Here is a 140,544-nt window from a genome sequence, read left to right on the forward strand (position 1 = left end):
AGTTCTGAAGTTTCGGATTCGGAAACTATGCGAACAGTTGCGATTCTCAGCAATAAAGGACCGCCTCAGCCTCAAAGCTGACGAGAAATATAGGGCTGCTGTCAGTCTTAAATGCTGGAGTGCCCCTGTTAGGAAAAGGGCGCTTTCCTGAGAGCAACACGGTGCTTGCCTTTCCTTGCATGAGGCATCCCAAAGGCGCCAATTCTAAAGGGAACACGACTGTGCCAGGCAGGCTCATCGTAAGGCCCATGTATTGCATGCACAAGATTAGGCGTGCAGCATTTCCCATGAAAACGTAGTCCACGCAGTGCCTTCACGCAAGTGAGCTTTTCAGATCTCCTAGGGCTCCTGCCTCCTAGGCACCTCCCGTGGAGGAACACTGCATCCCGCATGTCTCTTCCTGGGTGACTTCGCGACATCCAGGGACCTTGGGCCTCCGGATTATAGCTCTTAATGCGGAGAGAAAGGAGACACGCTGCTTTCCTCATTGGAGAGCTAGATGTCCGAGCTTTCTAAAGGCCGCCCGAACACCGGTCCAGCAGGTCTTTTAGGTGTACGGCCAGTGGTTGCCAACACTGAACCTGGGCGGCAATGAAGAAACCCTCTCCGTAGGGTTTAGACTGTGAACCCTTGCTTGCTGTCTCTCTATGCCAAGCAGACAGTTGACTTTCGAAGCAGCCTGGCCAAGGCACCCTTTTCCCCTGAAGCACCCACTAGCTTTGGATAAGGTGTACGGACGGCGAGGCCTAGCCCAAGGCAGTAAGTACATCACGCTAGGCTCCCCATCCCATGCAGGATTGCCTTGGTACGGCGTCTTAACAGGGAAAGGCAGGGTGCCGCTTGAGACTCTCTGCCTGTGTCAGAAACTACATGTAATATGCAGGGTGCCACTTTGATATTAGTGACCTAGTGAGAAAAGCACTGTTCTCCCCACTGGAGGGCAGGATACTTGCAGCGTCCAAGTCTCCTGCGGAAGAGTGTTGCTGCCTGTGTTGTCTTCACTTCTAGAAGGCCTCTGTGGCGACAAGAGAGAGCTCCTAGAGAAACGGAATGTGTCCTGTGGCCTGCAGGAGGCATCCCAGAGCCCTCATTGCCAAAGGGAAAGCTAGACCTCTCCACAGGGTTCCAAGTACCCTTCAGACAGTCCATCCACGCATTGAGGAGTGCAGAGATTTTCCGTTTACTCTTGGGCAGGTAGTGCAGGAACTCCAGTATGCTTTTCCTAGGGCCACGGCGTCCTCACCGTGTCCCATAGAAGAACACTGCGTACAGGATCAATATTCTGGGCGACTGCGCAGCATTCGGCTCTCGAATGCCTCCGGATCACCACTTTGAAAGCAGAGTGAAAGGTAACCTTCTCCCTTTTCTCCAGCTAGCTAGTTGGCCAAAGCATTCAAGAAACCTCCTGAACACAGCTCTCGCAGGTCTTCGGTGTCATGCCAGTGGCACTCAGTGCAGAGCGTGAGCGGCAATGGAAACACTCTTTACTTGGTGTCCGTTCTCGGTACACGTACTTACCTGTCCTTTCTCTAGGCCACGCAGACACTAGACATTAACATGCTGTCTTGAAAATGTATAGTTTCCCCTGAACTCTGCTACGCTTAGAGACGGTGCGAGGACACGTAACCTACCTAGAGTCCTAAGTCCCGTAGACTCTACACACACTGCACAACTCCCTGGTTGGAAATTAAACCGGGGAAGTGCCAGAGTGCTCCTTCGGTCTCTTTTCACACACCGGAAAATAAACGTGCTAGGGCAGTTCTGAAGTTTCGGATTCGGAAACTATGCGAACAGTTGCGATTCTCAGCAATAAAGGACCGCCTCAGCCTCAAAGCTGACGAGAAATATAGGGCTGCTGTCAGTCTTAAATGCTGGAGTGCCCCTGTTAGGAAAAGGGCGCTTTCCTGAGAGCAACACGGTGCTTGCCTTTCCTTGCATGAGGCATCCCAAAGGCGCCAATTCTAAAGGGAACACGACTGTGCCAGGCAGGCTCATCGTACGGCCCATGTATTGCATGCACAAGATTAGGCGTGCAGCATTTCCCATGAAAACGTAGTCCACGCAGTGCCTTCACGCAAGTGAGCTTTTCAGGTCTCCTAGGGCTCCTGCCTCCTAGGCACCTCCCGTGGAGGAACACTGCATCCCGCATGTCTCTTCCTGGGTGACTTCGCGACATCCAGGGACCTTGGGCCTCCGGATTATAGCTCTTAATGCGGAGAGAAAGGAGACACGCTGCTTTCCTCGTTGGAGAGCTAGATGTCCGAGCTTTCTAAAGGCCGCCCGAACACCGGTCCAGCAGGTCTTTTAGGTGTACGGCCAGTGGTTGCCAACACTGAACCTGGGCGGCAATGAAGAAACCCTCTCCGTAGGGTTTAGACTGTGAACCCTTGCTTGCTGTCTCTCTATGCCAAGCAGACAGTTGACTTTCGAAGCAGCCTGGCCAAGGCACACTTTTCCCCTGAAGCACCCACTAGCTTTGGATAAGGTGTACGGACGGCGAGGCCTAGCCCAAGGCAGTAAGTACATCACGCTAGGCTCCCCATCCCATGCAGGATTGCCTTGGTACGGCGTCTTAACAGGGAAAGGCAGGGTTCCGCTTGAGACTCTCTGCCTGTGTCAGAAACTACATGTAATATGCAGGGTGCCACTTTGATATTAGTGACCTAGTGAGAAAAGCACTGTTCTCCCCACTGGAGAGCAGGATACTTGCAGCGTCCAAGTCTCCTGCGGAAGAGTGTTGCTGCCTGTGTTGTCTTCACTTCTAGAAGGCCTCTGTGGCGACAAGAGAGAGCTCCTAGAGAAACGGAATGTGTCCTGTGGCCTGCAGGAGGCATCCCAGAGCCCTCATTGCCAAAGGGAAAGCTAGACCTCTCCACAGGGTTCCAAGTACCCTTCAGACAGTCCATCCACGCATTGAGGAGTGCAGAGATTTTCCGTTTACTCTTGCGCAGGTAGTGCAGGAACTCCAGTATGCTTTTCCTAGGGCCACGGCGTCCTCACCGTGTCCCATAGAAGAACACTGCGTACAGGATCAATATTCTGGGCGACTGCGCAGCATTCGGCTCTCGAATGCCTCCGGATCACCACTTTGAAAGCAGAGTGAAAGGTAACCTTCTCCCTTTTCTCCAGCTAGCTAGTTGGCCAAAGCATTCAAGAAACCTCCTGAACACAGCTCTCGCAGGTCTTCGGTGTCATGCCAGTGGCACTCAGTGCAGAGCGTGAGCGGCAATGGAAACACTCTTTACTTGGTGTCCGTTCTCGGTACACGTACTTACCTGTCCTTTCTCTAGGCCACGCAGACACTAGACATTAACATGCTGTCTTGAAAATGTATAGTTTCCCCTGAACTCTGCTACGCTTAGAGACGGTGCGAGGACACGTAACCTACCTAGAGTCCTAAGTCCCGTAGACTCTACACACACTGCACAACTCCCTGGTTGGAAATTAAACCGGGGAAGTGCCAGAGTGCTCCTTCGGTCTCTTTTCACACACCGGAAAATAAACGTGCTAGGGCAGTTCTGAAGTTTCGGATTCGGAAACTATGCGAACAGTTGCGATTCTCAGCAATAAAGGACCGCCTCAGCCTCAAAGCTGACGAGAAATATAGGGCTGCTGTCAGTCTTAAATGCTGGAGTGCCCCTGTTAGGAAAAGGGCGCTTTCCTGAGAGCAACACGGTGCTTGCCTTTCCTTGCATGAGGCATCCCAAAGGCGCCAATTCTAAAGGGAACACGACTGTGCCAGGCAGGCTCATCGTAAGGCCCATGTATTGCATGCACAAGATTAGGCGTGCAGCATTTCCCATGAAAACGTAGTCCACGCAGTGCCTTCACGCAAGTGAGCTTTTCAGATCTCCTAGGGCTCCTGCCTCCTAGGCACCTCCCGTGGAGGAACACTGCATCCCGCATGTCTCTTCCTGGGTGACTTCGCGACATCCAGGGACCTTGGGCCTCCGGATTATAGCTCTTAATGCGGAGAGAAAGGAGACACGCTGCTTTCCTCGTTGGAGAGCTAGATGTCCGAGCTTTCTAAAGGCCGCCCGAACACCGGTCCAGCAGGTCTTTTAGGTGTACGGCCAGTGGTTGCCAACACTGAACCTGGGCGGCAATGAAGAAACCCTCTCCGTAGGGTTTAGACTGTGAACCCTTGCTTGCTGTCTCTCTATGCCAAGCAGACAGTTGACTTTCGAAGCAGCCTGGCCAAGGCACACTTTTCCCCTGAAGCACCCACTAGCTTTGGATAAGGTGTACGGACGGCGAGGCCTAACCCAAGGCAGTAAGTACATCACGCTAGGCTCCCCATCCCATGCAGGATTGCCTTGGTACGGCGTCTTAACAGGGAAGGGCAGGGTGCCGCTTGAGACTCTCTGCCTGTGTCAGAAACTACATGTAATATGCAGGGTGCCACTTTGATATTAGTGACCTAGTGAGAAAAGCACTGTTTTCCCCACTGGAGGGCAGGATACTTGCAGCGTCCAAGTCTCCTGCGGAAGAGTGTTGCTGCCTGTGTTGTCTTCACTTCTAGAAGGCCTCTGTGGCGACAAGAGAGAGCTCCTAGAGAAACGGAATGTGTCCTGTGGCCTGCAGGAGGCATCCCAGAGCCCTCATTGCCAAAGGGAAAGCTAGACCTCTCCACAGGGTTCCAAGTACCCTTCAGACAGTCCATCCACGCATTGAGGAGTGCAGAGATTTTCCGTTTACTCTTGGGCAGGTAGTGCAGGAACTCCAGTATGCTTTTCCTAGGGCCACGGCGTCCTCACCGTGTCCCATAGAAGAACACTGCGTACAGGATCAATATTCTGGGCGACTGCGCAGCATTCGGCTCTCGAATGCCTCCGGATCACCACTTTGAAAGCAGAGTGAAAGGTAACCTTCTCCCTTTTCTCCAGCTAGCTAGTTGGCCAAAGCATTCAAGAAACCTCCTGAACACAGCTCTCGCAGGTCTTCGGTGTCATGCCAGTGGCACTCAGTGCAGAGCGTGAGCGGCAATGGAAACACTCTTTACTTGGTGTCCGTTCTCGGTACACGTACTTACCTGTCCTTTCTCTAGGCCACGCAGACACTAGACATTAACATGCTGTCTTGAAAATGTATAGTTTCCCCTGAACTCTGCTACGCTTAGAGACGGTGCGAGGACACGTAACCTACCTAGAGTCCTAAGTCCCGTAGACTCTTCACACACTGCACAACTCCCTGGTTGGAAATTAAACCGGGGAAGTGCCAGAGTGCTCCTTCGGTCTCTTTTCGCACACCGGAAAATAAACGTGCTAGGGCAGTTCTGAAGTTTCGGATTCGGAAACTATGCGAACAGTTGCGATTCTCAGCAATAAAGGACCGCCTCAGCCTCAAAGCTGACGAGAAATATAGGGCTGCTGTCAGTCTTAAATGCTGGAGTGCCCCTGTTAGGAAAAGGGCGCTTTCCTGAGAGCAACACGGTGCTTGCCTTTCCTTGCATGAGGCATCCCAAAGGCGCCAATTCTAAAGGGAACACGACTGTGCCAGGCAGGCTCATCGTACGGCCCATGTATTGCATGCACAAGATTAGGCGTGCAGCATTTCCCATGAAAACGTAGTCCACGCAGTGCCTTCACGCAAGTGAGCTTTTCAGGTCTCCTAGGGCTCCTGCCTCCTAGGCACCTCCCGTGGAGGAACACTGCATCCCGCATGTCTCTTCCTGGGTTACTTCGCGACATCCAGGGACCTTGGGCCTCCGGATTATAGCTCTTAATGCGGAGAGAAAGGAGACACACTGCTTTCCTCGTTGGAGAGCTAGATGTCCGAGCTTTCTAAACGCCGCCCGAACACCAGTCCAGCAGGTCTTTTAGGTGTACGGCCAGTGGTTGCCAACACTGAACCTGGGCGGCAATGAAGAAACCCTCTCCGTAGGGTTTAGACTGTGAACCCTTGCTTGTTGTCTCTCTATGCCAAGCAGACAGTTGACTTTCGAAGCAGCCTGGCCAAGGCACACTTTTCCCCTGAAGCACCCACTAGCTTTGGATAAGGTGTACGGACGGCGAGGCCTAGCCCAAGGCAGTAAGTACATCACGCTAGGCTCCCCATCCCATGCAGGATTGCCTTGGTACGGCGTCTTAACAGGGAAAGGCAGGGTGCCGCTTGAGACTCTCTGCCTGTGTCAGAAACTACATGTAATATGCAGGGTGCCACTTTGATATTAGTGACCTAGTGAGAAAAGCACTGTTCTCCCCACTGGAGGGCAGGATACTTGCAGCGTCCAAGTCTCCTGCGGAAGAGTGTTGCTGCCTGTGTTGTCTTCACTTCTAGAAGGCCTCTGTGGCGACAAGAGAGAGCTCCTAGAGAAACGGAATGTGTCCTGTGGCCTGCAGGAGGCATCCCAGAGCCCTCATTGCCAAAGGGAAAGCTAGACCTCTCCACAGGGTTCCAAGTACCCTTCAGACAGTCCATCCACGCATTGAGGAGTGCAGAGATTTTCCGTTTACTCTTGGGCAGGTAGTGCAGGAACTCCAGTATGCTTTTCCTAGGGCCACGGCGTCCTCACCGTGTCCCATAGAAGAACACTGCGTACAGGATCAATATTCTGGGCGACTGCGCAGCATTCGGCTCTCGAATGCCTCCGGATCACCACTTTGAAAGCAGAGTGAAAGGTAACCTTCTCCCTTTTCTCCAGCTAGCTAGTTGGCCAAAGCATTCAAGAAACCTCCTGAACACAGCTCTCGCAGGTCTTCGGTGTCATGCCAGTGGCACTCAGTGCAGAGCGTGAGCGGCAATGGAAACACTCTTTACTTGGTGTCCGTTCTCGGTACACGTACTTACCTGTCCTTTCTCTAGGCCACGCAGACACTAGACATTAACATGCTGTCTTGAAAATGTATAGTTTCCCCTGAACTCTGCTACGCTTAGAGACGGTGCGAGGACACGTAACCTACCTAGAGTCCTAAGTCCCGTAGACTCTTCACACACTGCACAACTCCCTGGTTGGAAATTAAACCGGGGAAGTGCCAGAGTGCTCCTTCGGTCTCTTTTCGCACACCGGAAAATAAACGTGCTAGGGCAGTTCTGAAGTTTCGGATTCGGAAACTATGCGAACAGTTGCGATTCTCAGCAATAAAGGACCGCCTCAGCCTCAAAGCTGACGAGAAATATAGGGCTGCTGTCAGTCTTAAATGCTGGAGTGCCCCTGTTAGGAAAAGGGCGCTTTCCTGAGAGCAACACGGTGCTTGCCTTTCCTTGCATGAGGCATCCCAAAGGCGCCAATTCTAAAGGGAACACGACTGTGCCAGGCAGGCTCATCGTACGGCCCATGTATTGCATGCACAAGATTAGGCGTGCAGCATTTCCCATGAAAACGTAGTCCACGCAGTGCCTTCACGCAAGTGAGCTTTTCAGACCTCCTAGGGCTCCTGCGTCCTAGGCACCTCCCGTGGAGGAACACTGCATCCCGCATGTCTCTTCCAAGGCGACTTCACGACATCCAGGGACCTTGGGCTTCCGGATTATAGCTCTTAATGCGGAGAGAAAGGCGACACACTGCTTTCCTCGTTGGAGAGCTAGATGTCCGAGCTTTCTAAAGGCCGCCCGAACACCGGTCCAGCAGGTCTTTTAGGTGTACGGCCAGTGGTTGCCAGCACTGAACCTGGGCGGCAATGAAGAAACCCTCTCCGTAGGGTTTAGACTGTGAACCCTTGCTTGCTGTCTCTCTATGCCAAGCAGACAGTTGACTTTCGAAGCAGCCTGGCCAAGGCACACTTTTCCCCTGAAGCACCCACTAGCTTTGGATAAGGTGTACGGACGGCGAGGCCTAACCCAAGGCAGTAAGTACATCACGCTAGGCTCCCCATCCCATGCAGGATTGCCTTGGTACGGCGTCTTAACAGGGAAGGGCAGGGTGCCGCTTGAGACTCTCTGCCTGTGTCAGAAACTACATGTAATATGCAGGGTGCCACTTTGATATTAGTGACCTAGTGAGAAAAGCACTGTTTTCCCCACTGGAGGGCAGGATACTTGCAGCGTCCAAGTCTCCTGCGGAAGAGTGTTGCTGCCTGTGTTGTCTTCACTTCTAGAAGGCCTCTGTGGCGACAAGAGAGAGCTCCTAGAGAAACGGAATGTGTCCTGTGCCCTGCAGGAGGCATCCCAGAGCCCTCATTGCCAAAGGGAAAGCTAGACCTCTCCACAGGGTTCCAAGTACCCTTCAGACAGTCCATCCACGCATTGAGGAGTGCAGAGATTTTCCGTTTACTCTTGGGCAGGTAGTGCAGGAACTCCAGTATGCTTTTCCTAGGGCCACGGCGTCCTCACCGTGTCCCATAGAAGAACACTGCGTACAGGATCAATATTCTGGGCGACTGCGCAGCATTCGGCTCTCGAATGCCTCCGGATCACCACTTTGAAAGCAGAGTGAAAGGTAACCTTCTCCCTTTTCTCCAGCTAGCTAGTTGGCCAAAGCATTCAAGAAACCTCCTGAACACAGCTCTCGCAGGTCTTCGGTGTCATGCCAGTGGCACTCAGTGCAGAGCGTGAGCGGCAATGGAAACACTCTTTACTTGGTGTCCGTTCTCGGTACACGTACTTACCTGTCCTTTCTCTAGGCCACGCAGACACTAGACATTAACATGCTGTCTTGAAAATGTATAGTTTCCCCTGAACTCTGCTACGCTTAGAGACGGTGCGAGGACACGTAACCTACCTAGAGTCCTAAGTCCCGTAGACTCTTCACACACTGCACAACTCCCTGGTTGGAAATTAAACCGGGGAAGTGCCAGAGTGCTCCTTCGGTCTCTTTTCGCACACCGGAAAATAAACGTGCTAGGGCAGTTCTGAAGTTTCGGATTCGGAAACTATGCGAACAGTTGCGATTCTCAGCAATAAAGGACCGCCTCAGCCTCAAAGCTGACGAGAAATATAGGGCTGCTGTCAGTCTTAAATGCTGGAGTGCCCCTGTTAGGAAAAGGGCGCTTTCCTGAGAGCAACACGGTGCTTGCCTTTCCTTGCATGAGGCATCCCAAAGGCGCCAATTCTAAAGGGAACACGACTGTGCCAGGCAGGCTCATCGTACGGCCCATGTATTGCATGCACAAGATTAGGCGTGCAGCATTTCCCATGAAAACGTAGTCCACGCAGTGCCTTCACGCAAGTGAGCTTTTCAGGTCTCCTAGGGCTCCTGCCTCCTAGGCACCTCCCGTGGAGGAACACTGCATCCCGCATGTCTCTTCCTGGGTGACTTCGCGACATCCAGGGACCTTGGGCCTCCGGATTATAGCTCTTAATGCGGAGAGAAAGGAGACACACTGCTTTCCTCGTTGGAGAGCTAGATGTCCGAGCTTTCTAAACGCCGCCCGAACACCAGTCCAGCAGGTCTTTTAGGTGTACGGCCAGTGGTTGCCAACACTGAACCTGGGCGGCAATGAAGAAACCCTCTCCGTAGGGTTTAGACTGTGAACCCTTGCTTGTTGTCTCTCTATGCCAAGCAGACAGTTGACTTTCGAAGCAGCCTGGCCAAGGCACACTTTTCCCCTGAAGCACCCACTAGCTTTGGATAAGGTGTACGGACGGCGAGGCCTAGCCCAAGGCAGTAAGTACATCACGCTAGGCTCCCCATCCAATGCAGGATTGCCTTGGTACGGCGTCTTAACAGGGAAGGGCAGGGTGCCGCTTGAGACTCTCTGCCTGTGTCAGAAACTACATGTAATATGCAGGGTGCCACTTTGATATTAGTGACCTAGTGAGAAAAGCACTGTTTTCCCCACTGGAGGGCAGGATACTTGCAGCGTCCAAGTCTCCTGCGGAAGAGTGTTGCTGCCTGTGTTGTCTTCACTTCTAGAAGGCCTCTGTGGCGACAAGAGAGAGCTCCTAGAGAAACGGAATGTGTCCTGTGGCCTGCAGGAGGCATCCCAGAGCCCTCATTGCCAAAGGGAAAGCTAGACCTCTCCACAGGGTTCCAAGTACCCTTCAGACAGTCCATCCACGCATTGAGGAGTGCAGAGATTTTCCGTTTACTCTTGGGCAGGTAGTCCAGGAACTCCAGTATGCTTTTCCTAGGGCCACGGCGTCCTCACCGTGTCCCATAGAAGAACACTGCGTACAGGATCAATATTCTGGGCGACTGCGCAGCATTCGGCTCTCGAATGCCTCCGGATCACCACTTTGAAAGCAGAGTGAAAGGTAACCTTCTCCCTTTTCTCCAGCTAGCTAGTTGGCCAAAGCATTCAAGAAACCTCCTGAACACAGCTCTCGCAGGTCTTCGGTGTCATGCCAGTGGCACTCAGTGCAGAGCGTGAGCGGCAATGGAAACACTCTTTACTTGGTGTCCGTTCTCGGTACACGTACTTACCTGTCCTTTCTCTAGGCCACGCAGACACTAGACATTAACATGCTGTCTTGAAAATGTATAGTTTCCCCTGAACTCTGCTACGCTTAGAGACGGTGCGAGGAAACATAACCTTCCTAGAGTCCTAAGTCCCGTAGAGTCTTCACACACTGCACAACTCCCTGGTTGGAAATTAAACCGGGGAAGTGCCAGAGTGCTCCTTCGGTCTCTTTTTGCACACCGGAAAATAAACGTGCTAGGGCAGTTCTGAAGTTTCGGATTCGGAAACTATGCGAACAGTTGCGATTCTCAGCAATAAAGGACCGCCTCAGCCTCAAAGCTGACGAGAAATATAGGGCTGCTGTCAGTCTTAAATGCTGGAGTGCCCCTGTTAGGAAAAGGGCGCTTTCCTGAGAGCAACACGGTGCTTGCCTTTCCTTGCATGAGGCATCCCAAAGGCGCCAATTCTAAAGGGAACACGACTGTGCCAGGCAGGCTCATCGTACGGCCCATGTATTGCATGCACAAGATTAGGCGTGCAGCATTTCCCATGAAAACGTAGTCCACGCAGTGCCTTCACGCAAGTGAGCTTTTCAGACCTCCTAGGGCTCCTGCGTCCTAGGCACCTCCCGTGGAGGAACACTGCATCCCGCATGTCTCTTCCAAGGCGACTTCACGACATCCAGGGACCTTGGGCTTCCGGATTATAGCTCTTAATGCGGAGAGAAAGGCGACACACTGCTTTCCTCGTTGGAGAGCTAGATGTCCGAGCTTTCTAAAGGCCGCCCGAACACCGGTCCAGCAGGTCTTTTAGGTGTACGGCCAGTGGTTGCCAGCACTGAACCTGGGCGGCAATGAAGAAACCCTCTCCGTAGGGTTTAGACTGTGAACCCTTGCTTGCTGTCTCTCTATGCCAAGCAGACAGTTGACTTTCGAAGCAGCCTGGCCAAGGCACACTTTTCCCCTGAAGCACCCACTAGCTTTGGATAAGGTGTACGGACGGCGAGGCCTAACCCAAGGCAGTAAGTACATCACGCTAGGCTCCCCATCCCATGCAGGATTGCCTTGGTACGGCGTCTTAACAGGGAAGGGCAGGGTGCCGCTTGAGACTCTCTGCCTGTGTCAGAAACTACATGTAATATGCAGGGTGCCACTTTGATATTAGTGACCTAGTGAGAAAAGCACTGTTTTCCCCACTGGAGGGCAGGATACTTGCAGCGTCCAAGTCTCCTGCGGAAGAGTGTTGCTGCCTGTGTTGTCTTCACTTCTAGAAGGCCTCTGTGGCGACAAGAGAGAGCTCCTAGAGAAACGGAATGTGTCCTGTGCCCTGCAGGAGGCATCCCAGAGCCCTCATTGCCAAAGGGAAAGCTAGACCTCTCCACAGGGTTCCAAGTACCCTTCAGACAGTCCATCCACGCATTGAGGAGTGCAGAGATTTTCCGTTTACTCTTGGGCAGGTAGTGCAGGAACTCCAGTATGCTTTTCCTAGGGCCACGGCGTCCTCACCGTGTCCCATAGAAGAACACTGCGTACAGGATCAATATTCTGGGCGACTGCGCAGCATTCGGCTCTCGAATGCCTCCGGATCACCACTTTGAAAGCAGAGTGAAAGGTAACCTTCTCCCTTTTCTCCAGCTAGCTAGTTGGCCAAAGCATTCAAGAAACCTCCTGAACACAGCTCTCGCAGGTCTTCGGTGTCATGCCAGTGGCACTCAGTGCAGAGCGTGAGCGGCAATGGAAACACTCTTTACTTGGTGTCCGTTCTCGGTACACGTACTTACCTGTCCTTTCTCTAGGCCACGCAGACACTAGACATTAACATGCTGTCTTGAAAATGTATAGTTTCCCCTGAACTCTGCTACGCTTAGAGACGGTGCGAGGAAACATAACCTTCGTAGAGTCCTAAGTCCCGTAGACTCTTCACACACTGCACAACTCCCTGGTTGGAAATTAAACCGGGGAAGTGCCAGAGTGCTCCTTCGGTCTCTTTTCGCACACCGGAAAATAAACGTGCTAGGGCAGTTCTGAAGTTTCGGATTCGGAAACTATGCGAACAGTTGCGATTCTCAGCAATAAAGGACCGCCTCAGCCTCAAAGCTGACGAGAAATATAGGGCTGCTGTCAGTCTTAAATGCTGGAGTGCCCCTGTTAGGAAAAGGGCGCTTTCCTGAGAGCAACACGGTGCTTGCCTTTCCTTGCATGAGGCATCCCAAAGGCGCCAATTCTAAAGGGAACACGACTGTGCCAGGCAGGCTCATCGTACGGCCCATGTATTGCATGCACAAGATTAGGCGTGCAGCATTTCCCATGAAAACGTAGTCCACGCAGTGCCTTCACGCAAGTGAGCTTTTCAGACCTCCTAGGGCTCCTGCCTCCTAGGCACCTCCCGTGGAGGAACACTGCATCCCGCATGTCTCTTCCAAGGCGACTTCACGACATCCAGGGACCTTGGGCTTCCGGATTATAGCTCTTAATGCGGAGAGAAAGGCGACACACTGCTTTCCTCGTTGGAGAGCTAGATGTCCGAGCTTTCTAAAGGCCGCCCGAACACCGGTCCAGCAGGTCTTTTAGGTGTACGGCCAGTGGTTGCCAGCACTGAACCTGGGCGGCAATGAAGAAACCCTCTCCGTAGGGTTTAGACTGTGAACCCTTGCTTGCTGTCTCTCTATGCCAAGCAGACAGTTGACTTTCGAAGCAGCCTGGCCAAGGCACACTTTTCCCCTGAAGCACCCACTAGCTTTGGATAAGGTGTACGGACGGCGAGGCCTAGCCCAAGGCAGTAAGTACATCACGCTAGGCTCCCCATCCCATGCAGGATTGCCTTGGTACGGCGTCTTAACAGGGAAGGGCAGGGTGCCGCTTGAGACTCTCTGCCTGTGTCAGAAACTACATGTAATATGCAGGGTGCCACTTTGATATTAGTGACCTAGTGAGAAAAGCACTGTTTTCCCCACTGGAGGGCAGGATACTTGCAGCGTCCAAGTCTCCTGCGGAAGAGTGTTGCTGCCTGTGTTGTCTTCACTTCTAGAAGGCCTCTGTGGCGACAAGAGAGAGCTCCTAGAGAAACGGAATGTGTCCTGTGGCCTGCAGGAGGCATCCCAGAGCCCTCATTGCCAAAGGGAAAGCTAGACCTCTCCACAGGGTTCCAAGTACCCTTCAGACAGTCCATCCACGCATTGAGGAGTGCAGAGATTTTCCGTTTACTCTTGGGCAGGTAGTGCAGGAACTCCAGTATGCTTTTCCTAGGGCCACGGCGTCCCTCACCGTGTCCCATAGAAGAACACTGCGTACAGGATCAATATTCTGGGCGACTGCGCAGCATTCGGCTCTCGAATGCCTCCGGATCACCACTTTGAAAGCAGAGTGAAAGGTAACCTTCTCCCTTTTCTCCAGCTAGCTAGTTGGCCAAAGCATTCAAGAAACCTCCTGAACACAGCTCTCGCAGGTCTTCGGTGTCATGCCAGTGGCACTCAGTGCAGAGCGTGAGCGGCAATGGAAACACTCTTTACTTGGTGTCCGTTCTCGGTACACGTACTTACCTGTCCTTTCTCTAGGCCACGCAGACACTAGACATTAACATGCTGTCTTGAAAATGTATAGTTTCCCCTGAACTCTGCTACGCTTAGAGACGGTGCGAGGACACGTAACCTACCTAGAGTCCTAAGTCCCGTAGACTCTTCACACACTGCACAACTCCCTGGTTGGAAATTAAACCGGGGAAGTGCCAGAGTGCTCCTTCGGTCTCTTTTCGCACACCGGAAAATAAACGTGCTAGGGCAGTTCTGAAGTTTCGGATTCGGAAACTATGCGAACAGTTGCGATTCTCAGCAATAAAGGACCGCCTCAGCCTCAAAGCTGACGAGAAATATAGGGCTGCTGTCAGTCTTAAATGCTGGAGTGCCCCTGTTAGGAAAAGGGCGCTTTCCTGAGAGCAACACGGTGCTTGCCTTTCCTTGCATGAGGCATCCCAAAGGCGCCAATTCTAAAGGGAACACGACTGTGCCAGGCAGGCTCATCGTACGGCCCATGTATTGCATGCACAAGATTAGGCGTGCAGCATTTCCCATGAAAACGTAGTCCACGCAGTGCCTTCACGCAAGTGAGCTTTTCAGGTCTCCTAGGGCTCCTGCCACCTAGGCACCTCCCGTGGAGGAACACTGCATCCCGCATGTCTCTTCCTGGGTGACTTCGCGACATCCAGGGACCTTGGGCCTCCGGATTATAGCTCTTAATGCGGAGAGAAAGGAGACACACTGCTTTCCTCGTTGGAGAGCTAGATGTCCGAGCTTTCTAAACGCCGCCCGAACACCGGTCCAGCAGGTCTTTTAGGTGTACGGCCAGTGGTTGCCAGCACTGAACCTGGGCGGCAATGAAGAAACCCTCTCCGTAGGGTTTAGACTGTGAACCCTTGCTTGTTGTCTCTCTATGCCAAGCAGACAGTTGACTTTCGAAGCAGCCTGGCCAAGGCACACTTTTCCCCTGAAGCACCCACTAGCTTTGGATAAGGTGTACGGACGGCGAGGCCTAGCCCAAGGCAGTAAGTACATCACGCTAGGCTCCCCATCCAATGCAGGATTGCCTTAGTACGGCGTCTTAACAGGGAAGGGCAGGGTGCCGCTTGAGACTCTCTGCCTGTGTCAGAAACTACATGTAATATGCAGGGTGCCACTTTGATATTAGTGACCTAGTGAGAAAAGCACTGTTTTCCCCACTGGAGGGCAGGATACTTGCAGCGTCCAAGTCTCCTGCGGAAGAGTGTTGCTGCCTGTGTTGTCTTCACTTCTAGAAGGCCTCTGTGGCGACAAGAGAGAGCTCCTAGAGAAACGGAATGTGTCCTGTGGCCTGCAGGAGGCATCCCAGAGCCCTCATTGCCAAAGGGAAAGCTAGACCTCTCCACAGGGTTCCAAGTACCCTTCAGACAGTCCATCCACGCATTGAGGAGTGCAGAGATTTTCCGTTTACTCTTGGGCAGGTAGTCCAGGAACTCCAGTATGCTTTTCCTAGGGCCACGGCGTCCTCACCGTGTCCCATAGAAGAACACTGCGTACAGGATCAATATTCTGGGCGACTGCGCAGCATTCGGCTCTCGAATGCCTCCGGATCACCACTTTGAAAGCAGAGTGAAAGGTAACCTTCTCCCTTTTCTCCAGCTAGCTAGTTGGCCAAAGCATTCAAGAAACCTCCTGAACACAGCTCTCGCAGGTCTTCGGTGTCATGCCAGTGGCACTCAGTGCAGAGCGTGAGCGGCAATGGAAACACTCTTTACTTGGTGTCCGTTCTCGGTACACGTACTTACCTGTCCTTTCTCTAGGCCATGCAGACACTAGACATTAACATGCTGTCTTGAAAATGTATAGTTTCCCCTGAACTCTGCTACGCTTAGAGACGGTGCGAGGACACGTAACCTACCTAGAGTCCTAAGTCCCGTAGACTCTTCACACACTGCACAACTCCCTGGTTGGAAATTAAACCGGGGAAGTGCCAGAGTGCTCCTTCGGTCTCTTTTCGCACACCGGAAAATAAACGTGCTAGGGCAGTTCTGAAGTTTCGGATTCGGAAACTATGCGAACAGTTGCGATTCTCAGCAATAAAGGACCGCCTCAGCCTCAAAGCTGACGAGAAATATAGGGCTGCTGTCAGTCTTAAATGCTGGAGTGCCCCTGTTAGGAAAAGGGCGCTTTCCTGAGAGCAACACGGTGCTTGCCTTTCCTTGCATGAGGCATCCCAAAGGCGCCAATTCTAAAGGGAACACGACTGTGCCAGGCAGGCTCATCGTACGGCCCATGTATTGCATGCACAAGATTAGGCGTGCAGCATTTCCCATGAAAACGTAGTCCACGCAGTGCCTTCACGCAAGTGAGCTTTTCAGATCTCCTAGGGATCCTGCCTCCTAGGCACCTCTCGTGGAGGAACACTGCATCCCGCATGTCTCTTCCTGGGTGACTTCACGACATCCAGGGACCTTGGGCCTCCGGATTATAGCTCTTAATGCGGAGAGAAAGGCGACACACTGCTTTCCTCGTTGGAGAGCTAGATGTCCGAGCTTTCTAAAGGCCGCCCGAACACCGGTCCAGCAGGTCTTTTAGGTGTACGGCCAGTGGTTGCCAGCACTGAACCTGGGCGGCAATGAAGAAACCCTCTCCGTAGGGTTTAGACTGTGAACCCTTGCTTGCTGTCTCTCTATGCCAAGCAGACAGTTGACTTTCGAAGCAGCCTGGCCAAGGCACACTTTTCCCCTGAAGCACCCACTAGCTTTGGATAAGGTGTACGGACGGCGAGGCCTAGCCCAAGGCAGTAACTACATCACGCTAGGCTCCCCATCCCATGCAGGATTGCGTTGGTACGGCATCTTAACAGGGAAGGGCAGGGTGCCGCTTGAGACTCTCTGCCTGTGTCAGAAACTACATGTAATATGCAGGGTGCCACTTTGATATTAGTGACCTAGTGAGAAAAGCACTGTTTTCCCCACTGGAGGGCAGGATACTTGCAGCGTCCAAGTCTCCTGCGGAAGAGTGTTGCTGCCTGTGTTGTCTTCACTTCTAGAAGGCCTCTGTGGCGACAAGAGAGAGCTCCTAGAGAAACGGAATGTGTCCTGTGGCCTGCAGGAGGCATCCCAGAGCCCTCATTGCCAAAGGGAAAGCTAGACCTCTCCACAGGGTTCCAAGTACCCTTCAGACAGTCCATCCACGCATTGAGGAGTGCAGAGATTTTCCGTTTACTCTTGGGCAGGTAGTGCAGGAACTCCAGTATGCTTTTCCTAGGGCCACGGCGTCCTCACCGTGTCCCATAGAAGAACACTGCGTACAGGATCAATATTCTGGGCGACTGCGCAGCATTCGGCTCTCGAATGCCTCCGGATCACCACTTTGAAAGCAGAGTGAAAGGTAACCTTCTCCCTTTTCTCCAGCTAGCTAGTTGGCCAAAGCATTCAAGAAACCTCCTGAACACAGCTCTCGCAGGTCTTCGGTGTCATGCCAGTGGCACTCAGTGCAGAGCGTGAGCGGCAATGGAAACACTCTTTACTTGGTGTCCATTCTCGGTACACGTACTTACCTGTCCTTTCTCTAGGCCACGCAGACACTAGACATTAACATGCTGTCTTGAAAATGTATAGTTTCCCCTGAACTCTGCTACGCTTAGAGACGGTGCGAGGACACGTAACCTACCTAGAGTCCTAAGTCCCGTAGACTCTTCACACACTGCACAACTCCCTGGTTGGAAATTAAACCGGGGAAGTGCCAGAGTGCTCCTTCGGTCTCTTTTCGCACACCGGAAAATAAACGTGCTAGGGCAGTTCTGAAGTTTCGGATTCGGAAACTATGCGAACAGTTGCGATTCTCAGCAATAAAGGACCGCCTCAGCCTCAAAGCTGACGAGAAATATAGGGCTGCTGTCAGTCTTAAATGCTGGAGTGCCCCTGTTAGGAAAAGGGCGCTTTCCTGAGAGCAACACGGTGCTTGCCTTTCCTTGCATGAGGCATCCCAAAGGCGCCAATTCTAAAGGGAACACGACTGTGCCAGGCAGGCTCATCGTACGGCCCATGTATTGCATGCACAAGATTAGGCGTGCAGCATTTCCCATGAAAACGTAGTCCACGCAGAGCCTTCACGCAAGTGAGCTTTTCAGACCTCCTAGGGCTCCTGCCTCCTAGGCACCTCCCGTGGAGGAACACTGCATCCCGCATGTCTCTTCCAAGGCGACTTCACGACATCCAGGGACCTTGGGCTTCCGGATTATAGCTCTTAATGCGGAGAGAAAGGCGACACACTGCTTTCCTCGTTGGAGAGCTAGATGTCCGAGCTTTCTAAAGGCCGCCCGAACACCGGTCCAGCAGGTCTTTTAGGTGTACGGCCAGTGGTTGCCAGCACTGAACCTGGGCGGCAATGAAGAAACCCTCTCCGTAGGGTTTAGACTGTGAACCCTTGCTTGCTGTCTCTCTATGCCAAGCAGACAGTTGACTTTCGAAGCAGCCTGGCCAAGGCACACTTTTCCCCTGAAGCACCCACTAGCTTTGGATAAGGTGTACGGACGGCGAGGCCTAACCCAAGGCAGTAAGTACATCACGCTAGGCTCCCCATCCCATGCAGGATTGCCTTGGTACGGCGTCTTAACAGGGAAGGGCAGGGTGCCGCTTGAGACTCTCTGCCTGTGTCAGAAACTACATGTAATATGCAGGGTGCCACTTTGATATTAGTGACCTAGTGAGAAAAGCACTGTTTTCCCCACTGGAGGGCAGGATACTTGCAGCGTCCAAGTCTCCTGCGGAAGAGTGTTGCTGCCTGTGTTGTCTTCACTTCTAGAAGGCCTCTGTGGCGACAAGAGAGAGCTCCTAGAGAAACGGAATGTGTCCTGTGGCCTGCAGGAGGCATCCCAGAGCCCTCATTGCCAAAGGGAAAGCTAGACCTCTCCACAGGGTTCCAAGTACCCTTCAGACAGTCCATCCACGCATTGAGGAGTGCAGAGATTTTCCGTTTACTCTTGGGCAGGTAGTGCAGGAACTCCAGTATGCTTTTCCTAGGGCCACGGCGTCCTCACCGTGTCCCATAGAAGAACACTGCGTACAGGATCAATATTCTGGGCGACTGCGCAGCATTCGGCTCTCGAATGCCTCCGGATCACCACTTTGAAAGCAGAGTGAAAGGTAACCTTCTCCCTTTTCTCCAGCTAGCTAGTTGGCCAAAGCATTCAAGAAACCTCCTGAACACAGCTCTCGCAGGTCTTCGGTGTCATGCCAGTGGCACTCAGTGCAGAGCGTGAGCGGCAATGGAAACACTCTTTACTTGGTGTCCGTTCTCGGTACACGTACTTACCTGTCCTTTCTCTAGGCCACGCAGACACTAGACATTAACATGCTGTCTTGAAAATGTATAGTTTCCCCTGAACTCTGCTACGCTTAGAGACGGTGCGAGGACACGTAACCTACCTAGAGTCCTAAGTCCCGTAGACTCTTCACACACTGCACAACTCCCTGGTTGGAAATTAAACCGGGGAAGTGCCAGAGTGCTCCTTCGGTCTCTTTTCGCACACCGGAAAATAAACGTGCTAGGGCAGTTCTGAAGTTTCGGATTCGGAAACTATGCGAACAGTTGCGATTCTCAGCAATAAAGGACCGCCTCAGCCTCAAAGCTGACGAGAAATATAGGGCTGCTGTCAGTCTTAAATGCTGGAGTGCCCCTGTTAGGAAAAGGGCGCTTTCCTGAGAGCAACACGGTGCTTGCCTTTCCTTGCATGAGGCATCCCAAAGGCGCCAATTCTAAAGGGAACACGACTGTGCCAGGCAGGCTCATCGTACGGCCCATGTATTGCATGCACAAGATTAGGCGTGCAGCATTTCCCATGAAAACGTAGTCCACGCAGTGCCTTCACGCAAGTGAGCTTTTCAGGTCTCCTAGGGCTCCTGCCTCCTAGGCACCTCCCGTGGAGGAACACTGCATCCCGCATGTCTCTTCCTGGGTGACTTCGCGACATCCAGGGACCTTGGGCCTCCGGATTATAGCTCTTAATGCGGAGAGAAAGGAGACACACTGCTTTCCTCGTTGGAGAGCTAGATGTCCGAGCTTTCTAAACGCCGCCCGAACACCAGTCCAGCAGGTCTTTTAGGTGTACGGCCAGTGGTTGCCAGCACTGAACCTGGGCGGCAATGAAGAAACCCTCTCCGTAGGGTTTAGACTGTGAACCCTTGCTTGTTGTCTCTCTATGCCAAGCAGACAGTTGACTTTCGAAGCAGCCTGGCCAAGGCACACTTTTCCCCTGAAGCACCCACTAGCTTTGGATAAGGTGTACGGACGGCGAGGCCTAGCCCAAGGCAGTAAGTACATCACGCTAGGCTCCCCATCCCATGCAGGATTGCCTTGGTACGGCGTCTTAACAGGGAAGGGCAGGGTGCCGCTTGAGACTCTCTGCCTGTGTCAGAAACTACATGTAATATGCAGGGTGCCACTTTGATATTAGTGACCTAGTGAGAAAAGCACTGTTTTCCCCACTGGAGGGCAGGATACTTGCAGCGTCCAAGTCTCCTGCGGAAGAGTGTTGCTGCCTGTGTTGTCTTCACTTCTAGAAGGCCTCTGTGGCGACAAGAGAGAGCTCCTAGAGAAACGGAATGTGTCCTGTGGCCTGCAGGAGGCATCCCAGAGCCCTCATTGCCAAAGGGAAAGCTAGACCTCTCCACAGGGTTCCAAGTACCCTTCAGACAGTCCATCCACGCATTGAGGAGTGCAGAGATTTTCCGTTTACTCTTGGGCAGGTAGTCCAGGAACTCCAGTATGCTTTTCCTAGGGCCACGGCGTCCTCACCGTGTCCCATAGAAGAACACTGCGTACAGGATCAATATTCTGGGCGACTGCGCAGCATTCGGCTCTCGAATGCCTCCGGATCACCACTTTGAAAGCAGAGTGAAAGGTAACCTTCTCCCTTTTCTCCAGCTAGCTAGTTGGCCAAAGCATTCAAGAAACCTCCTGAACACAGCTCTCGCAGGTCTTCGGTGTCATGCCAGTGGCACTCAGTGCAGAGCGTGAGCGGCAATGGAAACACTCTTTACTTGGTGTCCGTTCTCGGTACACGTACTTACCTGTCCTTTCTCTAGGCCATGCAGACAGTAGACATTAACATGCTGTCTTGAAAATGTATAGTTTCCCCTGAACTCTGCTACGCTTAGAGACGGTGCGAGGACACGTAACCTACCTAGAGTCCTAAGTCCCGTAGACTCTTCACACACTGCACAACTCCCTGGTTGGAAATTAAACCGGGGAAGTGCCAGAGTGCTCCTTCGGTCTCTTTTCGCACACCGGAAAATAAACGTGCTAGGGCAGTTCTGAAGTTTCGGATTCGGAAACTATGCGAACAGTTGCGATTCTCAGCAATAAAGGACCGCCTCAGCCTCAAAGCTGACGAGAAATATAGGGCTGCTGTCAGTCTTAAATGCTGGAGTGCCCCTGTTAGGAAAAGGGCGCTTTCCTGAGAGCAACACGGTGCTTGCCTTTCCTTGCATGAGGCATCCCAAAGGCGCCAATTCTAAAGGGAACACGACTGTGCCAGGCAGGCTCATTGTACGGCCCATGTATTGCATGCACAAGATTAGGCGTGCAGCATTTCCCATGAAAACGTAGTCCACGCAGTGCCTTCACGCAAGTGAGCTTTTCAGACCTCCTAGGGCTCCTGCCTCCTAGGCACCTCTCGTGGAGGAACACTGCATCCCGCATGTCTCTTCCTGGGCGACTTCACGACATCCAGGGACCTTGGGCCTCCAGATTATAGCTCTTAATGCGGAGAGAAAGGCGACACACTGCTTTCCTCGTTGGAGAGCTAGATGTCCGAGCTTTCTAAAGGCCGCCCGAACACCGGTCCAGCAGGTCTTTTAGGTGTACGGCCAGTGGTTGCCAGCACTGAACCTGGGCGGCAATGAAGAAACCCTCTCCGTAGGGTTTAGACTGTGAACCCTTGCTTGCTGTCTCTCTATGCCAAGCAGACAGTTGACTTTCGAAGCAGCCTGGCCAAGGCACACTTTTCCCCTGAAGCACCCACTAGCTTTGGATAAGGTGTACGGACGTCGAGGCCTAACCCAAGGCAGTAAGTACATCACGCTAGGCTCCCCATCCCATGCAGGATTGCCTTGGTACGGCGTCTTAACAGGGAAGGGCAGGGTGCCGCTTGAGACTCTCTGCCTGTGTCAGAAACTACATGTAATATGCAGGGTGCCACTTTGATATTAGTGACCTAGTGAGAAAAGCACTGTTTTCCCCACTGGAGGGCAGGATACTTGCAGCATCCAAGTCTCCTGCGGAAGAGTGTTGCTGCCTGTGTTGTCTTCACTTCTAGAAGGCCTCTGTGGCGACAAGAGAGAGCTCCTAGAGAAACGGAATGTGTCCTGTGGCCTGCAGGAGGCATCCCAGAGCCCTCATTGCCAAAGGGAAAGCTAGACCTCTCCACAGGGTTCCAAGTACCCTTCAGACAGTCCATCCACGCATTGAGGAGTGCAGAGATTTTCCGTTTACTCTTGGGCAGGTAGTGCAGGAACTCCAGTATGCTTTTCCTAGGGCCACGGCGTCCTCACCGTGTCCCATAGAAGAACACTGCGTACAGGATCAATATTCTGGGCGACTGCGCAGCATTCGGCTCTCGAATGCCTCCGGATCACCACTTTGAAAGCAGAGTGAAAGGTAACCTTCTCCCTTTTCTCCAGCTAGCTAGTTGGCCAAAGCATTCAAGAAACCTCCTGAACACAGCTCTCGCAGGTCTTCGGTGTCATGCCAGTGGCACTCAGTGCAGAGCGTGAGCGGCAATGGAAACACTCTTTACTTGGTGTCCGTTCTCGGTACACGTACTTACCTGTCCTTTCTCTAGGCCACGCAGACACTAGACATTAACATGCTGTCTTGAAAATGTATAGTTTCCCCTGAACTCTGCTACGCTTAGAGACGGTGCGAGGAAACATAACCTTCCTAGAGTCCTAAGTCCCGTAGAGTCTTCACACACTGCACAACTCCCTGGTTGGAAATTAAACCGGGGAAGTGCCAGAGTGCTCCTTCGGTCTCTTTTTGCACACCGGAAAATAAACGTGCTAGGGCAGTTCTGAAGTTTCGGATTCGGAAACTATGCGAACAGTTGCGATTCTCAGCAATAAAGGACCGCCTCAGCCTCAAAGCTGACGAGAAATATAGGGCTGCTGTCAGTCTTAAATGCTGGAGTGCCCCTGTTAGGAAAAGGGCGCTTTCCTGAGAGCAACACGGTGCTTGCCTTTCCTTGCATGAGGCATCCCAAAGGCGCCAATTCTAAAGGGAACACGACTGTGCCAGGCAGGCTCATCGTACGGCCCATGTATTGCATGCACAAGATTAGGCGTGCAGCATTTCCCATGAAAACGTAGTCCACGCAGTGCCTTCACGCAAGTGAGCTTTTCAGACCTCCTAGGGCTCCTGCGTCCTAGGCACCTCCCGTGGAGGAACACTGCATCCCGCATGTCTCTTCCAAGGCGACTTCACGACATCCAGGGACCTTGGGCTTCCGGATTATAGCTCTTAATGCGGAGAGAAAGGCGACACACTGCTTTCCTCGTTGGAGAGCTAGATGTCCGAGCTTTCTAAAGGCCGCCCGAACACCGGTCCAGCAGGTCTTTTAGGTGTACGGCCAGTGGTTGCCAGCACTGAACCTGGGCGGCAATGAAGAAACCCTCTCCGTAGGGTTTAGACTGTGAACCCTTGCTTGCTGTCTCTCTATGCCAAGCAGACAGTTGACTTTCGAAGCAGCCTGGCCAAGGCACACTTTTCCCCTGAAGCACCCACTAGCTTTGGATAAGGTGTACGGACGGCGAGGCCTAACCCAAGGCAGTAAGTACATCACGCTAGGCTCCCCATCCCATGCAGGATTGCCTTGGTACGGCGTCTTAACAGGGAAGGGCAGGGTGCCGCTTGAGACTCTCTGCCTGTGTCAGAAACTACATGTAATATGCAGGGTGCCACTTTGATATTAGTGACCTAGTGAGAAAAGCACTGTTTTCCCCACTGGAGGGCAGGATACTTGCAGCGTCCAAGTCTCCTGCGGAAGAGTGTTGCTGCCTGTGTTGTCTTCACTTCTAGAAGGCCTCTGTGGCGACAAGAGAGAGCTCCTAGAGAAACGGAATGTGTCCTGTGGCCTGCAGGAGGCATCCCAGAGCCCTCATTGCCAAAGGGAAAGCTAGACCTCTCCACAGGGTTCCAAGTACCCTTCAGACAGTCCATCCACGCATTGAGGAGTGCAGAGATTTTCCGTTTACTCTTGGGCAGGTAGTGCAGGAACTCCAGTATGCTTTTCCTAGGGCCACGGCGTCCTCACCGTGTCCCATAGAAGAACACTGCGTACAGGATCAATATTCTGGGCGACTGCGCAGCATTCGGCTCTCGAATGCCTCCGGATCACCACTTTGAAAGCAGAGTGAAAGGTAACCTTCTCCCTTTTCTCCAGCTAGCTAGTTGGCCAAAGCATTCAAGAAACCTCCTGAACACAGCTCTCGCAGGTCTTCGGTGTCATGCCAGTGGCACTCAGTGCAGAGCGTGAGCGGCAATGGAAACACTCTTTACTTGGTGTCCGTTCTCGGTACACGTACTTACCTGTCCTTTCTCTAGGCCACGCAGACACTAGACATTAACATGCTGTCTTGAAAATGTATAGTTTCCCCTGAACTCTGCTACGCTTAGAGACGGTGCGAGGAAACGTAACCTTCGTAGAGTCCTAAGTCCCGTAGACTCTTCACACACTGCACAACTCCCTGGTTGGAAATTAAACCGGGGAAGTGCCAGAGTGCTCCTTCGGTCTCTTTTCGCACACCGGAAAATAAACGTGCTAGGGCAGTTCTGAAGTTTCGGATTCGGAAACTATGCGAACAGTTGCGATTCTCAGCAATAAAGGACCGCCTCAGCCTCAAAGCTGACGAGAAATATAGGGCTGCTGTCAGTCTTAAATGCTGGAGTGCCCCTGTTAGGAAAAGGGCGCTTTCCTGAGAGCAACACGGTGCTTGCCTTTCCTTGCATGAGGCATCCCAAAGGCGCCAATTCTAAAGGGAACACGACTGTGCCAGGCAGGCTCATCGTAAGGCCCATGTATTGCATGCACAAGATTAGGCGTGCAGCATTTCCCATGAAAACGTAGTCCACGCACTGCCTTCACGCAAGTGAGCTTTTCAGACCTCCTAGGGCTCCTGCCTCCTAGGCACCTCCCGTGGAGGAACACTGCATCCCGCATGTCTCTTCCAAGGCGACTTCACGACATCCAGGGACCTTGGGCTTCCGGATTATAGCTCTTAATGCGGAGAGAAAGGCGACACACTGCTTTCCTCGTTGGAGAGCTAGATGTCCGAGCTTTCTAAAGGCCGCCCGAACACCGGTCCAGCAGGTCTTTTAGGTGTACGGCCAGTGGTTGCCAGCACTGAACCTGGGCGGCAATGAAGAAACCCTCTCCGTAGGGTTTAGACTGTGAACCCTTGCTTGCTGTCTCTCTATGCCAAGCAGACAGTTGACTTTCGAAGCAGCCTGGCCAAGGCACACTTTTCCCCTGAAGCACCCACTAGCTTTGGATAAGGTGTACGGACGGCGAGGCCTAGCCCAAGGCAGTAAGTACATCACGCTAGGCTCCCCATCCCATGCAGGATTGCCTTGGTACGGCGTCTTAACAGGGAAGGGCAGGGTGCCGCTTGAGACTCTCTGCCTGTGTCAGAAACTACATGTAATATGCAGGGTGCCACTTTGATATTAGTGACCTAGTGAGAAAAGCACTGTTTTCCCCACTGGAGGGCAGGATACTTGCAGCGTCCAAGTCTCCTGCGGAAGAGTGTTGCTGCCTGTGTTGTCTTCACTTCTAGAAGGCCTCTGTGGCGACAAGAGAGAGCTCCTAGAGAAACGGAATGTGTCCTGTGGCCTGCAGGAGGCATCCCAGAGCCCTCATTGCCAAAGGGAAAGCTAGACCTCTCCACAGGGTTCCAAGTACCCTTCAGACAGTCCATCCACGCATTGAGGAGTGCAGAGATTTTCCGTTTACTCTTGGGCAGGTAGTGCAGGAACTCCAGTATGCTTTTCCTAGGGCCACGGCGTCCTCACCGTGTCCCATAGAAGAACACTGCGTACAGGATCAATATTCTGGGCGACTGCGCAGCATTCGGCTCTCGAATGCCTCCGGATCACCACTTTGAAAGCAGAGTGAAAGGTAACCTTCTCCCTTTTCTCCAGCTAGCTAGTTGGCCAAAGCATTCAAGAAACCTCCTGAACACAGCTCTCGCAGGTCTTCGGTGTCATGCCAGTGGCACTCAGTGCAGAGCGTGAGCGGCAATGGAAACACTCTTTACTTGGTGTCCGTTCTCGGTACACGTACTTACCTGTCCTTTCTCTAGGCCACGCAGACACTAGACATTAACATGCTGTCTTGAAAATGTATAGTTTCCCCTGAACTCTGCTACGCTTAGAGACGGTGCGAGGACACGTAACCTACCTAGAGTCCTAAGTCCCGTAGACTCTTCACACACTGCACAACTCCCTGGTTGGAAATTAAACCGGGGAAGTGCCAGAGTGCTCCTTCGGTCTCTTTTCGCACACCGGAAAATAAACGTGCTAGGGCAGTTCTGAAGTTTCGGATTCGGAAACTATGCGAACAGTTGCGATTCTCAGCAATAAAGGACCGCCTCAGCCTCAAAGCTGACGAGAAATATAGGGCTGCTGTCAGTCTTAAATGCTGGAGTGCCCCTGTTAGGAAAAGGGCGCTTTCCTGAGAGCAACACGGTGCTTGCCTTTCCTTGCATGAGGCATCCCAAAGGCGCCAATTCTAAAGGGAACACGACTGTGCCAGGCAGGCTCATCGTACGGCCCATGTATTGCATGCACAAGATTAGGCGTGCAGCATTTCCCATGAAAACGTAGTCCACGCAGTGCCTTCACGCAAGTGAGCTTTTCAGGTCTCCTAGGGCTCCTGCCTCCTAGGCACCTCCCGTGGAGGAACACTGCATCCCGCATGTCTCTTCCTGGGTGACTTCGCGACATCCAGGGACCTTGGGCCTCCGGATTATAGCTCTTAATGCGGAGAGAAAGGAGACACACTGCTTTCCTCGTTGGAGAGCTAGATGTCCGAGCTTTCTAAACGCCGCCCGAACACCGGTCCAGCAGGTCTTTTAGGTGTACGGCCAGTGGTTGCCAGCACTGAACCTGGGCGGCAATGAAGAAACCCTCTCCGTAGGGTTTAGACTGTGAACCCTTGCTTGCTGTCTCTCTATGCCAAGCAGACAGTTGACTTTCGAAGCAGCCTGGCCAAGGCACACTTTTCCCCTGAAGCACCCACTAGCTTTGGATAAGGTGTACGGACGGCGAGGCCTAGCCCAAGGCAGTAAGTACATCACGCTAGGCTCCCCATCCAATGCAGGATTGCCTTGGTACGGCGTCTTAACAGGGAAGGGCAGGGTGCCGCTTGAGACTCTCTGCCTGTGTCAGAAACTACATGTAATATGCAGGGTGCCACTTTGATATTAGTGACCTAGTGAGAAAAGCACTGTTTTCCCCACTGGAGGGCAGGATACTTGCAGCGTCCAAGTCTCCTGCGGAAGAGTGTTGCTGCCTGTGTTGTCTTCACTTCTAGAAGGCCTCTGTGGCGACAAGAGAGAGCTCCTAGAGAAACGGAATGTGTCCTGTGGCCTGCAGGAGGCATCCCAGAGCCCTCATTGCCAAAGGGAAAGCTAGACCTCTCCACAGGGTTCCAAGTACCCTTCAGACAGTCCATCCACGCATTGAGGAGTGCAGAGATTTTCCGTTTACTCTTGGGCAGGTAGTCCAGGAACTCCAGTATGCTTTTCCTAGGGCCACGGCGTCCTCACCGTGTCCCATAGAAGAACACTGCGTACAGGATCAATATTCTGGGCGACTGCGCAGCATTCGGCTCTCGAATGCCTCCGGATCACCACTTTGAAAGCAGAGTGAAAGGTAACCTTCTCCCTTTTCTCCAGCTAGCTAGTTGGCCAAAGCATTCAAGAAACCTCCTGAACACAGCTCTCGCAGGTCTTCGGTGTCATGCCAGTGGCACTCAGTGCAGAGCGTGAGCGGCAATGGAAACACTCTTTACTTGGTGTCCGTTCTCGGTACACGTACTTACCTGTCCTTTCTCTAGGCCACGCAGACACTAGACATTAACATGCTGTCTTGAAAATGTATAGTTTCCCCTGAACTCTGCTACGCTTAGAGACGGTGCGAGGACACGTAACCTACCTAGAGTCCTAAGTCCCGTAGACTCTTCACACACTGCACAACTCCCTGGTTGGAAATTAAACCGGGGAAGTGCCAGAGTGCTCCTTCGGTCTCTTTTCGCACACCGGAAAATAAACGTGCTAGGGCAGTTCTGAAGTTTCGGATTCGGAAACTATGCGAACAGTTGCGATTCTCAGCAATAAAGGACCGCCTCAGCCTCAAAGCTGACGAGAAATATAGGGCTGCTGTCAGTCTTAAATGCTGGAGTGCCCCTGTTAGGAAAAGGGCGCTTTCCTGAGAGCAACACGGTGCTTGCCTTTCCTTGCATGAGGCATCCCAAAGGCGCCAATTCTAAAGGGAACACGACTGTGCCAGGCAGGCTCATCGTACGGCCCATGTATTGCATGCACAAGATTAGGCGTGCAGCATTTCCCATGAAAACGTAGTCCACGCAGTGCCTTCACGCAAGTGAGCTTTTCAGGTCTCCTAGGGCTCCTGCCTCCTAGGCACCTCCCGTGGAGGAACACTGCATCCCGCATGTCTCTTCCTGGGTGACTTCGCGACATCCAGGGACCTTGGGCCTCCGGATTATAGCTCTTAATGCGGAGAGAAAGGAGACACACTGCTTTCCTCGTTGGAGAGCTAGATGTCCGAGCTTTCTAAACGCCGCCCGAACACCGGTCCAGCAGGTCTTTTAGGTGTACGGCCAGTGGTTGCCAGCACTGAACCTGGGCGGCAATGAAGAAACCCTCTCCGTAGGGTTTAGACTGTGAACCCTTGCTTGCTGTCTCTCTATGCCAAGCAGACAGTTGACTTTCGAAGCAGCCTGGCCAAGGCACACTTTTCCCCTGAAGCACCCACTAGCTTTGGATAAGGTGTACGGACGGCGAGGCCTAGCCCAAGGCAGTAAGTACATCACGCTAGGCTCCCCATCCAATGCAGGATTGCCTTGGTACGGCGTCTTAACAGGGAAGGGCAGGGTGCCGCTTGAGACTCTCTGCCTGTGTCAGAAACTACATGTAATATGCAGGGTGCCACTTTGATATTAGTGACCTAGTGAGAAAAGCACTGTTTTCCCCACTGGAGGGCAGGATACTTGCAGCGTCCAAGTCTCCTGCGGAAGAGTGTTGCTGCCTGTGTTGTCTTCACTTCTAGAAGGCCTCTGTGGCGACAAGAGAGAGCTCCTAGAGAAACGGAATGTGTCCTGTGGCCTGCAGGAGGCATCCCAGAGCCCTCATTGCCAAAGGGAAAGCTAGACCTCTCCACAGGGTTCCAAGTACCCTTCAGACAGTCCATCCACGCATTGAGGAGTGCAGAGATTTTCCGTTTACTCTTGGGCAGGTAGTCCAGGAACTCCAGTATGCTTTTCCTAGGGCCACGGCGTCCTCACCGTGTCCCATAGAAGAACACTGCGTACAGGATCAATATTCTGGGCGACTGCGCAGCATTCGGCTCTCGAATGCCTCCGGATCACCACTTTGAAAGCAGAGTGAAAGGTAACCTTCTCCCTTTTCTCCAGCTAGCTAGTTGGCCAAAGCATTCAAGAAACCTCCTGAACACAGCTCTCGCAGGTCTTCGGTGTCATGCCAGTGGCACTCAGTGCAGAGCGTGAGCGGCAATGGAAACACTCTTTACTTGGTGTCCGTTCTCGGTACACGTACTTACCTGTCCTTTCTCTAGGCCATGCAGACACTAGACATTAACATGCTGTCTTGAAAATGTATAGTTTCCCCTGAACTCTGCTACGCTTAGAGACGGTGCGAGGACACGTAACCTACCTAGAGTCCTAAGTCCCGTAGACTCTTCACACACTGCACAACTCCCTGGTTGGAAATTAAACCGGGGAAGTGCCAGAGTGCTCCTTCGGTCTCTTTTCGCACACCGGAAAATAAACGTGCTAGGGCAGTTCTGAAGTATCGGATTCGGAAACTATGCGAACAGTTGCGATTCTCAGCAATAAAGGACCGCCTCAGCCTCAAAGCTGACGAGAAATATAGGGCTGCTGTCAGTCTTAAATGCTGGAGTGCCCCTGTTAGGAAAAGGGCGCTTTCCTGAGAGCAACACGGTGCTTGCCTTTCCTTGCATGAGGCATCCCAAAGGCGCCAATTCTAAAGGGAACACGACTGTGCCAGGCAGGCTCATCGTACGGCCCATGTATTGCATGCACAAGATTAGGCGTGCAGCATTTCCCATGAAAACGTAGTCCACGCAGTGCCTTCACGCAAGTGAGCTTTTCAGATCTCCTAGGGATCCTGCCTCCTAGGCACCTCTCGTGGAGGAACACTGCATCCCGCATGTCTCTTCCTGGGCGACTTCACGACATCCAGGGACCTTGGGCCTCCGGATTATAGCTCTTAATGCGGAGAGAAAGGCGACACACTGCTTTCCTCGTTGGAGAGCTAGATGTCCGAGCTTTCTAAAGGCCGCCCGAACACCGGTCCAGCAGGTCTTTTAGGTGTACGGCCAGTGGTTGCCAGCACTGAACCTGGGCGGCAATGAAGAACCCTCTCCGTAGGGTTTAGACTGTGAACCCTTGCTTGCTGTCTCTCTATGCCAAGCAGACAGTTGACTTTCGAAGCAGCCTGGCCAAGGCACACTTTTCCCCTGAAGCACCCACTAGCTTTGGATAAGGTGTACGGACGGCGAGGCCTAGCCCAAGGCAGTAACTACATCACGCTAGGCTCCCCATCCCATGCAGGATTGCGTTGGTACGGCATCTTAACAGGGAAGGGCAGGGTGCCGCTTGAGACTCTCTGCCTGTGTCAGAAACTACATGTAATATGCAGGGTGCCACTTTGATATTAGTGACCTAGTGAGAAAAGCACTGTTTTCCCCACTGGAGGGCAGGATACTTGCAGCGTCCAAGTCTCCTGCGGAAGAGTGTTGCTGCCTGTGTTGTCTTCACTTCTAGAAGGCCTCTGTGGCGACAAGAGAGAGCTCCTAGAGAAACGGAATGTGTCCTGTGGCCTGCAGGAGGCATCCCAGAGCCCTCATTGCCAAAGGGAAAGCTAGACCTCTCCACAGGGTTCCAAGTACCCTTCAGACAGTCCATCCACGCATTGAGGAGTGCAGAGATTTTCCGTTTACTCTTGGGCAGGTAGTGCAGGAACTCCAGTATGCTTTTCCTAGGGCCACGGCGTCCTCACCGTGTCCCATAGAAGAACACTGCGTACAGGATCAATATTCTGGGCGACTGCGCAGCATTCGGCTCTCGAATGCCTCCGGATCACCACTTTGAAAGCAGAGTGAAAGGTAACCTTCTCCCTTTTCTCCAGCTAGCTAGTTGGCCAAAGCATTCAAGAAACCTCCTGAACACAGCTCTCGCAGGTCTTCGGTGTCATGCCAGTGGCACTCAGTGCAGAGCGTGAGCGGCAATGGAAACACTCTTTACTTGGTGTCCGTTCTCGGTACACGTACTTACCTGTCCTTTCTCTAGGCCACGCAGACACTAGACATTAACATGCTGTCTTGAAAATGTATAGTTTCCCCTGAACTCTGCTACGCTTAGAGACGGTGCGAGGACACGTAACCTACCTAGAGTCCTAAGTCCCGTAGACTCTTCACACACTGCACAACTCCCTGGTTGGAAATTAAACCGGGGAAGTGCCAGAGTGCTCCTTCGGTCTCTTTTCGCACACCGGAAAATAAACGTGCTAGGGCAGTTCTGAAGTTTCGGATTCGGAAACTATGCGAACAGTTGCGATTCTCAGCAATAAAGGACCGCCTCAGCCTCAAAGCTGACGAGAAATATAGGGCTGCTGTCAGTCTTAAATGCTGGAGTGCCCCTGTTAGGAAAAGGGCGCTTTCCTGAGAGCAACACGGTGCTTGCCTTTCCTTGCATGAGGCATCCCAAAGGCGCCAATTCTAAAGGGAACAGGACTGTGCCAGGCAGGCTCATCGTACGGCCCATGTATTGCATGCACAAGATTAGGCATGCAGCATTTCCCATGAAAACGTAGTCCACGCAGTGCCTTCACGCAAGTGAGCTTTTCAGATCTCCTAGGGCTCCTGCCTCCTAAGCACCTCTCGTGGAGGAACACTGCATCCCGCATGTCTCTTCCTGTGTGACTTCACGACATCCAGGGACCTTGGGCTTCCGGATTATAGCTCTTAATGCGGAGAGAAAGGCGACACACTGCTTTCCTCGTTGGAGAGCTAGATGTCCGAGCTTTCTAAAGGCCGCCCGAACACCGGTCCAGCAGGTCTTTTAGGTGTACGGCCAGTGGTTGCCAGCACTGAACCTGGGCGGCAATGAAGAAACCCTCTCCGTAGGGTTTAGACTGTGAACCCTTGCTTGCTGTCTCTCTATGCCAAGCAGACAGTTGACTTTCGAAGCAGCCTGGCCAAGGCACACTTTTCCCCTGAAGCACCCACTAGCTTTGGATAAGGTGTACGGACGGCGAGGCCTAACCCAAGGCAGTAAGTACATCACGCTAGGCTCCCCATCCCATGCAGGATTGCCTTGGTACGGCGTCTTAACAGGGAAGGGCAGGGTGCCGCTTGAGACTCTCTGCCTGTGTCAGAAACTACATGTAATATGCAGGGTGCCACTTTGATATTAGTGACCTAGTGAGAAAAGCACTGTTTTCCCCACTGGAGGGCAGGATACTTGCAGCGTCCAAGTCTCCTGCGGAAGAGTGTTGCTGCCTGTGTTGTCTTCACTTCTAGAAGGCCTCTGTGGCGACAAGAGAGAGCTCCTAGAGAAACGGAATGTGTCCTGTGGCCTGCAGGAGGCATCCCAGAGCCCTCATTGCCAAAGGGAAAGCTAGACCTCTCCACAGGGTTCCAAGTACCCTTCAGACAGTCCATCCACGCATTGAGGAGTGCAGAGATTTTCCGTTTACTCTTGGGCAGGTAGTGCAGGAACTCCAGTATGCTTTTCCTAGGGCCACGGCGTCCTCACCGTGTCCCATAGAAGAACACTGCGTACAGGATCAATATTCTGGGCGACTGCGCAGCATTCGGCTCTCGAATGCCTCCGGATCACCACTTTGAAAGCAGAGTGAAAGGTAACCTTCTCCCTTTTCTCCAGCTAGCTAGTTGGCCAAAGCATTCAAGAAACCTCCTGAACACAGCTCTCGCAGGTCTTCGGTGTCATGCCAGTGGCACTCAGTGCAGAGCGTGAGCGGCAATGGAAACACTCTTTACTTGGTGTCCGTTCTCGGTACACGTACTTACCTGTCCTTTCTCTAGGCCACGCAGACACTAGACATTAACATGCTGTCTTGAAAATGTATAGTTTCCCCTGAACTCTGCTACGCTTAGAGACGGTGCGAGGACACGTAACCTACCTAGAGTCCTAAGTCCCGTAGACTCTTCACACACTGCACAACTCCCTGGTTGGAAATTAAACCGGGGAAGTGCCAGAGTGCTCCTTCGGTCTCTTTTCGCACACCGGAAAATAAACGTGCTAGGGCAGTTCTGAAGTTTCGGATTCGGAAACTATGCGAACAGTTGCGATTCTCAGCAATAAAGGACCGCCTCAGCCTCAAAGCTGACGAGAAATATAGGGCTGCTGTCAGTCTTAAATGCTGGAGTGCCCCTGTTAGGAAAAGGGCGCTTTCCTGAGAGCAACACGGTGCTTGCCTTTCCTTGCATGAGGCATCCCAAAGGCGCCAATTCTAAAGGGAACACGACTGTGCCAGGCAGGCTCATCGTACGGCCCATGTATTGCATGCACAAGATTAGGCGTGCAGCATTTCCCATGAAAAAGTAGTCCACGCAGTGCCTTCACGTAAGTGAGCTTTTCAGACCTCCTAGGGCTCCTGCCTCCTAGGCACCTCCCGTGGAGGAACACTGCATCCCTCATGTCTCTTCCTGTGTGACTTCACGACATCCAGGGACCTTGGGCTTCCGGATTATAGCTCTTAATGCGGAGAGAAAGGCGACACACTGCTTTCCTCGTTGGAGAGCTAGATGTCCGAGCTTTCTAAAGGCCACCCGAACACCGGTCCAGCAGGTCTTTTAGGTGTACGGCCAGTGGTTGCTAGCACTGTACCTGGGCGGCAATGAAGAAACCCTCTCCGTAGGGTTTAGACTGTGAACCCTTGCTTGCTGTCTCTCTATGCCAAGCAGACAGTTGACTTTCGAAGCAGCCTGGCCAAGGCACACTTTTCCCCTGAAGCACCCACTAGCTTTGGATAAGGTGTACGGACGGCGAGGCCTAGCCCAAGGCAGTAAGTACATCACGCTAGGCTCCCCATCCCATGCAGGATTGCCTTGGTACGGCGTCTTAACAGGGAAGGGCAGGGTGCCGCTTGAGACTCTCTGCCTGTGTCAGAAACTACATGTAATATGCAGGGTGCCACTTTGATATTAGTGACCTAGTGAGAAAAGCACTGTTTTCCCCACTGGAGGGCAGGATACTTGCAGCGTCCAAGTCTCCTGCGGAAGAGTGTTGCTGCCTGTGTTGTCTTCACTTCTAGAAGGCCTCTGTGGCGACAAGAGAGAGCTCCTAGAGAAACGGAATGTGTCCTGTGGCCTGCAGGAGGCATCCCAGAGCCCTCATTGCCAAAGGGAAAGCTAGACCTCTCCACAGGGTTCCAAGTACCCTTCAGACAGTCCATCCACGCATTGAGGAGTGCAGAGATTTTCCGTTTACTCTTGGGCAGGTAGTGCAGGAACTCCAGTATGCTTTTCCTAGGGCCACGGCGTCCTCACCGTGTCCCATAGAAGAACACTGCGTACAGGATCAATATTCTGGGCGACTGCGCAGCATTCGGCTCTCGAATGCCTCCGGATCACCACTTTGAAAGCAGAGTGAAAGGTAACCTTCTCCCTTTTCTCCAGCTAGCTAGTTGGCCAAAGCATTCAAGAAACCTCCTGAACACAGCTCTCGCAGGTCTTCGGTGTCATGCCAGTGGCACTCAGTGCAGAGCGTGAGCGGCAATGGAAACACTCTTTACTTGGTGTCCGTTCTCGGTACACGTACTTACCTGTCCTTTCTCTAGGCCACGCAGACACTAGACATTAACATGCTGTCTTGAAAATGTATAGTTTCCCCTGAACTCTGCTACGCTTAGAGACGGTGCGAGGACACGTAACCTACCTAGAGTCCTAAGTCCCGTAGACTCTTCACACACTGCACAACTCCCTGGTTGGAAATTAAACCGGGGAAGTGCCAGAGTGCTCCTTCGGTCTCTTTTCGCACACCGGAAAATAAACGTGCTAGGGCAGTTCTGAAGTTTCGGATTCGGAAACTATGCGAACAGTTGCGATTCTCAGCAATAAAGGACCGCCTCAGCCTCAAAGCTGACGAGAAATATAGGGCTGCTGTCAGTCTTAAATGCTGGAGTGCCCCTGTTAGGAAAAGGGCGCTTTCCTGAGAGCAACACGGTGCTTGCCTTTCCTTGCATGAGGCATCCCAAAGGCGCCAATTCTAAAGGGAACACGACTGTGCCAGGCAGGCTCATCGTACGGCCCATGTATTGCATGCACAAGATTAGGCGTGCAGCATTTCCCATGAAAACGTAGTCCACGCAGTGCCTTCACGCAAGTGAGCTTTTCAGGTCTCCTAGGGCTCCTTCCTCCTAGGCACCTCCCGTGGAGGAACACTGCATCCCGCATGTCTCTTCCTGGGTGACTTCGCGACATCCAGGGACCTTGGGCCTCCGGATTATAGCTCTTAATGCGGAGAGAAAGGAGACACACTGCTTTCCTCGTTGCAGAGCTAGATGTCCGAGCTTTCTAAACGCCGCCCGAACACCGGTCCAGCAGGTCTTTTAGGTGTACGGCCAGTGGTTGCCAACACTGAACCTGGGCGGCAATGAAGAAACCCTCTCCGTAGGGTTTAGACTGTGAACCCTTGCTTGTTGTCTCTCTATGCCAAGCAGACAGTTGACTTTCGAAGCAGCCTGGCCAAGGCACACTTTTCCCCTGAAGCACCCACTAGCTTTGGATAAGGTGTACGGACGGCGAGGCCTAACCCAAGGCAGTAAGTACATCACGCTAGGCTCCCCATCCCATGCAGGATTGCCTTGGTACGGCGTCTTAACAGGGAAGGGCAGGGTGCCGCTTGAGACTCTCTGCCTGTGTCAGAAACTACATGTAATATGCAGGGTGCCACTTTGATATTAGTGACCTAGTGAGAAAAGCACTGTTTTCCCCACTGGAGGGCAGGATACTTGCAGCGTCCAAGTCTCCTGCGGAAGAGTGTTGCTGCCTGTGTTGTCTTCACTTCTAGAAGGCCTCTGTGGCGACAAGAGAGAGCTCCTAGAGAAACGGAATGTGTCCTGTGGCCTGCAGGAGGCATCCCAGAGCCCTCATTGCCAAAGGGAAAGCTAGACCTCTCCACAGGGTTCCAAGTACCCTTCAGACAGTCCATCCACGCATTGAGGAGTGCAGAGATTTTCCGTTTACTCTTGGGCAGGTAGTCCAGGAACTCCAGTATGCTTTTCCTAGGGCCACGGCGTCCTCACCGTGTCCCATAGAAGAACACTGCGTACAGGATCAATATTCTGGGCGACTGCGCAGCATTCGGCTCTCGAATGCCTCCGGATCACCACTTTGAAAGCAGAGTGAAAGGTAACCTTCTCCCTTTTCTCCAGCTAGCTAGTTGGCCAAAGCATTCAAGAAACCTCCTGAACACAGCTCTCGCAGGTCTTCGGTGTCATGCCAGTGGCACTCAGTGCAGAGCGTGAGCGGCAATGGAAACACTCTTTACTTGGTGTCCGTTCTCGGTACACGTACTTACCTGTCCTTTCTGTAGGCCATGCAGACACTAGACATTAACATGCTGTCTTGAAAATGTATAGTTTCCCCTGAACTCTGCTACGCTTAGAGACGGTGCGAGGACACGTAACCTACCTAGAGTCCTAAGTCCCGTAGACTCTTCACACACTGCACAACTCCCTGGTTGGAAATTAAACCGGGGAAGTGCCAGAGTGCTCCTTCGGTCTCTTTTCGCACACCGGAAAATAAACGTGCTAGGGCAGTTCTGAAGTTTCGGATTCGGAAACTATGCGAACAGTTGCGATTCTCAGCAATAAAGGACCGCCTCAGCCTCAAAGCTGACGAGAAATATAGGGCTGCTGTCAGTCTTAAATGCTGGAGTGCCCCTGTTAGGAAAAGGGCGCTTTCCTGAGAGCAACACGGTGCTTGCCTTTCCTTGCATGAGGCATCCCAAAGGCGCCAATTCTAAAGGGAACACGACTGTGCCAGGCAGGCTCATCGTACGGCCCATGTATTGCATGCACAAGATTAGGCGTGCAGCATTTCCCATGAAAACGTAGTCCACGCAGTGCCTTCACGCAAATGAGCTTTTCAGACCTCCTAGGGCTCCTGCCTCCTAGGCACCTCTCGTGGAGGAACACTGCATCCCGCATGTCTCTTCCTGGGCGACTTCACGACATCCAGGGACCTTGGGCTTCCGGATTATAGCTCTTAATGCGGAGAGAAAGGCGACACACTGCTTTCCTCGTTGGAGAGCTAGATGTCCGAGCTTTCTAAAGGCCGCCCGAACACCGGTCCAGCAGGTCTTTTAGGTGTACGGCCAGTGGTTGCCAGCACTGAACCTGGGCGGCAATGAAGAAACCCTCTCCGTAGGGTTTAGACTGTGAACCTTGCTTGCTGTCTCTCTATGCCAAGCAGACAGTTGACTTTCGAAGCAGCCTGGCCAAGGCACACTTTTCCCCTGAAGCACCCACTAGCTTTGGATAAGGTGTACGGACGGCGAGGCCTAACCCAAGGCAGTAAGTACATCACGCTAGGCTCCCCATCCCATGCAGGATTGCCTTGGTACGGCGTCTTAACAGGGAAGGGCAGGGTGCCGCTTGAGACTCTCTGCCTGTGTCAGAAACTACATGTAATATGCAGGGTGCCACTTTGATATTAGTGACCTAGTGAGAAAAGCACTGTTTTCCCCACTGGAGGGCAGGATACTTGCAGCGTCCAAGTCTCCTGCGGAAGAGTGTTGCTGCCTGTGTTGTCTTCACTTCTAGAAGGCCTCTGTGGCGACAAGAGAGAGCTCCTAGAGAAACGGAATGTGTCCTGTGGCCTGCAGGAGGCATCCCAGAGCCCTCATTGCCAAAGGGAAAGCTAGACCTCTCCACAGGGTTCCAAGTACCCTTCAGACAGTCCATCCACGCATTGAGGAGTGCAGAGATTTTCCGTTTACTCTTGGGCAGGTAGTCCAGGAACTCCAGTATGCTTTTCCTAGGGCCACGGCGTCCTCACCGTGTCCCATAGAAGAACACTGCGTACAGGATCAATATTCTGGGCAACTGCGCAGCATTCGGCTCTCGAATGCCTCCGGATCACCACTTTGAAAGCAGAGTGAAAGGTAACCTTCTCCCTTTTCTCCAGCTAGCTAGTTGGCCAAAGCATTCAAGAAACCTCCTGAACACAGCTCTCGCAGGTCTTCGGTGTCATGCCAGTGGCACTCAGTGCAGAGCGTGAGCGGCAATGGAAACACTCTTTACTTGGTGTCCGTTCTCGGTACACGTACTTACCTGTCCTTTCTCTAGGCCACGCAGACACTAGACATTAACATGCTGTCTTGAAAATGTATAGTTTCCCCTGAACTCTGCTACGCTTAGAGACGGTGCGAGGACACGTAACCTACCTAGAGTCCTAAGTCCCGTAGACTCTACACACACTGCACAACTCCCTGGTTGGAAATTAAACCGGGGAAGTGCCAGAGTGCTCCTTCGGTCTCTTTTCGCACACCGGAAAATAAACGTGCTAGGGCAGTTCTGAAGTTTCGGATTCGGAAACTATGCGAACAGTTGCGATTCTCAGCAATAAAGGACCGCCTCAGCCTCAAAGCTGACGAGAAATATAGGGCTGCTGTCAGTCTTAAATGCTGGAGTGCCCCTGTTAGGAAAAGGGCGCTTTCCTGAGAGCAACACGGTGCTTGCCTTTCCTTGCATGAGGCATCCCAAAGGCGCCAATTCTAAAGGGAACACGACTGTGCCAGGCAGGCTCATCGTAAGGCCCATGTATTGCATGCACAAGATTAGGCGTGCAGCATTTCCCATGAAAACGTAGTCCACGCAGTGCCTTCACGCAAGTGAGCTTTTCAGGTCTCCTAGGGCTCCTGCCTCCTAGGCACCTCTCGTGGAGGAACACTGCATCCCGCATGTCTCTTCCTGGGCGACTTCACGACATCCAGGGACCTTGGGCCTCCGGATTATAGCTCTTAATGCGGAGAGAAAGGCGACACACTGCTTTCCTCGTTGGAGAGCTAGATGTCCGAGCTTTCTAAAGGCCGCCCGAACACCGGTCCAGCAGGTCTTTTAGGTGTACGGCCAGTGGTTGCCAGCACTGAACCTGGGCGGCAATGAAGAAACCCTCTCCGTAGGGTTTAGACTGTGAACCCTTGCTTGCTGTCTCTCTATGCCAAGCAGACAGTTGACTTTCGAAGCAGCCTGGCCAAGGCACACTTTTCCCCTGAAGCACCCACTAGCTTTGGATAAGGTGTACGGACGGCGAGGCCTAACCCAAGGCAGTAAGTACATCACGCTAGGCTCCCCATCCCATGCAGGATTGCCTTGGTACGGCGTCTTAACAGGGAAGGGCAGGGTGCCGCTTGAGACTCTCTGCCTGTGTCAGAAACTACATGTAATATGCAGGGTGCCACTTTGATATTAGTGACCTAGTGAGAAAAGCACTGTTCTCCCCACTGGAGGGCAGGATACTTGCAGCGTCCAAGTCTCCTGCGGAAGAGTGTTGCTGCCTGTGTTGTCTTCACTTCTAGAAGGCCTCTGTGGCGACAAGAGAGAGCTCCTAGAGAAACGGAATGTGTCCTGTGGCCTGCAGGAGGCATCCCAGAGCCCTCATTGCCAAAGGGAAAGCTAGACCTCTCCACAGGGTTCCAAGTACCCTTCAGACAGTCCATCCACGCATTGAGGAGTGCAGAGATTTTCCGTTTACTCTTGGGCAGGTAGTGCAGGAACTCCAGTATGCTTTTCCTAGGGCCACGGCGTCCTCACCGTGTCCCATAGAAGAACACTGCGTACAGGATCAATATTCTGGGCGACTGCGCAGCATTCGGCTCTCGAATGCCTCCGGATCACCACCTTGAAAGCAGAGTGAAAGGTAACCTTCTCCCTTTTCTCCAGCTAGCTAGTTGGCCAAAGCATTCAAGAAACCTCCTGAACACAGCTCTCGCAGGTCTTCGGTGTCATGCCAGTGGCACTCAGTGCAGAGCGTGAGCGGCAATGGAAACACTCTTTACTTGGTGTCCGTTCTCGGTACACGTACTTACCTGTCCTTTCCTCTAGGCCACGCAGACACTAGACATTAACATGCTGTCTTGAAAATGTATAGTTTCCCCTGAACTCTGCTACGCTTAGAGACGGTGCGAGGACACGTAACCTACCTAGAGTCCTAAGTCCCGTAGACACTTCACACACTGCACAACTCCCTGGTTGGAAATTAAACCGGGGAAGTGCCAGAGTGCTCCTTCGGTCTCTTTTCGCACACCGGAAAATAAACGTGCTAGGGCAGTTCTGAAGTTTCGGATTCGGAAACTATGCGAACAGTTGCGATTCTCAGCAATAAAGGACCGCCTCAGCCTCAAAGCTGACGAGAAATATAGGGCTGCTGTCAGTCTTAAATGCTGGAGTGCCCCTGTTAGGAAAAGGGCGCTTTCCTGAGAGCAACACGGTGCTTGCCTTTCCTTGCATGAGGCATCCCAAAGGCGCCAATTCTAAAGGGAACACGACTGTGCCAGGCAGGCTCATCGTAAGGCCCATGTATTGCATGCACAAGATTAGGCGTGCAGCATTTCCCATGAAAACGTAGTCCACGCAGTGCCTTCACGCAAGTGAGCTTTTCAGACCTCCTAGGGCTCCTGCCTCCTAGGCACCTCCCGTGGAGGAACACTGCATCCCGCATGTCTCTTCCTGGGTGACTTCGCGACATCCAGGGACCTTGGGCCTCCGGATTATAGCTCTTACTGCGGAGAGAAAGGAGACACACTGCTTTCCTCGTTGGAGAGCTAGATGTCCGAGCTTTCTAAAGGCCGCCCGAACACCGGTCCAGCAGGTCTTTTAGGTGTACGGCCAGTGGTTGCCAACACTGAACCTGGGCGGCAATGAAGAAACCCTCTCCGTAGGGTTTAGACTGTGAACCCTTGCTTGTTGTCTCTCTATGCCAAGCAGACAGTTGACTTTCGAAGCAGCCTGGCCAAGACACACTGTTCCCATGAAGCACCCACTAGCTTTGGATAAGGTGTACGGACGGCGAGGCCTAGCCCAAGGCAGTAAGTACATCACGCTAGGCTCCCCATCCCATGCAGGATTGCCTTGGTACGGCGTCTTAACAGGGAAGGGCAGGGTGCCGCTTGAGACTCTCTGCCTGTGTCAGAAACTACATGTAATATGCAGGGTGCCACTTTGATATTGGTGACCTAGTGAGAAAAGCACTGTTCTCCCCACTGGATGGCAGGATACTTGCAGCGTCCAAGTCTCCTGCGGAAGAGTGTTGCTGCCTGTGTTGTCTTCACTTCTAGAAGGCCTCTGTGGCGACAAGAGAGAGCTCCTAGAGAAACGGAATGTGTCCTGTGCCCTGCAGGAGGCATCCCAGAGCCCTCATTGCCAAAGGGAAAGCTAGACCTCTCCACAGGGTTCCAAGTACCCTTCAGACAGTCCATCCACGCATTGAGGAGTGCAGAGATTTTCCGTTTACTCTTGGGCAGGTAGTGCAGGAACTCCAGTATGCTTTTCCTAGGGCCACGGCGTCCTCACCGTGTCCCATAGAAGAACACTGCGTACAGGATCAATATTCTGGGCGACTGCGCAGCATTCGGCTCTCGAATGCCTCCGGATCACCACTTTGAAAGCAGAGTGAAAGGTAACCTTCTCCCTTTTCTCCAGCTAGCTAGTTGGCCAAAGCATTCAAGAAACCTCCTGAACACAGCTCTCGCAGGTGTTCGGTGTCATGCCAGTGGCACTCAGTGCAGAGCGTGAGCGGCAATGGAAACACTCTTTACTTGGTGTCCGTTCTCGGTACACGTACTTACCTGTCCTTTCTCTAGGCCATGCAGACACTAGACATTAACAGGCTGTCTTGAAAATGTATAGTTTCCCCTGAACTCTGCTACGCTTAGAGACGGTGCGAGGACACGTAACCTACCTAGAGTCCTAAGTCCCGTAGACTCTACACACACTGCACAGCTCCCTGGTTGGAAATTAAACCGGGGAAGTGCCAGAGTGCTCCTTCGGTCTCTTTTCGCACACCGGAAAATAAACGTGCTAGGGCAGTTCTGAAGTTTCGGATTCGGAAACTATGTGAACAGTTGCGATTCTCAGCAATAAAGGACCACCTCAGCCTCAAAGCTGACGAGAAATATAGGGCTGCTGTCAGTCTTAAATGCTGGAGTGCCCCTGTTAGGAAAAGGGCGCTTTCCTGAGAGCAACACGGTGCTTGCCTTTCCTTGCATGAGGCATCCCAAAGGCGCCAATTCTAAAGGGAACACGACTGTGCCAGGCAGGCTCATCGTACGGCCCATGTATTGCATGCACAAGATTAGGCGTGCAGCATTTCCCATGAAAACGTAGTCCACGCAGTGCCTTCACGCAAATGAGCTTTTCAGACCTCCTAGGGCTCCTGCCTCCTAGGCACCTCTCGTGGAGGAACACTGCATCCCGCATGTCTCTTCCTGGGCGACTTCACGACATCCAGGGACCTTGGGCTTCCGGATTATAGCTCTTAATGCGGAGAGAAAGGCGACACACTGCTTTCCTCGTTGGAGAGCTAGATGTCCGAGCTTTCTAAAGGCCGCCCGAACACCGGTCCAGCAGGTCTTTTAGGTGTACGGCCAGTGGTTGCCAGCACTGAACCTGGGCGGCAATGAAGAAACCCTCTCCGTAGGGTTTAGACTGTGAACCTTGCTTGCTGTCTCTCTATGCCAAGCAGACAGTTGACTTTCGAAGCAGCCTGGCCAAGGCACACTTTTCCCCTGAAGCACCCACTAGCTTTGGATAAGGTGTACGGACGGCGAGGCCTAACCCAAGGCAGTAAGTACATCACGCTAGGCTCCCCATCCCATGCAGGATTGCCTTGGTACGGCGTCTTAACAGGGAAGGGCAGGGTGCCGCTTGAGACTCTCTGCCTGTGTCAGAAACTACATGTAATATGCAGGGTGCCACTTTGATATTAGTGACCTAGTGAGAAAAGCACTGTTTTCCCCACTGGAGGGCAGGATACTTGCAGCGTCCAAGTCTCCTGCGGAAGAGTGTTGCTGCCTGTGTTGTCTTCACTTCTAGAAGGCCTCTGTGGCGACAAGAGAGAGCTCCTAGAGAAACGGAATGTGTCCTGTGGCCTGCAGGAGGCATCCCAGAGCCCTCATTGCCAAAGGGAAAGCTAGACCTCTCCACAGGGTTCCAAGTACCCTTCAGACAGTCCATCCACGCATTGAGGAGTGCAGAGATTTTCCGTTTACTCTTGGGCAGGTAGTCCAGGAACTCCAGTATGCTTTTCCTAGGGCCACGGCGTCCTCACCGTGTCCCATAGAAGAACACTGCGTACAGGATCAATATTCTGGGCAACTGCGCAGCATTCGGCTCTCGAATGCCTCCGGATCACCACTTTGAAAGCAGAGTGAAAGGTAACCTTCTCCCTTTTCTCCAGCTAGCTAGTTGGCCAAAGCATTCAAGAAACCTCCTGAACACAGCTCTCGCAGGTCTTCGGTGTCATGCCAGTGGCACTCAGTGCAGAGCGTGAGCGGCAATGGAAACACTCTTTACTTGGTGTCCGTTCTCGGTACACGTACTTACCTGTCCTTTCTCTAGGCCACGCAGACACTAGACATTAACATGCTGTCTTGAAAATGTATAGTTTCCCCTGAACTCTGCTACGCTTAGAGACGGTGCGAGGACACGTAACCTACCTAGAGTCCTAAGTCCCGTAGACTCTACACACACTGCACAACTCCCTGGTTGGAAATTAAACCGGGGAAGTGCCAGAGTGCTCCTTCGGTCTCTTTTCGCACACCGGAAAATAAACGTGCTAGGGCAGTTCTGAAGTTTCGGATTCGGAAACTATGCGAACAGTTGCGATTCTCAGCAATAAAGGACCGCCTCAGCCTCAAAGCTGACGAGAAATATAGGGCTGCTGTCAGTCTTAAATGCTGGAGTGCCCCTGTTAGGAAAAGGGCGCTTTCCTGAGAGCAACACGGTGCTTGCCTTTCCTTGCATGAGGCATCCCAAAGGCGCCAATTCTAAAGGGAACACGACTGTGCCAGGCAGGCTCATCGTAAGGCCCATGTATTGCATGCACAAGATTAGGCGTGCAGCATTTCCCATGAAAACGTAGTCCACGCAGTGCCTTCACGCAAGTGAGCTTTTCAGGTCTCCTAGGGCTCCTGCCTCCTAGGCACCTCTCGTGGAGGAACACTGCATCCCGCATGTCTCTTCCTGGGCGACTTCACGACATCCAGGGACCTTGGGCCTCCGGATTATAGCTCTTAATGCGGAGAGAAAGGCGACACACTGCTTTCCTCGTTGGAGAGCTAGATGTCCGAGCTTTCTAAAGGCCGCCCGAACACCGGTCCAGCAGGTCTTTTAGGTGTACGGCCAGTGGTTGCCAGCACTGAACCTGGGCGGCAATGAAGAAACCCTCTCCGTAGGGTTTAGACTGTGAACCCTTGCTTGCTGTCTCTCTATGCCAAGCAGACAGTTGACTTTCGAAGCAGCCTGGCCAAGGCACACTTTTCCCCTGAAGCACCCACTAGCTTTGGATAAGGTGTACGGACGGCGAGGCCTAACCCAAGGCAGTAAGTACATCACGCTAGGCTCCCCATCCCATGCAGGATTGCCTTGGTACGGCGTCTTAACAGGGAAGGGCAGGGTGCCGCTTGAGACTCTCTGCCTGTGTCAGAAACTACATGTAATATGCAGGGTGCCACTTTGATATTAGTGACCTAGTGAGAAAAGCACTGTTCTCCCCACTGGAGGGCAGGATACTTGCAGCGTCCAAGTCTCCTGCGGAAGAGTGTTGCTGCCTGTGTTGTCTTCACTTCTAGAAGGCCTCTGTGGCGACAAGAGAGAGCTCCTAGAGAAACGGAATGTGTCCTGTGGCCTGCAGGAGGCATCCCAGAGCCCTCATTGCCAAAGGGAAAGCTAGACCTCTCCACAGGGTTCCAAGTACCCTTCAGACAGTCCATCCACGCATTGAGGAGTGCAGAGATTTTCCGTTTACTCTTGGGCAGGTAGTGCAGGAACTCCAGTATGCTTTTCCTAGGGCCACGGCGTCCTCACCGTGTCCCATAGAAGAACACTGCGTACAGGATCAATATTCTGGGCGACTGCGCAGCATTCGGCTCTCGAATGCCTCCGGATCACCACCTTGAAAGCAGAGTGAAAGGTAACCTTCTCCCTTTTCTCCAGCTAGCTAGTTGGCCAAAGCATTCAAGAAACCTCCTGAACACAGCTCTCGCAGGTCTTCGGTGTCATGCCAGTGGCACTCAGTGCAGAGCGTGAGCGGCAATGGAAACACTCTTTACTTGGTGTCCGTTCTCGGTACACGTACTTACCTGTCCTTTCCTCTAGGCCACGCAGACACTAGACATTAACATGCTGTCTTGAAAATGTATAGTTTCCCCTGAACTCTGCTACGCTTAGAGACGGTGCGAGGACACGTAACCTACCTAGAGTCCTAAGTCCCGTAGACACTTCACACACTGCACAACTCCCTGGTTGGAAATTAAACCGGGGAAGTGCCAGAGTGCTCCTTCGGTCTCTTTTCGCACACCGGAAAATAAACGTGCTAGGGCAGTTCTGAAGTTTCGGATTCGGAAACTATGCGAACAGTTGCGATTCTCAGCAATAAAGGACCGCCTCAGCCTCAAAGCTGACGAGAAATATAGGGCTGCTGTCAGTCTTAAATGCTGGAGTGCCCCTGTTAGGAAAAGGGCGCTTTCCTGAGAGCAACACGGTGCTTGCCTTTCCTTGCATGAGGCATCCCAAAGGCGCCAATTCTAAAGGGAACACGACTGTGCCAGGCAGGCTCATCGTAAGGCCCATGTATTGCATGCACAAGATTAGGCGTGCAGCATTTCCCATGAAAACGTAGTCCACGCAGTGCCTTCACGCAAGTGAGCTTTTCAGACCTCCTAGGGCTCCTGCCTCCTAGGCACCTCCCGTGGAGGAACACTGCATCCCGCATGTCTCTTCCTGGGTGACTTCGCGACATCCAGGGACCTTGGGCCTCCGGATTATAGCTCTTACTGCGGAGAGAAAGGAGACACACTGCTTTCCTCGTTGGAGAGCTAGATGTCCGAGCTTTCTAAAGGCCGCCCGAACACCGGTCCAGCAGGTCTTTTAGGTGTACGGCCAGTGGTTGCCAACACTGAACCTGGGCGGCAATGAAGAAACCCTCTCCGTAGGGTTTAGACTGTGAACCCTTGCTTGTTGTCTCTCTATGCCAAGCAGACAGTTGACTTTCGAAGCAGCCTGGCCAAGACACACTGTTCCCATGAAGCACCCACTAGCTTTGGATAAGGTGTACGGACGGCGAGGCCTAGCCCAAGGCAGTAAGTACATCACGCTAGGCTCCCCATCCCATGCAGGATTGCCTTGGTACGGCGTCTTAACAGGGAAGGGCAGGGTGCCGCTTGAGACTCTCTGCCTGTGTCAGAAACTACATGTAATATGCAGGGTGCCACTTTGATATTGGTGACCTAGTGAGAAAAGCACTGTTCTCCCCACTGGATGGCAGGATACTTGCAGCGTCCAAGTCTCCTGCGGAAGAGTGTTGCTGCCTGTGTTGTCTTCACTTCTAGAAGGCCTCTGTGGCGACAAGAGAGAGCTCCTAGAGAAACGGAATGTGTCCTGTGCCCTGCAGGAGGCATCCCAGAGCCCTCATTGCCAAAGGGAAAGCTAGACCTCTCCACAGGGTTCCAAGTACCCTTCAGACAGTCCATCCACGCATTGAGGAGTGCAGAGATTTTCCGTTTACTCTTGGGCAGGTAGTGCAGGAACTCCAGTATGCTTTTCCTAGGGCCACGGCGTCCTCACCGTGTCCCATAGAAGAACACTGCGTACAGGATCAATATTCTGGGCGACTGCGCAGCATTCGGCTCTCGAATGCCTCCGGATCACCACTTTGAAAGCAGAGTGAAAGGTAACCTTCTCCCTTTTCTCCAGCTAGCTAGTTGGCCAAAGCATTCAAGAAACCTCCTGAACACAGCTCTCGCAGGTGTTCGGTGTCATGCCAGTGGCACTCAGTGCAGAGCGTGAGCGGCAATGGAAACACTCTTTACTTGGTGTCCGTTCTCGGTACACGTACTTACCTGTCCTTTCTCTAGGCCATGCAGACACTAGACATTAACAGGCTGTCTTGAAAATGTATAGTTTCCCCTGAACTCTGCTACGCTTAGAGACGGTGCGAGGACACGTAACCTACCTAGAGTCCTAAGTCCCGTAGACTCTACACACACTGCACAGCTCCCTGGTTGGAAATTAAACCGGGGAAGTGCCAGAGTGCTCCTTCGGTCTCTTTTCGCACACCGGAAAATAAACGTGCTAGGGCAGTTCTGAAGTTTCGGATTCGGAAACTATGTGAACAGTTGCGATTCTCAGCAATAAAGGACCACCTCAGCCTCAAAGCTGACGAGAAATATAGGGCTGCTGTCAGTCTTAAATGCTGGAGTGCCCCTGTTAGGAAAAGGGCGCTTTCCTGAGAGCAACACGGTGCTTGCCTTTCCTTGCATGAGGCATCCCAAAGGCGCCAATTCTAAAGGGAACACGACTGTGCCAGGCAGGCTCATCGTAAGGCCCATGTATTGCATGCACAAGATTAGGCGTGCAGCATTTCCCATGAAAACGTAGTCCACGCAGTGCCTTCACGCAAGTGAGCTTTTCAGATCTCCTAGGGCTCCTGCCTCCTAGGCACCTCCCGTGGAGGAACACTGCATCCCGCATGTCTCTTCCTGGGTGACTTCGCGACATCCAGGGACCTTGGGCCTCCGGATTATAGCTCTTAATGCAGAGGAAAGGAGACACACTGCTTTCCTCGTTGGAGAGCTAGATGTCCGAGCTTTCTAAAGGCCACCCGAACACCGGTCCAGCAGGTCTTTTAGGTGTACGGCCAGTGGTTGCCAGCACTGAACCTGGGCGGCAATGAAGAAACCCTCTCCGTAGGGTTTAGACTGTGAACCCTTGCTTGTTGTCTCTCTATGCCAAGCAGACAGTTGACTTTCGAAGCAGCCTGGCCAAGGCACACTTTTCCCCTGAAGCACCCACTAGCTTTGGATAAGGTGTACGGACGGCGAGGCCTAACCCAAGGCAGTAAGTACATCACGCTAGGCTCCCCATCCCATGCAGGATTGCCTTGGTACGGCGTCTTAACAGGGAAGGGCAGGGTGCCGCTTGAGACTCTCTGCCTGTGTCAGAAACTACATGTAATATGCAGGGTGCCACTTTGATATTAGTGACCTAGTGAGAAAAGCACTGTTTTCCCCACTGGAGGGCAGGATACTTGCAGCGTCCAAGTCTCCTGCGGAAGAGTGTTGCTGCCTGTGTTGTCTTCACTTCTAGAAGGCCTCTGTGGCGACAAGAGAGAGCTCCTAGAGAAACGGAATGTGTCCTGTGGCCTGCAGGAGGCATCCCAGAGCCCTCATTGCCAAAGGGAAAGCTAGACCTCTCCACAGGGTTCCAAGTACCCTTCAGACAGTCCATCCACGCATTGAGGAGTGCAGAGATTTTCCGTTTACTCTTGGGCAGGTAGTCCAGGAACTCCAGTATGCTTTTCCTAGGGCCACGGTGTCCTCACCGTGTCCCATAGAAGAACACTGCGTACAGGATCAATATTCTGGGCGACTGCGCAGCATTCGGCTCTCGAATGCCTCCGGATCACCACTTTGAAAGCAGAGTGAAAGGTAACCTTCTCCCTTTTCTCCAGCTAGCTAGTTGGCCAAAGCATTCAAGAAACCTCCTGAACACAGCTCTCGCAGGTCTTCGGTGTCATGCCAGTGGCACTCAGTGCAGAGCGTGAGCGGCAATGGAAACACTCTTTACTTGGTGTCCGTTCTCGGTACACGTACTTACCTGTCCTTTCTCTAGGCCACGCAGACACTAGACATTAACATGCTGTCTTGAAAATGTATAGTTTCCCCTGAACTCTGCTACGCTTAGAGACGGTGCGAGGACACGTAACCTACCTAGAGTCCTAAGTCCCGTAGACTCTTCACACACTGCACAACTCCCTGGTTGGAAATTAAACCGGCGAAGTGCCAGAGTGCTCCTTCGGTCTCTTTTCGCACACCGGAAAATAAACGTGCTAGGGCAGTTCTGAAGTTTCGGATTCGGAAACTATGCGAACAGTTGCGATTCTCAGCAATAAAGGACCGCCTCAGCCTCAAAGCTGACGAGAAATATAGGGCTGCTGTCAGTCTTAAATGCTGGAGTGCCCCTGTTAGGAAAAGGGCGCTTTCCTGAGAGCAACACGGTGCTTGCCTTTCCTTGCATGAGGCATCCCAAAGGCGCCAATTCTAAAGGGAACACGACTGTGCCAGGCAGGCTCATCGTAAGGCCCATGTATTGCATGCACAAGATTAGGCGTGCAGCATTTCCCATGAAAACGTAGTCCACGCAGTGCCTTCACGCAAGTGAGCTTTTCAGATCTCCTAGGGCTCCTGCCTCCTAGGCACCTCTCGTGGAGGAACACTGCATCCCGCATGTCTCTTCCTGTGTGACTTCACGACATCCAGGGACCTTGGGCTTCCGGATTATAGCTCTTAATGCGGAGAGAAAGGCGACACACTGCTTTCCTCGTTGGAGAGCTAGATGTCCGAGCTTTCTAAAGGCCACCCGAACAATGGTCCAGCAGGTCTTTTAGGTGTACGGCCAGTGGTTGCCAGCACTGAACCTGGGCGGCAATGAAGAAACCCTCTCCGTAGGGTTTAGACTGTGAACCCTTGCTTGCTGTCTCTCTATGCCAAGCAGACAGTTGACTTTCGAAGCAGCCTGGCCAAGGCACACTTTTCCCCTGAAGCACCCACTAGCTTTGGATAAGGTGTACGGACGGCGAGGCCTAGCCCAAGGCACTAAGTACATCACGCTAGGCTCCCCATCCCATGCAGGATTGCCTTGGTACGGCGTCTTAACAGGGAAGGGCAGGGTGCCGCTTGAGACTCTCTGCCTGTGTCAGAAACTACATGTAATATGCAGGGTGCCACTTTGATATTAGTGACCTAGTGAGAAAAGCACTGTTTTCCCCACTGGAGGGCAGGATACTTGCAGCGTCCCAGTGTCCTGCGGAAGAGTGTTGCTGCCTGTGTTGTCTTCACTTCTAGAAGGCCTCTGTGGCGACAAGAGAGAGCTCCTAGAGAAACGGAATGTGTCCTGTGCCCTGCAGGAGGCATCCCAGAGCCCTCATTGCCAAAGGGAAAGCTAGACCTCTCCACAGGGTTCCAAGTACCCTTCAGACAGTCCATCCACGCATTGAGGAGTGCAGAGATTTTCCGTTTACTCTTGGGCAGGTAGTGCAGGAACTCCAGTATGCTTTTCTTAGGGCCACGGCGTCCTCACCGTGTCCCATAGAAGAACACTGCGTACAGGATCAATATTCTGGGCGACTGCGCAGCATTCGGCTCTCGAATGCCTCCGGATCACCACTTTGAAAGCAGAGTGAAAGGTAACCTTCTCCCTTTTCTCCAGCTAGCTAGTTGGCCAAAGCATTCAAGAAACCTCCTGAACACAGCTCTCGCAGGTCTTCGGTGTCATGCCAGTGGCACTCAGTGCAGAGCGTGAGCGGCAATGGAAACACTCTTTACTTGGTGTCCGTTCTCGGTACACGTACTTACCTGTCCTTTCTCTAGGCCACGCAGACACTAGACATTAACATGCTGTCTTGAAAATGTATAGTTTCCCCTGAACTCTGCTACGCTTAGAGACGGTGCGAGGACACGTAACCTACCTAGAGTCCTAAGTCCCGTAGACTCTTCACACACTGCACAACTCCCTGGTTGGAAATTAAACCGGGGAAGTGCCAGAGTGCTCCTTCGGTCTCTTTTCGCACACCGGAAAATAAACGTGCTAGGGCAGTTCTGAAGTTTCGGATTCGGAAACTATGCGAACAGTTGCGATTCTCAGCAATAAAGGACCGCCTCAGCCTCAAAGCTGACGAGAAATATAGGGCTGCTGTCAGTCTTAAATGCTGGAGTGCCCCTGTTAGGAAAAGGGCGCTTTCCTGAGAGCAACACGGTGCTTGCCTTTCCTTGCATGAGGCATCCCAAAGGCGCCAATTCTAAAGGGAACACGACTGTGCCAGGCAGGCTCATCGTAAGGCCCATGTATTGCATGCACAAGATTAGGCGTGCAGCATTTCCCATGAAAACGTAGTCCACGCAGTGCCTTCACGCAAGTGAGCTTTTCAGACCTCCTAGGGCTCCTGCCTCCTAGGCACCTCTCGTGGAGGAACACTGCATCCCGCATGTCTCTTCCTGGGCGACTTCACGACATCCAGGGACCTTGGGCTTCCGGATTATAGCTCTTAATGCGGAGAGAAAGGCGACACACTGCTTTCCTCGTTGGAGAGCTAGATGTCCGAGCTTTCTAAAGGCCACCCGAACACCGGTCCAGCAGGTCTTTTAGGTGTACGGCCAGTGGTTGCCAGCACTGAACCTGGGCGGCAATGAAGAAACCCTCTCCGTAGGGTTTAGACTGTGAACCCTTGCTTGTTGTCTCTCTATGCCAAGCAGACAGTTGACTTTCGAAGCAGCCTGGCCAAGGCACACTTTTCCCCTGAAGCACCCACTAGCTTTGGATAAGGTGTACGGACGGCGAGGCCTAACCCAAGGCAGTAAGTACATCACGCTAGGCTCCCCATCCCATGCAGGATTGCCTTGGTACGGCGTCTTAACAGGGAAGGGCAGGGTGCCGCTTGAGACTCTCTGCCTGTGTCAGAAACTACATGTAATATGCAGGGTGCCACTTTGATATTAGTGACCTAGTGAGAAAAGCACTGTTTTCCCCACTGGAGGGCAGGATACTTGCAGCGTCCAAGTCTCCTGCGGAAGAGTGTTGCTGCCTGTGTTGTCTTCACTTCTAGAAGGCCTCTGTGGCGACAAGAGAGAGCTCCTAGAGAAACGGAATGTGTCCTGTGGCCTGCAGGAGGCATCCCAGAGCCCTCATTGCCAAAGGGAAAGCTAGACCTCTCCACAGGGTTCCAAGTACCCTTCAGACAGTCCATCCACGCATTGAGGAGTGCAGAGATTTTCCGTTTACTCTTGGGCAGGTAGTCCAGGAACTCCAGTATGCTTTTCCTAGGGCCACGGCGTCCTCACCGTGTCCCATAGAAGAACACTGCGTACAGGATCAATATTCTGGGCGACTGCGCAGCATTCGGCTCTCGAATGCCTCCGGATCACCACTTTGAAAGCAGAGTGAAAGGTAACCTTCTCCCTTTTCTCCAGCTAGCTAGTTGGCCAAAGCATTCAAGAAACCTCCTGAACACAGCTCTCGCAGGTCTTCGGTGTCATGCCAGTGGCACTCAGTGCAGAGCGTGAGCGGCAATGGAAACACTCTTTACTTGGTGTCCGTTCTCGGTACACGTACTTACCTGTCCTTTCTCTAGGCCACGCAGACACTAGACATTAACATGCTGTCTTGAAAATGTATAGTTTCCCCTGAACTCTGCTACGCTTAGAGACGGTGCGAGGACACGTAACCTACCTAGAGTCCTAAGTCCCGTAGACTCTTCACACACTGCACAACTCCCTGGTTGGAAATTAAACCGGGGAAGTGCCAGAGTGCTCCTTCGGTCTCTTTTCGCACACCGGAAAATAAACGTGCTAGGGCAGTTCTGAAGTTTCGGAATCGGAAACTATGCGAACAGTTGCGATTCTCAGCAATAAAGGACCGCCTCAGCCTCAAAGCTGACGAGAAATATAGGGCTGCTGTCAGTCTTAAATGCTGGAGTGCCCCTGTTAGGAAAAGGGCGCTTTCCTGAGAGCAACACGGTGCTTGCCTTTCCTTGCATGAGGCATCCCAAAGGCGCCAATTCTAAAGGGAACACGACTGTGCCAGGCAGGCTCATCGTAAGGCCCATGTATTGCATGCACAAGATTAGGCGTGCAGCATTTCCCATGAAAACGTAGTCCACGCAGTGCCTTCACGCAAGTGAGCTTTTCAGATCTCCTAGGGCTCCTGCCTCCTAGGCACCTCTCGTGGAGGAACACTGCATCCCGCATGTCTCTTCCTGTGTGACTTCACGACATCCAGGGACCTTGGGCTTCCGGATTATAGCTCTTAATGCGGAGAGAAAGGCGACACACTGCTTTCCTCGTTGGAGAGCTAGATGTCCGAGCTTTCTAAAGGCCACCCGAACAATGGTCCAGCAGGTCTTTTAGGTGTACGGCCAGTGGTTGCCAGCACTGAACCTGGGCGGCAATGAAGAAACCCTCTCCGTAGGGTTTAGACTGTGAACCCTTGCTTGCTGTCTCTCTATGCCAAGCAGACAGTTGACTTTCGAAGCAGCCTGGCCAAGGCACACTTTTCCCCTGAAGCACCCACTAGCTTTGGATAAGGTGTACGGACGGCGAGGCCTAGCCCAAGGCAGTAAGTACATCACGCTAGGCTCCCCATCCCATGCAGGATTGCCTTGGTACGGCGTCTTAACAGGGAAGGGCAGGGTGCCGCTTGAGACTCTCTGCCTGTGTCAGAAACTACATGTAATATGCAGGGTGCCACTTTGATATTAGTGACCTAGTGAGAAAAGCACTGTTTTCCCCACTGGAGGGCAGGATACTTGCAGCGTCCCAGTGTCCTGCGGAAGAGTGTTGCTGCCTGTGTTGTCTTCACTTCTAGAAGGCCTCTGTGGCGACAAGAGAGAGCTCCTAGAGAAACGGAATGTGTCCTGTGCCCTGCAGGAGGCATCCCAGAGCCCTCATTGCCAAAGGGAAAGCTAGACCTCTCCACAGGGTTCCAAGTACCCTTCAGACAGTCCATCCACGCATTGAGGAGTGCACAGATTTTCCGTTTACTCTTGGGCAGGTAGTGCAGGAACTCCAGTATGCTTTTCTTAGGGCCACGGCGTCCTCACCGTGTCCCATAGAAGAACACTGCGTACAGGATCAATATTCTGGGCGACTGCGCAGCATTCGGCTCTCGAATGCCTCCGGATCACCACTTTGAAAGCAGAGTGAAAGGTAACCTTCTCCCTTTTCTCCAGCTAGCTAGTTGGCCAAAGCATTCAAGAAACCTCCTGAACACAGCTCTCGCAGGTCTTCGGTGTCATGCCAGTGGCACTCAGTGCAGAGCGTGAGCGGCAATGGAAACACTCTTTACTTGGTGTCCGTTCTCGGTACACGTACTTACCTGTCCTTTCTCTAGGCCACGCAGACACTAGACATTAACATGCTGTCTTGAAAATGTATAGTTTCCCCTGAACTCTGCTACGCTTAGAGACGGTGCGAGGACACGTAACCTACCTAGAGTCCTAAGTCCCGTAGACTCTTCACACACTGCACAACTCCCTGGTTGGAAATTAAACCGGGGAAGTGCCAGAGTGCTCCTTCGGTCTCTTTTCGCACACCGGAAAATAAACGTGCTAGGGCAGTTCTGAAGTTTCGGATTCGGAAACTATGCGAACAGTTGCGATTCTCAGCAATAAAGGACCGCCTCAGCCTCAAAGCTGACGAGAAATATAGGGCTGCTGTCAGTCTTAAATGCTGGAGTGCCCCTGTTAGGAAAAGGGCGCTTTCCTGAGAGCAACACGGTGCTTGCCTTTCCTTGCATGAGGCATCCCAAAGGCGCCAATTCTAAAGGGAACACGACTGTGCCAGGCAGGCTCATCGTAAGGCCCATGTATTGCATGCACAAGATTAGGCGTGCAGCATTTCCCATGAAAACGTAGTCCACGCAGTGCCTTCACGCAAGTGAGCTTTTCAGACCTCCTAGGGCTCCTGCCTCCTAGGCACCTCTCGTGGAGGAACACTGCATCCCGCATGTCTCTTCCTGGGCGACTTCACGACATCCAGGGACCTTGGGCTTCCGGATTATAGCTCTTAATGCGGAGAGAAAGGCGACACACTGCTTTCCTCGTTGGAGAGCTAGATGTCCGAGCTTTCTAAAGGCCACCCGAACACCGGTCCAGCAGGTCTTTTAGGTGTACGGCCAGTGGTTGCCAGCACTGAACCTGGGCGGCAATGAAGAAACCCTCTCCGTAGGGTTTAGACTGTGAACCCTTGCTTGTTGTCTCTCTATGCCAAGCAGACAGTTGACTTTCGAAGCAGCCTGGCCAAGGCACACTTTTCCCCTGAAGCACCCACTAGCTTTGGATAAGGTGTACGGACGGCGAGGCCTAACCCAAGGCAGTAAGTACATCACGCTAGGCTCCCCATCCCATGCAGGATTGCCTTGGTACGGCGTCTTAACAGGGAAGGGCAGGGTGCCGCTTGAGACTCTCTGCCTGTGTCAGAAACTACATGTAATATGCAGGGTGCCACTTTGATATTAGTGACCTAGTGAGAAAAGCACTGTTTTCCCCACTGGAGGGCAGGATACTTGCAGCGTCCAAGTCTCCTGCGGAAGAGTGTTGCTGCCTGTGTTGTCTTCACTTCTAGAAGGCCTCTCTGGCGACAAGAGAGAGCTCCTAGAGAAACGGAATGTGTCCTGTGGCCTGCAGGAGGCATCCCAGAGCCCTCATTGCCAAAGGGAAAGCTAGACCTCTCCATAGGGTTCCAAGTACCCTTCAGACAGTCCATCCACGCATTGAGGAGTGCAGAGATTTTCCGTTTACTCTTGGGCAGGTAGTCCAGGAACTCCAGTATGCTTTTCCTAGGGCCACGGCGTCCTCACCGTGTCCCATAGAAGAACACTGCGTACAGGATCAATATTCTGGGCGACTGCGCAGCATTCGGCTCTCGAATGCCTCCGGATCACCACTTTGAAAGCAGAGTGAAAGGTAACCTTCTCCCTTTTCTCCAGCTAGCTAGTTGGCCAAAGCATTCAAGAAACCTCCTGAACACAGCTCTCGCAGGTCTTCGGTGTCATGCCAGTGGCACTCAGTGCAGAGCGTGAGCGGCAATGGAAACACTCTTTACTTGGTGTCCGTTCTCGGTACACGTACTTACCTGTCCTTTCTCTAGGCCACGCAGACACTAGACATTAACATGCTGTCTTGAAAATGTATAGTTTCCCCTGAACTCTGCTACGCTTAGAGACGGTGCGAGGACACGTAACCTACCTAGAGTCCTAAGTCCCGTAGACTCTTCACACACTGCACAACTCCCTGGTTGGAAATTAAACCGGGGAAGTGCCAGAGTGCTCCTTCGGTCTCTTTTCGCACACCGGAAAATAAACGTGCTAGGGCAGTTCTGAAGTTTCGGATTCGGAAACTATGCGAACAGTTGCGATTCTCAGCAATAAAGGACCGCCTCAGCCTCAAAGCTGACGAGAAATATAGGGCTGCTGTCAGTCTTAAATGCTGGAGTGCCCCTGTTAGGAAAAGGGCGCTTTCCTGAGAGCAACACGGTGCTTGCCTTTCCTTGCATGAGGCATCCCAAAGGCGCCAATTCTAAAGGGAACACGACTGTGCCAGGCAGGCTCATCGTAAGGCCCATGTATTGCATGCACAAGATTAGGCGTGCAGCATTTCCCATGAAAACGTAGTCCACGCAGTGCCTTCACGCAAGTGAGCTTTTCAGATCTCCTAGGGCTCCTGCCTCCTAGGCACCTCTCGTGGAGGAACACTGCATCCCGCATGTCTCTTCCTGGGCGACTTCACGACATCCAGGGACCTTGGGCTTCCGGATTATAGCTCTTAATGCGGAGAGAAAGGCGACACACTGCTTTCCTCGTTGGAGAGCTAGATGTCCGAGCTTTCTAAAGGCCACCCGAACAATGGTCCAGCAGGTCTTTTAGGTGTACGGCCAGTGGTTGCCAGCACTGAACCTGGGCGGCAATGAAGAAACCCTCTCCGTAGGGTTTAGACTGTGAACCCTTGCTTGCTGTCTCTCTATGCCAAGCAGACAGTTGACTTTCGAAGCAGCCTGGCCAAGGCACACTTTTCCCCTGAAGCACCCACTAGCTTTGGATAAGGTGTACGGACGGCGAGGCCTAGCCCAAGGCACTAAGTACATCACGCTAGGCTCCCCATCCCATGCAGGATTGCCTTGGTACGGCGTCTTAACAGGGAAGGGCAGGGTGCCGCTTGAGACTCTCTGCCTGTGTCAGAAACTACATGTAATATGCAGGGTGCCACTTTGATATTAGTGACCTAGTGAGAAAAGCACTGTTTTCCCCACTGGAGGGCAGGATACTTGCAGCGTCCCAGTGTCCTGCGGAAGAGTGTTGCTGCCTGTGTTGTCTTCACTTCTAGAAGGCCTCTGTGGCGACAAGAGAGAGCTCCTAGAGAAACGGAATGTGTCCTGTGCCCTGCAGGAGGCATCCCAGAGCCCTCATTGCCAAAGGGAAAGCTAGACCTCTCCACAGGGTTCCAAGTACCCTTCAGACAGTCCATCCACGCATTGAGGAGTGCACAGATTTTCCGTTTACTCTTGGGCAGGTAGTGCAGGAACTCCAGTATGCTTTTCTTAGGGCCACGGCGTCCTCACCGTGTCCCATAGAAGAACACTGCGTACAGGATCAATATTCTGGGCGACTGCGCAGCATTCGGCTCTCGAATGCCTCCGGATCACCACTTTGAAAGCAGAGTGAAAGGTAACCTTCTCCCTTTTCTCCAGCTAGCTAGTTGGCCAAAGCATTCAAGAAACCTCCTGAACACAGCTCTCGCAGGTCTTCGGTGTCATGCCAGTGGCACTCAGTGCAGAGCGTGAGCGGCAATGGAAACACTCTTTACTTGGTGTCCGTTCTCGGTACACGTACTTACCTGTCCTTTCTCTAGGCCACGCAGACACTAGACATTAACATGCTGTCTTGAAAATGTATAGTTTCCCCTGAACTCTGCTACGCTTAGAGACGGTGAGAGGACACGTAACCTACCTAGAGTCCTAAGTCCCGTAGACTCTTCACACACTGCACAACTCCCTGGTTGGAAATTAAACCGGGGAAGTGCCAGAGTGCTCCTTCGGTCTCTTTTCGCACACCAGAAAATAAACGTGCTAGGGCAGTTCTGAAGTTTCGGATTCGGAAACTATGCGAACAGTTGCGATTCTCAGCAATAAAGTACAGCCTCAGCCTCAAAGCTGCCGGAAATATAGGGCTGCTGTCAGTCTTAAATGCTGGAGTGCTCCTGTTAGGAAAAGGGCGCTTTCCTGAGAGCAACACGGTGCTTGCCTTTCCTTGCATGAGGCACCCCAAAGGCGCCAATTCTAAAGGGAACACGACTGTGCCAGGCAGGCTCATCGTAAGGCCCATGTATTGCATGCACAAGATTAGGCGTGCAGCATTTCCCATGAAAACGTAGTCCACGCAGTGCCTTCACGCAAATGAGCTTTTCAGATCTCCTAGGGCTCCTGCCTCCTAGGCACCTCCCGTGGAGGAACACTGCATCCCGCATGTCTCTTCCTGGGTGACTTCGCGACATCCAGGGACCTTGGGCCTCCGGATTATAGCTCTTAATGCGGAGAGAAAGGAGACACGCTGCTTTCCTCGTTGGAGAGCTAGATGTCCGAGCTTTCTAAAGGCCGCCCGAACACCGGTCCAGCAGGTCTTTTAAGTGTACGGCCAGTGGTTGCCGACACTGAACCTGGGCGGCAATGAAGAAACCCTCTCCGTAGGGTTTAGACTGTGAACCCTTGCTTGTTGTCTCTCTATGCCAAGCAGACAGTTGACATTCGAAGCAGCCTGGCCAAGGCACACTTTTCCCCTGAAGCACCCACTAGCTTTGGATAAGGTGTACGGACGGCGAGGCCTAGCCCAAGGCAGTAAGTACATCACGCTAGGCTCCCCATCCCATGCAGGATTGCCTTGGTACGGCGTCTTAACAGGGAAGGGCAGGGTGCCGCTTGAGACTCTCTGCCTGTGTCAGAAACTACATGTAATATGCAGGGTGCCACTTTGATATTGGTGACCTAGTGAGAAAAGCACTGTTCTCCCCACTGGAGGGCAGGATACTTGCAGCGTCCAAGTCTCCTGCGGAAGAGTGTTGCTGCCTGTGTTGTCTTCACTTCTAGAAGGCCTCTGTGGCGACAAGAGAGAGCTCCTAGAGAAACGGAATGTGTCCTGTGCCCTGCAGGAGGCATCCCAGAGCCCTCATTGCCAAAGGGAAAGCTAGACCTCTCCACAGGGTTCCAAGTACCCTTCAGACAGTCCATCCACGCATTGAGGAGTGCAGAGATTTTCCGTTTACTCTTGGGCAGGTAGTGCAGGAACTCCAGTATGCTTTTCCTAGGGCCACGGCGTCCTCACCGTGTCCCATAGAAGAACACTGCGTACAGGATCAATATTCTGGGCGACTGCGCAGCATTCGGCTCTCGAATGCCTCCGGATCACCACTTTGAAAGCAGAGTGAAAGGTAACCTTCTCCCTTTTCTCCAGCTAGCTAGTTGGCCAAAGCATTCAAGAAACCTCCTGAACACAGCTCTCGCAGGTCTTCGGTGTCATGCCAGTGGCACTCAGTGCAGAGCGTGAGCGGCAATGGAAACACTCTTTACTTGGTGTCCGTTCTCGGTACACGTACTTACCTGTCCTTTCTCTAGGCCACGCAGACACTAGACATTAACATGCTGTCTTGAAAATGTATAGTTTCCCCTGAACTCTGCTACGCTTAGAGACGGTGCGAGGACACGTAACCTACCTAGAGTCCTAAGTCCCGTAGACTCTTCACACACTGCACAACTCCCTGGTTGGAAATTAAACCGGGGAAGTGCCAGAGTGCTCCTTCGGTCTCTTTTCGCACACCGGAAAATAAACGTGCTAGGGCAGTTCTGAAGTTTCGGATTCGGAAACTATGCGAACAGTTGCGATTCTCAGCAATAAAGGACCGCCTCAGCCTCAAAGCTGACGAGAAATATAGGGCTGCTGTCAGTCTTAAATGCTGGAGTGCCCCTGTTAGGAAAAGGGCGCTTTCCTGAGAGCAACACGGTGCTTGCCTTTCCTTGCATGAGGCATCCCAAAGGCGCCAATTCTAAAGGGAACACGACTGTGCCAGGCAGGCTCATCGTACGGCCCATGTATTGCATGCACAAGATTAGGCGTGCAGCATTTCCCATGAAAACGTAGTCCACGCAGTGCCTTCACGCAAGTGAGCTTTTCAGATCTCCTAGGGCTCCTGCCTCCTAGGCACCTCCCGTGGAGGAACACTACATCCCGCATGTCTCTTCCTGGGTGACTTCGCGACATCCAGGGACCTTGGGCCTCCGGATTATAGCTCTTAATGCGGAGAGAAAGGAGACACACTGCTTTCCTCGTTGGAGAGCTAGATGTCCGAGCTTTCTAAAGCCGCCCGAACACCGGTCCAGCAGGTCTTTTAGGTGTACGGTCAGTGGTTGCCAACACTGAACCTGAGCGGCAATGAAGAAACCCTCTCCGTAGGGTTTAGACTGTGAACCCTTGCTTGCTGTCTCTCTATGCCAAGCAGACAGTTGACTTTCGAAGCAGCCTGGCCAAGGCACCCTTTTCCCCTGAAGCACCCACTAGCTTTGGATAAGGTGTACGGACGGCGAGGCCTAGCCCAAGGCAGTAAGTACATCACGCTAGGCTCCCCATCCCATGCAGGATTGCCTTGGTACGGCGTCTTAACAGGGAAGGGCAGGGTGCCGCTTGAGACTCTCTGCCTGTGTCAGAAACTACATGTAATATGCAGGGTGCCACTTTGATATTGGTGACCTAGTGAGAAAAGCACTGTTCTCCCCACTGGAGGGCAGGATACTTGCAGCGTCCAAGTCTCCTGCGGAAGAGTGTTGCTGCCTGTGTTGTCTTCACTTCTAGAAGGCCTCTGTGGCGACAAGAGAGAGCTCCTAGAGAAACGGAATGTGTCCTGTGCCTTGCAGGAGGCATCCCAGAGCCCTCATTGCCAAAGGGAAAGCTAGACCTCTCCACAGGGTTCCAAGTACCCTTCAGACAGTCCATCCACGCATTGAGGTGTGCAGAGGTTTTCCGTTTACTCTTGGGCCGGTAGTGCAGGAACTCCAGTATGCTTTTCCTAGGGCCACGGCGTCCTCACCGTGTCCCAGGGAAGAACACTGCGTACAGGATCAATATTCTGGGTGACTGCACAGCATTCGGCTCTCGAATGCCTCCAGATCACCACTTTGAAAGCAGAGTGAAAGGTAACCTTCTCCCTTTTCTCCAGCTAGCTAGTTGGCCAAAGCGTTCAAGAGACCTCCGGAACACAGCTCTCGCAGGTCTTCGGTGTCATGCCAGTGGCACTCAGTGCAGAGCGTGAGCGGCAATGGAAACACTCTTTACTTGGTGTCCGTTCTCGGTACACGTACTTACCTGTCCTTTCTCTAGGCCACGCAGAGACTAGACATTAACATGCTGTCTTGAAAATGTATAGTTTCCCCTGAACTCTGCTACGCTTAGAGACGGTGCGAGGAAACATAACCTTCCTAGAGTCCTAAGTCCCGTAGACTCTTCACACACTGCACAACTCCCTGGTTGGAAATTAAACCGGGGAAGTGCCAGAGTGCTCCTTCGGTCTCTTTTCACCCGCCGGATACTAAACGTGCTAAGGCAGTTCTGAAGTTTCGGATTCGGAAACTATGCGAACACTTGCGATTCTCAGCAATAAAGGACCGCCTCAGCCTCAAAGCTGACGAGAAATATAGGGCTGCTGTCAGTCTTAAATGCTGGAGTGCTCCTGTTAGGAAAAGGGCGCTTTCCTGAGAGCAACACGGTGCTTGCCTTTCCTTGCATGAGGCACCCCAAAGGCGCCAATTTTAAAGGGAACACGACTGTGCCAGGCAGGCTCATCGTAAGGCCCATGTATTGCATGCACAAGATTAGGCGTGCAGCATTTCCCATGAAAACGTAGTCCACGCAGTGCCTTCACGCAAGTGAGCTTTTCAGATCTCCTAGGGCTCCTGCCTCCTAGGCACCTCCCGTGGAGGAACACTGCATCCCGCATGTCTCTTCCTGGGTGACTTCGCGACATCCAGGGACCTTGGGCCTCCGGATTATAGCTCTTAATGCGGAGAGAAAGGAGACACACTGCTTTCCTCGTTGGAGAGCTAGATTTCCGAGCTTTCTAAAGGCCGCCCGAACACCGGTCCAGCAGGTCTTTTAGGTGTACGGCCAGTGGTTGCCAACACTGAACCTGGGCGGCAATGAAGAAACCCTCTCCGTAGGGTTTAGACTGTGAACCCTTGCTTGTTGTCTCTCTATGCCAAGCAGACAGTTGACTTTCGAAGCAGCCTGGCCAAGGCACCCTTTTCCCCTGAAGCACCCACTAGCTTTGGATAAGGTGTACGGACGGCGAGGCCTAGCCCAAGGCAGTAAGTACATCACGCTAGGCTCCCCATCCCATGCAGGATTGCCTTGGTACGGCGTCTTAACAGGGAAGGGCAGGGTGCCGCTTGAGACTCTCTGCCTGTGTCAGAAACTACATGTAATATGCAGGGTGCCACTTTGATATTGGTGACCTAGTGAGAAAAGCACTGTTCTCCCCACTGGAGGGCAGGATACTTGCAGCGTCCAAGTCTCCTGCGGAAGAGTGTTGCTGCCTGTGTTGTCTTCACTTCTAGAAGGCCTCTGTGGCGACAAGAGAGAGCTCCTAGAGAAACGGAATGTGTCCTGTGCCCTGCAGGAGGCATCCCAGAGCCCTCATTGCCAAAGGGAAAGCTAGACCTCTCCACAGGGTTCCAAGTACCCTTCAGACAGTCCATCCACGCATTGAGGAGTGCAGAGATTTTCCGTTTACTCTTGGGCAGGTAGTGCAGGAACTCCAGTATGCTTTTCCTAGGGCCACGGCGTCCTCACCGTGTCCCATAGAAGAACACTGCGTACAGGATCAATATTCTGGGCGACTGCGCAGCATTCGGCTCTCGAATGCCTCCGGATCACCACTTTGAAAGCAGAGTGAAAGGTAACCTTCTCCCTTTTCTCCAGCTAGCTAGATGGCCAAAGCATTCAAGAGACCTCCTGAACACAGCTCTCGCAGGTCTTCGGTGTCATGCCAGTGGCACTCAGTGCAGAGCGTGAGCGGCAAGGAAAACACTCTTTTCCTGGTGTCCGTTCCGGGTACCCTTTTACTTACCCGCCCTTACTCTAGGCCACGCAGAGACTAGACATTACATGATGTCTCGAAGAGGTAGAGCTTCCCCTGAACTCTCCTACGCTTAGAGACGGCGCGAGGACACGTAACCTTCCTGGAGCCTGAAGTCCCGTAGACTCTTCACACACTGCACAACTCCCTGCTTGGAGATGAAACCGGGGAAGTGCCAGAGTGCTCCTTCGGTCTCTTTTCGCTCGCCTGAAACTAAACGCGCTAGGGCAGTTGTGACGTTTCGGATTCGGAAGCTCTGCGAACAGTGGCAATTCTCAGCAACACAGGGCAGCCTCAGCCTCAAAGCTGCCGGAAAGTAGAGGGCTGCTGTCAGTCTTCAGTGCTGGAGTGGCCCCGTTGTCAGGAAAAGGGCGCTCTCCTGAGAGCAACACGGTGCTTGCCTGTCCTCGCATGAGGCATCGCCAAGGCGCCAGTGCTACAGGGAACACGACTGTGCCAGGCAGGCTCATAGTAAGGCCCATGGACTGCATGCACAAGCTTGGGCGTGCAGCATTTCCCGTGAAAACGTAGTCCACGCAGGGCCTTCACGCTAGTGAGCTTTCCAGGTCTCCTAGGCCCCCTGCCTCCTAGGCCCCTCCCGTGGAGGAAGACTGCATCCCGAACGTCTCCTCCAAGGGCGACCTCACGACATCCGGGGACCTTGGGCCTCCGGATTACAGCTCGTAAGGCGGAGAGAAAGGCGACACACTGCTTCCTTCGTGGGAGAGCTAGATGTCCGAGCTTGCTAACGGCCGCCCGAACACAGGTCCGGCAGGTCTTTTAGGTGTACGGCCAGTGGTTGCCAGCGCTGAACCTGGGCGGCAATGAAGCAACCCTCTCGGTGGGCTTTAGAATGGGTGCCCTTGCTTGCTGTCTCCCTACGCCAGGCAGGCAGTTGCCTTTCGAAGCAGCCTGGCCAAGGCACGCTTCTCCCCTGAAGCACCCACTAGCTTTTGGCAAGGCGTTACGGACGGCGAGGCCTCGCCCAAGGCACTAAGTACGTCACGCTAGTCTCCCCGTCCCGTGCAGAATTGCCCTGGTACGGCGTCTTAACAGGGACGGGCAGGGTGCCGCTTGCGACTCTTTGCCTCTGTCAGAAACTACATGGACTCTGCAGGGCGCCACTCTGATACTGGTGACCTAGTGAGCAAAGCCCTGTTTCCCCCACTGGAGAGCAGGCTACGTGCAGCGTCCAAGTTTCCTGCGGAAGAGTGTGGCTGCCTGTGTTGGCTTCACTTCTGGAAGGCCTGTGTGGAGCGACGAGAGAGGGTTCCTAGAGAAAGGGAACGTGTCCTGTGCCCTGCAGGAGGCATCCCAGAGCCCTCATCGCCAAAGGGAAAGCTAGAGGCCTCCACAGGGTTCCAAGTGTCCTTCAGATAGTCCGTCCACGCATTGAGGAGTGCAGGGGCTGTGCACTGACTCTGGGGCCGGTGGGGCAGGAGCTCCAGTACGCTTTTCCTCGGGCCACTGCCTCCTCCCCGTGTCCCATAGACGAACGCTGCGCACAGGATCCCCCATTCGGGGCGACTGCGCAGCATTAGGCTCTCGAGTGCCTCCGGATCACCGCTTTGAAAGCAGAGTGAAAGGGAACCTTCTCCTTTTGCTCCAGCTAGCTAGCTGGCCAAAGCATTCAAGAGACCTCCGGAACACAGCTCTCGCAGGCCTTCGGTGCCACGCCAGGGGCAGGCAGTGCAGAGCGTGAGCTGCAAGGAAAACACTCTTTTCCTGGTGTCCGTTCCGGGTACCCTTTTACTTACCCGCCCTTTCTCTAGGCCACGCAGAGACTAGACATGACATGCTGTCTCGAAGAGGTAGAGCTTCCCCTGAACTCTCCTACGCTTAGAGACAGCGCGAGGACACGTAACCTTCCTGGAGCCTGAAGTCCCGTAGACTCTTCACACACTGCACAACTCCCTGCTTGGAGATGAAACCGGGGAAGTGCCAGAGTGCTCCTTCGGTCTCTTTTCGCTCGCCTGAAACTAAACGCACTAGGGCAGTTGTGACGTTTCGGATTCGGAAGCTCTGCGAACAGTGGCAATTCTCAGCAACACAGGGCAGCCTCAGCCTCAAAGCTGCCGGAAAGTAGAGGGCTGCTGTCAGTCTTCAGTGCTGGAGTGGCCCCGTTGTCAGGAAAAGGGCGCTCTCCTGAGAGCAACACGGTGCTTGCCTGTCCTCGCATGAGGCATCGCCAAGGCGCCAGTGCTACAGGGAACACGACTGTGCCAGGCAGGCTCATAGTAAGGCCCATGGACTGCATGCACAAGCTTGGGCGTGCAGCATTTCCCGTGAAAACGTAGTCCACGCAGGGCCTTCACGCTAGTGAGCTTTCCAGGTCTCCTAGGCCCCCTGCCTCCTAGGCCCCTCCCGTGGAGGAAGACTGCATCCCGAACGTCTCCTCCAAGGGCGACCTCACGACATCCGGGGACCTTGGGCCTCCGGATTACAGCTCGTAAGGCGGAGAGAAAGGCGACTCACTGCTTCCTTCGTCGGAGAGCTAGATGTCCGAGCTTGCTAACGGCCGCCCGAACACAGGTCCGGCAGGTCTTTTAGGTGTACGGCCAGTGGTTGCCAGCGCTGAACCTGGGCGGCAATGAAGCAACCCTCTCGGTGGGCTTTAGAATGGGAGCCCTTGCTTGCTGTCTCCCTACGCCAGGCAGGCAGTTGCCTTTCGAAGCAGCCTGGCCAAGGCACGCTTCTCCCCTGAAGCACCCACTAGCTTTTGGCAAGGCGTTACGGAGGGCGAGGCCTCTCCCAAGGCACTAAGTACGTCACGCTAGTCTCCCCGTCCCGTGCAGAATTGCCCTGGTACGGCGTCTTAACAGGGACGGGCAGGGTGCCGCTTGCGACTCTTTGCCTCTGTCAGAAACTACATGGACTCTGCAGGGCGCCACTCTGATACTGGTGACCTAGTGAGCAAAGCCCTGTTTCCCCCACTGGAGAGCAGGCTACGTGCAGCGTCCAAGTTTCCTGCGGAAGAGTGTGGCTGCCTGTGTTGGCTTCACTTCTGGAAGGCCTGTGTGGAGCGACGAGAGAGGGTTCCTAGAGAAAGGGAACGTGTCCTGTGCCCTGCAGGAGGCATCCCAGAGCCCTCATCGCCAAAGGGAAAGCTAGAGGCCTCCACAGGGTTCCAAGTGTCCTTCAGATAGTCCGTCCACGCATTGAGGAGTGCAGGGGCTGTGCACTGACTCTGGGGCCGGTGGGGCAGGAGCTCCAGTACGCTTTTCCTCGGGCCACTGCCTCCTCCCCGTGTCCCATAGACGAACGCTGCGCACAGGATCCCCCATTCGGGGCGACTGCGCAGCATTAGGCTCTCGAGTGCCTCCGGATCACCGCTTTGAAAGCAGAGTGAAAGGCAACCTTCTCCTTTTGCTCCAGCTAGCTAGCTGGCCAAAGCATTCAAGAGACCTCCGGAACACAGCTCTCGCAGGCCTTCGGTGCCACGCCAGGGGCAGGCAGTGCAGAGCGTGAGCTGCAAGGAAAACACTCTTTTCCTGGTGTCCGTTCCGGGTACCCTTTTACTTACCCGCCCTTTCTCTAGGCCACGCAGAGACTAGACATGACATGCTGTCTCGAAGAGGTAGAGCTTCCCCTGAACTCTCCTACGCTTAGAGACGGCGCGAGGACACGTAACCTTCCTGGAGCCTGAAGTCCCGTAGACTCTTCACACACTGCACAACTCCCTGCTTGGAGATGAAACCGGGGAAGTGCCAGAGTGCTCCTTCGGTCTCTTTTCGCTCGCCTGAAACTAAACGCACTAGGGCAGTTGTGACGTTTCGGATTCGGAAGCTCTGCGAACAGTGGCAATTCTCAGCAACACAGGGCAGCCTCAGCCTCAAAGCTGCCGGAAAGTAGAGGGCTGCTGTCAGTCTTCAGTGCTGGAGTGGCCCCGTTGTCAGGAAAAGGGCGCTCTCCTGAGAGCAACACGGTGCTTGCCTGTCCTCGCATGAGGCATCGCCAAGGCGCCAGTGCTACAGGGAACACGACTGTGCCAGGCAGGCTCATAGTAAGGCCCATGGACTGCATGCACAAGCTTGGGCGTGCAGCATTTCCCGTGAAAACGTAGTCCACGCAGGGCCTTCACGCTAGTGAGCTTTCCAGGTCTCCTAGGCCCCCTGCCTCCTAGGCCCCTCCCGTGGAGGAAGACTGCATCCCGAACGTCTCCTCCAAGGGCGACCTCACGACATCCGGGGACCTTGGGCCTCCGGATTACAGCTCGTAAGGCGGAGAGAAAGGCGACTCACTGCTTCCTTCGTCGGAGAGCTAGATGTCCGAGCTTGCTAACGGCCGCCCGAACACAGGTCCGGCAGGTCTTTTAGGTGTACGGCCAGTGGTTGCCAGCGCTGAACCTGGGCGGCAATGAAGCAACCCTCTCGGTGGGCTTTAGAATGGGAGCCCTTGCTTGCTGTCTCCCTACGCCAGGCAGGCAGTTGCCTTTCGAAGCAGCCTGGCCAAGGCACGCTTCTCCCCTGAAGCACCCACTAGCTTTTGGCAAGGCGTTACGGAGGGCGAGGCCTCGCCCAAGGCACTAAGTACGTCACGCTAGTCTCCCCGTCCCGTGCAGAACTGCCCTGGTACGGCGTCTTAACAGGGACGGGCAGGGTGCCGCTTGCGACTCTTTGCCTCTGTCAGAAACTACATGGACTCTGCAGGGCGCCACTCTGATACTGGTGACCTAGTGAGCAAAGCCCTGTTTCCCCCACTGGAGAGCAGGCTACGTGCAGCGTCCAAGTTTCCTGCGGAAGAGTGTGGCTGCCTGTGTTGGCTTCACTTCTGGAAGGCCTGTGTGGAGCGACGAGAGAGGGTTCCTAGAGAAAGGGAACGTGTCCTGTGCCCTGCAGGAGGCATCCCAGAGCCCTCATCGCCAAAGGGAAAGCTAGAGGCCTCCACAGGGTTCCAAGTGTCCTTCAGATAGTCCGTCCACGCATTGAGGAGTGCAGGGGCTGTGCACTGACTCTGGGGCCGGTGGGGCAGGAGCTCCAGTACGCTTTTCCTCGGGCCACTGCCTCCTCCCCGTGTCCCATAGACGAACGCTGCGCACAGGATCCCCCATTCGGGGCGACTGCGCAGCATTAGGCTCTCGAGTGCCTCCGGATCACCGCTTTGAAAGCAGAGTGAAAGGGAACCTTCTCCTTTTGCTCCAGCTAGCTAGCTGGCCAAAGCATTCAAGAGACCTCCGGAACACAGCTCTCGCAGGCCTTCGGTGCCACGCCAGGGGCAGGCAGTGCAGAGCGTGAGCTGCAAGGAAAACACTCTTTTCCTGGTGTCCGTTCCGGGTACCCTTTTACTTACCCGCCCTTTCTCTAGGCCACGCAGAGACTAGACATGACATGCTGTCTCGAAGAGGTAGAGCTTCCCCTGAACTCTCCTACGCTTAGAGACGGCGCGAGGACACGTAACCTTCCTGGAGCCTGAAGTCCCGTAGACTCTTCACACACTGCACAACTCCCTGCTTGGAGATGAAACCGGGGAAGTGCCAGAGTGCTCCTTCGGTCTCTTTTCGCTCGCCTGAAACTAAACGCCCTAGGGAAGTTGTGACGTTTCGGATTCGGAAGCTCTGCGAACAGTGGCAATTCTCAGCAACACAGGGCAGCCTCAGCCTCAAAGCTGCCGGAAAGTAGAGGGCTGCTGTCAGTCTTCAGTGCTGGAGTGGCCCCGTTGTCAGGAAAAGGGCGCTCTCCTGAGAGCAACACGGTGCTTGCCTGTCCTCGCATGAGGCATCGCCAAGGCGCCAGTGCTACAGGGAACACGACTGTGCCAGGCAGGCTCATAGTAAGGCCCATGGACTGCATGCACAAGCTTGGGCGTGCAGCATTTCCCGTGAAAACGTAGTCCACGCAGGGCCTTCACGCTAGTGAGCTTTCCAGGTCTCCTAGGCCCCCTGCCTCCTAGGCCCCTCCCGTGGAGGAAGACTGCATCCCGAACGTCTCCTCCAAGGGCGACCTCACGACATCCGGGGACCTTGGGCCTCCGGATTACAGCTCGTAAGGCGGAGAGAAAGGCGACTCACTGCTTCCTTCGTCGGAGAGCTAGATGTCCGAGCTTGCTAACGGCCGCCCGAACACAGGTCCGGCAGGTCTTTTAGGTGTACGGCCAGTGGTTGCCAGCGCTGAACCTGGGCGGCAATGAAGCAACCCTCTCGGTGGGCTTTAGAATGGGAGCCCTTGCTTGCTGTCTCCCTACGCCAGGCAGGCAGTTGCCTTTCGAAGCAGCCTGGCCAAGGCACGCTTCTCCCCTGAAGCACCCACTAGCTTTTGGCAAGGCGTTACGGAGGGCGAGGCCTCGCCCAAGGCACTAAGTACGTCACGCTAGTCTCCCCGTCCCGTGCAGAACTGCCCTGGTACGGCGTCTTAACAGGGACGGGCAGGGTGCCGCTTGCGACTCTTTGCCTCTGTCAGAAACTACATGGACTCTGCAGGGCGCCACTCTGATACTGGTGACCTAGTGAGCAAAGCCCTGTTTCCCCCACTGGAGAGCAGGCTACGTGCAGCGTCCAAGTTTCCTGCGGAAGAGTGTGGCTGCCTGTGTTGGCTTCACTTCTGGAAGGCCTGTGTGGAGCGACGAGAGAGGGTTCCTAGAGAAAGGGAACGTGTCCTGTGCCCTGCAGGAGGCATCCCAGAGCCCTCATCGCCAAAGGGAAAGCTAGAGGCCTCCACAGGGTTCCAAGTGTCCTTCAGATAGTCCGTCCACGCATTGAGGAGTGCAGGGGCTGTGCACTGACTCTGGGGCCGGTGGGGCAGGAGCTCCAGTACGCTTTTCCTCGGGCCACTGCCTCCTCCCCGTGTCCCATAGACGAACGCTGCGCACAGGATCCCCCATTCGGGGCGACTGCGCAGCATTAGGCTCTCGAGTGCCTCCGGATCACCGCTTTGAAAGCAGAGTGAAAGGGAACCTTCTCCTTTTGCTCCAGCTAGCTAGCTGGCCAAAGCATTCAAGAGACCTCCGGAACACAGCTCTCGCAGGCCTTCGGTGCCACGCCAGGGGCAGGCAGTGCAGAGCGTGAGCTGCAAGGAAAACACTCTTTTCCTGGTGTCCGTTCCGGGTACCCTTTTACTTACCCGCCCTTTCTCTAGGCCACGCAGAGACTAGACATGACATGCTGTCTCGAAGAGGTAGAGCTTCCCCTGAACTCTCCTACGCTTAGAGACGGCGCGAGGACACGTAACCTTCCTGGAGCCTGAAGTCCCGTAGACTCTTCACACACTGCACAACTCCCTGCTTGGAGATGAAACCGGGGAAGTGCCAGAGTGCTCCTTCGGTCTCTTTTCGCTCGCCTGAAACTAAACGCCCTAGGGAAGTTGTGACGTTTCGGATTCGGAAGCTCTGCGAACAGTGGCAATTCTCAGCAACACAGGGCAGCCTCAGCCTCAAAGCTGCCGGAAAGTAGAGGGCTGCTGTCAGTCTTCAGTGCTGGAGTGGCCCCGTTGTCAGGAAAAGGGCGCTCTCCTGAGAGCAACACGGTGCTTGCCTGTCCTCGCATGAGGCATCGCCAAGGCGCCAGTGCTACAGGGAACACGACTGTGCCAGGCAGGCTCATAGTAAGGCCCATGGACTGCATGCACAAGCTTGGGCGTGCAGCATTTCCCGTGAAAACGTAGTCCACGCAGGGCCTTCACGCTAGTGAGCTTTCCAGGTCTCCTAGGCCCCCTGCCTCCTAGGCCCCTCCCGTGGAGGAAGACTGCATCCCGAACGTCTCCTCCAAGGGCGACCTCACGACATCCGGGGACCTTGGGCCTCCGGATTACAGCTCGTAAGGCGGAGAGAAAGGCGACTCACTGCTTCCTTCGTCGGAGAGCTAGATGTCCGAGCTTGCTAACGGCCGCCCGAACACAGGTCCGGCAGGTCTTTTAGGTGTACGGCCAGTGGTTGCCAGCGCTGAACCTGGGCGGCAATGAAGCAACCCTCTCGGTGGGCTTTAGAATGGGAGCCCTTGCTTGCTGTCTCCCTACGCCAGGCAGGCAGTTGCCTTTCGAAGCAGCCTGGCCAAGGCACGCTTCTCCCCTGAAGCACCCACTAGCTTTTGGCAAGGCGTTACGGAGGGCGAGGCCTCGCCCAAGGCACTAAGTACGTCACGCTAGTCTCCCCGTCCCGTGCAGAACTGCCCTGGTACGGCGTCTTAACAGGGACGGGCAGGGTGCCGCTTGCGACTCTTTGCCTCTGTCAGAAACTACATGGACTCTGCAGGGCGCCACTCTGATACTGGTGACCTAGTGAGCAAAGCCCTGTTTCCCCCACTGGAGAGCAGGCTACGTGCAGCGTCCAAGTTTCCTGCGGAAGAGTGTGGCTGCCTGTGTTGGCTTCACTTCTGGAAGGCCTGTGTGGAGCGACGAGAGAGGGTTCCTAGAGAAAGGGAACGTGTCCTGTGCCCTGCAGGAGGCATCCCAGAGCCCTCATCGCCAAAGGGAAAGCTAGAGGCCTCCACAGGGTTCCAAGTGTCCTTCAGATAGTCCGTCCACGCATTGAGGAGTGCAGGGGCTGTGCACTGACTCTGGGGCCGGTGGGGCAGGAGCTCCAGTACGCTTTTCCTCGGGCCACTGCCTCCTCCCCGTGTCCCATAGACGAACGCTGCGCACAGGATCCCCCATTCGGGGCGACTGCGCAGCATTAGGCTCTCGAGTGCCTCCGGATCACCGCTTTGAAAGCAGAGTGAAAGGCAACCTTCTCCTTTTGCTCCAGCTAGCTAGCTGGCCAAAGCATTCAAGAGACCTCCGGAACACAGCTCTCGCAGGCCTTCGGTGCCACGCCAGGGGCAGGCAGTGCAGAGCGTGAGCTGCAAGGAAAACACTCTTTTCCTGGTGTCCGTTCCGGGTACCCTTTTACTTACCCGCCCTTTCTCTAGGCCACGCAGAGACTAGACATGACATGCTGTCTCGAAGAGGTAGAGCTTCCCCTGAACTCTCCTACGCTTAGAGACGGCGCGAGGACACGTAACCTTCCTGGAGCCTGAAGTCCCGTAGACTCTTCACACACTGCACAACTCCCTGCTTGGAGATGAAACCGGGGAAGTGCCAGAGTGCTCCTTCGGTCTCTTTTCGCTCGCCTGAAACTAAACGCACTAGGGCAGTTGTGACGTTTCGGATTCGGAAGCTCTGCGAACAGTGGCAATTCTCAGCAACACAGGGCAGCCTCAGCCTCAAAGCTGCCGGAAAGTAGAGGGCTGCTGTCAGTCTTCAGTGCTGGAGTGGCCCCGTTGTCAGGAAAAGGGCGCTCTCCTGAGAGCAACACGGTGCTTGCCTGTCCTCGCATGAGGCATGGCCAAGGCGCCAGTGCTACAGGGAACACGACTGTGCCAGGCAGGCTCATAGTAAGGCCCATGGACTGCATGCACAAGCTTGGGCGTGCAGCATTTCCCGTGAAAACGTAGTCCACGCAGGGCCTTCACGCTAGTGAGCTTTCCAGGTCTCCTAGGCCCCCTGCCTCCTAGGCCCCTCCCGTGGAGGAAGACTGCATCCCGAACGTCTCCTCCAAGGGCGACCTCACGACATCCGGGGACCTTGGGCCTCCGGATTACAGCTCGTAAGGCGGAGAGAAAGGCGACTCACTGCTTCCTTCGTCGGAGAGCTAGATGTCCGAGCTTGCTAACGGCCGCCCGAGCACAGGTCCGGCAGGTCTTTTAGGTGTACGGCCAGTGGTTGCCAGCGCTGAACCTGGGCGGCAATGAAGCAACCCTCTCGGTGGGCTTTAGAATGGGAGCCCTTGCTTGCTGTCTCCCTACGCCAGGCAGGCAGTTGCCTTTCGAAGCAGCCTGGCCAAGGCACGCTTCTCCCCTGAAGCACCCACTAGCTTTTGGCAAGGCGTTACGGAGGGCGAGGCCTCGCCCAAGGCACTAAGTACGTCACGCTAGTCTCCCCGTCCCGTGCAGAACTGCCCTGGTACGGCGTCTTAACAGGGACGGGCAGGGTGCCGCTTGCGACTCTTTGCCTCTGTCAGAAACTACATGGACTCTGCAGGGCGCCACTCTGATACTGGTGACCTAGTGAGCAAAGCCCTGTTTCCCCCACTGGAGAGCAGGCTACGTGCAGCGTCCAAGTTTCCTGCGGAAGAGTGTGGCTGCCTGTGTTGGCTTCACTTCTGGAAGGCCTGTGTGGAGCGACGAGAGAGGGTTCCTAGAGAAAGGGAACGTGTCCTGTGCCCTGCAGGAGGCATCCCAGAGCCCTCATCGCCAAAGGGAAAGCTAGAGGCCTCCACAGGGTTCCAAGTGTCCTTCAGATAGTCCGTCCACGCATTGAGGAGTGCAGGGGCTGTGCACTGACTCTGGGGCCGGTGGGGCAGGAGCTCCAGTACGCTTTTCCTCGGGCCACTGCCTCCTCCCCGTGTCCCATAGACGAACGCTGCGCACAGGATCCCCCATTCGGGGCGACTGCGCAGCATTAGGCTCTCGAGTGCCTCCGGATCACCGCTTTGAAAGCAGAGTGAAAGGCAACCTTCTCCTTTTGCTCCAGCTAGCTAGCTGGCCAAAGCATTCAAGAGACCTCCGGAACACAGCTCTCGCAGGCCTTCGGTGCCACGCCAGGGGCAGGCAGTGCAGAGCGTGAGCTGCAAGGAAAACACTCTTTTCCTGGTGTCCGTTCCGGGTACCCTTTTACTTACCCGCCCTTTCTCTAGGCCACGCAGAGACTAGACATGACATGCTGTCTCGAAGAGGTAGAGCTTCCCCTGAACTCTCCTACGCTTAGAGACGGCGCGAGGACACGTAACCTTCCTGGAGCCTGAAGTCCCGTAGACTCTTCACACACTGCACAACTCCCTGCTTGGAGATGAAACCGGGGAAGTGCCAGAGTGCTCCTTCGGTCTCTTTTCGCTCGCCTGAAACTAAACGCACTAGGGCAGTTGTGACGTTTCGGATTCGGAAGCTCTGCGAACAGTGGCAATTCTCAGCAACACAGGGCAGCCTCAGCCTCAAAGCTGCCGGAAAGTAGAGGGCTGCTGTCAGTCTTCAGTGCTGGAGTGGCCCCGTTGTCAGGAAAAGGGCGCTCTCCTGAGAGCAACACGGTGCTTGCCTGTCCTCGCACGAGGCATCGCCAAGGCGCCAGTGCTACAGGGAACACGACTGTGCCAGGCAGGCTCATAGTAAGGCCCATGGACTGCATGCACAAGCTTGGGCGTGCAGCATTTCCCGTGAAAACGTAGTCCACGCAGGGCCTTCACGCTAGTGAGCTTTCCAGGTCTCCTAGGCCCCCTGCCTCCTAGGCCCCTCCCGTGGAGGAAGACTGCATCCCGAACGTCTCCTCCAAGGGCGACCTCACGACATCCGGGGACCTTGGGCCTCCGGATTACAGCTCGTAAGGCGGAGAGAAAGGCGACTCACTGCTTCCTTCGTCGGAGAGCTAGATGTCCGAGCTTGCTAACGGCCGCCCGAGCACAGGTCCGGCAGGTCTTTTAGGTGTACGGCCAGTGGTTGCCAGCGCTGAACCTGGGCGGCAATGAAGCAACCCTCTCGGTGGGCTTTAGAATGGGAGCCCTTGCTTGCTGTCTCCCTACGCCAGGCAGGCAGTTGCCTTTCGAAGCAGCCTGGCCAAGGCACGCTTCTCCCCTGAAGCACCCACTAGCTTTTGGCAAGGCGTTACGGAGGGCGAGGCCTCGCCCAAGGCACTAAGTACGTCACGCTAGTCTCCCCGTCCCGTGCAGAACTGCCCTGGTACGGCGTCTTAACAGGGACGGGCAGGGTGCCGCTTGCGACTCTTTGCCTCTGTCAGAAACTACATGGACTCTGCAGGGCGCCACTCTGATACTGGTGACCTAGTGAGCAAAGCCCTGTTTCCCCCACTGGAGAGCAGGCTACGTGCAGCGTCCAAGTTTCCTGCGGAAGAGTGTGGCTGCCTGTGTTGGCTTCACTTCTGGAAGGCCTGTGTGGAGCGACGAGAGAGGGTTCCTAGAGAAAGGGAACGTGTCCTGTGCCCTGCAGGAGGCATCCCAGAGCCCTCATCGCCAAAGGGAAAGCTAGAGGCCTCCACAGGGTTCCAAGTGTCCTTCAGATAGTCCGTCCACGCATTGAGGAGTGCAGGGGCTGTGCACTGACTCTGGGGCCGGTGGGGCAGGAGCTCCAGTATGCTTTTCCTCGGGCCACTGCCTCCTCCCCGTGTCCCATAGACGAACGCTGCGCACAGGATCCCCCATTCGGGGCGACTGCGCAGCATTAGGTTCTCGAGTGCCTCCGGATCACCGCTTTGAAAGCAGAGTGAAAGGCAACCTTCTCCTTTTGCTCCAGCTAGCTAGCTGGCCAAAGCATTCAAGAGACCTCCGGATCACAGCTCTCGCAGGCCTTCGGTTCCATGCCAGGGGCAGGCAGTGCAGAGCGTGAGCTGCAAGGAAAACACTCTTTTCCTGGTGTCCGTTCCGGGTACCCTTTTACTTACCCGCCCTTTCTCTAGGCCACGCAGAGACTAGACATGACATGCTGTCTCGAAGAGGTAGAGCTTCCCCTGAACTCTCCTACGCTTAGAGACGGCGCGAGGACACGTAACCTTCCTGGAGCCTGAAGTCCCGTAGACTCTTCACACACTGCACAACTCCCTGCTTGGAGATGAAACCGGGGAAGTGCCAGAGTGCTCCTTCGGTCTCTTTTCGCTCGCCTGAAACTAAACGCACTAGGGCAGTTGTGACGTTTCGGATTCGGAAGCTCTGCGAACAGTGGCAATTCTCAGCAACACAGGGCAGCCTCAGCCTCAAAGCTGCCGGAAAGTAGAGGGCTGCTGTCAGTCTTCAGTGCTGGAGTGGCCCCGTTGTCAGGAAAAGGGCGCTCTCCTGAGAGCAACACGGTGCTTGCCTGTCCTCGCATGAGGCATCGCCAAGGCGCCAGTGCTACAGGGAACACGACTGTGCCAGGCAGGCTCATAGTAAGGCCCATGGACTGCATGCACAAGCTTGGGCGTGCAGCATTTCCCGTGAAAACGTAGTCCACGCAGGGCCTTCACGCTAGTGAGCTTTCCAGGTCTCCTAGGCCCCCTGCCTCCTAGGCCCCTCCCGTGGAGGAAGACTGCATCCCGAACGTCTCCTCCAAGGGCGACCTCACGACATCCGGGGACCTTGGGCCTCCGGATTACAGCTCGTAAGGCGGAGAGAAAGGCGACACACTGCTTCCTTCGTGGGAGAGCTAGATGTCCGAGCTTGCTAACGGCCGCCCGAACACAGGTCCGGCAGGTCTTTTAGGTGTACGGCCAGTGGTTGCCAGCGCTGAACCTGGGCGGCAATGAAGCAACCCTCTCGGTGGGCTTTAGAATGGGAGCCCTTGCTTGCTGTCTCCCTACGCCAAGCAGGCAGTTGCCTTTCGAAGCAGCCTGGCCAAGGCACACTTCTCCCCTGAAGCACCCACTAGCTTTTGGCAAGGCGTTACGGAGGGCGAGGCCTAGCCCAAGGCACTAAGTACGTCACGCTAGTCTCCCCGTCCCGTGCAGAATTGCCCTGGTACGGCGTCTTAACAGGGACGGGCAGGGTGCCGCTTGCGACTCTTTGCCTCTGTCAGAAACTACATGGACTCTGCAGGGCGCCACTCTGATACTGGTGACCTAGTGAGCAAAGCCCTGTTTCCCCCACTGGAGAGCAGGCTACGTGCAGCGTCCAAGTTTCCTGCGGAAGAGTGTGGCTGCCTGTGTTGGCTTCACTTCTGGAAGGCCTGTGTGGAGCGACGAGAGAGGGTTCCTAGAGAAAGGGAACGTGTCCTGTGCCCTGCAGGAGGCATCCCAGAGCCCTCATCGCCAAAGGGAAAGCTAGAGGCCTCCACAGGGTTCCAAGTGTCCTTCAGATAGTCCGTCCACGCATTGAGGAGTGCAGGGGCTGTGCACTGACTCTGGGGCCGGTGGGGCAGGAGCTCCAGTATGCTTTTCCTCGGGCCACTGCCTCCTCCCCGTGTCCCATAGACGAACGCTGCGCACAGGATCCCCCATTCGGGGCGACTGCGCAGCATTAGGCTCTCGAGTGCCTCCGGATCACCGCTTTGAAAGCAGAGTGAAAGGCAACCTTCTCCTTTTGCTCCAGCTAGCTAGCTGGCCAAAGCATTCAAGAGACCTCCGGATCACAGCTCTCGCAGGCCTTCGGTGCCATGCCAGGGGCAGGCAGTGCAGAGCGTGAGCTGCAAGGAAAACACTCTTTTCCTGGTGTCCGTTCCGGGTACCCTTTTACTTACCCGCCCTTTCTCTAGGCCACGCAGAGACTAGACATGACATGCTGTCTCGAAGAGGTAGAGCTTCCCCTGAACTCTCCTACGCTTAGAGACGGCGCGAGGACACGTAACCTTCCTGGAGCCTGAAGTCCCGTAGACTCTTCACACACTGCACAACTCCCTGCTTGGAGATGAAACCGGGGAAGTGCCAGAGTGCTCCTTCGGTCTCTTTTCGCTCGCCTGAAACTAAACGCACTAGGGCAGTTGTGACGTTTCGGATTCGGAAGCTCTGCGAACAGTGGCAATTCTCAGCAACACAGGGCAGCCTCAGCCTCAAAGCTGCCGGAAAGTAGAGGGCTGCTGTCAGTCTTCAGTGCTGGAGTGGCCCCGTTGTCAGGAAAAGGGCGCTCTCCTGAGAGCAACACGGTGCTTGCCTGTCCTCGCATGAGGCATCGCCAAGGCGCCAGTGCTACAGGGAACACGACTGTGCCAGGCAGGCTCATAGTAAGGCCCATGGACTGCATGCACAAGCTTGGGCGTGCAGCATTTCCCGTGAAAACGTAGTCCACGCAGGGCCTTCACGCTAGTGAGCTTTCCAGGTCTCCTAGGCCCCCTGCCTCCTAGGCCCCTCCCGTGGAGGAAGACTGCATCCCGAACGTCTCCTCCAAGGGCGACCTCACGACATCCGGGGACCTTGGGCCTCCGGATTACAGCTCGTAAGGCGGAGAGAAAGGCGACACACTGCTTCCTTCGTGGGAGAGCTAGATGTCCGAGCTTGCTAACGGCCGCCCGAACACAGGTCCGGCAGGTCTTTTAGGTGTACGGCCAGTGGTTGCCAGCGCTGAACCTGGGCGGCAATGAAGCAACCCTCTCGGTGGGCTTTAGAATGGGAGCCCTTGCTTGCTGTCTCCCTACGCCAGGCAGGCAGTTGCCTTTCGAAGCAGCCTGGCCAAGGCACGCTTCTCCCCTGAAGCACCCACTAGCTTTTGGCAAGGCGTTACGGAGGGCGAGGCCTAGCCCAAGGCACTAAGTACGTCACGCTAGTCTCCCCGTCCCGTGCAGAATTGCCCTGGTACGGCGTCTTAACAGGGACGGGCAGGGTGCCGCTTGCGACTCTTTGCCTCTGTCAGAAACTACATGGACTCTGCAGGGCGCCACTCTGATACTGGTGACCTAGTGAGCAAAGCCCTGTTTCCCCCACTGGAGAGCAGGCTACGTGCAGCGTCCAAGTTTCCTGCGGAAGAGTGTGGCTGCCTGTGTTGGCTTCACTTCTGGAAGGCCTGTGTGGAGCGACGAGAGAGGGTTCCTAGAGAAAGGGAACGTGTCCTGTGCCCTGCAGGAGGCATCCCAGAGCCCTCATCGCCAAAGGGAAAGCTAGAGGCCTCCACAGGGTTCCAAGTGTCCTTCAGATAGTCCGTCCACGCATTGAGGAGTGCAGGGGCTGTGCACTGACTCTGGGGCCGGTGGGGCAGGAGCTCCAGTATGCTTCTCCTCGGGCCACTGCCTCCTCCCCGTGTCCCATAGACGAACGCTGCGCACAGGATCCCCCATTCGGGGCGACTGCGCAGCATTAGGCTCTCGAGTGCCTCCGGATCACCGCTTTGAAAGCAGAGTGAAAGGCAACCTTCTCCTTTTGCTCCAGCTAGCTAGCTGGCCAAAGCATTCAAGAGACCTCCGGATCACAGCTCTCGCAGGCCTTCGGTGCCATGCCAGGGGCAGGCAGTGCAGAGCGTGAGCTGCAAGGAAAACACTCTTTTCCTGGTGTCCGTTCCGGGTACCCTTTTACTTACCCGCCCTTTCTCTAGGCCACGCAGAGACTAGACATGACATGCTGTCTCGAAGAGGTAGAGCTTCCCCTGAACTCTCCTACGCTTAGAGACGGCGCGAGGACACGTAACCTTCCTGGAGCCTGAAGTCCCGTAGACTCTTCACACACTGCACAACTCCCTGCTTGGAGATGAAACCGGGGAAGTGCCAGAGTGCTCCTTCGGTCTCTTTTCGCTCGCCTGAAACTAAACGCACTAGGGCAGTTGTGACGTTTCGGATTCGGAAGCCCTGCGAACAGTGGCAATTCTCAGCAACACAGGGCAGCCTCAGCCTCAAAGCTGCCGGAAAGTAGAGGGCTGCTGTCAGTCTTCAGTGCTGGAGTGGCCCCGTTGTCAGGAAAAGGGCGCTCTCCTGAGAGCAACACGGTGCTTGCCTGTCCTCGCATGAGGCATCGCCAAGGCGCCAGTGCTACAGGGAACACGACTGTGCCAGGCAGGCTCATAGTAAGGCCCATGGACTGCATGCACAAGCTTGGGCGTGCAGCATTTCCCGTGAAAACGTAGTCCACGCAGGGCCTTCACGCTAGTGAGCTTTCCAGGTCTCCTAGGCCCCCTGCCTCCTAGGCCCCTCCCGTGGAGGAAGACTGCATCCCGAACGTCTCCTCCAAGGGCGACCTCACGACATCCGGGGACCTTGGGCCTCCGGATTACAGCTCGTAAGGCGTAGAGAAAGGCGGCACACTGCTTCCTTCGTCGGAGAGCTAGATGTCCGAGCTTGCTAACGGCCGCCCGAACACAGGTCCGGCAGGTCTTTTAGGTGTACGGCCAGTGGTTGCCAGCGCTGAACCTGGGCGGCAATGAAGCAACCCTCTCGGTGGGCTTTAGAATGGGAGCCCTTGCTTGCTGTCTCCCTACGCCAAGCAGGCAGTTGCCTTTCGAAGCAGCCTGGCCAAGGCACGCTTCTCCCCTGAAGCACCCACTAGCTTTTGGCAAGGCGTTACGGAGGGCGAGGCCTAGCCCAAGGCACTAAGTACGTCACGCTAGTCTCCCCGTCCCGTGCAGAATTGCCCTGGTACGGCGTCTTAACAGGGACGGGCAGGGTGCCGCTTGCGACTCTTTGCCTCTGTCAGAAACTACATGGACTCTGCAGGGCGCCACTCTGATACTGGTGACCTAGTGAGCAAAGCCCTGTTTCCCCCACTGGAGAGCAGGCTACGTGCAGCGTCCAAGTTTCCTGCGGAAGAGTGTGGCTGCCTGTGTTGGCTTCACTTCTGGAAGGCCTGTGTGGAGCGACGAGAGAGGGTTCCTAGAGAAAGGGAACGTGTCCTGTGCCCTGCAGGAGGCATCCCAGAGCCCTCATCGCCAAAGGGAAAGCTAGAGGCCTCCACAGGGTTCCAAGTGTCCTTCAGATAGTCCGTCCACGCATTGAGGAGTGCAGGGGCTGTGCACTGACTCTGGGGCCGGTGGGGCAGGAGCTCCAGTATGCTTCTCCTCGGGCCACTGCCTCCTCCCCGTGTCCCATAGACGAACGCTGCGCACAGGATCCCCCATTCGGGGCGACTGCGCAGCATTAGGCTCTCGAGTGCCTCCGGATCACCGCTTTGAAAGCAGAGTGAAAGGGAACCTTCTCCTTTTGCTCCAGCTAGCTAGCTGGCCAAAGCATTCAAGAGACCTCCGGATCACAGCTCTCGCAGGCCTTCGGTGCCACGCCAGGGGCAGGCAGTGCAGAGCGTGAGCTGCAAGGAAAACACTCTTTTCCTGGTGTCCGTTCCGGGTACCCTTTTACTTACCCGCCCTTTCTCTAGGCCACGCAGAGACTAGACATGACATGCTGTCTCGAAGAGGTAGAGCTTCCCCTGAACTCTCCTACGCTTAGAGACGGCGCGAGGACACGTAACCTTCCTGGAGCCTGAAGTCCCGTAGACTCTTCACACACTGCACAACTCCCTGCTTGGAGATGAAACCGGGGAAGTGCCAGAGTGCTCCTTCGGTCTCTTTTCGCTCGCCTGAAACTAAACGCACTAGGGCAGTTGTGACGTTTCGGATTCGGAAGCTCTGCGAACAGTGGCAATTCTCAGCAACACAGGGCAGCCTCAGCCTCAAAGCTGCCGGAAAGTAGAGGGCTGCTGTCAGTCTTCAGTGCTGGAGTGGCCCCGTTGTCAGGAAAAGGGCGCTCTCCTGAGAGCAACACGGTGCTTGCCTGTCCTCGCATGAGGCATCGCCAAGGCGCCAGTGCTACAGGGAACACGACTGTGCCAGGCAGGCTCATAGTAAGGCCCATGGACTGCATGCACAAGCTTGGGCGTGCAGCATTTCCCGTGAAAACGTAGTCCACGCAGGGCCTTCACGCTAGTGAGCTTTCCAGGTCTCCTAGGCCCCCTGCCTCCTAGGCCCCTCCCGTGGAGGAAGACTGCATCCCGAACGTCTCGTCCAAGGGCGACCTCACGACATCTGGGGACCTTGGGCCTCCGGATTACAGCTCGTAAGGCGGAGAGAAAGGCGACACACTGCTTCCTTCGTGGGAGAGCTAGATGTCCGAGCTTGCTAACGGCCGCCCGAACACAGGTCCGGCAGGTCTTTTAGGTGTACGGCCAGTGGTTGCCAGCGCTGAACCTGGGCGGCAATGAAGCAACCCTCTCGGTGGGCTTTAGAATGGGAGCCCTTGCTTGCTGTCTCCCTACGCCAAGCAGGCAGTTGCCTTTCGAAGCAGCCTGGCCAAGGCACGCTTCTCCCCTGAAGCACCCACTAGCTTTTGGCAAGGCGTTACGGAGGGCGAGGCCTAGCCCAAGGCACTAAGTACGTCACGCTAGTCTCCCCGTCCCGTGCAGAATTGCCCTGGTACGGCGTCTTAACAGGGACGGGCAGGGTGCCGCTTGCGACTCTTTGCCTCTGTCAGAAACTACATGGACTCTGCAGGGCGCCACTCTGATCCTGGTGACCTAGTGAGCAAAGCCCTGTTTCCCCCACTGGAGAGCAGGCTACGTGCAGCGTCCAAGTTTCCTGCGGAAGAGTGTGGCTGCCTGTGTTGGCTTCACTTCTGGAAGGCCTGTGTGGAGCGACGAGAGAGGGTTCCTAGAGAAAGGGAACGTGTCCTGTGCCCTGCAGGAGGCATCCCAGAGCCCTCATCGCCAAAGGGAAAGCTAGAGGCCTCCACAGGGTTCCAAGTGTCCTTCAGATAGTCCGTCCACGCATTGAGGAGTGCAGGGGCTGTGCACTGACTCTGGGGCCGGTGGGGCAGGAGCTCCAGTATGCTTTTCCTCGGGCCACTGCCTCCTCCCCGTGTCCCATAGACGAACGCTGCGCACAGGATCCCCCATTCGGGGCGACTGCGCAGCATTAGGCTCTCGAGTGCCTCCGGATCACCGCTTTGAAAGCAGAGTGAAAGGCAACCTTCTCCTTTTGCTCCAGCTAGCTAGCTGGCCAAAGCATTCAAGAGACCTCCGGATCACAGCTCTCGCAGGCCTTCGGTGCCACGCCAGGGGCAGGCAGTGCAGAGCGTGAGCTGCAAGGAAAACACTCTTTTCCTGGTGTCCGTTCCGGGTACCCTTTTACTTACCCGCCCTTTCTCTAGGCCACGCAGAGACTAGACATGACATGCTGTCTCGAAGAGGTAGAGCTTCCCCTGAACTCTCCTACGCTTAGAGACGGCGCGAGGACACGTAACCTTCCTGGAGCCTGAAGTCCCGTAGACTCTTCACACACTGCACAACTCCCTGCTTGGAGATGAAACCGGGGAAGTGCCAGAGTGCTCCTTCGGTCTCTTTTCGCTCGCCTGAAACTAAACGCACTAGGGCAGTTGTGACGTTTCGGATTCGGAAGCTCTGCGAACAGTGGCAATTCTCAGCAACACAGGGCAGCCTCAGCCTCAAAGCTGCCGGAAAGTAGAGGGCTGCTGTCAGTCTTCAGTGCTGGAGTGGCCCCGTTGTCAGGAAAAGGGCGCTCTCCTGAGAGCAACACGGTGCTTGCCTGTCCTCGCATGAGGCATCGCCAAGGCGCCAGTGCTACAGGGAACACGACTGTGCCAGGCAGGCTCATAGTAAGGCCCATGGACTGCATGCACAAGCTTGGGCGTGCAGCATTTCCCGTGAAAACGTAGTCCACGCAGGGCCTTCACGCTAGTGAGCTTTCCAGGTCTCCTAGGCCCCCTGCCTCCTAGGCCCCTCCCGTGGAGGAAGACTGCATCCCGAACGTCTCGTCCAAGGGCGACCTCACGACATCCGGGGACCTTGGGCCTCCGGATTACAGCTCGTAAGGCGGAGAGAAAGGCGACACACTGCTTCCTTCGTCGGAGAGCTAGATGTCCGAGCTTGCTAACGGCCGCCCGAACACAGGTCCGGCAGGTCTTTTAGGTGTACGGCCAGTGGTTGCCAGCGCTGAACCTGGGCGGCAATGAAGCAACCCTCTCGGTGGGCTTTAGAATGGGAGCCCTTGCTTGCTGTCTCCCTACGCCAAGCAGGCAGTTGCCTTTCGAAGCAGCCTGGCCAAGGCACGCTTCTCCCCTGAAGCACCCACTAGCTTTTGGCAAGGCGTTACGGAGGGCGAGGCCTAGCCCAAGGCACTAAGTACGTCACGCTAGTCTCCCCGTCCCGTGCAGAATTGCCCTGGTACGGCGTCTTAACAGGGACGGGCAGGGTGCCGCTTGCGACTCTTTGCCTCTGTCAGAAACTACATGGACTCTGCAGGGCGCCACTCTGATCCTGGTGACCTAGTGAGCAAAGCCCTGTTTCCCCCACTGGAGAGCAGGCTACGTGCAGCGTCCAAGTTTCCTGCGGAAGAGTGTGGCTGCCTGTGTTGGCTTCACTTCTGGAAGGCCTGTGTGGAGCGACGAGAGAGGGTTCCTAGAGAAAGGGAACGTGTCCTGTGCCCTGCAGGAGGCATCCCAGAGCCCTCATCGCCAAAGGGAAAGCTAGAGGCCTCCACAGGGTTCCAAGTGTCCTTCAGATAGTCCGTCCACGCATTGAGGAGTGCAGGGGCTGTGCACTGACTCTGGGGCCGGTGGGGCAGGAGCTCCAGTATGCTTTTCCTCGGGCCACTGCCTCCTCCCCGTGTCCCATAGACGAACGCTGCGCACAGGATCCCCCATTCGGGGCGACTGCGCAGCATTAGGCTCTCGAGTGCCTCCGGATCACCGCTTTGAAAGCAGAGTGAAAGGCAACCTTCTCCTTTTGCTCCAGCTAGCTAGCTGGCCAAAGCATTCAAGAGACCTCCGGATCACAGCTCTCGCAGGCCTTCGGTGCCACGCCAGGGGCAGGCAGTGCAGAGCGTGAGCTGCAAGGAAAACACTCTTTTCCTGGTGTCCGTTCCGGGTACCCTTTTACTTACCCGCCCTTTCTCTAGGCCACGCAGAGACTAGACATGACATGCTGTCTCGAAGAGGTAGAGCTTCCCCTGAACTCTCCTACGCTTAGAGACGGCGCGAGGACACGTAACCTTCCTGGAGCCTGAAGTCCCGTAGACTCTTCACACACTGCACAACTCCCTGCTTGGAGATGAAACCGGGGAAGTGCCAGAGTGCTCCTTCGGTCTCTTTTCGCTCGCCTGAAACTAAACGCACTAGGGCAGTTGTGACGTTTCGGATTCGGAAGCTCTGCGAACAGTGGCAATTCTCAGCAACACAGGGCAGCCTCAGCCTCAAAGCTGCCGGAAAGTAGAGGGCTGCTGTCAGTCTTCAGTGCTGGAGTGGCCCCGTTGTCAGGAAAAGGGCGCTCTCCTGAGAGCAACACGGTGCTTGCCTGTCCTCGCATGAGGCATCGCCAAGGCGCCAGTGCTACAGGGAACACGACTGTGCCAGGCAGGCTCATAGTAAGGCCCATGGACTGCATGCACAAGCTTGGGCGTGCAGCATTTCCCGTGAAAACGTAGTCCACGCAGGGCCTTCACGCTAGTGAGCTTTCCAGGTCTCCTAGGCCCCCTGCCTCCTAGGCCCCTCCCGTGGAGGAAGACTGCATCCCGAACGTCTCGTCCAAGGGCGACCTCACGACATCTGGGGACCTTGGGCCTCCGGATTACAGCTCGTAAGGCGGAGAGAAAGGCGACACACTGCTTCCTTCGTGGGAGAGCTAGATGTCCGAGCTTGCTAACGGCCGCCCGAACACAGGTCCGGCAGGTCTTTTAGGTGTACGGCCAGTGGTTGCCAGCGCTGAACCTGGGCGGCAATGAAGCAACCCTCTCGGTGGGCTTTAGAATGGGAGCCCTTGCTTGCTGTCTCCCTACGCCAAGCAGGCAGTTGCCTTTCGAAGCAGCCTGGCCAAGGCACACTTCTCCCCTGAAGCACCCACTAGCTTTTGGCAAGGCGTTACGGAGGGCGAGGCCTAGCCCAAGGCACTAAGTACGTCACGCTAGTCTCCCCGTCCCGTGCAGAATTGCCCTGGTACGGCGTCTTAACAGGGACGGGCAGGGTGCCGCTTGCGACTCTTTGCCTCTGTCAGAAACTACATGGACTCTGCAGGGCGCCACTCTGATCCTGGTGACCTAGTGAGCAAAGCCCTGTTTCCCCCACTGGAGAGCAGGCTACGTGCAGCGTCCAAGTTTCCTGCGGAAGAGTGTGGCTGCCTGTGTTGGCTTCACTTCTGGAAGGCCTGTGTGGAGCGACGAGAGAGGGTTCCTAGAGAAAGGGAACGTGTCCTGTGCCCTGCAGGAGGCATCCCAGAGCCCTCATCGCCAAAGGGAAAGCTAGAGGCCTCCACAGGGTTCCAAGTGTCCTTCAGATAGTCCGTCCACGCATTGAGGAGTGCAGGGGCTGTGCACTGACTCTGGGGCCGGTGGGGCAGGAGCTCCAGTATGCTTTTCCTCGGGCCACTGCCTCCTCCCCGTGTCCCATAGACGAACGCTGCGCACAGGATCCCCCATTCGGGGCGACTGCGCAGCATTAGGCTCTCGAGTGCCTCCGGATCACCGCTTTGAAAGCAGAGTGAAAGGCAACCTTCTCCTTTTGCTCCAGCTAGCTAGCTGGCCAAAGCATTCAAGAGACCTCCGGATCACAGCTCTCGCAGGCCTTCGGTGCCACGCCAGGGGCAGGCAGTGCAGAGCGTGAGCTGCAAGGAAAACACTCTTTTCCTGGTGTCCGTTCCGGGTACCCTTTTACTTACCCGCCCTTTCTCTAGGCCACGCAGAGACTAGACATGACATGCTGTCTCGAAGAGGTAGAGCTTCCCCTGAACTCTCCTACGCTTAGAGACGGCGCGAGGACACGTAACCTTCCTGGAGCCTGAAGTCCCGTAGACTCTTCACACACTGCACAACTCCCTGCTTGGAGATGAAACCGGGGAAGTGCCAGAGTGCTCCTTCGGTCTCTTTTCGCTCGCCTGAAACTAAACGCACTAGGGCAGTTGTGACGTTTCGGATTCGGAAGCTCTGCGAACAGTGGCAATTCTCAGCAACACAGGGCAGCCTCAGCCTCAAAGCTGCCGGAAAGTAGAGGGCTGCTGTCAGTCTTCAGTGCTGGAGTGGCCCCGTTGTCAGGAAAAGGGCGCTCTCCTGAGAGCAACACGGTGCTTGCCTGTCCTCGCATGAGGCATCGCCAAGGCGCCAGTGCTACAGGGAACACGACTGTGCCAGGCAGGCTCATAGTAAGGCCCATGGACTGCATGCACAAGCTTGGGCGTGCAGCATTTCCCGTGAAAACGTAGTCCACGCAGGGCCTTCACGCTAGTGAGCTTTCCAGGTCTCCTAGGCCCCCTGCCTCCTAGGCCCCTCCCGTGGAGGAAGACTGCATCCCGAACGTCTCGTCCAAGGGCGACCTCACGACATCCGGGGACCTTGGGCCTCCGGATTACAGCTCGTAAGGCGGAGAGAAAGGCGACACACTGCTTCCTTCGTCGGAGAGCTAGATGTCCGAGCTTGCTAACGGCCGCCCGAACACAGGTCCGGCAGGTCTTTTAGGTGTACGGCCAGTGGTTGCCAGCGCTGAACCTGGGCGGCAATGAAGCAACCCTCTCGGTGGGCTTTAGAATGGGAGCCCTTGCTTGCTGTCTCCCTACGCCAAGCAGGCAGTTGCCTTTCGAAGCAGCCTGGCCAAGGCACACTTCTCCCCTGAAGCACCCACTAGCTTTTGGCAAGGCGTTACGGAGGGCGAGGCCTAGCCCAAGGCACTAAGTACGTCACGCTAGTCTCCCCGTCCCGTGCAGAATTGCCCTGGTACGGCGTCTTAACAGGGACGGGCAGGGTGCCGCTTGCAACTCTTTGCCTCTGTCAGAAACTACATGGACTCTGCAGGGCGCCACTCTGATCCTGGTGACCTAGTGAGCAAAGCCCTGTTTCCCCCACTGGAGAGCAGGCTACGTGCAGCGTCCAAGTTTCCTGCGGAAGAGTGTGGCTGCCTGTGTTGGCTTCACTTCTGGAAGGCCTGTGTGGAGCGACGAGAGAGGGTTCCTAGAGAAAGGGAACGTGTCCTGTGCCCTGCAGGAGGCATCCCAGAGCCCTCATCGCCAAAGGGAAAGCTAGAGGCCTCCACAGGGTTCCAAGTGTCCTTCAGATAGTCCGTCCACGCATTGAGGAGTGCAGGGGCTGTGCACTGACTCTGGGGCCGGTGGGGCAGGAGCTCCAGTATGCTTTTCCTCGGGCCACTGCCTCCTCCCCGTGTCCCATAGACGAACGCTGCGCACAGGATCCCCCATTCGGGGCGACTGCGCAGCATTAGGCTCTCGAGTGCCTCCGGATCACCGCTTTGAAAGCAGAGTGAAAGGCAACCTTCTCCTTTTGCTCCAGCTAGCTAGCTGGCCAAAGCATTCAAGAGACCTCCGGATCACAGCTCTCGCAGGCCTTCGGTGCCACGCCAGGGGCAGGCAGTGCAGAGCGTGAGCTGCAAGGAAAACACTCTTTTCCTGGTGTCCGTTCCGGGTACCCTTTTACTTACCCGCCCTTTCTCTAGGCCACGCAGAGACTAGACATGACATGCTGTCTCGAAGAGGTAGAGCTTCCCCTGAACTCTCCTACGCTTAGAGACGGCGCGAGGACACGTAACCTTCCTGGAGCCTGAAGTCCCGTAGACTCTTCACACACTGCACAACTCCCTGCTTGGAGATGAAACCGGGGAAGTGCCAGAGTGCTCCTTCGGTCTCTTTTCGCTCGCCTGAAACTAAACGCACTAGGGCAGTTGTGACGTTTCGGATTCGGAAGCTCTGCGAACAGTGGCAATTCTCAGCAACACAGGGCAGCCTCAGCCTCAAAGCTGCCGGAAAGTAGAGGGCTGCTGTCAGTCTTCAGTGCTGGAGTGGCCCCGTTGTCAGGAAAAGGGCGCTCTCCTGAGAGCAACACGGTGCTTGCCTGTCCTCGCATGAGGCATCGCCAAGGCGCCAGTGCTACAGGGAACACGACTGTGCCAGGCAGGCTCATAGTAAGGCCCATGGACTGCATGCACAAGCTTGGGCGTGCAGCATTTCCCGTGAAAACGTAGTCCACGCAGGGCCTTCACGCTAGTGAGCTTTCCAGGTCTCCTAGGCCCCCTGCCTCCTAGGCCCCTCCCGTGGAGGAAGACTGCATCCCGAACGTCTCCTCCAAGGGCGACCTCACGACATCCGGGGACCTTGGGCCTCCGGATTACAGCTCGTAAGTCGGAGAGAAAGGCGACACACTGCTTCCTTCGTGGGAGAGCTAGATGTCCGAGCTTGCTAACGGCCGCCCGAACACAGGTCCGGCAGGTCTTTTAGGTGTACGGCCAGTGGTTGCCAGCGCTGAACCTGGGCGGCAATGAAGCAACCCTCTCGGTGGGCTTTAGAATGGGAGCCCTTGCTTGCTGTCTCCCTACGCCAAGCAGGCAGTTGCCTTTCGAAGCAGCCTGGCCAAGGCACACTTCTCCCCTGAAGCACCCACTAGCTTTTGGCAAGGCGTTACGGAGGGCGAGGCCTAGCCCAAGGCACTAAGTACGTCACGCTAGTCTCCCCGTCCCGTGCAGAATTGCCCTGGTACGGCGTCTTAACAGGGACGGGCAGGGTGCCGCTTGCGACTCTTTGCCTCTGTCAGAAACTACATGGACTCTGCAGGGCGCCACTCTGATACTGGTGACCTAGTGAGCAAAGCCCTGTTTCCCCCACTGGAGAGCAGGCTACGTGCAGCGTCCAAGTTTCCTGCGGAAGAGTGTGGCTGCCTGTGTTGGCTTCACTTCTGGAAGGCCTGTGTGGAGCGACGAGAGAGGGTTCCTAGAGAAAGGGAACGTGTCCTGTGCCCTGCAGGAGGCATCCCAGAGCCCTCATCGCCAAAGGGAAAGCTAGAGGCCTCCACAGGGTTCCAAGTGTCCTTCAGATAGTCCGTCCACGCATTGAGGAGTGCAGGGGCTGTGCACTGACTCTGGGGCCGGTGGGGCAGGAGCTCCAGTATGCTTTTCCTCGGGCCACTGCCTCCTCCCCGTGTCCCATAGACGAACGCTGCGCACAGGATCCCCCATTCGGGGCGACTGCGCAGCATTAGGCTCTCGAGTGCCTCCGGATCACCGCTTTGAAAGCAGAGTGAAAGGCAACCTTCTCCTTTTGCTCCAGCTAGCTAGCTGGCCAAAGCATTCAAGAGACCTCCGGAACACAGCTCTCGCAGGCCTTCGGTGCCACGCCAGGGGCAGGCAGTGCAGAGCGTGAGCTGCAAGGAAAACACTCTTTTCCTGGTGTCCGTTCCGGGTACCCTTTTACTTACCCGCCCTTTCTCTAGGCCACGCAGAGACTAGACATGACATGCTGTCTCGAAGAGGTAGAGCTTCCCCTGAACTCTCCTACGCTTAGAGACGGCGCGAGGACACGTAACCTTCCTGGAGCCTGAAGTCCCGTAGACTCTTCACACACTGCACAACTCCCTGCTTGGAGATGAAACCGGGGAAGTGCCAGAGTGCTCCTTCGGTCTCTTTTCGCTCGCCTGAAACTAAACGCACTAGGGCAGTTGTGACGTTTCGGATTCGGAAGCTCTGCGAACAGTGGCAATTCTCAGCAACACAGGGCAGCCTCAGCCTCAAAGCTGCCGGAAAGTAGAGGGCTGCTGTCAGTCTTCAGTGCTGGAGTGGCCCCGTTGTCAGGAAAAGGGCGCTCTCCTGAGAGCAACACGGTGCTTGCCTGTCCTCGCATGAGGCATCGCCAAGGCGCCAGTGCTACAGGGAACACGACTGTGCCAGGCAGGCTCATAGTAAGGCCCATGGACTGCATGCACAAGCTTGGGCGTGCAGCATTTCCCGTGAAAACGTAGTCCACGCAGGGCCTTCACGCTAGTGAGCTTTCCAGGTCTCCTAGGCCCCCTGCCTCCTAGGCCCCTCCCGTGGAGGAAGACTGCATCCCGAACGTCTCGTCCAAGGGCGACCTCACGACATCCGGGGACCTTGGGCCTCCGGATTACAGCTCGTAAGTCGGAGAGAAAGGCGACACACTGCTTCCTTCGTGGGAGAGCTAGATGTCCGAGCTTGCTAACGGCCGCCCGAACACAGGTCCGGCAGGTCTTTTAGGTGTACGGCCAGTGGTTGCCAGCGCTGAACCTGGGCGGCAATGAAGCAACCCTCTCGGTGGGCTTTAGAATGGGAGCCCTTGCTTGCTGTCTCCCTACGCCAAGCAGGCAGTTGCCTTTCGAAGCAGCCTGGCCAAGGCACACTTCTCCCCTGAAGCACCCACTAGCTTTTGGCAAGGCGTTACGGAGGGCGAGGCCTAGCCCAAGGCACTAAGTACGTCACGCTAGTCTCCCCGTCCCGTGCAGAATTGCCCTGGTACGGCGTCTTAACAGGGACGGGCAGGGTGCCGCTTGCGACTCTTTGCCTCTGTCAGAAACTACATGGACTCTGCAGGGCGCCACTCTGATCCTGGTGACCTAGTGAGCAAAGCCCTGTTTCCCCCACTGGAGAGCAGGCTACGTGCAGCGTCCAAGTTTCCTGCGGAAGAGTGTGGCTGCCTGTGTTGGCTTCACTTCTGGAAGGCCTGTGTGGAGCGACGAGAGAGGGTTCCTAGAGAAAGGGAACGTGTCCTGTGCCCTGCAGGAGGCATCCCAGAGCCCTCATCGCCAAAGGGAAAGCTAGAGGCCTCCACAGGGTTCCAAGTGTCCTTCAGATAGTCCGTCCACGCATTGAGGAGTGCAGGGGCTGTGCACTGACTCTGGGGCCGGTGGGGCAGGAGCTCCAGTATGCTTTTCCTCGGGCCACTGCCTCCTCCCCGTGTCCCATAGACGAACGCTGCGCACAGGATCCCCCATTCGGGGCGACTGCGCAGCATTAGGCTCTCGAGTGCCTCCGGATCACCGCTTTGAAAGCAGAGTGAAAGGCAACCTTCTCCTTTTGCTCCAGCTAGCTAGCTGGCCAAAGCATTCAAGAGACCTCCGGAACACAGCTCTCGCAGGCCTTCGGTGCCACGCCAGGGGCAGGCAGTGCAGAGCGTGAGCTGCAAGGAAAACACTCTTTTCCTGGTGTCCGTTCCGGGTACCCTTTTACTTACCCGCCCTTTCTCTAGGCCACGCAGAGACTAGACATGACATGCTGTCTCGAAGAGGTAGAGCTTCCCCTGAACTCTCCTACGCTTAGAGACGGCGCGAGGACACGTAACCTTCCTGGAGCCTGAAGTCCCGTAGACTCTTCACACACTGCACAACTCCCTGCTTGGAGATGAAACCGGGGAAGTGCCAGAGTGCTCCTTCGGTCTCTTTTCGCTCGCCTGAAACTAAACGCACTAGGGCAGTTGTGACGTTTCGGATTCGGAAGCTCTGCGAACAGTGGCAATTCTCAGCAACACAGGGCAGCCTCAGCCTCAAAGCTGCCGGAAAGTAGAGGGCTGCTGTCAGTCTTCAGTGCTGGAGTGGCCCCGTTGTCAGGAAAAGGGCGCTCTCCTGAGAGCAACACGGTGCTTGCCTGTCCTCGCATGAGGCATCGCCAAGGCGCCAGTGCTACAGGGAACACGACTGTGCCAGGCAGGCTCATAGTAAGGCCCATGGACTGCATGCACAAGCTTGGGCGTGCAGCATTTCCCGTGAAAACGTAGTCCACGCAGGGCCTTCACGCTAGTGAGCTTTCCAGGTCTCCTAGGCCCCCTGCCTCCTAGGCCCCTCCCGTGGAGGAAGACTGCATCCCGAACGTCTCCTCCAAGGGCGACCTCACGACATCCGGGGACCTTGGGCCTCCGGATTACAGCTCGTAAGTCGGAGAGAAAGGCGACACACTGCTTCCTTCGTGGGAGAGCTAGATGTCCGAGCTTGCTAACGGCCGCCCGAACACAGGTCCGGCAGGTCTTTTAGGTGTACGGCCAGTGGTTGCCAGCGCTGAACCTGGGCGGCAATGAAGCAACCCTCTCGGTGGGCTTTAGAATGGGAGCCCTTGCTTGCTGTCTCCCTACGCCAAGCAGGCAGTTGCCTTTCGAAGCAGCCTGGCCAAGGCACACTTCTCCCCTGAAGCACCCACTAGCTTTTGGCAAGGCGTTACGGACGGCGAGGCCTAGCCCAAGGCACTAAGTACGTCACGCTAGTCTCCCCGTCCCGTGCAGAATTGCCCTGGTACGGCGTCTTAACAGGGACGGGCAGGGTGCCGCTTGCGACTCTTTGCCTCTGTCAGAAACTACATGGACTCTGCAGGGCGCCACTCTGATACTGGTGACCTAGTGAGCAAAGCCCTGTTTCCCCCACTGGAGAGCAGGCTACGTGCAGCGTCCAAGTTTCCTGCGGAAGAGTGTGGCTGCCTGCGTTGGCTTCACTTCTGGAAGGCCTGTGTGGAGCGACGAGAGAGGGTTCCTAGAGAAAGGGAACGTGTCCTGTGCCCTGCAGGAGGCATCCCAGAGCCCTCATCGCCAAAGGGAAAGCTAGAGGCCTCCACAGGGTTCCAAGTGTCCTTCAGATAGTCCGTCCACGCATTGAGGAGTGCAGGGGCTGTGCACTGACTCTGGGGCCGGTGGGGCAGGAGCTCCAGTATGCTTTTCCTCGGGCCACTGCCTCCTCCCCGTGTCCCATAGAGGAACGCTGCGCACAGGATCCCCCATTCTGGGCGACTGCGCAGCATTAGGCTCTCGAGTGCCTCCGGATCACCGCTTTGAAAGCAGAGTGAAAGGCAACCTTCTCCTTTTGCTCCAGCTAGCTAGCTGGCCAAAGCATTCAAGAGACCTCCGGAACACAGCTCTCGCAGGCCTTCGGTGCCATGCCAGGGGCACGCAGTGCAGAGCGTGAGCTGCAAGGAAAACACTCTTTTCCTGGTGTCCGTTCCGGGTACCCTTTTACTTACCCGCCCTTTCTCTAGGCCACGCAGAGACTAGCCATGACATGCTGTCTCGAAGAGGTAGAGCTTCCCCTGAACTCTCCTACGCTTAGAGACGGCGCGAGGACACGTAACCTTCCTGGAGCCTGAAGTCCCGTAGACTCTTCACACACTGCACAACTCCCTGCTTGGAGATGAAACCGGGGAAGTGCCAGAGTGCTCCTTCGGTCTCTTTTCGCTCGCCTGAAACTAAACGCACTAGGGCAGTTGTGACGTTTCGGATTCGGAAGCTCTGCGAACAGTGGCAATTCTCAGCAACACAGGGCAGCCTCAGCCTCAAAGCTGCCGGAAAGTAGAGGGCTGCTGTCAGTCTTCAGTGCTGGAGTGGCCCCGTTGTCAGGAAAAGGGCGCTCTCCTGAGAGCAACACGGTGCTTGCCTGTCCTCGCATGAGGCATCGCCAAGGCGCCAGTGCTACAGGGAACACGACTGTGCCAGGCAGGCTCATAGTAAGGCCCATGGACTGCATGCACAAGCTTGGGCGTGCAGCATTTCCCGTGAAAACGTAGTCCACGCAGGGCCTTCACGCTAGTGAGCTTTCCAGGTCTCCTAGGCCCCCTGCCTCCTAGGCCCCTCCCGTGGAGGAAGACTGCATCCCGAACGTCTCCTCCAAGGGCGACCTCACGACATCCGGGGACCTTGGGCCTCCGGATTACAGCTCGTAAGGCGGAGAGAAAGGCGACACACTGCTTCCTTCGTGGGAGAGCTAGATGTCCGAGCTTGCTAACGGCCGCCCGAACACAGGTCCGGCAGGTCTTTTAGGTGTACGGCCAGTGGTTGCCAGCGCTGAACCTGGGCGGCAATGAAGCAACCCTCTCGGTGGGCTTTAGAATGGGAGCCCTTGCTTGCTGTCTCCCTACGCCAAGCAGGCAGTTGCCTTTCGAAGCAGCCTGGCCAAGGCACGCTTCTCCCCTGAAGCACCCACTAGCTTTTGGCAAGGCGTTACGGAGGGCGAGGCCTAGCCCAAGGCACTAAGTACGTCACGCTAGTCTCCCCGTCCCGTGCAGAATTGCCCTGGTACGGCGTCTTAACAGGGACGGGCAGGGTGCCGCTTGCGACTCTTTGCCTCTGTCAGAAACTACATGGACTCTGCAGGGCGCCACTCTGATCCTGGTGACCTAGTGAGCAAAGCCCTGTTTCCCCCACTGGAGAGCAGGCTACGTGCAGCGTCCAAGTTTCCTGCGGAAGAGTGTGGCTGCCTGTGTTGGCTTCACTTCTGGAAGGCCTGTGTGGAGCGACGAGAGAGGGTTCCTAGAGAAAGGGAACGTGTCCTGTGCCCTGCAGGAGGCATCCCAGAGCCCTCATCGCCAAAGGGAAAGCTAGAGGCCTCCACAGGGTTCCAAGTGTCCTTCAGATAGTCCGTCCACGCATTGAGGAGTGCAGGGGCTGTGCACTGACTCTGGGGCCGGTGGGGCAGGAGCTCCAGTATGCTTTTCCTCGGGCCACTGCCTCCTCCCCGTGTCCCATAGACGAACGCTGCGCACAGGATCCCCCATTCGGGGCGACTGCGCAGCATTAGGCTCTCGAGTGCCTCCGGATCACCGCTTTGAAAGCAGAGTGAAAGGCAACCTTCTCCTTTTGCTCCAGCTAGCTAGCTGGCCAAAGCATTCAAGAGACCTCCGGATCACAGCTCTCGCAGGCCTTCGGTGCCACGCCAGGGGCAGGCAGTGCAGAGCGTGAGCTGCAAGGAAAACACTCTTTTCCTGGTGTCCGTTCCGGGTACCCTTTTACTTACCCGCCCTTTCTCTAGGCCACGCAGAGACTAGCCATGACATGCTGTCTCGAAGAGGTAGAGCTTCCCCTGAACTCTCCTACGCTTAGAGACGGCGCGAGGACACGTAACCTTCCTGGAGCCTGAAGTCCCGTAGACTCTTCACACACTGCACAACTCCCTGCTTGGAGATGAAACCGGGGAAGTGCCAGAGTGCTCCTTCGGTCTCTTTTCGCTCGCCTGAAACTAAACGCACTAGGGCAGTTGTGACGTTTCGGATTCGGAAGCTCTGCGAACAGTGGCAATTCTCAGCAACACAGGGCAGCCTCAGCCTCAAAGCTGCCGGAAAGTAGAGGGCTGCTGTCAGTCTTCAGTGCTGGAGTGGCCCCGTTGTCAGGAAAAGGGCGCTCTCCTGAGAGCAACACGGTGCTTGCCTGTCCTCGCATGAGGCATCGCCAAGGCGCCAGTGCTACAGGGAACACGACTGTGCCAGGCAGGCTCATAGTAAGGCCCATGGACTGCATGCACAAGCTTGGGCGTGCAGCATTTCCCGTGAAAACGTAGTCCACGCAGGGCCTTCACGCTAGTGAGCTTTCCAGGTCTCCTAGGCCCCCTGCCTCCTAGGCCCCTCCCGTGGAGGAAGACTGCATCCCGAACGTCTCCTCCAAGGGCGACCTCACGACATCCGGGGACCTTGGGCCTCCGGATTACAGCTCGTAAGGCGGAGAGAAAGGCGACACACTGCTTCCTTCGTGGGAGAGCTAGATGTCCGAGCTTGCTAACGGCCGCCCGAACACAGGTCCGGCAGGTCTTTTAGGTGTACGGCCAGTGGTTGCCAGCGCTGAACCTGGGCGGCAATGAAGCAACCCTCTCGGTGGGCTTTAGAATGGGAGCCCTTGCTTGCTGTCTCCCTACGCCAAGCAGGCAGTTGCCTTTCGAAGCAGCCTGGCCAAGGCACGCTTCTCCCCTGAAGCACCCACTAGCTTTTGGCAAGGCGTTACGGAGGGCGAGGCCTAGCCCAAGGCACTAAGTACGTCACGCTAGTCTCCCCGTCCCGTGCAGAATTGCCCTGGTACGGCGTCTTAACAGGGACGGGCAGGGTGCCGCTTGCGACTCTTTGCCTCTGTCAGAAACTACATGGACTCTGCAGGGCGCCACTCTGATCCTGGTGACCTAGTGAGCAAAGCCCTGTTTCCCCCACTGGAGAGCAGGCTACGTGCAGCGTCCAAGTTTCCTGCGGAAGAGTGTGGCTGCCTGTGTTGGCTTCACTTCTGGAAGGCCTGTGTGGAGCGACGAGAGAGGGTTCCTAGAGAAAGGGAACGTGTCCTGTGCCCTGCAGGAGGCATCCCAGAGCCCTCATCGCCAAAGGGAAAGCTAGAGGCCTCCACAGGGTTCCAAGTGTCCTTCAGATAGTCCGTCCACGCATTGAGGAGTGCAGGGGCTGTGCACTGACTCTGGGGCCGGTGGGGCAGGAGCTCCAGTATGCTTTTCCTCGGGCCACTGCCTCCTCCCCGTGTCCCATAGACGAACGCTGCGCACAGGATCCCCCATTCGGGGCGACTGCGCAGCATTAGGCTCTCGAGTGCCTCCGGATCACCGCTTTGAAAGCAGAGTGAAAGGCAACCTTCTCCTTTTGCTCCAGCTAGCTAGCTGGCCAAAGCATTCAAGAGACCTCCGGATCACAGCTCTCGCAGGCCTTCGGTGCCACGCCAGGGGCAGGCAGTGCAGAGCGTGAGCTGCAAGGAAAACACTCTTTTCCTGGTGTCCGTTCCGGGTACCCTTTTACTTACCCGCCCTTTCTCTAGGCCACGCAGAGACTAGACATGACATGCTGTCTCGAAGAGGTAGAGCTTCCCCTGAACTCTCCTACGCTTAGAGACGGCGCGAGGACACGTAACCTTCCTGGAGCCTGAAGTCCCGTAGACTCTTCACACACTGCACAACTCCCTGCTTGGAGATGAAACCGGGGAAGTGCCAGAGTGCTCCTTCGGTCTCTTTTCGCTCGCCTGAAACTAAACGCACTAGGGCAGTTGTGACGTTTCGGATTCGGAAGCTCTGCGAACAGTGGCAATTCTCAGCAACACAGGGCAGCCTCAGCCTCAAAGCTGCCGGAAAGTAGAGGGCTGCTGTCAGTCTTCAGTGCTGGAGTGGCCCCGTTGTCAGGAAAAGGGCGCTCTCCTGAGAGCAACACGGTGCTTGCCTGTCCTCGCATGAGGCATCGCCAAGGCGCCAGTGCTACAGGGAACACGACTGTGCCAGGCAGGCTCATAGTAAGGCCCATGGACTGCATGCACAAGCTTGGGCGTGCAGCATTTCCCGTGAAAACGTAGTCCACGCAGGGCCTTCACGCTAGTGAGCTTTCCAGGTCTCCTAGGCCCCCTGCCTCCTAGGCCCCTCCCGTGGAGGAAGACTGCATCCCGAACGTCTCCTCCAAGGGCGACCTCACGACATCCGGGGACCTTGGGCCTCCGGATTACAGCTCGTAAGGCGGAGAGAAAGGCGACACACTGCTTCCTTCGTGGGAGAGCTAGATGTCCGAGCTTGCTAACGGCCGCCCGAACACAGGTCCGGCAGGTCTTTTAGGTGTACGGCCAGTGGTTGCCAGCGCTGAACCTGGGCGGCAATGAAGCAACCCTCTCGGTGGGCTTTAGAATGGGAGCCCTTGCTTGCTGTCTCCCTACGCCAAGCAGGCAGTTGCCTTTCGAAGCAGCCTGGCCAAGGCACGCTTCTCCCCTGAAGCACCCACTAGCTTTTGGCAAGGCGTTACGGACGGCGAGGCCTAGCCCAAGGCACTAAGTACGTCACGCTAGTCTCCCCGTCCCGTGCAGAATTGCCCTGGTACGGCGTCTTAACAGGGACGGGCAGGGTGCCGCTTGCGACTCTTTGCCTCTGTCAGAAACTACATGGACTCTGCAGGGCGCCACTCTGATACTGGTGACCTAGTGAGCAAAGCCCTGTTTCCCCCACTGGAGAGCAGGCTACGTGCAGCGTCCAAGTTTCCTGCGGAAGAGTGTGGCTGCCTGTGTTGGCTTCACTTCTGGAAGGCCTGTGTGGAGCGACGAGAGAGGGTTCCTAGAGAAAGGGAACGTGTCCTGTGCCCTGCAGGAGGCATCCCAGAGCCCTCATCGCCAAAGGGAAAGCTAGAGGCCTCCACAGGGTTCCAAGTGTCCTTCAGATAGTCCGTCCACGCATTGAGGAGTGCAGGGGCTGTGCACTGACTCTGGGGCCGGTGGGGCAGGAGCTCCAGTATGCTTTTCCTCGGGCCACTGCCTCCTCCCCGTGTCCCATAGACGAACGCTGCGCACAGGATCCCCCATTCGGGGCGACTGCGCAGCATTAGGCTCTCGAGTGCCTCCGGATCACCGCTTTGAAAGCAGAGTGAAAGGCAACCTTCTCCTTTTGCTCCAGCTAGCTAGCTGGCCAAAGCATTCAAGAGACCTCCGGAACACAGCTCTCGCAGGCCTTCGGTGCCATGCCAGGGGCACGCAGTGCAGAGCGTGAGCTGCAAGGAAAACACTCTTTTCCTGGTGTCCGTTCCGGGTACCCTTTTACTTACCCGCCCTTTCTCTAGGCCACGCAGAGACTAGCCATGACATGCTGTCTCGAAGAGGTAGAGCTTCCCCTGAACTCTCCTACGCTTAGAGACGGCGCGAGGACACGTAACCTTCCTGGAGCCTGAAGTCCCGTAGACTCTTCACACACTGCACAACTCCCTGCTTGGAGATGAAACCGGGGAAGTGCCAGAGTGCTCCTTCGGTCTCTTTTCGCTCGCCTGAAACTAAACGCACTAGGGCAGTTGTGACGTTTCGGATTCGGAAGCTCTGCGAACAGTGGCAATTCTCAGCAACACAGGGCAGCCTCAGCCTCAAAGCTGCCGGAAAGTAGAGGGCTGCTGTCAGTCTTCAGTGCTGGAGTGGCCCCGTTGTCAGGAAAAGGGCGCTCTCCTGAGAGCAACACGGTGCTTGCCTGTCCTCGCATGAGGCATCGCCAAGGCGCCAGTGCTACAGGGAACACGACTGTGCCAGGCAGGCTCATAGTAAGGCCCATGGACTGCATGCACAAGCTTGGGCGTGCAGCATTTCCCGTGAAAAGGTAGTCCACGCAGGGCCTTCACGCTAGTGAGCTTTCCAGGTCTCCTAGGCCCCCTGCCTCCTAGGCCCCTCCCGTGGAGGAAGACTGCATCCCGAACGTCTCCTCCAAGGGCGACCTCACGACATCCGGGGACCTTGGGCCTCCGGATTACAGCTCGTAAGGCGGAGAGAAAGGCGACACACTGCTTCCTTCGTGGGAGAGCTAGATGTCCGAGCTTGCTAACGGCCGCCCGAACACAGGTCCGGCAGGTCTTTTAGGTGTACGGCCAGTGGTTGCCAGCGCTGAACCTGGGCGGCAATGAAGCAACCCTCTCGGTGGGCTTTAGAATGGGAGCCCTTGCTTGCTGTCTCCCTACGCCAAGCAGGCAGTTGCCTTTCGAAGCAGCCTGGCCAAGGCACGCTTCTCCCCTGAAGCACCCACTAGCTTTTGGCAAGGCGTTACGGAGGGCGAGGCCTAGCCCAAGGCACTAAGTACGTCACGCTAGTCTCCCCGTCCCGTGCAGAATTGCCCTGGTACGGCGTCTTAACAGGGACGGGCAGGGTGCCGCTTGCGACTCTTTGCCTCTGTCAGAAACTACATGGACTCTGCAGGGCGCCACTCTGATCCTGGTGACCTAGTGAGCAAAGCCCTGTTTCCCCCACTGGAGAGCAGGCTACGTGCAGCGTCCAAGTTTCCTGCGGAAGAGTGTGGCTGCCTGTGTTGGCTTCACTTCTGGAAGGCCTGTGTGGAGCGACGAGAGAGGGTTCCTAGAGAAAGGGAACGTGTCCTGTGCCCTGCAGGAGGCATCCCAGAGCCCTCATCGCCAAAGGGAAAGCTAGAGGCCTCCACAGGGTTCCAAGTGTCCTTCAGATAGTCCGTCCACGCATTGAGGAGTGCAGGGGCTGTGCACTGACTCTGGGGCCGGTGGGGCAGGAGCTCCAGTATGCTTTTCCTCGGGCCACTGCCTCCTCCCCGTGTCCCATAGACGAACGCTGCGCACAGGATCCCCCATTCGGGGCGACTGCGCAGCATTAGGCTCTCGAGTGCCTCCGGATCACCGCTTTGAAAGCAGAGTGAAAGGCAACCTTCTCCTTTTGCTCCAGCTAGCTAGCTGGCCAAAGCATTCAAGAGACCTCCGGATCACAGCTCTCGCAGGCCTTCGGTGCCACGCCAGGGGCAGGCAGTGCAGAGCGTGAGCTGCAAGGAAAACACTCTTTTCCTGGTGTCCGTTCCGGGTACCCTTTTACTTACCCGCCCTTTCTCTAGGCCACGCAGAGACTAGACATGACATGCTGTCTCGAAGAGGTAGAGCTTCCCCTGAACTCTCCTACGCTTAGAGACGGCGCGAGGACACGTAACCTTCCTGGAGCCTGAAGTCCCGTAGACTCTTCACACACTGCACAACTCCCTGCTTGGAGATGAAACCGGGGAAGTGCCAGAGTGCTCCTTCGGTCTCTTTTCGCTCGCCTGAAACTAAACGCACTAGGGCAGTTGTGACGTTTCGGATTCGGAAGCTCTGCGAACAGTGGCAATTCTCAGCAACACAGGGCAGCCTCAGCCTCAAAGCTGCCGGAAAGTAGAGGGCTGCTGTCAGTCTTCAGTGCTGGAGTGGCCCCGTTGTCAGGAAAAGGGCGCTCTCCTGAGAGCAACACGGTGCTTGCCTGTCCTCGCATGAGGCATCGCCAAGGCGCCAGTGCTACAGGGAACACGACTGTGCCAGGCAGGCTCATAGTAAGGCCCATGGACTGCATGCACAAGCTTGGGCGTGCAGCATTTCCCGTGAAAAGGTAGTCCACGCAGGGCCTTCACGCTAGTGAGCTTTCCAGGTCTCCTAGGCCCCCTGCCTCCTAGGCCCCTCCCGTGGAGGAAGACTGCATCCCGAACGTCTCCTCCAAGGGCGACCTCACGACATCCGGGGACCTTGGGCCTCCGGATTACAGCTCGTAAGGCGGAGAGAAAGGCGACACACTGCTTCCTTCGTGGGAGAGCTAGATGTCCGAGCTTGCTAACGGCCGCCCGAACACAGGTCCGGCAGGTCTTTTAGGTGTACGGCCAGTGGTTGCCAGCGCTGAACCTGGGCGGCAATGAAGCAACCCTCTCGGTGGGCTTTAGAATGGGAGCCCTTGCTTGCTGTCTCCCTACGCCAAGCAGGCAGTTGCCTTTCGAAGCAGCCTGGCCAAGGCACGCTTCTCCCCTGAAGCACCCACTAGCTTTTGGCAAGGCGTTACGGAGGGCGAGGCCTAGCCCAAGGCACTAAGTACGTCACGCTAGTCTCCCCGTCCCGTGCAGAATTGCCCTGGTACGGCGTCTTAACAGGGACGGGCAGGGTGCCGCTTGCGACTCTTTGCCTCTGTCAGAAACTACATGGACTCTGCAGGGCGCCACTCTGATCCTGGTGACCTAGTGAGCAAAGCCCTGTTTCCCCCACTGGAGAGCAGGCTACGTGCAGCGTCCAAGTTTCCTGCGGAAGAGTGTGGCTGCCTGTGTTGGCTTCACTTCTGGAAGGCCTGTGTGGAGCGACGAGAGAGGGTTCCTAGAGAAAGGGAACGTGTCCTGTGCCCTGCAGGAGGCATCCCAGAGCCCTCATCGCCAAAGGGAAAGCTAGAGGCCTCCACAGGGTTCCAAGTGTCCTTCAGATACTCCGTCCACGCATTGAGGAGTGCAGGGGCTGTGCACTGACTCTGGGGCCGGTGGGGCAGGAGCTCCAGTATGCTTTTCCTCGGGCCACTGCCTCCTCCCCGTGTCCCATAGACGAACGCTGCGCACAGGATCCCCCATTCGGGGCGACTGCGCAGCATTAGGCTCTCGAGTGCCTCCGGATCACCGCTTTGAAAGCAGAGTGAAAGGCAACCTTCTCCTTTTGCTCCAGCTAGCTAGCTGGCCAAAGCATTCAAGAGACCTCCGGAACACAGCTCTCGCAGGCCTTCGGTGCCACGCCAGGGGCAGGCAGTGCAGAGCGTGAGCTGCAAGGAAAACACTCTTTTCCTGGTGTCCGTTCCGGGTACCCTTTTACTTACCCGCCCTTTCTCTAGGCCACGCAGAGACTAGACATGACATGCTGTCTCGAAGAGGTAGAGCTTCCCCTGAACTCTCCTACGCTTAGAGACGGCGCGAGGACACGTAACCTTCCTGGAGCCTGAAGTCCCGTAGACTCTTCACACACTGCACAACTCCCTGCTTGGAGATGAAACCGGGGAAGTGCCAGAGTGCTCCTTCGGTCTCTTTTCGCTCGCCTGAAACTAAACGCACTAGGGCAGTTGTGACGTTTCGGATTCGGAAGCTCTGCGAACAGTGGCAATTCTCAGCAACACAGGGCAGCCTCAGCCTCAAAGCTGCCGGAAAGTAGAGGGCTGCTGTCAGTCTTCAGTGCTGGAGTGGCCCCGTTGTCAGGAAAAGGGCGCTCTCCTGAGAGCAACACGGTGCTTGCCTGTCCTCGCATGAGGCATCGCCAAGGCGCCAGTGCTACAGGGAACACGACTGTGCCAGGCAGGCTCATAGTAAGGCCCATGGACTGCATGCACAAGCTTGGGCGTGCAGCATTTCCCGTGAAAACGTAGTCCACGCAGGGCCTTCACGCTAGTGAGCTTTCCAGGTCTCCTAGGCCCCCTGCCTCCTAGGCCCCTCCCGTGGAGGAAGACTGCATCCCGAACGTCTCGTCCAAGGGCGACCTCACGACATCCGGGGACCTTGGGCCTCCGGATTACAGCTCGTAAGTCGGAGAGAAAGGCGACACACTGCTTCCTTCGTGGGAGAGCTAGATGTCCGAGCTTGCTAACGGCCGCCCGAACACAGGTCCGGCAGGTCTTTTAGGTGTACGGCCAGTGGTTGCCAGCGCTGAACCTGGGCGGCAATGAAGCAACCCTCTCGGTGGGCTTTAGAATGGGAGCCCTTGCTTGCTGTCTCCCTACGCCAAGCAGGCAGTTGCCTTTCGAAGCAGCCTGGCCAAGGCACACTTCTCCCCTGAAGCACCCACTAGCTTTTGGCAAGGCGTTACGGAGGGCGAGGCCTAGCCCAAGGCACTAAGTACGTCACGCTAGTCTCCCCGTCCCGTGCAGAATTGCCCTGGTACGGCGTCTTAACAGGGACGGGCAGGGTGCCGCTTGCGACTCTTTGCCTCTGTCAGAAACTACATGGACTCTGCAGGGCGCCACTCTGATACTGGTGACCTAGTGAGCAAAGCCCTGTTTCCCCCACTGGAGAGCAGGCTACGTGCAGCGTCCAAGTTTCCTGCGGAAGAGTGTGGCTGCCTGTGTTGGCTTCACTTCTGGAAGGCCTGTGTGGAGCGACGAGAGAGGCTTCCTAGAGAAAGGGAACGTGTCCTGTGCCCTGCAGGAGGCATCCCAGAGCCCTCATCGCCAAAGGGAAAGCTAGAGGCCTCCACAGGGTTCCAAGTGTCCTTCAGATAGTCCGTCCACGCATTGAGGAGTGCAGGGGCTGTGCACTGACTCTGGGGCCGGTGGGGCAGGAGCTCCAGTACGCTTTTCCTCGGGCCACTGCCTCCTCCCCGTGTCCCATAGACGAACGCTGCGCACAGGATCCCCCATTCGGGGCGACTGCGCAGCATTAGGCTCTCGAGTGCCTCCGGATCACCGCTTTGAAAGCAGAGTGAAAGGGAACCTTCTCCTTTTGCTCCAGCTAGCTAGCTGGCCAAAGCATTCAAGAGACCTCCGGATCACAGCTCTCGCAGGCCTTCGGTGCCACGCCAGGGGCAGGCAGTGCAGAGCGTGAGCTGCAAGGAAAACACTCTTTTCCTGGTGTCCGTTCCGGGTACCCTTTTACTTACCCGCCCTTTCTCTAGGCCACGCAGAGACTAGACATGACATGCTGTCTCGAAGAGGTAGAGCTTCCCCTGAACTCTCCTACGCTTAGAGACGGCGCGAGGACACGTAACCTTCCTGGAGCCTGAAGTCCCGTAGACTCTTCACACACTGCACAACTCCCTGCTTGGAGATGAAACCGGGGAAGTGCCAGAGTGCTCCTTCGGTCTCTTTTCGCTCGCCTGAAACTAAACGCACTAGGGCAGTTGTGACGTTTCGGATTCGGAAGCTCTGCGAACAGTGGCAATTCTCAGCAACACAGGGCAGCCTCAGCCTCAAAGCTGCCGGAAAGTAGAGGGCTGCTGTCAGTCTTCAGTGCTGGAGTGGCCCCGTTGTCAGGAAAAGGGCGCTCTCCTGAGAGCAACACGGTGCTTGCCTGTCCTCGCACGAGGCATCGCCAAGGCGCCAGTGCTACAGGGAACACGACTGTGCCAGGCAGGCTCATAGTAAGGCCCATGGACTGCATGCACAAGCTTGGGCGTGCAGCATTTCCCGTGAAAACGTAGTCCACGCAGGGCCTTCACGCTAGTGAGCTTTCCAGGTCTCCTAGGCCCCCTGCCTCCTAGGCCCCTCCCGTGGAGGAAGACTGCATCCCGAACGTCTCGTCCAAGGGCGACCTCACGACATCCGGGGACCTTGGGCCTCCGGATTACAGCTCGTAAGGCGGAGAGAAAGGCGACACACTGCTTCCTTCGTGGGAGAGCTAGATGTCCGAGCTTGCTAACGGCCGCCCGAACACAGGTCCGGCAGGTCTTTTAGGTGTACGGCCAGTGGTTGCCAGCGCTGAACCTGGGCGGCAATGAAGCAACCCTCTCGGTGGGCTTTAGAATGGGAGCCCTTGCTTGCTGTCTCCCTACGCCAAGCAGGCAGTTGCCTTTCGAAGCAGCCTGGCCAAGGCACACTTCTCCCCTGAAGCACCCACTAGCTTTTGGCAAGGCGTTACGGAGGACGAGGCCTAGCCCAAGGCACTAAGTACGTCACGCTAGTCTCCCCGTCCCGTGCAGAATTGCCCTGGTACGGCGTCTTAACAGGGACGGGCAGGGTGCCGCTTGCGACTCTTTGCCTCTGTCAGAAACTACATGGACTCTGCAGGGCGCCACTCTGATACTGGTGACCTAGTGAGCAAAGCCCTGTTTCCCCCACTGGAGAGCAGGCTACGTGCAGCGTCCAAGTTTCCTGCGGAAGAGTGTGGCTGCCTGTGTTGGCTTCACTTCTGGAAGGCCTGTGTGGAGCGACGAGAGAGGGTTCCTAGAGAAAGGGAACGTGTCCTGTGCCCTGCAGGAGGCATCCCAGAGCCCTCATCGCCAAAGGGAAAGCTAGAGGCCTCCACAGGGTTCCAAGTGTCCTTCAGATAGTCCGTCCACGCATTGAGGAGTGCAGGGGCTGTGCACTGACTCTGGGGCCGGTGGGGCAGGAGCTCCAGTATGCTTTTCCTCGGGCCACTGCCTCCTCCCCGTGTCCCATAGACGAACGCTGCGCACAGGATCCCCCATTCGGGGCGACTGCGCAGCATTAGGCTCTCGAGTGCCTCCGGATCACCGCTTTGAAAGCAGAGTGAAAGGCAACCTTCTCCTTTTGCTCCAGCTAGCTAGCTGGCCAAAGCATTCAAGAGACCTCCGGATCACAGCTCTCGCAGGCCTTCGGTGCCACGCCAGGGGCAGGCAGTGCAGAGCGTGAGCTGCAAGGAAAACACTCTTTTCCTGGTGTCCGTTCCGGGTACCCTTTTACTTACCCGCCCTTTCTCTAGGCCACGCAGAGACTAGACATGACATGCTGTCTCGAAGAGGTAGAGCTTCCCCTGAACTCTCCTACGCTTAGAGACGGCGCGAGGACACGTAACCTTCCTGGAGCCTGAAGTCCCGTAGACTCTTCACACACTGCACAACTCCCTGCTTGGAGATGAAACCGGGGAAGTGCCAGAGTGCTCCTTCGGTCTCTTTTCGCTCGCCTGAAACTAAACGCACTAGGGCAGTTGTGACGTTTCGGATTCGGAAGCTCTGCGAACAGTGGCAATTCTCAGCAACACAGGGCAGCCTCAGCCTCAAAGCTGCCGGAAAGTAGAGGGCTGCTGTCAGTCTTCAGTGCTGGAGTGGCCCCGTTGTCAGGAAAAGGGCGCTCTCCTGAGAGCAACACGGTGCTTGCCTGTCCTCGCATGAGGCATCGCCAAGGCGCCAGTGCTACAGGGAACACGACTGTGCCAGGCAGGCTCATAGTAAGGCCCATGGACTGCATGCACAAGCTTGGGCGTGCAGCATTTCCCGTGAAAAGGTAGTCCACGCAGGGCCTTCACGCTAGTGAGCTTTCCAGGTCTCCTAGGCCCCCTGCCTCCTAGGCCCCTCCCGTGGAGGAAGACTGCATCCCGAACGTCTCGTCCAAGGGCGACCTCACGACATCCGGGGACCTTGGGCCTCCGGATTACAGCTCGTAAGGCGGAGAGAAAGGCGACACACTGCTTCCTTCGTGGGAGAGCTAGATGTCCGAGCTTGCTAACGGCCGCCCGAACACAGGTCCGGCAGGTCTTTTAGGTGTACGGCCAGTGGTTGCCAGCGCTGAACCTGGGCGGCAATGAAGCAACCCTCTCGGTGGGCTTTAGAATGGGAGCCCTTGCTTGCTGTCTCCCTACGCCAAGCAGGCAGTTGCCTTTCGAAGCAGCCTGGCCAAGGCACACTTCTCCCCTGAAGCACCCACTAGCTTTTGGCAAGGCGTTACGGAGGACGAGGCCTAGCCCAAGGCACTAAGTACGTCACGCTAGTCTCCCCGTCCCGTGCAGAATTGCCCTGGTACGGCGTCTTAACAGGGACGGGCAGGGTGCCGCTTGCGACTCTTTGCCTCTGTCAGAAACTACATGGACTCTGCAGGGCGCCACTCTGATACTGGTGACCTAGTGAGCAAAGCCCTGTTTCCCCCACTGGAGAGCAGGCTACGTGCAGCGTCCAAGTTTCCTGCGGAAGAGTGTGGCTGCCTGTGTTGGCTTCACTTCTGGAAGGCCTGTGTGGAGCGACGAGAGAGGCTTCCTAGAGAAAGGGAACGTGTCCTGTGCCCTGCAGGAGGCATCCCAGAGCCCTCATCGCCAAAGGGAAAGCTAGAGGCCTCCACAGGGTTCCAAGTGTCCTTCAGATAGTCCGTCCACGCATTGAGGAGTGCAGGGGCTGTGCACTGACTCTGGGGCCGGTGGGGCAGGAGCTCCAGTATGCTTTTCCTCGGGCCACTGCCTCCTCCCCGTGTCCCATAGACGAACGCTGCGCACAGGATCCCCCATTCGGGGCGACTGCGCAGCATTAGGCTCTCGAGTGCCTCCGGATCACCGCTTTGAAAGCAGAGTGAAAGGCAACCTTCTCCTTTTGCTCCAGCTAGCTAGCTGGCCAAAGCATTCAAGAGACCTCCGGATCACAGCTCTCGCAGGCCTTCGGTGCCACGCCAGGGGCAGGCAGTGCAGAGCGTGAGCTGCAAGGAAAACACTCTTTTCCTGGTGTCCGTTCCGGGTACCCTTTTACTTACCCGCCCTTTCTCTAGGCCACGCAGAGACTAGACATGACATGCTGTCTCGAAGAGGTAGAGCTTCCCCTGAACTCTCCTACGCTTAGAGACGGCGCGAGGACACGTAACCTTCCTGGAGCCTGAAGTCCCGTAGACTCTTCACACACTGCACAACTCCCTGCTTGGAGATGAAACCGGGGAAGTGCCAGAGTGCTCCTTCGGTCTCTTTTCGCTCGCCTGAAACTAAACGCACTAGGGCAGTTGTGACGTTTCGGATTCGGAAGCTCTGCGAACAGTGGCAATTCTCAGCAACACAGGGCAGCCTCAGCCTCAAAGCTGCCGGAAAGTAGAGGGCTGCTGTCAGTCTTCAGTGCTGGAGTGGCCCCGTTGTCAGGAAAAGGGCGCTCTCCTGAGAGCAACACGGTGCTTGCCTGTCCTCGCATGAGGCATCGCCAAGGCGCCAGTGCTACAGGGAACACGACTGTGCCAGGCAGGCTCATAGTAAGGCCCATGGACTGCATGCACAAGCTTGGGCGTGCAGCATTTCCCGTGAAAAGGTAGTCCACGCAGGGCCTTCACGCTAGTGAGCTTTCCAGGTCTCCTAGGCCCCCTGCCTCCTAGGCCCCTCCCGTGGAGGAAGACTGCATCCCGAACGTCTCGTCCAAGGGCGACCTCACGACATCCGGGGACCTTGGGCCTCCGGATTACAGCTCGTAAGGCGGAGAGAAAGGCGACACACTGCTTCCTTCGTGGGAGAGCTAGATGTCCGAGCTTGCTAACGGCCGCCCGAACACAGGTCCGGCAGGTCTTTTAGGTGTACGGCCAGTGGTTGCCAGCGCTGAACCTGGGCGGCAATGAAGCAACCCTCTCGGTGGGCTTTAGAATGGGAGCCCTTGCTTGCTGTCTCCCTACGCCAAGCAGGCAGTTGCCTTTCGAAGCAGCCTGGCCAAGGCACGCTTCTCCCCGGAAGCACCCACTAGCTTTTGGCAAGGCGTTACGGAGGGCGAGGCCTAGCCCAAGGCACTAAGTACGTCACGCTAGTCTCCCCGTCCCGTGCAGAATTGCCCTGGTACGGCGTCTTAACAGGGACGGGCAGGGTGCCGCTTGCGACTCTTTGCCTCTGTCAGAAACTACATGGACTCTGCAGGGCGCCACTCTGATACTGGTGACCTAGTGAGCAAAGCCCTGTTTCCCCCACTGGAGAGCAGGCTACGTGCAGCGTCCAAGTTTCCTGCGGAAGAGTGTGGCTGCCTGTGTTGGCTTCACTTCTGGAAGGCCTGTGTGGAGCGACGAGAGAGGCTTCCTAGAGAAAGGGAACGTGTCCTGTGCCCTGCAGGAGGCATCCCAGAGCCCTCATCGCCAAAGGGAAAGCTAGAGGCCTCCACAGGGTTCCAAGTGTCCTTCAGATAGTCCGTCCACGCATTGAGGAGTGCAGGGGCTGTGCACTGACTCTGGGGCCGGTGGGGCAGGAGCTCCAGTATGCTTTTCCTCGGGCCACTGCCTCCTCCCCGTGTCCCATAGACGAACGCTGCGCACAGGATCCCCCATTCGGGGCGACTGCGCAGCATTAGGCTCTCGAGTGCCTCCGGATCACCGCTTTGAAAGCAGAGTGAAAGGCAACCTTCTCCTTTTGCTCCAGCTAGCTAGCTGGCCAAAGCATTCAAGAGACCTCCGGATCACAGCTCTCGCAGGCCTTCGGTGCCACGCCAGGGGCAGGCAGTGCAGAGCGTGAGCTGCAAGGAAAACACTCTTTTCCTGGTGTCCGTTCCGGGTACCCTTTTACTTACCCGCCCTTTCTCTAGGCCACGCAGAGACTAGACATGACATGCTGTCTCGAAGAGGTAGAGCTTCCCCTGAACTCTCCTACGCTTAGAGACGGCGCGAGGACACGTAACCTTCCTGGAGCCTGAAGTCCCGTAGACTCTTCACACACTGCACAACTCCCTGCTTGGAGATGAAACCGGGGAAGTGCCAGAGTGCTCCTTCGGTCTCTTTTCGCTCGCCTGAAACTAAACGCACTAGGGCAGTTGTGACGTTTCGGATTCGGAAGCTCTGCGAACAGTGGCAATTCTCAGCAACACAGGGCAGCCTCAGCCTCAAAGCTGCCGGAAAGTAGAGGGCTGCTGTCAGTCTTCAGTGCTGGAGTGGCCCCGTTGTCAGGAAAAGGGCGCTCTCCTGAGAGCAACACGGTGCTTGCCTGTCCTCGCATGAGGCATCGCCAAGGCGCCAGTGCTACAGGGAACACGACTGTGCCAGGCAGGCTCATAGTAAGGCCCATGGACTGCATGCACAAGCTTGGGCGTGCAGCATTTCCCGTGAAAAGGTAGTCCACGCAGGGCCTTCACGCTAGTGAGCTTTCCAGGTCTCCTAGGCCCCCTGCCTCCTAGGCCCCTCCCGTGGAGGAAGACTGCATCCCGAACGTCTCCTCCAAGGGCGACCTCACGACATCCGGGGACCTTGGGCCTCCGGATTACAGCTCGTAAGGCGGAGAGAAAGGCGACACACTGCTTCCTTCGTGGGAGAGCTAGATGTCCGAGCTTGCTAACGGCCGCCCGAACACAGGTCCGGCAGGTCTTTTAGGTGTACGGCCAGTGGTTGCCAGCGCTGAACCTGGGGGGCAATGAAGCAACCCTCTCGGTGGGCTTTAGAATGGGAGCCCTTGCTTGCTGTCTCCCTACGCCAAGCAGGCAGTTGCCTTTCGAAGCAGCCTGGCCAAGGCACGCTTCTCCCCGGAAGCACCCACTAGCTTTTGGCAAGGCGTTACGGAGGGCGAGGCCTAGCCCAAGGCACTAAGTACGTCACGCTAGTCTCCCCGTCCCGTGCAGAATTGCCCTGGTACGGCGTCTTAACAGGGACGGGCAGGGTGCCGCTTGCGACTCTTTGCCTCTGTCAGAAACTACATGGACTCTGCAGGGCGCCACTCTGATACTGGTGACCTAGTGAGCAAAGCCCTGTTTCCCCCACTGGAGAGCAGGCTACGTGCAGCGTCCAAGTTTCCTGCGGAAGAGTGTGGCTGCCTGTGTTGGCTTCACTTCTGGAAGGCCTGTGTGGAGCGACGAGAGAGGCTTCCTAGAGAAAGGGAACGTGTCCTGTGCCCTGCAGGAGGCATCCCAGAGCCCTCATCGCCAAAGGGAAAGCTAGAGGCCTCCACAGGGTTCCAAGTGTCCTTCAGATAGTCCGTCCACGCATTGAGGAGTGCAGGGGCTGTGCACTGACTCTGGGGCCGGTGGGGCAGGAGCTCCAGTATGCTTTTCCTCGGGCCACTGCCTCCTCCCCGTGTCCCATAGACGAACGCTGCGCACAGGATCCCCCATTCGGGGCGACTGCGCAGCATTAGGCTCTCGAGTGCCTCCGGATCACCGCTTTGAAAGCAGAGTGAAAGGCAACCTTCTCCTTTTGCTCCAGCTAGCTAGCTGGCCAAAGCATTCAAGAGACCTCCGGATCACAGCTCTCGCAGGCCTTCGGTGCCACGCCAGGGGCAGGCAGTGCAGAGCGTGAGCTGCAAGGAAAACACTCTTTTCCTGGTGTCCGTTCCGGGTACCCTTTTACTTACCCGCCCTTTCTCTAGGCCACGCAGAGACTAGACATGACATGCTGTCTCGAAGAGGTAGAGCTTCCCCTGAACTCTCCTACGCTTAGAGACGGCGCGAGGACACGTAACCTTCCTGGAGCCTGAAGTCCCGTAGACTCTTCACACACTGCACAACTCCCTGCTTGGAGATGAAACCGGGGAAGTGCCAGAGTGCTCCTTCGGTCTCTTTTCGCTCGCCTGAAACTAAACGCACTAGGGCAGTTGTGACGTTTCGGATTCGGAAGCTCTGCGAACAGTGGCAATTCTCAGCAACACAGGGCAGCCTCAGCCTCAAAGCTGCCGGAAAGTAGAGGGCTGCTGTCAGTCTTCAGTGCTGGAGTGGCCCCGTTGTCAGGAAAAGGGCGCTCTCCTGAGAGCAACACGGTGCTTGCCTGTCCTCGCATGAGGCATCGCCAAGGCGCCAGTGCTACAGGGAACACGACTGTGCCAGGCAGGCTCATAGTAAGGCCCATGGACTGCATGCACAAGCTTGGGCGTGCAGCATTTCCCGTGAAAACGTAGTCCACGCAGGGCCTTCACGCTAGTGAGCTTTCCAGGTCTCCTAGGCCCCCTGCCTCCTAGGCCCCTCCCGTGGAGGAAGACTGCATCCCGAACGTCTCGTCCAAGGGCGACCTCACGACATCCGGGGACCTTGGGCCTCCGGATTACAGCTCGTAAGGCGGAGAGAAAGGCGACACACTGCTTCCTTCGTGGGAGAGCTAGATGTCCGAGCTTGCTAACGGCCGCCCGAACACAGGTCCGGCAGGTCTTTTAGGTGTACGGCCAGTGGTTGCCAGCGCTGAACCTGGGCGGCAATGAAGCAACCCTCTCGGTGGGCTTTAGAATGGGAGCCCTTGCTTGCTGTCTCCCTACGCCAAGCAGGCAGTTGCCTTTCGAAGCAGCCTGGCCAAGGCACGCTTCTCCCCGGAAGCACCCACTAGCTTTTGGCAAGGCGTTACGGAGGGCGAGGCCTAGCCCAAGGCACTAAGTACGTCACGCTAGTCTCCCCGTCCCGTGCAGAATTGCCCTGGTACGGCGTCTTAACAGGGACGGGCAGGGTGCCGCTTGCGACTCTTTGCCTCTGTCAGAAACTACATGGACTCTGCAGGGCGCCACTCTGATACTGGTGACCTAGTGAGCAAAGCCCTGTTTCCCCCACTGGAGAGCAGGCTACGTGCAGCGTCCAAGTTTCCTGCGGAAGAGTGTGGCTGCCTGTGTTGGCTTCACTTCTGGAAGGCCTGTGTGGAGCGACGAGAGAGGCTTCCTAGAGAAAGGGAACGTGTCCTGTGCCCTGCAGGAGGCATCCCAGAGCCCTCATCGCCAAAGGGAAAGCTAGAGGCCTCCACAGGGTTCCAAGTGTCCTTCAGATAGTCCGTCCACGCATTGAGGAGTGCAGGGGCTGTGCACTGACTCTGGGGCCGGTGGGGCAGGAGCTCCAGTATGCTTTTCCTCGGGCCACTGCCTCCTCCCCGTGTCCCATAGACGAACGCTGCGCACAGGATCCCCCATTCGGGGCGACTGCGCAGCATTAGGCTCTCGAGTGCCTCCGGATCACCGCTTTGAAAGCAGAGTGAAAGGCAACCTTCTCCTTTTGCTCCAGCTAGCTAGCTGGCCAAAGCATTCAAGAGACCTCCGGATCACAGCTCTCGCAGGCCTTCGGTGCCACGCCAGGGGCAGGCAGTGCAGAGCGTGAGCTGCAAGGAAAACACTCTTTTCCTGGTGTCCGTTCCGGGTACCCTTTTACTTACCCGCCCTTTCTCTAGGCCACGCAGAGACTAGACATGACATGCTGTCTCGAAGAGGTAGAGCTTCCCCTGAACTCTCCTACGCTTAGAGACGGCGCGAGGACACGTAACCTTCCTGGAGCCTGAAGTCCCGTAGACTCTTCACACACTGCACAACTCCCTGCTTGGAGATGAAACCGGGGAAGTGCCAGAGTGCTCCTTCGGTCTCTTTTCGCTCGCCTGAAACTAAACGCACTAGGGCAGTTGTGACGTTTCGGATTCGGAAGCTCTGCGAACAGTGGCAATTCTCAGCAACACAGGGCAGCCTCAGCCTCAAAGCTGCCGGAAAGTAGAGGGCTGCTGTCAGTCTTCAGTGCTGGAGTGGCCCCGTTGTCAGGAAAAGGGCGCTCTCCTGAGAGCAACACGGTGCTTGCCTGTCCTCGCATGAGGCATCGCCAAGGCGCCAGTGCTACAGGGAACACGACTGTGCCAGGCAGGCTCATAGTAAGGCCCATGGACTGCATGCACAAGCTTGGGCGTGCAGCATTTCCCGTGAAAAGGTAGTCCACGCAGGGCCTTCACGCTAGTGAGCTTTCCAGGTCTCCTAGGCCCCCTGCCTCCTAGGCCCCTCCCGTGGAGGAAGACTGCATCCCGAACGTCTCCTCCAAGGGCGACCTCACGACATCCGGGGACCTTGGGCCTCCGGATTACAGCTCGTAAGGCGGAGAGAAAGGCGACACACTGCTTCCTTCGTGGGAGAGCTAGATGTCCGAGCTTGCTAACGGCCGCCCGAACACAGGTCCGGCAGGTCTTTTAGGTGTACGGCCAGTGGTTGCCAGCGCTGAACCTGGGCGGCAATGAAGCAACCCTCTCGGTGGGCTTTAGAATGGGAGCCCTTGCTTGCTGTCTCCCTACGCCAAGCAGGCAGTTGCCTTTCGAAGCAGCCTGGCCAAGGCACGCTTCTCCCCGGAAGCACCCACTAGCTTTTGGCAAGGCGTTACGGAGGGCGAGGCCTAGCCCAAGGCACTAAGTACGTCACGCTAGTCTCCCCGTCCCGTGCAGAATTGCCCTGGTACGGCGTCTTAACAGGGACGGGCAGGGTGCCGCTTGCGACTCTTTGCCTCTGTCAGAAACTACATGGACTCTGCAGGGCGCCACTCTGATACTGGTGACCTAGTGAGCAAAGCCCTGTTTCCCCCACTGGAGAGCAGGCTACGTGCAGCGTCCAAGTTTCCTGCGGAAGAGTGTGGCTGCCTGTGTTGGCTTCACTTCTGGAAGGCCTGTGTGGAGCGACGAGAGAGGCTTCCTAGAGAAAGGGAACGTGTCCTGTGCCCTGCAGGAGGCATCCCAGAGCCCTCATCGCCAAAGGGAAAGCTAGAGGCCTCCACAGGGTTCCAAGTGTCCTTCAGATAGTCCGTCCACGCATTGAGGAGTGCAGGGGCTGTGCACTGACTCTGGGGCCGGTGGGGCAGGAGCTCCAGTATGCTTTTCCTCGGGCCACTGCCTCCTCCCCGTGTCCCATAGACGAACGCTGCGCACAGGATCCCCCATTCGGGGCGACTGCGCAGCATTAGGCTCTCGAGTGCCTCCGGATCACCGCTTTGAAAGCAGAGTGAAAGGCAACCTTCTCCTTTTGCTCCAGCTAGCTAGCTGGCCAAAGCATTCAAGAGACCTCCGGATCACAGCTCTCGCAGGCCTTCGGTGCCACGCCAGGGGCAGGCAGTGCAGAGCGTGAGCTGCAAGGAAAACACTCTTTTCCTGGTGTCCGTTCCGGGTACCCTTTTACTTACCCGCCCTTTCTCTAGGCCACGCAGAGACTAGACATGACATGCTGTCTCGAAGAGGTAGAGCTTCCCCTGAACTCTCCTACGCTTAGAGACGGCGCGAGGACACGTAACCTTCCTGGAGCCTGAAGTCCCGTAGACTCTTCACACACTGCACAACTCCCTGCTTGGAGATGAAACCGGGGAAGTGCCAGAGTGCTCCTTCGGTCTCTTTTCGCTCGCCTGAAACTAAACGCACTAGGGCAGTTGTGACGTTTCGGATTCGGAAGCCCTGCGAACAGTGGCAATTCTCAGCAACACAGGGCAGCCTCAGCCTCAAAGCTGCCGGAAAGTAGAGGGCTGCTGTCAGTCTTCAGTGCTGGAGTGGCCCCGTTGTCAGGAAAAGGGCGCTCTCCTGAGAGCAACACGGTGCTTGCCTGTCCTCGCATGAGGCATCGCCAAGGCGCCAGTGCTACAGGGAACACGACTGTGCCAGGCAGGCTCATAGTAAGGCCCATGGACTGCATGCACAAGCTTGGGCGTGCAGCATTTCCCGTGAAAACGTAGTCCACGCAGGGCCTTCACGCTAGTGAGCTTTCCAGGTCTCCTAGGCCCCCTGCCTCCTAGGCCCCTCCCGTGGAGGAAGACTGCATCCCGAACGTCTCGTCCAAGGGCGACCTCACGACATCCGGGGACCTTGGGCCTCCGGATTACAGCTCGTAAGGCGGAGAGAAAGGCGGCACACTGCTTCCTTCGTCGGAGAGCTAGATGTCCGAGCTTGCTAACGGCCGCCCGAACACAGGTCCGGCAGGTCTTTTAGGTGTACGGCCAGTGGTTGCCAGCGCTGAACCTGGGCGGCAATGAAGCAACCCTCTCGGTGGGCTTTAGAATGGGAGCCCTTGCTTGCTGTCTCCCTACGCCAAGCAGGCAGTTGCCTTTCGAAGCAGCCTGGCCAAGGCACGCTTCTCCCCGGAAGCACCCACTAGCTTTTGGCAAGGCGTTACGGAGGGCGAGGCCTAGCCCAAGGCACTAAGTACGTCACGCTAGTCTCCCCGTCCCGTGCAGAATTGCCCTGGTACGGCGTCTTAACAGGGACGGGCAGGGTGCCGCTTGCGACTCTTTGCCTCTGTCAGAAACTACATGGACTCTGCAGGGCGCCACTCTGATACTGGTGACCTAGTGAGCAAAGCCCTGTTTCCCCCACTGGAGAGCAGGCTACGTGCAGCGTCCAAGTTTCCTGCGGAAGAGTGTGGCTGCCTGTGTTGGCTTCACTTCTGGAAGGCCTGTGTGGAGCGACGAGAGAGGGTTCCTAGAGAAAGGGAACGTGTCCTGTGCCCTGCAGGAGGCATCCCAGAGCCCTCATCGCCAAAGGGAAAGCTAGAGGCCTCCACAGGGTTCCAAGTGTCCTTCAGATAGTCCGTCCACGCATTGAGGAGTGCAGGGGCTGTGCACTGACTCTGGGGCCGGTGGGGCAGGAGCTCCAGTATGCTTCTCCTCGGGCCACTGCCTCCTCCCCGTGTCCCATAGACGAACGCTGCGCACAGGATCCCCCATTCGGGGCGACTGCGCAGCATTAGGCTCTCGAGTGCCTCCGGATCACCGCTTTGAAAGCAGAGTGAAAGGGAACCTTCTCCTTTTGCTCCAGCTAGCTAGCTGGCCAAAGCATTCAAGAGACCTCCGGATCACAGCTCTCGCAGGCCTTCGGTGCCATGCCAGGGGCAGGCAGTGCAGAGCGTGAGCTGCAAGGAAAACACTCTTTTCCTGGTGTCCGTTCCGGGTACCCTTTTACTTACCCGCCCTTTCTCTAGGCCACGCAGAGACTAGACATGACATGCTGTCTCGAAGAGGTAGAGCTTCCCCTGAACTCTCCTACGCTTAGAGACGGCGCGAGGACACGTAACCTTCCTGGAGCCTGAAGTCCCGTAGACTCTTCACACACTGCACAACTCCCTGCTTGGAGATGAAACCGGGGAAGTGCCAGAGTGCTCCTTCGGTCTCTTTTCGCTCGCCTGAAACTAAGCGCACTAGGGCAGTTGTGACGTTTCGGATTCGGAAGCCCTGCGAACAGTGGCAATTCTCAGCAACACAGGGCAGCCTCAGCCTCAAAGCTGCCGGAAAGTAGAGGGCTGCTGTCAGTCTTCAGTGCTGGAGTGGCCCCGTTGTCAGGAAAAGGGCGCTCTCCTGAGAGCAACACGGTGCTTGCCTGTCCTCGCATGAGGCATCGCCAAGGCGCCAGTGCTACAGGGAACACGACTGTGCCAGGCAGGCTCATAGTAAGGCCCATGGACTGCATGCACAAGCTTGGGCGTGCAGCATTTCCCGTGAAAACGTAGTCCACGCAGGGCCTTCACGCTAGTGAGCTTTCCAGGTCTCCTAGGCCCCCTGCCTCCTAGGCCCCTCCCGTGGAGGAAGACTGCATCCCGAACGTCTCCTCCAAGGGCGACCTCACGACATCCGGGGACCTTGGGCCTCCGGATTACAGCTCGTAAGGCGGAGAGAAAGGCGACACACTGCTTCCTTCGTGGGAGAGCTAGATGTCCGAGCTTGCTAACGGCCGCCCGAACACAGGTCCGGCAGGTCTTTTAGGTGTACGGCCAGTGGTTGCCAGCGCTGAACCTGGGCGGCAATGAAGCAACCCTCTCGGTGGGCTTTAGAATGGGAGCCCTTGCTTGCTGTCTCCCTACGCCAAGCAGGCAGTTGCCTTTCGAAGCAGCCTGGCCAAGGCACGCTTCTCCCCTGAAGCACCCACTAGCTTTTGGCAAGGCGTTACGGAGGGCGAGGCCTAGCCCAAGGCACTAAGTACGTCACGCTAGTCTCCCCGTCCCGTGCAGAATTGCCCTGGTACGGCGTCTTAACAGGGACGGGCAGGGTGCCGCTTGCGACTCTTTGCCTCTGTCAGAAACTACATGGACTCTGCAGGGCGCCACTCTGATACTGGTGACCTAGTGAGCAAAGCCCTGTTTCCCCCACTGGAGAGCAGGCTACGTGCAGCGTCCAAGTTTCCTGCGGAAGAGTGTGGCTGCCTGTGTTGGCTTCACTTCTGGAAGGCCTGTGTGGAGCGACGAGAGAGGGTTCCTACAGAAAGGGAACGTGTCCTGTGCCCTGCAGGAGGCATCCCAGAGCCCTCATCGCCAAAGGGAAAGCTAGAGGCCTCCACAGGGTTCCAAGTGTCCTTCAGATAGTCCGTCCACGCATTGAGGAGTGCAGGGGCTGTGCACTGACTCTGGGGCCGGTGGGGCAGGAGCTCCAGTATGCTTCTCCTCGGGCCACTGCCTCCTCCCCGTGTCCCATAGACGAACGCTGCGCACAGGATCCCCCATTCGGGGCGACTGCGCAGCATTAGGCTCTCGAGTGCCTCCGGATCACCGCTTTGAAAGCAGAGTGAAAGGGAACCTTCTCCTTTTGCTCCAGCTAGCTAGCTGGCCAAAGCATTCAAGAGACCTCCGGATCACAGCTCTCGCAGGCCTTCGGTGCCATGCCAGGGGCAGGCAGTGCAGAGCGTGAGCTGCAAGGAAAACACTCTTTTCCTGGTGTCCGTTCCGGGTACCCTTTTACTTACCCGCCCTTTCTCTAGGCCACGCAGAGACTAGACATGACATGCTGTCTCGAAGAGGTAGAGCTTCCCCTGAACTCTCCTACGCTTAGAGACGGCGCGAGGACACGTAACCTTCCTGGAGCCTGAAGTCCCGTAGACTCTTCACACACTGCACAACTCCCTGCTTGGAGATGAAACCGGGGAAGTGCCAGAGTGCTCCTTCGGTCTCTTTTCGCTCGCCTGAAACTAAACGCACTAGGGCAGTTGTGACGTTTCGGATTCGGAAGCCCTGCGAACAGTGGCAATTCTCAGCAACACAGGGCAGCCTCAGCCTCAAAGCTGCCGGAAAGTAGAGGGCTGCTGTCAGTCTTCAGTGCTGGAGTGGCCCCGTTGTCAGGAAAAGGGCGCTCTCCTGAGAGCAACACGGTGCTTGCCTGTCCTCGCATGAGGCATCGCCAAGGCGCCAGTGCTACAGGGAACACGACTGTGCCAGGCAGGCTCATAGTAAGGCCCATGGACTGCATGCACAAGCTTGGGCGTGCAGCATTTCCCGTGAAAACGTAGTCCACGCAGGGCCTTCACGCTAGTGAGCTTTCCAGGTCTCCTAGGCCCCCTGCCTCCTAGGCCCCTCCCGTGGAGGAAGACTGCATCCCGAACGTCTCCTCCAAGGGCGACCTCACGACATCCGGGGACCTTGGGCCTCCGGATTACAGCTCGTAAGGCGCAGAGAAAGGCGGCACACTGCTTCCTTCGTGGGAGAGCTAGATGTCCGAGCTTGCTAACGGCCGCCCGAACACAGGTCCGGCAGGTCTTTTAGGTGTACGGCCAGTGGTTGCCAGCGCTGAACCTGGGCGGCAATGAAGCAACCCTCTCGGTGGGCTTTAGAATGGGAGCCCTTGCTTGCTGTCTCCCTACGCCAAGCAGGCAGTTGCCTTTCGAAGCAGCCTGGCCAAGGCACGCTTCTCCCCTGAAGCACCCACTAGCTTTTGGCAAGGCGTTACGGAGGGCGAGGCCTAGCCCAAGGCACTAAGTACGTCACGCTAGTCTCCCCGTCCCGTGCAGAATTGCCCTGGTACGGCGTCTTAACAGGGACGGGCAGGGTGCCGCTTGCGACTCTTTGCCTCTGTCAAAAACTACATGGACTCTGCAGGGCGCCACTCTGATACTGGTGACCTAGTGAGCAAAGCCCTGTTTCCCCCACTGGAGAGCAGGCTACGTGCAGCGTCCAAGTTTCCTGCGGAAGAGTGTGGCTGCCTGTGTTGGCTTCACTTCTGGAAGGCCTGTGTGGAGCGACGAGAGAGGGTTCCTAGAGAAAGGGAACGTGTCCTGTGCCCTGCAGGAGGCATCCCAGAGCCCTCATCGCCAAAGGGAAAGCTAGAGGCCTCCACAGGGTTCCAAGTGTCCTTCAGATAGTCCGTCCACGCATTGAGGAGTGCAGGGGCTGTGCACTGACTCTGGGGCCGGTGGGGCAGGAGCTCCAGTATGCTTTTCCTCGGGCCACTGCCTCCTCCCCGTGTCCCATAGACGAATGCTGCGCACAGGATCCCCCATTCGGGGCGACTGCGCAGCATTAGGCTCTCGAGTGCCTCCGGATCACCGCTTTGAAAGCAGAGTGAAAGGGAACCTTCTCCTTTTGCTCCAGCTAGCTAGCTGGCCAAAGCATTCAAGAGACCTCCGGATCACAGCTCTCGCAGGCCTTCGGTGCCATGCCAGGGGCAGGCAGTGCAGAGCGTGAGCTGCAAGGAAAACACTCTTTTCCTGGTGTCCGTTCCGGGTACCCTTTTACTTACCCGCCCTTTCTCTAGGCCACGCAGAGACTAGACATGACATGCTGTCTCGAAGAGGTAGAGCTTCCCCTGAACTCTCCTACGCTTAGAGACGGCGCGAGGACACGTAACCTTCCTGGAGCCTGAAGTCCCGTAGACTCTTCACACACTGCACAACTCCCTGCTTGGAGATGAAACCGGGGAAGTGCCAGAGTGCTCCTTCGGTCTCTTTTCGCTCGCCTGAAACTAAACGCACTAGGGCAGTTGTGACGTTTCGGATTCGGAAGCCCTGCGAACAGTGGCAATTCTCAGCAACACAGGGCAGCCTCAGCCTCAAAGCTGCCGGAAAGTAGAGGGCTGCTGTCAGTCTTCAGTGCTGGAGTGGCCCCGTTGTCAGGAAAAGGGCGCTCTCCTGAGAGCAACACGGTGCTTGCCTGTCCTCGCATGAGGCATCGCCAAGGCGCCAGTGCTACAGGGAACACGACTGTGCCAGGCAGGCTCATAGTAAGGCCCATGGACTGCATGCACAAGCTTGGGCGTGCAGCATTTCCCGTGAAAACGTAGTCCACGCAGGGCCTTCACGCTAGTGAGCTTTCCAGGTCTCCTAGGCCCCCTGCCTCCTAGGCCCCTCCCGTGGAGGAAGACTGCATCCCGAACGTCTCGTCCAAGGGCGACCTCACGACATCCGGGGACCTTGGGCCTCCGGATTACAGCTCGTAAGGCGGAGAGAAAGGCGACACACTGCTTCCTTCGTGGGAGAGCTAGATGTCCGAGCTTGCTAACGGCCGCCCGAACACAGGTCCGGCAGGTCTTTTAGGTGTACGGCCAGTGGTTGCCAGCGCTGAACCTGGGCGGCAATGAAGCAACCCTCTCGGTGGGCTTTAGAATGGGAGCCCTTGCTTGCTGTCTCCCTACGCCAAGCAGGCAGTTGCCTTTCGAAGCAGCCTGGCCAAGGCACGCTTCTCCCCTGAAGCACCCACTAGCTTTTGGCAAGGCGTTACGGAGGGCGAGGCCTAGCCCAAGGCACTAAGTACGTCACGCTAGTCTCCCCGTCCCGTGCAGAATTGCCCTGGTACAGCGTCTTAACAGGGACGGGCAGGGTGCCGCTTGCGACTCTTTGCCTCTGTCAGAAACTACATGGACTCTGCAGGGCGCCACTCTGATACTGGTGACCTAGTGAGCAAAGCCCTGTTTCCCCCACTGGAGAGCAGGCTACGTGCAGCGTCCAAGTTTCCTGCGGAAGAGTGTGGCTGCCTGTGTTGGCTTCACTTCTGGAAGGCCTGTGTGGAGCGACGAGAGAGGGTTCCTAGAGAAAGGGAACGTGTCCTGTGCCCTGCAGGAGGCATCCCAGAGCCCTCATCGCCAAAGGGAAAGCTAGAGGCCTCCACAGGGTTCCAAGTGTCCTTCAGATAGTCCGTCCACGCATTGAGGAGTGCAGGGGCTGTGCACTGACTCTGGGGCCGGTGGGGCAGGAGCTCCAGTATGCTTTTCCTCGGGCCACTGCCTCCTCCCCGTGTCCCATAGACGAACGCTGCGCACAGGATCCCCCATTCGGGGCGACTGCGCAGCATTAGGCTCTCGAGTGCCTCCGGATCACCGCTTTGAAAGCAGAGTGAAAGGGAACCTTCTCCTTTTGCTCCAGCTAGCTAGCTGGCCAAAGCATTCAAGAGACCTCTGGATCACAGCTCTCGCAGGCCTTCGGTGCCACGCCAGGGGCAGGCAGTGCAGAGCGTGAGCTGCAAGGAAAACACTCTTTTCCTGGTGTCCGTTCCGGGTACCCTTTTACTTACCCACCCTTTCTCTAGGCCACGCAGAGACTAGACATGACATGCTGTCTCGAAGAGGTAGAGCTTCCCCTGAACTCTCCTACGCTTACAGACGGCGCGAGGACACGTAACCTTCCTGGAGCCTGAAGTCCCGTAGACTCTTCACACACTGCACAACTCCCTGCTTGGAGATGAAACCGGGGAAGTGCCAGAGTGCTCCTTCGGTCTCTTTTCGCTCGCCTGAAACTAAACGCACTAGGGCAGTTGTGACGTTTCGGATTCGGAAGCCCTGCGAACAGTGGCAATTCTCAGCAACACAGGGCAGCCTCAGCCTCAAAGCTGCCGGAAAGTAGAGGGCTGCTGTCAGTCTTCAGTGCTGGAGTGGCCCCGTTGTCAGGAAAAGGGCGCTCTCCTGAGAGCAACACGGTGCTTGCCTGTCCTCGCATGAGGCATCGCCAAGGCGCCAGTGCTACAGGGAACACGACTGTGCCAGGCAGGCTCATAGTAAGGCCCATGGACTGCATGCACAAGCTTGGGCGTGCAGCATTTCCCGTGAAAACGTAGTCCACGCAGGGCCTTCACGCTAGTGAGCTTTCCAGGTCTCCTAGGCCCCCTGCCTCCTAGGCCCCTCCCGTGGAGGAAGACTGCATCCCGAACGTCTCGTCCAAGGGCGACCTCACGACATCCGGGGACCTTGGGCCTCCGGATTACAGCTCGTAAGGCGGAGAGAAAGGCGACACACTGCTTCCTTCGTGGGAGAGCTAGATGTCCGAGCTTGCTAACGGCCGCCCGAACACAGGTCCGGCAGGTCTTTTAGGTGTACGGCCAGTGGTTGCCAGCGCTGAACCTGGGCGGCAATGAAGCAACCCTCTCGGTGGGCTTTAGAATGGGAGCCCTTGCTTGCTGTCTCCCTACGCCAAGCAGGCAGTTGCCTTTCGAAGCAGCCTGGCCAAGGCACGCTTCTCCCCTGAAGCACCCACTAGCTTTTGGCAAGGCGTTACGGAGGGCGAGGCCTAGCCCAAGGCACTAAGTACGTCACGCTAGTCTCCCCGTCCCGTGCAGAATTGCCCTGGTACGGCGTCTTAACAGGGACGGGCAGGGTGCCGCTTGCGACTCTTTGCCTCTGTCAGAAACTACATGGACTCTGCAGGGCGCCACTCTGATCCTGGTGACCTAGTGAGCAAAGCCCTGTTTCCCCCACTGGAGAGCAGGCTACGTGCAGCGTCCAAGTTTCCTGCGGAAGAGTGTGGCTGCCTGTGTTGGCTTCACTTCTGGAAGGCCTGTGTGGAGCGACGAGAGAGGCTTCCTAGAGAAAGGGAACGTGTCCTGTGCCCTGCAGGAGGCATCCCAGAGCCCTCATCGCCAAAGGGAAAGCTAGAGGCCTCCACAGGGTTCCAAGTGTCCTTCAGATAGTCCGTCCACGCATTGAGGAGTGCAGGGGCTGTGCACTGACTCTGGGGCCGGTGGGGCAGGAGCTCCAGTATGCTTCTCCTCGGGCCACTGCCTCCTCCCCGTGTCCCATAGACGAACGCTGCGCACAGGATCCCCCATTCGGGGCGACTGCGCAGCATTAGGCTCTCGAGTGCCTCCGGATCACCGCTTTGAAAGCAGAGTGAAAGGGAACCTTCTCCTTTTGCTCCAGCTAGCTAGCTGGCCAAAGCATTCAAGAGACCTCCGGAACACAGCTCTCGCAGGCCTTCGGTGCCACGCCAGGGGCAGGCAGTGCAGAGCGTGAGCTGCAAGGAAAACACTCTTTTCCTGGTGTCCGTTCCGGGTACCCTTTTACTTACCCGCCCTTTCTCTAGGCCACGCAGAGACTAGACATGACATGCTGTCTCGAAGAGGTAGAGCTTCCCCTGAACTCTCCTACGCTTAGAGACGGCGCGAGGACACGTAACCTTCCTGGAGCCTGAAGTCCCGTAGACTCTTCACACACTGCACAACTCCCTGCTTGGAGATGAAACCGGGGAAGTGCCAGAGTGCTCCTTCGGTCTCTTTTCGCTCGCCTGAAACTAAACGCACTAGGGCAGTTGTGACGTTTCGGATTCGGAAGCCCTGCGAACAGTGGCAATTCTCAGCAACACAGGGCAGCCTCAGCCTCAAAGCTGCCGGAAAGTAGAGGGCTGCTGTCAGTCTTCAGTGCTGGAGTGGCCCCGTTGTCAGGAAAAGGGCGCTCTCCTGAGAGCAACACGGTGCTTGCCTGTCCTCGCATGAGGCATCGCCAAGGCGCCAGTGCTACAGGGAACACGACTGTGCCAGGCAGGCTCATAGTAAGGCCCATGGACTGCATGCACAAGCTTGGGCGTGCAGCATTTCCCGTGAAAACGTAGTCCACGCAGGGCCTTCACGCTAGTGAGCTTTCCAGGTCTCCTAGGCCCCCTGCCTCCTAGGCCCCTCCCGTGGAGGAAGACTGCATCCCGAACGTCTCGTCCAAGGGCGACCTCACGACATCCGGGGACCTTGGGCCTCCGGATTACAGCTCGTAAGGCGGAGAGAAAGGCGACACACTGCTTCCTTCGTGGGAGAGCTAGATGTCCGAGCTTGCTAACGGCCGCCCGAACACAGGTCCGGCAGGTCTTTTAGGTGTACGGCCAGTGGTTGCCAGCGCTGAACCTGGGCGGCAATGAAGCAACCCTCTCGGTGGGCTTTAGAATGGGAGCCCTTGCTTGCTGTCTCCCTACGCCAAGCAGGCAGTTGCCTTTCGAAGCAGCCTGGCCAAGGCACGCTTCTCCCCTGAAGCACCCACTAGCTTTTGGCAAGGCGTTACGGAGGGCGAGGCCTAGCCCAAGGCACTAAGTACGTCACGCTAGTCTCCCCGTCCCGTGCAGAATTGCCCTGGTACGGCGTCTTAACAGGGACGGGCAGGGTGCCGCTTGCGACTCTTTGCCTCTGTCAGAAACTACATGGACTCTGCAGGGCGCCACTCTGATACTGGTGACCTAGTGAGCAAAGCCCTGTTTCCCCCACTGGAGAGCAGGCTACGTGCAGCGTCCAAGTTTCCTGCGGAAGAGTGTGGCTGCCTGTGTTGGCTTCACTTCTGGAAGGCCTGTGTGGAGCGACGAGAGAGGCTTCCTAGAGAAAGGGAACGTGTCCTGTGCCCTGCAGGAGGCATCCCAGAGCCCTCATCGCCAAAGGGAAAGCTAGAGGCCTCCACAGGGTTCCAAGTGTCCTTCAGATAGTCCGTCCACGCATTGAGGAGTGCAGGGGCTGTGCACTGACTCTGGGGCCGGTGGGGCAGGAGCTCCAGTATGCTTCTCCTCGGGCCACTGCCTCCTCCCCGTGTCCCATAGACGAACGCTGCGCACAGGATCCCCCATTCGGGGCGACTGCGCAGCATTAGGCTCTCGAGTGCCTCCGGATCACCGCTTTGAAAGCAGAGTGAAAGGGAACCTTCTCCTTTTGCTCCAGCTAGCTAGCTGGCCAAAGCATTCAAGAGACCTCCGGAACACAGCTCTCGCAGGCCTTCGGTGCCACGCCAGGGGCAGGCAGTGCAGAGCGTGAGCTGCAAGGAAAACACTCTTTTCCTGGTGTCCGTTCCGGGTACCCTTTTACTTACCCGCCCTTTCTCTAGGCCACGCAGAGACTAGACATGACATGCTGTCTCGAAGAGGTAGAGCTTCCCCTGAACTCTCCTACGCTTAGAGACGGCGCGAGGACACGTAACCTTCCTGGAGCCTGAAGTCCCGTAGACTCTTCACACACTGCACAACTCCCTGCTTGGAGATGAAACCGGGGAAGTGCCAGAGTGCTCCTTCGGTCTCTTTTCGCTCGCCTGAAACTAAACGCACTAGGGCAGTTGTGACGTTTCGGATTCGGAAGCCCTGCGAACAGTGGCAATTCTCAGCAACACAGGGCAGCCTCAGCCTCAAAGCTGCCGGAAAGTAGAGGGCTGCTGTCAGTCTTCAGTGCTGGAGTGGCCCCGTTGTCAGGAAAAGGGCGCTCTCCTGAGAGCAACACGGTGCTTGCCTGTCCTCGCATGAGGCATCGCCAAGGCGCCAGTGCTACAGGGAACACGACTGTGCCAGGCAGGCTCATAGTAAGGCCCATGGACTGCATGCACAAGCTTGGGCGTGCAGCATTTCCCGTGAAAACGTAGTCCACGCAGGGCCTTCACGCTAGTGAGCTTTCCAGGTCTCCTAGGCCCCCTGCCTCCTAGGCCCCTCCCGTGGAGGAAGACTGCATCCCGAACGTCTCGTCCAAGGGCGACCTCACGACATCCGGGGACCTTGGGCCTCCGGATTACAGCTCGTAAGGCGGAGAGAAAGGCGACACACTGCTTCCTTCGTGGGACAGCTAGATGTCCGAGCTTGCTAACGGCCGCCCGAACACAGGTCCGGCAGGTCTTTTAGGTGTACGGCCAGTGGTTGCCAGCGCTGAACCTGGGCGGCAATGAAGCAACCCTCTCGGTGGGCTTTAGAATGGGAGCCCTTGCTTGCTGTCTCCCTACGCCAAGCAGGCAGTTGCCTTTCGAAGCAGCCTGGCCAAGGCACGCTTCTCCCCTGAAGCACCCACTAGCTTTTGGCAAGGCGTTACGGAGGGCGAGGCCTAGCCCAAGGCACTAAGTACGTCACGCTAGTCTCCCCGTCCCGTGCAGAATTGCCCTGGTACGGCGTCTTAACAGGGACGGGCAGGGTGCCGCTTGCGACTCTTTGCCTCTGTCAGAAACTACATGGACTCTGCAGGGCGCCACTCTGATCCTGGTGACCGAGTGAGCAAAGCCCTGTTTCCCCCACTGGAGAGCAGGCTACGTGCAGCGTCCAAGTTTCCTGCGGAAGAGTGTGGCTGCCTGTGTTGGCTTCACTTCTGGAAGGCCTGTGTGGAGCGACGAGAGAGGCTTCCTAGAGAAAGGGAACGTGTCCTGTGCCCTGCAGGAGGCATCCCAGAGCCCTCATCGCCAAAGGGAAAGCTAGAGGCCTCCACAGGGTTCCAAGTGTCCTTCAGATAGTCCGTCCACGCATTGAGGAGTGCAGGGGCTGTGCACTGACTCTGGGGCCGGTGGGGCAGGAGCTCCAGTATGCTTCTCCTCGGGCCACTGCCTCCTCCCCGTGTCCCATAGACGAACGCTGCGCACAGGATCCCCCATTCGGGGCGACTGCGCAGCATTAGGCTCTCGAGTGCCTCCGGATCACCGCTTTGAAAGCAGAGTGAAAGGGAACCTTCTCCTTTTGCTCCAGCTAGCTAGCTGGCCAAAGCATTCAAGAGACCTCCGGAACACAGCTCTCGCAGGCCTTCGGTGCCACGCCAGGGGCAGGCAGTGCAGAGCGTGAGCTGCAAGGAAAACACTCTTTTCCTGGTGTCCGTTCCGGGTACCCTTTTACTTACCCGCCCTTTCTCTAGGCCACGCAGAGACTAGACATGACATGCTGTCTCGAAGAGGTAGAGCTTCCCCTGAACTCTCCTACGCTTAGAGACGGCGCGAGGACACGTAACCTTCCTGGAGCCTGAAGTCCCGTAGACTCTTCACACACTGCACAACTCCCTGCTTGGAGATGAAACCGGGGAAGTGCCAGAGTGCTCCTTCGGTCTCTTTTCGCTCGCCTGAAACTAAACGCACTAGGGCAGTTGTGACGTTTCGGATTCGGAAGCCCTGCGAACAGTGGCAATTCTCAGCAACACAGGGCAGCCTCAGCCTCAAAGCTGCCGGAAAGTAGAGGGCTGCTGTCAGTCTTCAGTGCTGGAGTGGCCCCGTTGTCAGGAAAAGGGCGCTCTCCTGAGAGCAACACGGTGCTTGCCTGTCCTCGCATGAGGCATCGCCAAGGCGCCAGTGCTACAGGGAACACGACTGTGCCAGGCAGGCTCATAGTAAGGCCCATGGACTGCATGCACAAGCTTGGGCGTGCAGCATTTCCCGTGAAAACGTAGTCCACGCAGGGCCTTCACGCTAGTGAGCTTTCCAGGTCTCCTAGGCCCCCTGCCTCCTAGGCCCCTCCCGTGGAGGAAGACTGCATCCCGAACGTCTCCTCCAAGGGCGACCTCACGACATCCGGGGACCTTGGGCCTCCGGATTACAGCTCGTAAGGCGGAGAGAAAGGCGACACACTGCTTCCTTCGTGGGAGAGCTAGATGTCCGAGCTTGCTAACGGCCGCCCGAACACAGGTCCGGCAGGTCTTTTAGGTGTACGGCCAGTGGTTGCCAGCGCTGAACCTGGGCGGCAATGAAGCAACCCTCTCGGTGGGCTTTAGAATGGGAGCCCTTGCTTGCTGTCTCCCTACGCCAAGCAGGCAGTTGCCTTTCGAAGCAGCCTGGCCAAGGCACGCTTCTCCCCTGAAGCACCCACTAGCTTTTGGCAAGGCGTTACGGAGGGCGAGGCCTAGCCCAAGGCACTAAGTACGTCACGCTAGTCTCCCCGTCCCGTGCAGAATTGCCCTGGTACGGCGTCTTAACAGGGACGGGCAGGGTGCCGCTTGCGACTCTTTGCCTCTGTCAGAAACTACATGGACTCTGCAGGGCGCCACTCTGATCCTGGTGACCTAGTGAGCAAAGCCCTGTTTCCCCCACTGGAGAGCAGGCTACGTGCAGCGTCCAAGTTTCCTGCGGAAGAGTGTGGCTGCCTGTGTTGGCTTCACTTCTGGAAGGCCTGTGTGGAGCGACGAGAGAGGGTTCCTAGAGAAAGGGAACGTGTCCTGTGCCCTGCAGGAGGCATCCCAGAGCCCTCATCGCCAAAGGGAAAGCTAGAGGCCTCCACAGGGTTCCAAGTGTCCTTCAGATAGTCCGTCCACGCATTGAGGAGTGCAGGGGCTGTGCACTGACTCTGGGGCCGGTGGGGCAGGAGCTCCAGTATGCTTCTCCTCGGGCCACTGCCTCCTCCCCGTGTCCCATAGACGAACGCTGCGCACAGGATCCCCCATTCGGGGCGACTGCGCAGCATTAGGCTCTCGAGTGCCTCCGGATCACCGCTTTGAAAGCAGAGTGAAAGGGAACCTTCTCCTTTTGCTCCAGCTAGCTAGCTGGCCAAAGCATTCAAGAGACCTCCGGAACACAGCTCTCGCAGGCCTTCGGTGCCACGCCAGGGGCAGGCAGTGCAGAGCGTGAGCTGCAAGGAAAACACTCTTTTCCTGGTGTCCGTTCCGGGTACCCTTTTACTTACCCGCCCTTTCTCTAGGCCACGCAGAGACTAGACATGACATGCTGTCTCGAAGAGGTAGAGCTTCCCCTGAACTCTCCTACGCTTAGAGACGGCGCGAGGACACGTAACCTTCCTGGAGCCTGAAGTCCCGTAGACTCTTCACACACTGCACAACTCCCTGCTTGGAGATGAAACCGGGGAAGTGCCAGAGTGCTCCTTCGGTCTCTTTTCGCTCGCCTGAAACTAAACGCACTAGGGCAGTTGTGACGTTTCGGATTCGGAAGCCCTGCGAACAGTGGCAATTCTCAGCAACACAGGGCAGCCTCAGCCTCAAAGCTGCCGGAAAGTAGAGGGCTGCTGTCAGTCTTCAGTGCTGGAGTGGCCCCGTTGTCAGGAAAAGGGCGCTCTCCTGAGAGCAACACGGTGCTTGCCTGTCCTCGCATGAGGCATCGCCAAGGCGCCAGTGCTACAGGGAACACGACTGTGCCAGGCAGGCTCATAGTAAGGCCCATGGACTGCATGCACAAGCTTGGGCGTGCAGCATTTCCCGTGAAAACGTAGTCCACGCAGGGCCTTCACGCTAGTGAGCTTTCCAGGTCTCCTAGGCCCCCTGCCTCCTAGGCCCCTCCCGTGGAGGAAGACTGCATCCCGAACGTCTCCTCCAAGGGCGACCTCACGACATCCGGGGACCTTGGGCCTCCGGATTACAGCTCGTAAGGCGGAGAGAAAGGCGACACACTGCTTCCTTCGTGGGAGAGCTAGATGTCCGAGCTTGCTAACGGCCGCCCGAACACAGGTCCGGCAGGTCTTTTAGGTGTACGGCCAGTGGTTGCCAGCGCTGAACCTGGGCGGCAATGAAGCAACCCTCTCGGTGGGCTTTAGAATGGGAGCCCTTGCTTGCTGTCTCCCTACGCCAAGCAGGCAGTTGCCTTTCGAAGCAGCCTGGCCAAGGCACGCTTCTCCCCTGAAGCACCCACTAGCTTTTGGCAAGGCGTTACGGAGGGCGAGGCCTAGCCCAAGGCACTAAGTACGTCACGCTAGTCTCCCCGTCCCGTGCAGAATTGCCCTGGTACGGCGTCTTAACAGGGACGGGCAGGGTGCCGCTTGCGACTCTTTGCCTCTGTCAGAAACTACATGGACTCTGCAGGGCGCCACTCTGATCCTGGTGACCTAGTGAGCAAAGCCCTGTTTCCCCCACTGGAGAGCAGGCTACGTGCAGCGTCCAAGTTTCCTGCGGAAGAGTGTGGCTGCCTGTGTTGGCTTCACTTCTGGAAGGCCTGTGTGGAGCGACGAGAGAGGGTTCCTAGAGAAAGGGAACGTGTCCTGTGCCCTGCAGGAGGCATCCCAGAGCCCTCATCGCCAAAGGGAAAGCTAGAGGCCTCCACAGGGTTCCAAGTGTCCTTCAGATAGTCCGTCCACGCATTGAGGAGTGCAGGGGCTGTGCACTGACTCTGGGGCCGGTGGGGCAGGAGCTCCAGTATGCTTCTCCTCGGGCCACTGCCTCCTCCCCGTGTCCCATAGACGAACGCTGCGCACAGGATCCCCCATTCGGGGCGACTGCGCAGCATTAGGCTCTCGAGTGCCTCCGGATCACCGCTTTGAAAGCAGAGTGAAAGGGAACCTTCTCCTTTTGCTCCAGCTAGCTAGCTGGCCAAAGCATTCAAGAGACCTCCGGAACACAGCTCTCGCAGGCCTTCGGTGCCACGCCAGGGGCAGGCAGTGCAGAGCGTGAGCTGCAAGGAAAACACTCTTTTCCTGGTGTCCGTTCCGGGTACCCTTTTACTTACCCGCCCTTTCTCTAGGCCACGCAGAGACTAGACATGACATGCTGTCTCGAAGAGGTAGAGCTTCCCCTGAACTCTCCTACGCTTAGAGACGGCGCGAGGACACGTAACCTTCCTGGAGCCTGAAGTCCCGTAGACTCTTCACACACTGCACAACTCCCTGCTTGGAGATGAAACCGGGGAAGTGCCAGAGTGCTCCTTCGGTCTCTTTTCGCTCGCCTGAAACTAAACGCACTAGGGCCGTTGTGACGTTTCGGATTCGGAAGCCCTGCGAACAGTGGCAATTCTCAGCAACACAGGGCAGCCTCAGCCTCAAAGCTGCCGGAAAGTAGAGGGCTGCTGTCAGTCTTCAGTGCTGGAGTGGCCCCGTTGTCAGGAAAAGGGCGCTCTCCTGAGAGCAACACGGTGCTTGCCTGTCCTCGCATGAGGCATCGCCAAGGCGCCAGTGCTACAGGGAACACGACTGTGCCAGGCAGGCTCATAGTAAGGCCCATGGACTGCATGCACAAGCTTGGGCGTGCAGCATTTCCCGTGAAAACGTAGTCCACGCAGGGCCTTCACGCTAGTGAGCTTTCCAGGTCTCCTAGGCCCCCTGCCTCCTAGGCTCCTCCCGTGGAGGAAGACTGCATCCCGAACGTCTCCTCCAAGGGCGACCTCACGACATCCGGGGACCTTGGGCCTCCGGATTACAGCTCGTAAGGCGGAGAGAAAGGCGACACACTGCTTCCTTCGTGGGAGAGCTAGATGTCCGAGCTTGCTAACGGCCGCCCGAACACAGGTCCGGCAGGTCTTTTAGGTGTACGGCCAGTGGTTGCCAGCGCTGAACCTGGGCGGCAATGAAGCAACCCTCTCGGTGGGCTTTAGAATGGGAGCCCTTGCTTGCTGTCTCCCTACGCCAAGCAGGCAGTTGCCTTTCGAAGCAGCCTGGCCAAGGCACGCTTCTCCCCTGAAGCACCCACTAGCTTTTGGCAAGGCGTTACGGAGGGCGAGGCCTAGCCCAAGGCACTAAGTACGTCACGCTAGTCTCCCCGTCCCGTGCAGAATTGCCCTGGTACGGCGTCTTAACAGGGACGGGCAGGGTGCCGCTTGCGACTCTTTGCCTCTGTCAGAAACTACATGGACTCTGCAGGGCGCCACTCTGATACTGGTGACCTAGTGAGCAAAGCCCTGTTTCCCCCACTGGAGAGCAGGCTACGTGCAGCGTCCAAGTTTCCTGCGGAAGAGTGTGGCTGCCTGTGTTGGCTTCACTTCTGGAAGGCCTGTGTGGAGCGACGAGAGAGGCTTCCTAGAGAAAGGGAACGTGTCCTGTGCCCTGCAGGAGGCATCCCAGAGCCCTCATCGCCAAAGGGAAAGCTAGAGGCCTCCACAGGGTTCCAAGTGTCCTTCAGATAGTCCGTCCACGCATTGAGGAGTGCAGGGGCTGTGCACTGACTCTGGGGCCGGTGGGGCAGGAGCTCCAGTATGCTTCTCCTCGGGCCACTGCCTCCTCCCCGTGTCCCATAGACGAACGCTGCGCACAGGATCCCCCATTCGGGGCGACTGCGCAGCATTAGGCTCTCGAGTGCCTCCGGATCACCGCTTTGAAAGCAGAGTGAAAGGGAACCTTCTCCTTTTGCTCCAGCTAGCTAGCTGGCCAAAGCATTCAAGAGACCTCCGGAACACAGCTCTCGCAGGCCTTCGGTGCCACGCCAGGGGCAGGCAGTGCAGAGCGTGAGCTGCAAGGAAAACACTCTTTTCCTGGTGTCCGTTCCGGGTACCCTTTTACTTACCCGCCCTTTCTCTAGGCCACGCAGAGACTAGACATGACATGCTGTCTCGAAGAGGTAGAGCTTCCCCTGAACTCTCCTACGCTTAGAGACGGCGCGAGGACACGTAACCTTCCTGGAGCCTGAAGTCCCGTAGACTCTTCACACACTGCACAACTCCCTGCTTGGAGATGAAACCGGGGAAGTGCCAGAGTGCTCCTTCGGTCTCTTTTCGCTCGCCTGAAACTAAACGCACTAGGGCCGTTGTGACGTTTCGGATTCGGAAGCCCTGCGAACAGTGGCAATTCTCAGCAACACAGGGCAGCCTCAGCCTCAAAGCTGCCGGAAAGTAGAGGGCTGCTGTCAGTCTTCAATGCTGGAGTGGCCCCGTTGTCAGGAAAAGGGCGCTCTCCTGAGAGCAACACGGTGCTTGCCTGTCCTCGCATGAGGCATCGCCAAGGCGCCAGTGCTACAGGGAACACGACTGTGCCAGGCAGGCTCATAGTAAGGCCCATGGACTGCATGCACAAGCTTGGGCGTGCAGCATTTCCCGTGAAAACGTAGTCCACGCAGGGCCTTCACGCTAGTGAGCTTTCCAGGTCTCCTAGGCCCCCTGCCTCCTAGGCCCCTCCCGTGGAGGAAGACTGCATCCCGAACGTCTCCTCCAAGGGCGACCTCACGACATCCGGGGACCTTGGGCCTCCGGATTACAGCTCGTAAGGCGGAGAGAAAGGCGACACACTGCTTCCTTCGTGGGAGAGCTAGATGTCCGAGCTTGCTAACGGCCGCCCGAACACAGGTCCGGCAGGTCTTTTAGGTGTACGGCCAGTGGTTGCCAGCGCTGAACCTGGGCGGCAATGAAGCAACCCTCTCGGTGGGCTTTAGAATGGGAGCCCTTGCTTGCTGTCTCCCTACGCCAAGCAGGCAGTTGCCTTTCGAAGCAGCCTGGCCAAGGCACGCTTCTCCCCTGAAGCACCCACTAGCTTTTGGCAAGGCGTTACGGAGGGCGAGGCCTAGCCCAAGGCACTAAGTACGTCACGCTAGTCTCCCCGTCCCGTGCAGAATTGCCCTGGTACGGCGTCTTAACAGGGACGGGCAGGGTGCCGCTTGCGACTCTTTGCCTCTGTCAGAAACTACATGGACTCTGCAGGGCGCCACTCTGATCCTGGTGACCTAGTGAGCAAAGCCCTGTTTCCCCCACTGGAGAGCAGGCTACGTGCAGCGTCCAAGTTTCCTGCGGAAGAGTGTGGCTGCCTGTGTTGGCTTCACTTCTGGAAGGCCTGTGTGGAGCGACGAGAGAGGGTTCCTAGAGAAAGGGAACGTGTCCTGTGCCCTGCAGGAGGCATCCCAGAGCCCTCATCGCCAAAGGGAAAGCTAGAGGCCTCCACAGGGTTCCAAGTGTCCTTCAGATAGTCCGTCCACGCATTGAGGAGTGCAGGGGCTGTGCACTGACTCTGGGGCCGGTGGGGCAGGAGCTCCAGTATGCTTCTCCTCGGGCCACTGCCTCCTCCCCGTGTCCCATAGACGAACGCTGCGCACAGGATCCCCCATTCGGGGCGACTGCGCAGCATTAGGCTCTCGAGTGCCTCCGGATCACCGCTTTGAAAGCAGAGTGAAAGGGAACCTTCTCCTTTTGCTCCAGCTAGCTAGCTGGCCAAAGCATTCAAGAGACCTCCGGAACACAGCTCTCGCAGGCCTTCGGTGCCACGCCAGGGGCAGGCAGTGCAGAGCGTGAGCTGCAAGGAAAACACTCTTTTCCTGGTGTCCGTTCCGGGTACCCTTTTACTTACCCGCCCTTTCTCTAGGCCACGCAGAGACTAGACATGACATGCTGTCTCGAAGAGGTAGAGCTTCCCCTGAACTCTCCTACGCTTAGAGACGGCGCGAGGACACGTAACCTTCCTGGAGCCTGAAGTCCCGTAGACTCTTCACACACTGCACAACTCCCTGCTTGGAGATGAAACCGGGGAAGTGCCAGAGTGCTCCTTCGGTCTCTTTTCGCTCGCCTGAAACTAAACGCACTAGGGCCGTTGTGACGTTTCGGATTCGGAAGCCCTGCGAACAGTGGCAATTCTCAGCAACACAGGGCAGCCTCAGCCTCAAAGCTGCCGGAAAGTAGAGGGCTGCTGTCAGTCTTCAGTGCTGGAGTGGCCCCGTTGTCAGGAAAAGGGCGCTCTCCTGAGAGCAACACGGTGCTTGCCTGTCCTCGCATGAGGCATCGCCAAGGCGCCAGTGCTACAGGGAACACGACTGTGCCAGGCAGGCTCATAGTAAGGCCCATGGACTGCATGCACAAGCTTGGGCGTGCAGCATTTCCCGTGAAAACGTAGTCCACGCAGGGCCTTCACGCTAGTGAGCTTTCCAGGTCTCCTAGGCCCCCTGCCTCCTAGGCCCCTCCCGTGGAGGAAGACTGCATCCCGAACGTCTCCTCCAAGGGCGACCTCACGACATCCGGGGACCTTGGGCCTCCGGATTACAGCTCGTAAGGCGGAGAGAAAGGCGACACACTGCTTCCTTCGTGGGAGAGCTAGATGTCCGAGCTTGCTAACGGCCGCCCGAACACAGGTCCGGCAGGTCTTTTAGGTGTACGGCCAGTGGTTGCCAGCGCTGAACCTGGGCGGCAATGAAGCAACCCTCTCGGTGGGCTTTAGAATGGGAGCCCTTGCTTGCTGTCTCCCTACGCCAAGCAGGCAGTTGCCTTTCGAAGCAGCCTGGCCAAGGCACGCTTCTCCCCTGAAGCACCCACTAGCTTTTGGCAAGGCGTTACGGAGGGCGAGGCCTAGCCCAAGGCACTAAGTACGTCACGCTAGTCTCCCCGTCCCGTGCAGAATTGCCCTGGTACGGCGTCTTAACAGGGACGGGCAGGGTGCCGCTTGCGACTCTTTGCCTCTGTCAGAAACTACATGGACTCTGCAGGGCGCCACTCTGATCCTGGTGACCTAGTGAGCAAAGCCCTGTTTCCCCCACTGGAGAGCAGGCTACGTGCAGCGTCCAAGTTTCCTGCGGAAGAGTGTGGCTGCCTGTGTTGGCTTCACTTCTGGAAGGCCTGTGTGGAGCGACGAGAGAGGCTTCCTAGAGAAAGGGAACGTGTCCTGTGCCCTGCAGGAGGCATCCCAGAGCCCTCATCGCCAAAGGGAAAGCTAGAGGCCTCCACAGGGTTCCAAGTGTCCTTCAGATAGTCCGTCCACGCATTGAGGAGTGCAGGGGCTGTGCACTGACTCTGGGGCCGGTGGGGCAGGAGCTCCAGTATGCTTCTCCTCGGGCCACTGCCTCCTCCCCGTGTCCCATAGACGAACGCTGCGCACAGGATCCCCCATTCGGGGCGACTGCGCAGCATTAGGCTCTCGAGTGCCTCCGGATCACCGCTTTGAAAGCAGAGTGAAAGGGAACCTTCTCCTTTTGCTCCAGCTAGCTAGCTGGCCAAAGCATTCAAGAGACCTCCGGAACACAGCTCTCGCAGGCCTTCGGTGCCACGCCAGGGGCAGGCAGTGCAGAGCGTGAGCTGCAAGGAAAACACTCTTTTCCTGGTGTCCGTTCCGGGTACCCTTTTACTTACCCGCCCTTTCTCTAGGCCACGCAGAGACTAGACATGACATGCTGTCTCGAAGAGGTAGAGCTTCCCCTGAACTCTCCTACGCTTAGAGACGGCGCGAGGACACGTAACCTTCCTGGAGCCTGAAGTCCCGTAGACTCTTCACACACTGCACAACTCCCTGCTTGGAGATGAAACCGGGGAAGTGCCAGAGTGCTCCTTCGGTCTCTTTTCGCTCGCCTGAAACTAAACGCACTAGGGCCGTTGTGACGTTTCGGATTCGGAAGCCCTGCGAACAGTGGCAATTCTCAGCAACACAGGGCAGCCTCAGCCTCAAAGCTGCCGGAAAGTAGAGGGCTGCTGTCAGTCTTCAGTGCTGGAGTGGCCCCGTTGTCAGGAAAAGGGCGCTCTCCTGAGAGCAACACGGTGCTTGCCTGTCCTCGCATGAGGCATCGCCAAGGCGCCAGTGCTACAGGGAACACGACTGTGCCAGGCAGGCTCATAGTAAGGCCCATGGACTGCATGCACAAGCTTGGGCGTGCAGCATTTCCCGTGAAAACGTAGTCCACGCAGGGCCTTCACGCTAGTGAGCTTTCCAGGTCTCCTAGGCCCCCTGCCTCCTAGGCCCCTCCCGTGGAGGAAGACTGCATCCCGAACGTCTCCTCCAAGGGCGACCTCACGACATCCGGGGACCTTGGGCCTCCGGATTACAGCTCGTAAGGCGGAGAGAAAGGCGACACACTGCTTCCTTCGTGGGAGAGCTAGATGTCCGAGCTTGCTAACGGCCGCCCGAACACAGGTCCGGCAGGTCTTTTAGGTGTACGGCCAGTGGTTGCCAGCGCTGAACCTGGGCGGCAATGAAGCAACCCTCTCGGTGGGCTTTAGAATGGGAGCCCTTGCTTGCTGTCTCCCTACGCCAAGCAGGCAGTTGCCTTTCGAAGCAGCCTGGCCAAGGCACGCTTCTCCCCTGAAGCACCCACTAGCTTTTGGCAAGGCGTTACGGAGGGCGAGGCCTAGCCCAAGGCACTAAGTACGTCACGCTAGTCTCCCCGTCCCGTGCAGAATTGCCCTGGTACGGCGTCTTAACAGGGACGGGCAGGGTGCCGCTTGCGACTCTTTGCCTCTGTCAGAAACTACATGGACTCTGCAGGGCGCCACTCTGATCCTGGTGACCTAGTGAGCAAAGCCCTGTTTCCCCCACTGGAGAGCAGGCTACGTGCAGCGTCCAAGTTTCCTGCGGAAGAGTGTGGCTGCCTGTGTTGGCTTCACTTCTGGAAGGCCTGTGTGGAGCGACGAGAGAGGCTTCCTAGAGAAAGGGAACGTGTCCTGTGCCCTGCAGGAGGCATCCCAGAGCCCTCATCGCCAAAGGGAAAGCTAGAGGCCTCCACAGGGTTCCAAGTGTCCTTCAGATAGTCCGTCCACGCATTGAGGAGTGCAGGGGCTGTGCACTGACTCTGGGGCCGGTGGGGCAGGAGCTCCAGTATGCTTTTCCTCGGGCCACTGCCTCCTCCCCGTGTCCCATAGACGAACGCTGCGCACAGGATCCCCCATTCGGGGCGACTGCGCAGCATTAGGCTCTCGAGTGCCTCCGGATCACCGCTTTGAAAGCAGAGTGAAAGGCAACCTTCTCCTTTTGCTCCAGCTAGCTAGCTGGCCAAAGCATTCAAGAGACCTCCGGATCACAGCTCTCGCAGGCCTTCGGTGCCACGCCAGGGGCAGGCAGTGCAGAGCGTGAGCTGCAAGGAAAACACTCTTTTCCTGGTGTCCGTTCCGGGTACCCTTTTACTTACCCGCCCTTTCTCTAGGCCACGCAGAGACTAGACATGACATGCTGTCTCGAAGAGGTAGAGCTTCCCCTGAACTCTCCTACGCTTAGAGACGGCGCGAGGACACGTAACCTTCCTGGAGCCTGAAGTCCCGTAGACTCTTCACACACTGCACAACTCCCTGCTTGGAGATGAAACCGGGGAAGTGCCAGAGTGCTCCTTCGGTCTCTTTTCGCTCGCCTGAAACTAAACGCACTAGGGCAGTTGTGACGTTTCGGATTCGGAAGCCCTGCGAACAGTGGCAATTCTCAGCAACACAGGGCAGCCTCAGCCTCAAAGCTGCCGGAAAGTAGAGGGCTGCTGTCAGTCTTCAGTGCTGGAGTGGCCCCGTTGTCAGGAAAAGGGCGCTCTCCTGAGAGCAACACGGTGCTTGCCTGTCCTCGCATGAGGCATCGCCAAGGCGCCAGTGCTACAGGGAACACGACTGTGCCAGGCAGGCTCATAGTAAGGCCCATGGACTGCATGCACAAGCTTGGGCGTGCAGCATTTCCCGTGAAAACGTAGTCCACGCAGGGCCTTCACGCTAGTGAGCTTTCCAGGTCTCCTAGGCCCCCTGCCTCCTAGGCCCCTCCCGTGGAGGAAGACTGCATCCCGAACGTCTCCTCCAAGGGCGACCTCACGACATCCGGGGACCTTGGGCCTCCGGATTACAGCTCGTAAGGCGGAGAGAAAGGCGACACACTGCTTCCTTCGTGGGAGAGCTAGATGTCCGAGCTTGCTAACGGCCGCCCGAACACAGGTCCGGCAGGTCTTTTAGGTGTACGGCCAGTGGTTGCCAGCGCTGAACCTGGGCGGCAATGAAGCAACCCTCTCGGTGGGCTTTAGAATGGGAGCCCTTGCTTGCTGTCTCCCTACGCCAAGCAGGCAGTTGCCTTTCGAAGCAGCCTGGCCAAGGCACGCTTCTCCCCTGAAGCACCCACTAGCTTTTGGCAAGGCGTTACGGAGGGCGAGGCCTAGCCCAAGGCACTAAGTACGTCACGCTAGTCTCCCCGTCCCGTGCAGAATTGCCCTGGTACGGCGTCTTAACAGGGACGGGCAGGGTGCCGCTTGCGACTCTTTGCCTCTGTCAGAAACTACATGGACTCTGCAGGGCGCCACTCTGATCCTGGTGACCTAGTGAGCAAAGCCCTGTTTCCCCCACTGGAGAGCAGGCTACGTGCAGCGTCCAAGTTTCCTGCGGAAGAGTGTGGCTGCCTGTGTTGGCTTCACTTCTGGAAGGCCTGTGTGGAGCGACGAGAGAGGGTTCCTAGAGAAAGGGAACGTGTCCTGTGCCCTGCAGGAGGCATCCCAGAGCCCTCATCGCCAAAGGGAAAGCTAGAGGCCTCCACAGGGTTCCAAGTGTCCTTCAGATAGTCCGTCCACGCATTGAGGAGTGCAGGGGCTGTGCACTGACTCTGGGGCCGGTGGGGCAGGAGCTCCAGTATGCTTCTCCTCGGGCCACTGCCTCCTCCCCGTGTCCCATAGACGAACGCTGCGCACAGGATCCCCCATTCGGGGCGACTGCGCAGCATTAGGCTCTCGAGTGCCTCCGGATCACCGCTTTGAAAGCAGAGTGAAAGGGAACCTTCTCCTTTTGCTCCAGCTAGCTAGCTGGCCAAAGCATTCAAGAGACCTCCGGAACACAGCTCTCGCAGGCCTTCGGTGCCACGCCAGGGGCAGGCAGTGCAGAGCGTGAGCTGCAAGGAAAACACTCTTTTCCTGGTGTCCGTTCCGGGTACCCTTTTACTTACCCGCCCTTTCTCTAGGCCACGCAGAGACTAGACATGACATGCTGTCTCGAAGAGGTAGAGCTTCCCCTGAACTCTCCTACGCTTAGAGACGGCGCGAGGACACGTAACCTTCCTGGAGCCTGAAGTCCCGTAGACTCTTCACACACTGCACAACTCCCTGCTTGGAGATGAAACCGGGGAAGTGCCAGAGTGCTCCTTCGGTCTCTTTTCGCTCGCCTGAAACTAAACGCACTAGGGCCGTTGTGACGTTTCGGATTCGGAAGCCCTGCGAACAGTGGCAATTCTCAGCAACACAGGGCAGCCTCAGCCTCAAAGCTGCCGGAAAGTAGAGGGCTGCTGTCAGTCTTCAGTGCTGGAGTGGCCCCGTTGTCAGGAAAAGGGCGCTCTCCTGAGAGCAACACGGTGCTTGCCTGTCCTCGCATGAGGCATCGCCAAGGCGCCAGTGCTACAGGGAACACGACTGTGCCAGGCAGGCTCATAGTAAGGCCCATGGACTGCATGCACAAGCTTGGGCGTGCAGCATTTCCCGTGAAAACGTAGTCCACGCAGGGCCTTCACGCTAGTGAGCTTTCCAGGTCTCCTAGGCCCCCTGCCTCCTAGGCCCCTCCCGTGGAGGAAGACTGCATCCCGAACGTCTCCTCCAAGGGCGACCTCACGACATCCGGGGACCTTGGGCCTCCGGATTACAGCTCGTAAGGCGGAGAGAAAGGCGACACACTGCTTCCTTCGTGGGAGAGCTAGATGTCCGAGCTTGCTAACGGCCGCCCGAACACAGGTCCGGCAGGTCTTTTAGGTGTACGGCCAGTGGTTGCCAGCGCTGAACCTGGGCGGCAATGAAGCAACCCTCTCGGTGGGCTTTAGAATGGGAGCCCTTGCTTGCTGTCTCCCTACGCCAAGCAGGCAGTTGCCTTTCGAAGCAGCCTGGCCAAGGCACGCTTCTCCCCTGAAGCACCCACTAGCTTTTGGCAAGGCGTTACGGAGGGCGAGGCCTAGCCCAAGGCACTAAGTACGTCACGCTAGTCTCCCCGTCCCGTGCAGAATTGCCCTGGTACGGCGTCTTAACAGGGACGGGCAGGGTGCCGCTTGCGACTCTTTGCCTCTGTCAGAAACTACATGGACTCTGCAGGGCGCCACTCTGATCCTGGTGACCTAGTGAGCAAAGCCCTGTTTCCCCCACTGGAGAGCAGGCTACGTGCAGCGTCCAAGTTTCCTGCGGAAGAGTGTGGCTGCCTGTGTTGGCTTCACTTCTGGAAGGCCTGTGTGGAGCGACGAGAGAGGCTTCCTAGAGAAAGGGAACGTGTCCTGTGCCCTGCAGGAGGCATCCCAGAGCCCTCATCGCCAAAGGGAAAGCTAGAGGCCTCCACAGGGTTCCAAGTGTCCTTCAGATAGTCCGTCCACGCATTGAGGAGTGCAGGGGCTGTGCACTGACTCTGGGGCCGGTGGGGCAGGAGCTCCAGTATGCTTCTCCTCGGGCCACTGCCTCCTCCCCGTGTCCCATAGACGAACGCTGCGCACAGGATCCCCCATTCGGGGCGACTGCGCAGCATTAGGCTCTCGAGTGCCTCCGGATCACCGCTTTGAAAGCAGAGTGAAA

Source organism: Eubalaena glacialis, chromosome 14 (assembly GCF_028564815.1).
Source record: "Eubalaena glacialis isolate mEubGla1 chromosome 14, mEubGla1.1.hap2.+ XY, whole genome shotgun sequence".
NCBI lineage: Eukaryota > Metazoa > Chordata > Mammalia > Artiodactyla > Balaenidae > Eubalaena > Eubalaena glacialis.